At 41.2% G+C, this 138855-nt stretch overlaps 1 protein-coding gene, 1 long non-coding RNA gene and 1 other non-coding gene across 3 annotated transcripts; all 3 read right to left on the reverse strand.

Moving 5' to 3' along the window:
* Positions 1–6471: 6471 nt before the first annotated feature.
* LOC103178772 lies at positions 6472–28484 on the reverse strand. Its single transcript, XR_487900.1, has 3 exons — positions 28434–28484; positions 27873–28006; positions 6472–6516 (listed from the first exon to the last, which is right to left on the reverse strand). It is a non-coding gene; the product is annotated as an uncharacterized LOC103178772 (long non-coding RNA).
* A 6638-nt stretch (positions 28485–35122) lies between these two features.
* shisa9a (shisa family member 9a) lies at positions 35123–114554 on the reverse strand. Its single transcript, XM_007893696.2, has 4 exons — positions 113926–114554; positions 107105–107229; positions 41974–42108; positions 35123–35496 (listed from the first exon to the last, which is right to left on the reverse strand). The coding sequence occupies exons 1-4, from the start codon at positions 114456–114458 to the stop codon at positions 35123–35125; spliced, it is 1167 nt and encodes a 388-aa protein (XP_007891887.1). The 5' UTR covers positions 114459–114554.
* Positions 45859–45930, reverse strand: trnae-cuc. Its single transcript has one exon. It is a non-coding gene; the product is annotated as a tRNA-Glu (tRNA).
* Positions 114555–138855: the final 24301 nt, after the last annotated feature.

Consider the following 138855-nt stretch of genomic DNA (forward strand, 5'->3'; position numbering starts at 1 on the left):
TCTCTTTCTGCATCGGGTGTTTGTCACCACGGCTGCTGATTATCAATTGTGAGGCTCGTGGGATTAAGTGACACGGTTTTGTTAAGCAACAATGAGCAAGTGAAAGGGAGGGGTGGGGGGGGGAGGGAGGGAGGAGAGAAAGAGAGAAACAACATCACATTACCCCTTGACAGCTCATGAGCTGCACTGAAAGAAATTACTATTCAATTTCACCATTTATGCAAATTTTGACAGGAAGAAATTGAACGGTTGGCAGACACTAATGAAAAGCAAACCCATCCTTCAAGGAAAATGGTGAGGAACGCAGCCTTTAATTGTATTTTTTCGACTATGTAGATACGCTCACCTTCAGAAAGTAACTCTTGCTGAAACAGTAAACTCTAAACTCTGTAAACTCTGATGTGACGGCACCTTTCTTTTTGTCTCTTAATGGAAAAACCACAACACGTCTTACTCGAAACATGCTGGTTGCATTGTAAAGTCCTGTAGCTCAGTGGTTAGAGCATTCGTTTTACAAGCAAGAGACCTGAGTTCAATTCCAGGCAGAGGGCGAAACCTTGGGCAAGTTTCCTTACTCCACACAGAGCCTAATAATAATCCCTCCAAAAACCAAAAACAATAATAAATTGGTCATTTTCAATCTACGACTGTTTGTGGGACATTGCTGTGCGCAATTGGCTGCCGCGTTCGCCCACACATATACAGTCAATTCACTTTACAGTGTGTTCTGTGAAGCGCTTTGGGACATCCTCCCGACGTGAAAAGCGCTATATCAAATGCAAGGATTATTATTATTATTATTATTAAAGAATCTGCACAAGAACTCTTTCAACAGAGAATTCTGATTTGCAAAAAAGGATTAGAAAATTGGAAATCTCATATGTGTAAGACCAGTGCCTCTGTAACTCCCTCAGACTCTGATCTCAGTTCTAAGGCTGTGTAGTCAATATCCCATTCTATCTCCCAAGATACAGCTAGGAGGACCACATCTAGCACGGCTGAATTGGGAGCATTCACGCCTCTAAATCATCTTGTGCCGATGTTGATGTTTATTGCAACAAAGCAGAGTTCTTCAAAAAAACAGTGGTGAAACAGCTCATTTGGATGCCTCCAACGTACAACTAATTGAAATGTAACTAATTGCCACTCTTCTCGATAAAAATCTTAATTGATTGACAGGCAATTTCTATATCGAAGCAGGTTTTCTCCTTCAAAACAAATTGCTTGAGTTTCGGGACAATGGCAGCTCATGCAAATTTATCCTTTTTGCTGGACCAAGTTTTGTTGAAGAATATGTTCAAACCGAGTACACGGTGCACGACTTTATGAAGAAAAGTGACCTTGGTCAGGTTCTCAGCACCTTACCATGTGGAAAACAAAGCTTGCAATGCCTTGTTAATGAACAAGGCACAGTCCAATTGTAATAATAACAACAGTAATACTTGCCCTTGATGTGGCACCTTATCATGGCATCCCGATATCTCAAAGTGCTTCACAGGACATACTGTAGAGTGGAGTGACTGTGTGTTTTTGTAGTGAATGGCTGGATTATGAGCATTGTGGCCAAACCTTAGTACAGTCCTCGAAGGGTTAAAAATGGTTGTACATTTTGTGCGAAGCAAGCCCACGACTTGCAACATGACAGCTGGATAATTATGGTTTGCGCACACATGGATCACATAGGGCTCAGTACATCTAATTACAAGACGACCAAACCTATGCCCTATTTTTAACCACACAGTTAGCAGCTATTTGACACTATTTGCTCACCTCGGGGGATGCTTTCAGGAAAAATCTAATCGATGCATCGGCCACAATGTGAAATTGGGTTTTACTGAAGACGGCTTTAGAAGAACTTTCACAAACTTTAAAAGAAATTCTTAGGCAATTGCTATTGACGGACTGAGCCTTTTAACGTCATTAAGAAACTGCTTGCATTTGACACCGCTCACACAAAACCTTACAACGTGCTTTGGAGTGGTGCACAGACCTGGGGCTTGAACCCGTAACCTTCTGATTCAGAGTCCTACCAACCGAGCAGACTGGCCCACCATCAACAGCTTGCACTTACATAACTGACTTCCACATCGTATGAAAGTCTTGAAGTGCGTCGTGAACAGGAAGGAAAGGGGGAAGTTTGAATGAGTTGATTAAAGGCACAGCAAAGACATTTTTTTTTAGAAAGGAGGGGATTAATGGCAGGGAGTGACGGTCATTGATCAGTTTTATTGGGGAGACAAAAGACTTTGACACTCAGAAAATTTGTCAGGTTCCGTCATTTCACATGAGGTGAATGCTCAGTTGGCATAAAGACTATTTCTTTGTGCCCCTCTCGCCTGAATGTGATCTCACCATTAGCAGCAGGTGTACAGGATCTAAGGCGAGTTCCATCCATCCACGACATGAGACATTTTAGTCCACTTAAGTACATCACACACACACAGTTTCAATACTGAAACCTCTCCTGAATATGTTCTGCTGAGTTTCTTTTGATGCCAGGAGTGTAAAGAGTGGAAAGACAAACGAACAAACTTCAAAGAGGCCGTGATTAGGGAAGGTGAGGTTTCGCTGGTTTCAAAAAAAATGCTGACGCAAAAATTGTCTTTCGTCGATGCATGAAGCGATACATTCCTAAAATGACTACAAAGTCTTGGCTTTTGACAAACCGTGAATGACGTTTCCTACCAGTGAACCATTAAACAGTAGCCAGAGAGCTTCTTTGACAATAATGGGTTTTGGAGATGTTCGAGTGAAACTAGTTTCAGAACACAAACATGTTTGATGATTAAGGGCTGCGTTCCTGTATGTGAATAAGTACATTGTTTGCCCAAGGTTCTCCCTACCTGAACTCTGGTAATGTTTCCCATTGAAAACACAGGCTCTGGAGTTAGCAAAAAAAATTTTTCTTTCTGCCAATCTTGAATCCACGTATCCTACACTAGTAAAGTTTACACCCTGTGCAGTAACGTGTTGACAATATGGAGCAATTACTGAAGTAATTCTAAGAGTCAAATATCTGATACTGCGATGTTTAAAGATTCAAAAACAAATGGATCATCAAATCTTAAAGCACTTTTGCTATGGGTGGGAAGTTATGGTTTTGCACAGTGGGTTTTACAACAACAACTTGCACTTATATAGCGCCCTCCACACAGGGCAGTGCCTCAGAGCGCTTAACAGTGGCAGAGCCTGACTCCGAGCATGTCAAGCGGGTGGGGTAGGAGAACATGTCAAGGGGGTGGGGTAGGAGAACATGATCACAACTATAAGGAAAGCTAAGAAATAGAATAACTTAAAGGAAGCTTTGATCAGCAGTTTGGGAAGGAATCAATTCAGCAACCCACTCCATGGGAAACTAACCTGGTTATATAACCTGGTTTATCTTCCCAGCCGACTGAGCAACCTTGCCAGCTGTGATGTGAATTGTGTCGAATCATGAAAGCCTTGTTGTACAACTGTTGGTTCAGCAAATCCATAGAACAGAAATGCCAATCGGGAAGTGATTGTAATCCGACACTTTCATTAAAACTTTCATTAAAGTCAAATTTAGACCATTGTGTTACATTCATTGAATGATGATTCTGGGACTCCATCCCCCAGTGCCTTCGCCGCCTCCTCCCTTTCCTCCTTCAAGGCCGGTCTCAAGACCTTCCTCTTCGACCGTGCCTTCAGCTCCCCTCTCGACTCTCTACCCCCTCCTCGCTCCCTCCCTTCCCTCCCCTCACCCTGACCATTTCCCCCACTGCTCGGGTCCTGGCCCAACTGTCCAGCGCCTTGGGACGTCCTCCCGACGTGAAAGGCGCTCTATAAATGGAATCTTGTTGTTGTTGATGTGTGAAGCACTTTCAGACACCCTCCCAACGTGAAAGGCGGGATATAAATATGAATTGTATTGTATTTTGTAATGCAAATGATCATTCAAAACAGTTTGAAGACGAGAGGAACATTTAACACTGCTCCATTAATATTTTGCAATGCCCAGTCAACAAACTACTAGCTTAATCTCTCAAGAAAAGGCTCCCATGAAGAAATCCAACCCAACTCAACCTAAACCAACCCAATCCAATCAAGTGCTGGATTTCTTATGACCGTTTCTTAAGAAGAAATAATCCCCATGGATCCCATCCACTTTACTCTTCTAGATGTAGAAATTCCATCTGGGTCTAGGCTAACTCTATTTTCTTAGCATTTCAGAGTGTCCACAGTTTGGCAAATTCTTAAATACAGTCTTAATATTGAATTCCGCTAAGAATTTTAAGAGCTACAGAAATCAGATTTTATAGTTAAAACAGGTCACCGTGCGCACGCACTGAAATCTTAAGATAAAGTAAAGCTGGACCAGGCAGAATTTCTTCCCCCTGGTATCCAAGAGGATATTTCTTTATTCCCAACTGCAAACACTTTGAGAGGAAAGAAAATATAATAAAAATATCAAATAATTGCAATACTAAACCCATTTCTCATGGGTGAACTGGCAGTTATTAGTCTTCAGCATCATCAAATGTGTATTACTATGCCATCCTGATTGATTACAAACACAAAGAACAGTGGCCCTTGGGATAATATTTAATTAAAACATTGGACTATGTTTAATAATAATGGACTACAGTAATAAAACATTTAACCCACACAATTCACTGTCCCGTAAAAAGCAAAGATTCTTAATCTCTAGTATTACAACATCAACTAAGCTATAAACTATAATATTTTTGTTTTAATTGATAAATAGCTTGCATTTTTACATTTCCTGTATGCGCCGAATGCCTTCCAGTTTATGTGAGATTCCCATTAACACTGTTCCAATGTGACAAGCAGAACTAACAGCATCTTTGAAACAATATGGGGGTAAAGAGGAATCAGTATCACAGACAGGTAACAAGCTAACAAAATGTTGAAGCTTACTAAGCCAATCCATAACCTTGGGATGTTGGTTGACCCTCAACTATCCTTTCTGCCCCACATCTGTGCCATGACCCGCTCTGCCTTCCCCCCACCTCCGCAACATCACCCTGCTCCGACACTATCTCACACCGCGGGCCTCCGAAACCCTCATTCACGCATTCAACAACAACAACTTGGATTTATATAGCGCCTTCCACACCGGACGGCATCTCAGAGCGTCTCGATTCATAACATCGAGGCTCAACTATGCAAACTCATTGCTTGTCGGCCTCCCCAACTCCTCCCTCCACAGACAGCAAATCATTCAGAACTCTATACCTCGTCTCCTCTCCTGAACTAGGCTCCGTGACCCTATCACCCCCATCCTCGCCCGACTCCACTGGCTTCCCATCACACAGAGGATACAGTTCAAGATCCTGGTTCTCACCTTCAAAGCCCTCCATGGTCTTGTTCCCCCCTACCTCTGGACCTCCTAACCCCCTACCATCCTGCTCGCTCCCTCTACTCAGCGAGCTCTGGCCTGATTCACATCCCCCGCCTCGCTTGCCCCACTATCGGCGGGCAGGCTTTCTGACGCTCTGGCCCCATGCTCTGAAACTCCATCCCACAGTCCCTCCGCTTCGCCCCCTCCCTCGCCACCTTCAAGATCCATCTCAAGACCTTCCTCTTCGACCGTGCTTTCCATCTCCCTGATTCCCCGCCCTGCCCTCCACCCTCTCCCACCCCGACCTCCAGCTCGCGTCCATAACTCTGTCTGTCCAGCGCTTTGGGACGTCCTCCCGACATGAAAGGCGCTATATAAATGTAATTTGGTTGTTGTTGTTGTTGCATGGTTATTCAGTTCACACAAATCTGGAACGAACAACAAGCCAATATGAAAAGCCAACCAGGCATTTTACATTTAATAATAATAATGAAAAATAATCCTTGCATTTGATATCGCACTTCATCATGTTGAAAGGTCTCAAAGAGCTTAACAGTAACAGCAACAACAGCTTTCATTTATAGAGCACCCTCTCAGGCACGGTTGCGCCCCAGAGTGCTTAATTACTGTGAATTCAACCATGCCTTTTCTCTTCAACCGTGCCTTCACCTCCCCTCTCGACTCTCTATCCCCTCCTCGCTCCCTCCCTTCCCTCCCCTCACCCTGACCAGTTCCCCCCAATGCTCGGGTCCCGACCCAACCGTCCAGCGCCTTGGGACGTCCTCCCGATGTGAAAAGCGCTCTATAAATGCAATCTTGTTGTTGTTGTTGTTGTTGAAGTGTATTGTCTAACCGCAGATGTTCAAAAGTTAAGTCAAATTCTATTTAGATTCTACGCTTTGAAATGAAAGGTGTTTGATGTGCAGAGGGCTGGAATATCCTTGTGCTGCCAGAACTCTGCTCATTCTCAGAATTCAGAAATGTCCTGTGTCCTTGGTTTGCTATATTCACTGCCTTGCCTCCCGTGACTGAATCATCTGTGACTGATGGCACAGCGTGGAACGACTGCAACATTTTTAAATACACGAGTTTGATTCAATACTCGGTAGTCCAGAGAGGTGGATCAGTTCAGTGAGTATTCGGTCCCTTGTGGCTGGTTGGATCTTCAAGCAAATTCCGATTGAGTAGAACTGTGAAAGAAAAGTGAATGTGTTAGTGCTCAATGGAGTGAATATGTGGCCAATTCTAGATGGTTTATTGTGGTGATTTGTCTGTATTTCCCCGTCCACTAGAGATGAGTGTACAATCCAATCCTTATTATTCCTGTGGCTGTTTAGTGTCAAGACTGATCTGGGGTCATTTGAAGTAATTGCAGTCTTCGTTTTGGACTTGGTGAAGACAAAGAGACGATCTGTTCCAAAGGTAAAATGTAGCTGTCGTATTCACTCCAGTTAGACGAATCACCAAATACAATGAATCTGATCGCTTTGGTGTTTTTAGAGGGAAAAAAAAACCACACGATTCCCCTGCTCGGTTCCTACATTCCTGATCTGGGTTCCTGTACATTTGAATTCATTTCAAAACTGATATTGATCTTACCTTCAATTGGGAGGCATCGTCATGGAAACGGTTTCGGAGCATTGCAACCTTCCATCGTGCAAAGCAGCAATAGGACCGTATAGTCGTTTGAATGCTACTCGACCAACGATCTGATAGGGGTTAAGGAGCCTTTTGTCTCTTTAAAATAAAATGCTTGTCGACACCGTGCGCTGTGAGTGCGCTGAGACTTCACGCAGGGACTTTGTTTGTGGAACGTGCAGCTCATGTATTTGCTCCACTGACCTTGGCTCCCCACTCAGGACTCCTGTGCATATATATATCTATATATCATATCATCCTATCATGTATCATATCATGTCACAGGGTGAAGACCTGAGGAGTGCACACAAAGTGGAGGTTTCTGAAATCGATCTCCGCGAGCAGAATCTTCATTCGACACTGAGGAACCAGAGGCATCTTATTTCTTATGCAAACTGCAGTGAGCAACACTACACTGACATATATATATAATATATATAACACGATATATAGTGAGTTTGTCATAAAAAGTCATTAAAACGACTGTTTAGCACAATTGGCTGCCGCGTTTCACGCACGAAATGCACAGCCACTTCACTTTACGGTATATTCTGTGAAACTCTTTGAGACATGATAAGGCGCCGTGTCTAATACAAGGATTTTTTTAAAAAAAACGCCTTTCACTAAGGGAGAACATCTCGAAGCACTTTACATAGATGTAGTGAGCGTACCAGCTAGGAGGGAGAATGGCGGGGCAGGGGGAAGGGGATTGGAGAGTGAAGAGTCGATAGCAGTAGAGAGGATGTTTTATTCCTACGGGATGGGGGCGCGAGAGGAAGGTGGGAGCCTCGGGGGCTGTTCTGGGACAGCAGTCGCAGATGTCACAGTGAAGGCAGTAGAGGATGTCCAGAGAGGCCACAGTGCTGAGCCCAAATGCCTGGTGAATTTAGAGCTAAGTGCAGGCAACACTGTTGTACTTTGATGATAATGTAAACAACCAACAGCTCAGGCAGTTTATAAGCATTGGCAGATTTCCCCAGGTCATAGCCTATAACTTCATAGCATCTGTTACATAATATAATGAACCATAATAACGAAATTATGAATTGTAACACGTCGCTGGGTGCTGACATGACTGGATCAAAAATGCACAGAAATCCCGTGAGTGACTGTGGATAGTTACAAGAGCCCACTTTTGTATTGCAATCTTGAATTTATGATATTATTTATATAAAAATACACAGTCAATCCACTTGACAGTATATTCCGTGAAGCGCTTTGAAGACATGATAAGGCACCATATTAAATGCAAAGATTATTATTATTATTATATTTGTAATTCAACCTGCAGTCTAGAAGTGAAAGCATTTGAGACTTTCACTAACATTTACCTTTCCCTATAATCACTCCACTTTAACTTAAGTTAATAACTTTTGTGATTGTCCACCACCAGAAATATCAGCCCTTAGATATAGACTATAGACATTTTTTCTGTTGTTGCCGATTTGATTCCAAAGCATAGACAAGGAGGCACCATCCACACGGAGCAATGGTCTTTTGTCAGACAGGAGCTTTCTGATTTGTACTTCTTGGCAGGATGATGGGCAGAAGCAGCATCCAGTTGGACCGGAGCCCACAACATCGATCTTGCCAGCAAGTCCTAAGAGGAGCTTTCTGTGTTTTTCAGGCACAGGGTTGACTTTCCACCTCCTTTGAAGCCTTAAAGCTTCAAGCCTTGACCTTGAATTCTAACTCCTAGGATTTACACAAGTAATAAATAAATTAATACAATGAACTATTTTCAGCCGTCAGTCAGCGATCATGGCAGAAGGGCTTCTGAAGGAGTTGGGAATGACTTTGTTTTTGTTACATGAGAACTGGGTGATGTCAGTGTTGGGTTGGAAATTGGCAATCAGACCTCTTTACTGCTCCATTTGGAAACCTCACGCTGTTGCAATGGCTCATCATCCTAATGATAAAGCAGATGATAAAGGCATGAAAACTGATTCTGTATCATAATATTGCCTGAGGTTTAAAGCGAGCTAAACATTCTGGAAGAAAACATCATCCGCATTACATTACTCCTAAATAGAGTTAGAGGAGAGTTAATGTAGTGTAGGAACTGTAACTGCCTGGCTTTACTCTTGTTGCTCAAACGCATTCACCTGTTAATCAACAAAGACAATATATTCCCTCGAGCTACTTAATTTGGGGTGGGCAAATGCGTTTAGACAGGAATGTCTGATTTACTTCGGATTTGTATCAAGCTATTAGAGCATGACAAATAGTTATTCTTTTGATCATGGCATACTGACAGAGGCAAAGAATTGCTTCACACGTAACATTGTGGGTTTTGATTCTTCTCTAATACAATTCGTCAACCCTCGCTGGCGAAGACAGTCACTTTTAAAGGGCGATACTGTCAGTCACAGTCTTATTATCTTCCTCATGGTTCACCTGATGTCCAAATTAATGCCAAGGTGCTCACTATACAAACAACACAAATCAAATATCATTGCCATTGAAATCGTTGCTTCCGCACAATATATTCTGAGGTATTTCTTTTTCTGAGGAGGGAGAAGGGAGGGAGGAACGGGAAGGAAAGAGGGGAGGGGAGGTGATGGGAGAGAGGGAATGGGCAGAGTAGTTAAGGCAGGAGTGGGGGAAGAGGGGAGGAGAGAGAGGAGAAGATATTTTCAAAAGAAAATGGAATTTCTAATTGACTGCTTCAGGGGAAAAAAACATCTGTCCCTGCGTAAAACTGGCAGTCTTACTTTGTGACTAAATAATAATAATAATAATCCTTGCATTTGATATAGCGCCTTATCATGTTTTCGAGTCAAGTTTGCTCCCTGGATTAGGTCTGTACATACCCCCACCCCACCACCCCCCCCCCTCCCCACTTCATCTGACTCTGGCCGGTCAACGAAGCTGTCGCCAACATTTTCACAAAAGTGTCTCTTTCGTGTCACTCCGTCATCACACCCTCACAGATCTTCTGAAATCTTTGCCCTAATCGTTCCCTCCGTGTCTGGCAGCGCTCGGCTGAATACGAAATGAATTACAACAACAATGAATTACATTTGTATAGCACCTTTCGCGTCAGCAGGACACTCCACAGATGTGACATTGAATTCTACCGTCCCTAACCGCAGCAGGTTGCTACGGCAAGTCTCCCTACCTATACCACTGCACGCCCAGGTTCAAACCCGCACCGCGTTTACCAAGTAGCAAATTTAATTACAAAACACACGAAACAAATGTATGTTTTATTTTAACGTAATCTCCTCCAATTACCCCTTTCATTCCCGTGTCTTACATCGAAATGGATTGGTTTACAACATGAAAATCGTATAAAAGGAGCTCAAAACAAATCAAACACACGGTGCTCATTATTCTAAAAGCTCCGGTTGTTTTTTTTATGTAACGAGCAAACAGTGGTTCACTGTATAAAATATAAGAAGCAGCTATTCAAATGCAGCGCAAACAGAATGAAAGTCTTTGTCTGTTAATTAGATATGTATACAACAGCGGTGCTGTACTCTGTAGAGGGTTAAACACAATGCAGGCAATTGCCATTGGAGGCAGTCAATAAAATAGGTAAACCTTTAACTTCAAACTCAATCTTACCCATGTTCATAAAATTACTGGTTTGATCCAATGTGCGTTGCCATGGCAGCCACACTTCGACAGCCATTAGGAAAGAGACACAGAAATGGTTCTCGCACTGTACATATACACAGCTTCTGCAAATCTGCAGCTCGTGCCTTTCATCCCGCAATTGGTGGCTCCTTTTTATCCCCTTGGGTTGTGCCATTTTGGATGAGTGCTTCCAAATCCCCAGCGTGGCAGCCCGGTAAACTTCAGGCAAACAGCGCTCTTTATCTTACCTCGGTCTGAGATTATATCTGTTGCCACCGCTTGTTACAATCAGTCCTCTGAATGCCATTGAAACAAGCTGTCGGGAAGCCACATAAAACAGAGTAACTTTTCCAAGCACAACACCTTGATTTCAAAACTGAGGCTAGAACTTCATGACTATTCAGTGCTTGTACTGAAAATGCACGTTGTATCTCACAATATCTCTCTGCTGGACGCTAGCAATATGAAAGATATTTGATTAAAACATTAAGCTTACGATAGCAAAAATATTAAAGTCATCCAATGATGTCTTTAATATTAAAGACATCCAATGATGTTATACCAAGTTCCTATCTCTGCCTGTTCAGGTGGATATTAAAGATCCCTTGGCACTGTTCGAAAAGAGAAAGGAATTTCACCCGGTGTCCTGGCCACCAATCTCCCAAATAAAATTGGTCACTCACTTTATGGATGTTTGTGGGACATTGCTGTGCGCAAAACTGGCTACAAATAGACCGTCACTACATCCTGTGAAGAGCTTTTGAGAGGTTTCAACAACGTGATAAAGCGCTGTATCAAATGCAATTCTTATTAATTACCATTATAGGAAATATTGGAGGGAAATTAGGAGAATTTCAAGTGTTTAGTCATCACATGGAACAGATTATCAAACATTACTAATTCCATTCCATTCATTCAGTCTGACGATTACAATGTTATCTGTGTGCGATATTTCTGATTCGGTTTGTTAAACCCTGACAGCTGCAGGAAGCACTTGTTTCCCTTTAGGTCGAAACGATTTGAAAGGACGTACAAAACGCTCCAAGAATTTTCCGAAGAATAATTTGCATGCAGGTGGCCACTATTTATTTTAAACCCTTTTTTTAGCTTTGAAGATGGAATAATATCATCTATTCACTGTAACATCCACTGCCCTTAAACTTTAAGCCGTGCACTACATTAATCGAATCCTGTTCTCTTGAACATTACACAGCAATTAACACAGTCACTCCAACGCTACACGGTCATTAACACAATCAGTTCAACCACAAACTGTCATTAATAAACAAAGGTGCTCGCTGGACCTTAAATGAAGGGCACTTTATCTAAAGTAGCCTTATTATGGGTGTGAGTTTGTTGAATTAACCTGAATAATTGCTGCGAAAGACGCTTCAACTAACATTTTACTCCAAGTTTTCGTTCAACGGGAAAATTAAGTAACAACATAGCCAACAAAGCATTAAGTTTCCGGAAGAATACACTTCTAGATCAATGTGAGAAAAAATACTCACTCTTTCTGAAAAGATGCATTTTCGGTCATTTTACCCGCGAGCCCCATCTATAACCTTACGAAGGCACATGTAAAAGCCTAAAACGAGAATTGATCTGAAACACAAATCTAATCTAAAATAATTATAAAGTGCTGGCTCTCTGATCTATATATTGGCTGGTGCCGGTGAAAGGGGCTAATGCCATGGCCAAACATAGTTGACTGATTGCAATTTAGTATGGCAAGAGAAATTGATGGTCAATTATGTTTGGCTAATGCTAGTGATACATCTCTCTTGTCAGCAACTAACTCTTGAATACAGCCGACAATAAATTCTTTTCAAGTGGAGCAGCGTGAGCAGCTCGCTGTGCCCTCTGTCCTGCTCCTTTTCAATGTGTTCTTCAGGATCTGGCCTATGTCCTGTGGAGACAGCGTGGCTGTGGTGACCAGCAGACATCTCAGGAGCAAAAACGAATCAGGGACACAGTCGTCCATTCATCCCCCTCATACCCCTGGACAGCCTCAGATTGTGATATTCGAGGACTCTGCAGACAGACACCGTATTGCAGTTTAGTTATCCAGGGGATCAATTCCTCTCTCATCCTCTGTTTATTTTTGGCATTTGTAACGTGTTTTTTTTTACTTCCCTCGGCTTTTCAATGAATATCGACTTTCAGCGCCTTGCCTTCACCTATAAACCTCTTCGTGCTGTAGCACCTCCCTATCTCTGTGACCATCTCCCACTGCACTCCTACTCTCCCACCCCCTCCAACCCGTCCACTCAGCAAATGCGGGCTGGTCCACACCCCCTGCTCAGTCTGTGCCACCATCAGTGGCCAATCCTTCAGCAACCTGCCCTTGATCTCTGACCTCCCTCCCTCCCTCTACTCCTCTCTCTCAACACCTCTCTATAATAATTATAATAGTTGCGTATGATATAGCACCCAGGTCCTCTTGCTTGCGAGGCGAGCATGCTAACCACTATGCTACTGGACTCTACCCGTCCTTAAAATCCCACCTCTTCGACCATGTCTATTGTCATGATGCCCCTCGCTCACCCCATCATAGTGAAGTGCTCCGCGACATTCAAGGTGGAGGGGGCTATATATATAAATTTATAAATGCAAGTTATTGTTGCCTCTATGACTCCTGTTTAGCTACGACATTGTCTAGGATTTTCACTGATGCTTTCTCCAGCGATCTTGGATGATTGCCAAGAGAACCATTATAGCTGAGTCCTGATAATAAATGCATTGCTAATTTGCCCAGAATCTTGATGTTTGGAATCAGGTTTGTGTTTATCCAGTTTCCACCCTGGAGCAAACACTTTGTAATGTTCGGTGCGGTGCTAAAACAATCGTTCTTTCTTTGTCACGAAACAACTGTCAAGTCACAAAACATTCCTATAAATACGTGCGCCTGATTTGGGATAGAATAATAAGAATAAGCCTTACATTTGATATGGTGCCTTATCACATCGAGAGGATGTCTTAAACCGCTATATAAAGCGCTATATCAAAAAAAAAAAATGCAAGGATTAAACCACTTCAGACTTTGTTTCGGTCACAAAATATACTGTCAATTCATTTTACAGTATATTCTGTGAAGCACTTTGAGACGTCGCAAAGACGTGATAAGGCGCTACATTAAATGCAAGGATTATTATTTTACAATGCAATGCAGTCACTGTATATTTGGCAGCCAATTTTGCGTACTGCAATGCCCCCCGAACAGGGAATAAATAATCTTATCTGGTGGATTGTTGGCCAGGATACAAAGCAAACAAAAGTTAAACATGAATATTCATAACAGTGAATTTGGAGAGTTTACTTCTTTGCATATTTCTTACAACGCTGGCAGCGTTTAGCTCATTTATCATTCCACTCTTTATTACTCAGGGCCTTAACTAGCATACAATGTCCAAGAACGTTACACTAGAGCTGCAGGATCACACCTGAGGCAATTGTTCAAACACTGTTGTATTTGACATGAAAGGGGTTTAGCCATTAAGTATAGGCAGAAACTCCATAGGCTGATACTTCAATGCTACACTCAGTCTCATAAATGATAGTAATAATAATCCTTGCAAATAAACTGTGTAAATTATATACTTTGATAAAGGGCCTAATCATGACGTCAGGACGTCTCCGAGTACTTCACGGCTGCATTTATCTGCTAAACAAATGTACTAGTAAAAGTACAGTGTTTACTAAACAATATTCTGCCCCCAATTCCAACCAACTTTATTATAGGCTATTTTGCATTCCAAGCTCCAGCTTTAGAATCTTATTTAAATTGAAAACATCTCTCGTTTACCTCAGAAACACATGCAAATGTACTTGTGGTATTGATGTGCTGATGTTACAACATTTCAATGTCGTTTTCCTCGCTGACAAGAGGCCTTTGTGAAGAGGGGATATTCCCCCTTGTAAACAAGTATTAGAGAGGTGGCTAGTTTTGCTGATTGATGCATGGCAAGACCCCCGGAAGAAAACAGCAAGAAGAGTAGGTCATTCGGTAATAATAATAATTATAATAATCCTTAAAACAGTCGTGGATTGAGAACCAATTTTTTTTTCTTTTTTTTGGTGGAGGGATTATTACTCCCAGAAAGCAATCTGCCAGTCGACTACTTACTGCTCGGTAAATAGAGGAGTAAGGAAACTTGCCTACGGTTTCGCCCTACCCGGGAATAGAACCTGGGTCCTCTTGCTTCAGAGGCGAGCTCGCTAACTACTACGCTACAGCACTCCACGGTACATCACGCTTTTTACTCCACTTTATTAAACAAATCCATATCTTTTAATTCCATATTCTCATCTTTTCTCTGTAAGCTTTAATATCCTTACTTCCCAAATGTATCCCTTTTAAACACTGAATCGAATGAATGCTGCGTAACCACACGTGCAAAAAAAGGTCTTTACGACAATCAATCAATAGCTGGTTTTGATGTCTGTTTTACCAGCTGGAATTGGTAAGCACAAGATAAATGACAACAAATCAAGAGCAATGGTTTCCTGTTATCGACATAGAATGGTGACCTGCTTTATTTATCTTTCTGTTTGAAAAGTCTCGGAGGGGACCTTGTAAAGGCAAGTAATAAGATTTTAAATGGGATTGAGAAAAGTAAACTCAGAAAGTAAACTTTAGGATGCAGCGTGACAGCAGAACAAAGACACACAGGTATAGGATTAAAAAAGGATAATTTCAGGACTGCCACTCGGAAGAATTTAGTTACCTCTGAGGGTAAATAACAACTGGAACAGGTCACCAGGACACGACTGAAGTCAGGACACTGGACTCATTTGATGCCAAAGGGAATTCTTCATCCAATTCCAAACCACTTTTGTGATCTCTAAGCTCATAAAATCCTATCATGAGCTAAAGTGCACTTGCGCTGGAAATTCCTGTAGCCTGCCAATTAAACATCTGTAGGCTAAGGAAATACTGTATGAAAAGTGTACCCGAACAGGTTGTTAAAATATTGGGTGTTTTTTTTTAAAAAATTGTGATAATGGGAGCTATATTTATCATTCAATCTCGTGGAAGTGAACAAGTAGAATATCATCAATAGTCTCTGGTCAAAGACAGCTCTGTTTGTCTCAATGACTAAATAGGACCAGATTTGGATATTCTGTGAATAACCTGAACTGGCCTAGATTTTAGGAACATTGAGAAAAATAATTAGGACAAATAACTAATTTCTCAGTCAGTGTTCTGCAAGGCTGGACATAAGGAACATCATCCAGAAGTGTTTACTCTAGACAGGTCAGGGGGGAGGGAAATCACTGTTAAGTAAACAGAAACAACTGGTTCAATGGAAGTTTCTATATAAAGTCTCTGCATTATATGAAAACAGGGATATTATACTACTCATTAGTTCCATAAGAAGAACTATATCACTGATCTGTGACCGACTGGCAAAAGTAAGTTGTCTGCAGCATTTACCTACAAAGACAGCCAATAAACTTAACAGCAATTACTCCCAGACGTTTCAGTGCTACAGGTACACTACATCAGATGCAAAGATTATTATGATGATGATTATTTTGATAATGTCTTTACTGTGATTATTAACACGTGCCACTGAATTTTAAGCGGCAATTCAGAAGTTTGAGCCACAGGAATTACAGTTGGCTAAAGTTTGTGACATTCATACTGTTAGTTAACGAAACTCAGTTACACTTAAACCCATGATTAATGAGAATCAGCGGCATTTGTATTCTTTGTTAATACAAGTCAGTGACACGTGGTCATTTGGTTAATGAGGATCAATGGCAGCCACCCATTTGATTAATGAGATTCAGTGGAAAGAATAATCTTGGGTAATGAAATCTTGTGGCACTCACGAAACCTGGTTAATGAGGATGAAGGGCACTTATGCTACTTTTACCCTGCATCTATCGATGCGATGCAGTACTCTTGACAGCATTGAGTAACGATGAGGGTGGGGAGCTCCAACTAGACCAGCATTGCTATGTAAGCAAAGGAAGAGGGAGCTCTGTTCGTGTCCACTCAAATGACTTCTTAATGGCCTTCAGCTCCAGTAACAATTGGGAAGAGCCAAACGGAACCATCGGCTCAAATTGAAAGACTCACTGTACCGGCCGATATTTTTTTTAAAAAAAAGAAAAGTTTCAAAACTCATAAATTTAGCATGGGCCAATGATCTCAATTTGACAGCAGAGAGTAAGGAAAACAGGACACTCGTTGAACGTGTCTCACTACCAATTAAACCCTTGGTCTTGCTTGGCAATAGTCAGCGGCACTTATCCTTGTTGTCACACAAGGTACAGATGGTGCTCGCCGGACAAGGAGTGAGAGAAACTGTGTGATTTTAGTCGGTTAAACTCCAGCAACGCTCTCGGAGCCCAAAGCCTCGCCTATCGTCAACCAGGCCCTAATACTTTCCGGAATTAGGTAAGCAGGGTGCGTCCCTACAGGGAGAGAGTTCATATTCTTTCCAGACACAGGGAAACTTCCATGCGTAGGTGGCCTAGTTGCTTTGGATACTTTTAAGCATGGCGATGGATCTCTGCATGTGTCAGACACCTGCCAAAGCCAATTCGTTCATTTTTCTTGACAGCATGTGTCACAGACAACTTGGGATTAAAGGTAACTAAAAATCAATGAAGAATTCAGAGGAGAAATTCTGTTGCAGTACATGTAAACGTTAGCCGTATTGCTTTTGCTGACACTGTTTGTTTGGTGAATGGATCATTATAATCCACCAACTGATTGTTTCTGATCTTAGCAGTTTAAAGAACTATACGGTTGATCCTCATGTATTTTATAATAGCAGTTTATCGTCAACATAAATTATTTAAGATATCATAAAATGAAGTGTGGGATGCAGGAGCAGAGTTGGAGGCACTGTTTAGGTGCCAGGATTAATTCACTAGTCAACATACATGTAATGTGCCAATTTTTATAACAATCGAACCTTGTAGTAAATGATAATTGTAAGAGTATCATTAATAATAACTTTTTTTATTAATAATACATTTCAGGACCTTGGGACATCGTCTCGACGTGAAAGACGCTGTACAAATGTAATGTGTTATTGTCGTTAATTAAACAATAATAATTATGATAATTATAAAAGTAGAGTCGTTACACATAACGAAAACTATTGGCTGAAACTGGAACGATGTGCCCGTTACTTAGAGCATGGGACTTCAAGTCAATGCATTCGGGACTGATTGTTTGTGCGTGGACATCCTCTGGAGAATGAGTTTCAATAATGTTAGCTCGTCACCTGGCAAATCAGCTATCAGAAAACCAGCAAGACACAGCCTGTTGTTTCTGGCACTTGTTCAGGTGCACTTGGCACCATGTTAGTGGAACAGCACCATTCACTGCATCCACGGAGATGTCTTTGTCAAACAATGCATCCAGCCTAACCGAGGAGGATAGGATAGGATGGGTATGTGGGAGGAGTGGCCGGGGAGAGGGGAGATAATGAAAATAATGAGAAAATAATGGTTCTTTTGTAGAACTATTATTTAACTATTTAACAGCTGCATGTCTATGCGTTGCCGATTAAAAATATGTGGAGAACTATTGGTTACTCAGTTTCACCTACAAATAAATACACAGTCACTACAGTTCACAATAATTCCTCATAGATACGTGCAAGATCATAACTGTCATGCATTGATTCAGGCATACAGTAACAGAGCTGGCAATGTGTTCACATATAACATCACACCGAAAATGGGTACACGGCATAACATTATGCCTTCTCGACAATTAAAATACCAACAAGATGCATTGCCTGGATTAAGCAACCTAACAACAGTATCATTATGGTGCTACCATAATGCTGTCTGTTCTAGTTTTAGATTTAATGCCCTTTTCTTGACTCTAATGGAAAATTAATGTACAATATTAACAAAACCTGGCTAGACAGCATGGCTATACAATTCTACATTAATGTGTTTACTTGAGCAGGGGTTTTGTCCAATTCATTCCACATGGCAGACACTATCAATTTAACTTAAACAGCACATTTGGCTTTACTTCATCAGTCAGCTCATGACTTGTGCAGATCAGCTTTTAAACAGATGCTAACTACAACTAATGGCAAGACTTGAGTCTTACGTTCTCTCATAAGCTTCAAGGGAAAATTGAACTAAAGAAACTGGTTCAGTTTCAGTGGGTAGAATTTAAGGAACCAGCCATGTACGCTATTAAAATCAGAGAATCATACACCACAGAAGGAGGCTATTCGGCCCATCATATCTGTGTCTGCTCTTTGAAAAGAGCTTTTCCAAATCAATCCCACTCCCCCGCTCTCTCCCCATAGCCCTGCAAACTTAGAGAATCATAGAATTGTATTATCTGTTCAAAAAGGATTCAGGTTGTGAATGTCAGGGAGCTTTAGTTGATGAAGATATGAACAATCTATCTACTTATCCTGGGTCAATAGAGCTAGATGTTCAATTTACAAGCCTCAAGTGAGACTATGGAATAGAAGCTGTATTTTCTCCCCACTCAGTGGCGCATATGTGAACCAGACTACCATTAAAGGAGTTGAAGTTATATAGATTAACGCAAGAAAGACTGTAAAATATCTGGTTGGAAATGGCATTTGGGAGACAAAGGATAATTGAGATGATTGAATGGTATGCAGGGCACAATGATCTGTGCCACTCAGGTCTGAATAATGTTAAATTAAATATGAAGACGGATGAATGTATTGAGAGTCACTGCAATAACGTTTTTGAATGATGGAGCACTTAGGCAGAATGTTGCCTCAGAAGATGAAATGTTTGGGAGTTAAGTCCATGAGAGTATGTGTCGTACATTGTTGTGCATTGTCTGCAGAAAACAGAGGTTTGATGGAAAGAATAAAGAGCCTTTTCTGATTTTGTGCTTTTCTATGTTCTTATTTATGTTTTGAGCTGAAGATATTCAACAAGGCTGGATGAATTTCTCTCACTTCAATTGGAAATGTTTTTCTGAGCTCCGTTCCCTTAGAAATACTTTTCGAATAGTCGTTTAAGTGTAATCAACTGTGCTTTAGATTTACTAAAAAAAAACCTACATTGTAATTATTCAATGTCAGTCTTAATTTTACGTTTGGGTTGCTTCAGAGTAAAAGATCCTTCCCAGACTGGTAGAAAAGCAATAATAAAAGGGTATGCTTAAAACATTTCTACTTAAGGTTCGATAGGGTATTATTAAGCCTGAGGCTTATTTATCCATTATTTTATACATTGCTACTTTATTTGGGTCTTACTTTTTTTCAAACCAAGCAACAATTCAAGGCTAAAAAATTATTTAAATCGACTGAGTCACGGATTTTCTTGTTTCTGGGTAAAATATTACCTCTCATTATTAAATACCTGCAATAGTCCTATTACCCACAGCGATGAATGAATGCACTTTGAAATTCAAAGCAAAGTATTTCTTCATTTTAGGCCAAGCAACTTGATGCAAGTTCCATTTTGTGAGTGAATTGTTTTGTTGAAATTGTATTAACACATTGAACTGTCATTTGGAAAAGATAAGGATTTTGGAAGTGGAAGTTAAAGCAAATGGTCAGATCCCAATTGATGGCAAATACATGCCTTCCTGGTAAGCTGTCTTGGAAATGATTAAGCAAGTTAATAAACAGTGAAGAGTCAATTGGGTGGCTGGCAATGCATTGCCATCCTCACGTATTGTATCTGCACTTTAAAAAACAAGTAATTAATTCAAATTAAAATCAAATCTAATGCAAGGAAGTCAAGCTCATGTTGTAAGACGTTACTTCAGTATCAACCGTCTCTAGTGACCAGCATGGAGCCTCTGGAGCAGACTGTTCTGGCCGTTGAAAGAACCAGAGAAGAGTACGTCAAAGAAAAGTAATTATAACCTTTTATGATTTGCAGTGTTCATTATACCTTTCAGACAGCAGGACAAGAGGATGCAGGTTCAGTGCTGTGAAGTGCAACCTCAGTACAGACGTTTCATTACACAATGGGTAAATAACAACAGCAATGTGTTACCAGGAAGGGTGGTTAAGGCCAGGACACTGCATTCATTTAAGCAACAGGTTGATACTGTACTGAAGGTGTGGGAGAGTACAGTAGACTGGCTATTTTGAAAGGATGAAATCAAATGGACCAAAGGATCTCTTTATCAGGATCTCTGATAAATAAATTATAATCCTTGCATTTGATATAGCGCCTTATCACGTCTTCGAGATGTCTCAAAGCGCTTCACGGCATATACGGTAAAGTGTAGTGTAGTGTAGTGACTTTTATTGTGGGCGAAGTAACTTATCTCTTGCGATTTTAGCCTTAAAATGGACACCGTGCCCAGTTAAAGGAAGAGGGAATGGAGATTTACCTAGATTTTAGCTTTACCTGGTCAGGGTCTGGCTTGTGAGGTCAGGGTCACACTGTGAGTCTGCGGCTGCAATTTATCAAAAGACATAAAAGTGAAACGAGAAGCAGTGGTGTGTGCAAGTGCAGCTGAATGTCATTTGAAGGCAGGAATAGAGAGAAAGACAAACAGCAGATGGCACCTGCAGTCTGCCCGCAGCTATTTTGTACGGTGTCTGTTAATGGGCAGACCACACTGCAGCTCCCATTCAGCTGTGAAGCGAAAAAAAAGTGTGTTTTAATTACAGTATATTCTCATACATTTTAAGGCATCTGCTGATGAAGGGAAAGGAATGTAAAGACTCCGATGATGTGGCAAGGCTCTAGATTAAATATAGTGACGGTGACAGATTGCAGTTTGGTTACACCTCCTGTTACTCGGAAAAGACAGAACGGGCTTGCATTTCGTTAGTCGTGTCGAAATGTTTCAAAGTGCTTGACTGGCATTTACTGTTGAGCGTAGTGACTGTTTTTGTAGGCGAACATAGAATTGCACAGAACGTTACAGCACGGAAACAGTGCAACCAGTCTGTGTCGTATTTATAATGATTATAATAATCCCGGCGTTCGACATAATAATGCCCTGCATCATGTCATTGAGACGCCTCAAAGCACTTCACAGAATATACTCGCTCCTCCTAATCTCATCTCCCATTCCCTCTCTCCCCCTCTCCCTCATGGGTGCGGCAATTTGAACCAAGGTGCCTTGAGGTATAAACGACAAATTAATTTGAACGAGACGAAAATGTACCGAGAATAAACTTAATCTTTTAAAACTGCTACTCTCTGCTCAGTTGCACTTTCTGTGGGTGAGAGATATCTGGATCAGCCAGGAGGCAGTCAGTTCCAGAAGCTGTAATTTCCCAAAGCTCAAAGCAATGGGTTTATGTTTTCCTTTGTATTCACTTATTTTTCAAACGAATATAAGCAGTAAGTGTGAAGTGAGTTGCAATGACCGTCATTAAACAACTTAAATAAACAGGTAGCAAAGCCATGGATGTGATGGGCCGATTAGCCGTCCTCTGCGCGGAAAATGTCTAAATTGTTACGTTTCATGTCACTGATCGAAGTGTCGGAGGGCTTTTTTCTTACCTGGCTGGTAATGTGACATACAAAGCACTTCACCAGCCTTGAGATGCTTGTGAAAATGAACCTAAAACCCGAAGGAAGACTCGAAAGCAACTTAACAAACCTAAGCAATGAGTTGAAAGATTGCCCTGGTATATAGAGGTAAATTAAATAAGCTCTTAAGAATTCAAGGATGTTGTCCAAAGATGAGACAACCCATTAAAGAGTCTGAGAGAAGCATTACCACACTTTTGCACTGACCCACTTTAACAATGGGAAAGCAAATCCAAGTTTCCAATTTTCCTAAGTCTGGGCAGGAAGATTGGAAACTTGGATTTGCTTTCCCACAGATTCCTTACGCACTGTATCTGTTTATCTCTGATGCCACCTCTTACATCCCCTTTAATCCCATTGGCCTTCGTTGCTCCTAGATCTGATTTAGTTTGGTTGCAATGAATTGCAATTATACTAATCTTTGCATTTTGTCACGGTTATCCTGTTTTTGCAATCAACACCAACGACAAAATTACACTTGTACAGCGCCTTTCACATCAGGAGGACGTCCCAAGGCGCTGAACACTCAGTGTTTCGGACTTGAGCTGAGGGTCGGGATTGGGGAGGGTGGAGGACAAGGGGGGAAGGAGGGTGATTGAAAGCACAGTCGAAGAGGAGGGTCTTGAGATGGGTCTTGAAGGAGGCAAAGGAGGGGGCGAGGCAGAGGGTGGAGTTCCAGAGGGCGGGGGCAGAGTGACAGAAGGCCCACTCGCCAATGGTGGGGCAGGCAAGGTGTGGGATGTGAAGCAAACCGGAGCCTGCTGAGCGGAGGGAGGGGGCAGGATGGTAGGGCTTAGTAGGTCACAGAGGTAGAGGGGAGTGAGACAATGGAGTCGGGTGAGGATGGGGGTGATAGGGTCACGGAGCCTGGTGCTGGAGAGGACACGGGATGCAGAGTTCTGGATGATCTGCAGCCTACGGAGGGAGGAGTTGGGGAGGCCGAGAAGCAAGGAGTTTGCATAGTCAAGCCTCGATGTAATGAAAGCATGTATGAGGGTTTCGGTGGCCTGCGGTGTGAGATAGTGTCGGAGCAGGGCGATGTAGCGGAGGTGGGGGAAGGCAAAGGGGGTCATGGCACAGATGTGGGGTAGAAAGGATAGTTGAGGGTCAAACAAGACGCCAAGATTCCGGACTGGCTTAGCAAGGTGGAGTGTGCATCCATGATCCATGGTTGCCACTGTCTCACACCGCAGGTACGTACTGACGTGTACAGGATCACTGTGCAACTCAGGTCGGTTGAAATTACTTCATACTAATGTAGTATTGCGCTGCTAGTTGTTATAGTTCTGAGTGGTAGTTACATTTGATCCCATCATTGTATATCTTAAATTGTTGTGGTTCCTTACATCAAAGGTAGCCTAGGGTTACTAGGGTCTTAATAAAGACCTGTCGTTTTTACCGATTGTATCCTCGAGTCTCTGTAAAATTCTAAGACAAGACAGCGCTATTAAACTTCGCAAGTCCAACAAGGAGTGAGAACAGTCACAATTTGATGTAGCACTTCATCACGTCGTTGAGATATCTCAAAGCGCTTCATTGGATTTTATTATAAAGTGCAATCACTTTGTATTTATGTGGCCAATTTGCCACAGCAACGTCCCACAAAGCAGCCTTGAACTAAATGACCATTTTACAGCCTTGCTCGTGGGTCCTTAAATATTTCCCAATTTCTTAAATCAAATTTCTTACACATAATTGTATTGTGTTGCAATTAACTTTTTCTACAATCACTTTCCTTTCAATTAAAGTTTCGCTCATGAAAGCCCAATATTTTTTCACCCTTCCTTCTCGTTACCCTCAGTAAAATTTCTATTCTAATGAGAATGTGATCACTGCATTCTCGATGATCCTTACTTCTATTGCATCCTTGTGTCGTTAATAAGATTAGATCCAGAATAGCCTCAGACCATATTAGCTCTTCAAAAAACTAAGGTTGGAATCCGGTACCTCAAGAAATATGTATGCCTCATTAATTTTTTCTTTGCTCTTTCCCCAGTCGGAGCTGGATAATTGAAATCCCCCGTGATTAATGTTCTGACCTATTTTCAGGCTTCTCTTATCTGTCTAAACACTTCTCTTCTTCTAGTCCAGGAGGCCCAAAAGAGCAAACAACACATTTACATTCTTGCATGTACACTTCTTGCCCTCGATTCCCATTGTTTTCTTGCTCTGACAGACCAGACAATTCTATCATGTCTTTTTTTTAATGGATGTAGTGTTCTCTCTTGCCTATATTACCATCCTCTCTTCGCTTTGTTTTGCTTGCCCCTTCTGGAGACTCAATGCCCTGGGTTAAAATATCAGCTGTAAATAATGATTACCATTGAGCTTACCCCCTCCAGCATTAGAAAGTTTAAGGTGTCGTTGCTGAGGATATGTATATTTGTAATTATATGTGGTGCTATTAGGTTTACTGCTCACATCATGGGGTATTTATGCAGTTGCAGCTTGCTTATGCATCTGCATCAGTTTCAAGTGCTTTAACGAAAACTCATTACAGTCAAAGAACCGCAGTTATTTTCCACCACGGTATGTTAACCCCTACTCAGAGGGTCCTGATCACAAGTCACTTTTGAAAGCAGATCAGCAGTAGAATGGATAACCTGGGCATTGCCACGTTCATTTCAATAGATATTGGAGGCTCTCCGTTGTCTTTCAAAAGAATCCCAAATCAATAGCAGGTAAGTGAGAAACCTGGGTAAATTCTGAGCGCCCTCTAGAAGTCTGTAAAGGATTTCCAAGCCTGGGTTTCCTCTGTACCACAGGAAAGGAAGATGTCTCAAAGTCTCTCACAATCTGCCACACTGCAAACGGTGCAGAGCTGACTAAATGTAAATGCAGCGGCTAAATCACAATAGGCTTCTATTGGGAATGATTAATAGACTTTCATCTCTGCACAGTGCTAACCGCACAAGCTCTGGAGTAGAAAACTCACAGTGTTGCTGCTTATTCAAGTCACGGTATTGCCCTGATAATTCCACTGACAGGTTAACTCGGAAAAATTGATTCCACCGTAAGCGTATTAAAAACAAGTAACCTCTTTATAATCTTAACCGTTTCTTATTATTCCTTTGAAACGGCTCTGAGACTGAAAATGCTGGCAAAATTCAAACATCCCACAAGGATATTTGTGGCACACAAATCTTTCCTGACTTCTTTTTGCTGGAAAACAAAACCATTTTCTTCCGTGCCCTGTGTTTTTAAAATTGTGATTTATAGTCTAGTCTTTTCACTGGTTTCAAGCCAAAAGGAATTTATTTTTGTTTGACAGCAACAAATCTATGTTTTACAGCTGTCCTTACATCCATTTTAGAAGAGTAAGGTTTCCTCCCTCCCCCTCTAATGTAGCTTTTTGTTTGGTGCTTATCAAATTGAAAGGATATCGGTATCCCAGATATGGTAACATATGTCTATGTTCGTGGATTTGAAAAGGTTATTAATTAAGATAAAGTTCTAACCCAGTTCCCCTTGCTACACATCCATTAGTGTTATATTAGCAAAGGAGTTGGTAAGAGGCATTCGAGCAAATCAAAAGTGATTTTGATTCTCTGAAAACTGCTGAATCCACAATTTGTGACATCCCTTTTCTGTTTTTTGGCCCGGCAACCGATGTGATAATTGCACAAATGACTAGCGCCAGGCTCCTGTTATTTTTTAACTGGATTCTTCCTTTCAGTTTGTTAGTTTGTCAAACAACTAACTGAGGTTATTCTGGACTCGCTCCTCTCTTGGGTCTCCTAATCGTTCCCGATCGAGAGTGCAGGTAGCACTCAGCTCACAGACTTCTGGCGATATAATTCACAGGCCTGAAATCATCATGGGCTTAGCCTAAGCCACCTATTCGCATTATAATAATAATAATAATAATCCTTGCATTTGGTATAGTGATCCCCATTCCCCTCCCTTCTCCCCCCCCCCCAATCCCAGATCAGGTCTGAAATGCTGTATACTGCCCACGCCTTGGGACGTCCTCCTGACGTGAAAGGCGCTATACAAATGTAATCTTATTATTGTTGTTGTTAGCACATCATCAAGGCATCTCAAAGCTCTTCAAAGGATCTTACTGTGAAGCATATTGTTTTTGTATTGTAGGCGAAAGTGGCAGCCAGTTTTCACACAGCAATGTCCACAAACAGCCAAGAAGTGAAATGGCCAATTTTATCTGGGGAATTGTTGACCAGAACACTAACAATTCCCCAGATGTGTCCCTGACTTTTCATATTATTTCGATGCGTACAGTATTTAAATGTTACGCGAAGCTGAAGGGAGTCCATGCTACTCGGAGTCAACTGGTTGTGTTGTTGTGGCATTTCACGACTGTGGAAGCAAAATTATACCAATTGTAACGTGATGGGTTCCTGCATTGATACTCGGAATAGATAATCAGTGTATGTCCACACACCTCCACATTTACAGGGATGTCACAAGGACTCTGTTATTTCATTTTCTGGGTTTAGTCATACATCCAGCAGCTTAATGTTGGATCAGAAAACATATGACTCCGAAACCTTAAAGCTATCCTCAATTCATCAATTTCAACTGCATGAGCTGTGAGGGGCATTGCAATACAGAGAACAAACTGACGTGGAGCTTTCATAGAAGTATACAGCACAGAAGGAGGCCATTCGGCCCATTTTGTCTGTGTTGGCTCTTTGAAAAGAGCTTCCAAATCAATCCTACTCTCTTGCTCTCTCCCCATAGCCCTGCAAACTTGTCCTCCCCAAATAATTTTCTACTTCTCTCTTAAAAGTTGTTATCAAGTCGGCTTCCACCACCCTTTTAGGCAACGCATTCCAGATCTGAACAACTTGCTGTGTGAAAATAAATTCCTCACCTCCCCTCTGTTCCTTTTAACAACTCAAACAACTAACAACTTTGCCTGAGCTGAATCTTCATCATTGCATTGTTGACATTGCAATTATTGGCAGAGACCTCGCTCAGTCATTGAAACCGTTTTGAAACTTAAAATTATTAATTCTGCATCCAAAGTCTAAATCTGTAAAGCACTGATGTTCTTTCATCGTCAGGAAGACATGGATTATCTACGGGTGACTCTCAAAAAATGTAGACTGTATTAAGCAACAACAACAACAAATTATATTTGCATAACGCTTTTCATGTCAAGAGGACGTCCCGAGGTGCTGAGCGAGATCCCGGAATAAAATGCTGCTGAAACATTCAAACGCAGTTGCCTCCTTCATTTTTATTTAAACTGCCAAAACACCAATCGGAACCTTTAGGAATTACAAACCCAGCACTTGCAACCTTTGCCTTTGCTTCTGCGTGTAAATCGCAGCATTTCAAAACATCGCCTGTTAGCATGGAACAGAGAGATGGCAAACCTGTTGCCCTAATGAGGCAATTGGCCTTTGTGTTCAGCCATGTTCGCACGACACCCCATCATCTTACACCTTTCAAGATTTGTAAAAGGTGCGAGGTTACACCAAGTCCAAATGTCAAGCGGCAGAAAGATATTGGACTAACAAGAGAAAATAACAAGCAGCATATTGAATTAACCACCAATGGAGAGGAGGGCAAGCGGTAATAACTCGTAGTGGTCCTGTATCCTGTGGAGCAGGAGGTGAGCATCACCTGTGCCAGTCATGGTGCACTGACTCCTGGGGCAAGCCAGCAAACAGCTTTTCCTCCGAACAATCCCATGGCAACTGGCGTGACGCTTGCAACGCAAGAGATTTTAAATCACTGTGAGATCCAGCTTCACTTGCACCAATGGGCAGCATCTCAGTGAAACGGACTACCTGGTTTCCATGAACTTTCTGCCATCCTCCCACCACCGCGATTCAGTATTTATTAGTATGGCTGACATCAGCTTTATCCTCACCGTATCTGTCAGATCCTCCGCTGGCTGCATTCTCTGGTCCCGAGCCAAGATCTTCCTTTCATTATCTTCAAGAGGTGTGCCTGTGAACCTGCTGTTTCTTCAGTCTCTCCAGGTGATGCTGAGGCAATTAACTTCTTCAAAACAAAAAGAACTGGATAAGTGTCTGCTTCAGGCCAGCTGTGAGGAGTACAGGGAAAGGAGTTGCCCGAGACTTTGCATAAGTAGCAGAGGAACAAGTTTTGATGGGTCAAATAATTATTTACACGATGACAGGAAATACTGAAAATTACATGAACCCCTGTATCGTTTCTATTTCCTGAACTTTCAAAATTCCATCTAGCCTTAGCCTGTAAATCCATTCCTCTTAGAATTTAATATCGCAAAGAATTGTGGAAAATTCAGACCATTATTCTTTATTTCTGCTGTGCGCAATTGGCTGCCACTTTTCGCCCCCGAAATACACATTCAATTCACTTTAAAGTATATTCTGTATTTTAAAGTTTGAGACATCTCAAAGACATGATAAATCTCTACATCAGATTCAAGGATTATTGGTAGTACATTATTATTTTATCTGTTCACAAATAAAACCTCTCTCCTCTACACTCCACTCTTGCTGTTAATTGCGATTGCACCATTGCTAAGAGACATTTTGAGGTCTGTGTATTGCCTGGCGTCTGTTGGAATTGTGAAAGACAAAAGAACATTACCTGCAGGTCATTGACATGTGACGACATCCACAGTGGAGCAGAATTGATTACCACGCAATCCTACAAGTATATCAATAAATAAATAATTGCTGGGAAAATTGCTCTATTTCGTTTGAGTACGGGAAAGTCAGCAATCACAGGTTTCACAGTACTGGCCAGTGTATTGTACAGTAACTGGAGAGCATAACCTTTGACTAGTGACACATCATGGCTTGCATCGAAGTGAACCCACCAAACTATACCCATGTCAAGCAAACACTATGGCACTATGAATAAAGGCGCACGCACTTACCTGATGTGCTGTTTTATGGCACTTTGGTGCTAATGCGAGGTCTCTTGAGTGTTGGCTGCAGTATTGATGTTTGAAGGCAGCTCGTCAATGCATCCAGACATAAATATCACGGTGCAAGCTGCTGCTGGTTATGGAGAATGCCCTTAAAACACCGAGTGTGTGTAAGGGGAAGTGACTTCTCTTTGCAGAAGGCTTGATGCAATTTTCGATATAAATGAGAGATGAAGGAATTTGATTTCATCAAAGCAATGCTTTTTTTCCCCCCCTGCCAGTAGAAAAGAGGTACCCACTGAGTTTATTCAAGGCAATGACTGCACTTAAAACACAAGCAGAATAAACATTAATTTCAGAATTTCTTGAATTATGGTAAGTGCACATTTTTAATTCACTCTTTAAAATAGAATATAAATTACAGCGACCATTTCCTTTATATAAAAGTTCTACAATCCGATGAAAATTCACTTATACAGTTCAAACCACAGCTATCTATGTATATAAATTAGAAAGAGCAACTTTACAACCTGAGGCAGCCCTATAAGTATTCATAGCAATCTCCCGGAATCTAATTTCCCTGTGTAATTATGGAAGAAAACCATAAAGTAGCGCATAATTGTCTCATTTCTAATATTAAATACCAAATTTTTCCGGGCTGTTAAGTGAGCCATAGCATTCCAACAATCACATAAATAATACTTTTTTATTCATTGAGCTACAGGTTATTCAATACCTCTGGGTGAGTCTGGGGGGGGAAAGAGCTGGTCCATTCGTCAAAGTGAAGATGGATTGACACAAAGAATCCTCTTCCCCAATTACAATAAACAACAATGATCCGTGCGTTTGATATCACGCCGTTTCACACTGTCGAAGCATGTCAAAGCGCTTCACGGGATTCTACTGCTAAGTGGATTGACTGTGCATTTGTAGGCAAACACGGCAGCCAATTTGCCCACAGCAAAGTCCTACAAACAGCCGTGGAGCGAATGACTGATTTTACCTACGTCCCAGAAGAGGCCGTTCGTTTTCTGGAAAGAGAGAGCTAATGCGGGAAAAGATTCTGTCAGGAGAAAGCGAAATGAAATACTTTACAAACCTCTTTCTTACCACTTCATTTTGAACAAGATAGAGCATGGCTTTTTGCAGTTCAAATTTTGCCTTTTGTATGCGGACCTGGCGAGACAGAAAATGGATGAGAAGTGCAGGAATAATTTGACAAGTCTTCCCCAAGCACTTTACTGCAACTGCTGCTCCCTTGAAACATGTGGGAACAGCTCTTCAGGTGCAAATGGTGGTAATAAAGTGTCAGTTTAATAAGCTAACATTTTCCCTATTGTATCCTGTGCCAGCATTTCCAATAAATTCATGTTCCTTTGTGAACCCATTACAACATTAATCAGAGTTCTGCACAGACAATGTAATATTAATCAAAGTTCTGTACGGACAATGTGATTTTGCTCACAGTGTCACTTCACTGGCACTCGACAGAGATTAAAAGAAAGATCTCCTTAGGAGTAAGGATAAAGACCAAATAATACACTTTAGATAGTTGCTAATAAGTTTTATTGCCAAGTAAGACAGTTTTAATATAATTCAAGAAATACGTTGCAAGATTTCCTCTACAAACAAACATTATTTTAACACTTATTAGAAACATAACCAGTAATATTCGTACCAAGATTATTGATGACATAAATTATGTATTTTTCTTTTACAAGTTCACCACCAGTTCACTGCAAGACAGTACAGATACTAAAATAATTATGTATATACACTTAATTTATCCCAAACTGTATAGGACGCAAGGTATTCGATCCTCTTCCAAGTAAAATCCTTTGGCATTCTATCACTTGACGAAGGATAAAATAGGTCAAAACATTAGACAATACTGTTGAAAAGAGACCTCTAAAAACTCAGCATAGACACAGCATATAGTCACCATTTACACTGGTGGAAAATTGAATTATTGTAAATTCTTGGACCTAGGGACATATTTTATAGGAGAAATTTCACCTGGGTTTAGATTTACTCTATATGGCAGTTTCAGAGCATGCAGCATTTGGCACACTTCTTGCATACAAGCTTGATTTTCTGTACGTTTCTGTTAAGACTTCAACGTTAAGACTGAATTCAAGAACGTACCAATTTTTTGGCTCTCTGAAATGCTGGGTAAATAGAGTAAAGGTAGACCTAGTTGGCATTTCTCCCCAATAAGTCCTAATATAAAAGTGAATCAGAAAATAATGGTAAGAACTGCACTGTGCTTGCATTTGTTTCTCTAATCTTGTATTCCTATGTCCAGAATAGCAAGTTTTCTTGAACCTGAACGGCAGAAATTCATGTTGAGTCGTTTAGGTGATAGCAGACTTGCACAACAGAGAGGTGGGGAGAAGGATAATCTTGGGCTGAAACAGAAAACATCTTGCAAGAGTGTTTATACCTTGAGTTGTTCAAAATAATAATTTGGAAATAGTCCTAGTCTTTCTGGGGGTGGGGAGAGGGTTCTTTGCCTAGCTCATCTCTGATCCAAGTAAAGCACACAACATGAACATCAGAATAGTAGCTACTGAAGTTCTTTCTCTTAACAGAACGTAGAGAAAGCAAGTGAAGAGTCGTCCATTTGGCCTCCTTTCACGCTGTTTGCTTGGTGTCAACGCATTTGCATTCTGCAATTTATCGTAAACGTTTTTCTTTAAAAATGCTCAGTGCACTAAGAAACTTAAATGACTTGGTTTGATGTTTTTCTTCCCTCTTGAAAATCCATGCATCACCTGTGACCTGCAGCCCGTAAGTACAAATTAAAAATAAAAAAATTCAGATAAATGTTAATGACAATTCAGCGCTGTGCTGATAGCATTAATTTGCAATCCAGCACGCACGTTTGGTTCCAGGGGCAGTGTGCTACAATATGTAGTGCCATTTACAAATGTAGATATTAATCTATCGCAGTTTCCACATTACATGTTATTGTCATCCACGAGTGTGATGTTCCAGATCTAATTCCTTTTCTCCATCTTTGTGTATTTACAGAAGAAAACTTTAAAACAATTCCAGCCCTCTGACCTGGCAGATGGGGAAAGCAGTCAATGTATTACAATCAATGCTACCTGCATATTAATTTCGGGGCCAGTTTACTAAATGGTCAGTTATGACTCAAGAGTTTCTTAACTATTAAGAACTTAATAGTTGCTATCCTTACGCACAGGGGAACATCACAGAAAAAAAAACAAGCACATTTTCCACAAGCGTACACAAAATGTCCATTATACTTCACACGCCTACCCGGATTACTCCAGAGTCCATTACATTGACTGTTATATAAAGTAGGTTGCATGACTAGGTAGTTGGCATCCACATTCGTCTCATAATTTAGCTTAAGGCAGACGTGTGGCGATGTCAGTGACAGTTTAATAACTAACTATTGGGCAACAAAGTGCTAAAATATGTTACGCTGTGAAAACAAGTGGCTCTAATCTGATGCTCGAATGCTTGATGTGCTCCAATTCAACATAAAGTGTTTACTTTTTTTCCACTGAACAAAATTTACTTCTATGTGATTGATTTTGCCATTGTAATCTTTACATTTTAGGGATGATTTGGCCACTTCAATGACACTAATGCATATCTCTGTTGCAAAAGTTTTACTTTTGTGTTGGACTAGGGGCAGTAAGCAGCATTGTCACCAGACTGCGCTGGTCAGCTCGTCTGGTGACTCTGACTGCAGTATGTGACTACATCGAAGTAGAGCACGGCAAACATGTTGGAGTCAATAACAGAGGAAAACTAGGTGCAGAGCAAAATGGTAATTGACCAAACATCTGTATTAGTTCCACAACTTATATAAAAACATAACTCTTTTCTACCTGAACAGGAATGCATTCTTCTTCACGTTACCCATTTTGCCTTCCCCCACCTCTGTAAAATTGCCTGCCACTATCTCTCCCCCCAGGCTGCTGAAAACCTCATCCAAACTTTCATTACATCCAGGATTGACAATGCTAACTCCCTGCTCTCTGGACATCCGAACTCAACAACAACAACAACAAAATTACATTTATAGAGCGCCTTTCACGTCGAGAGGACATCCCAAAGCTCTTCCCTCCACAAACTGCAGATTATTCAGAACTCTGTAGCTTGTGTCCTCTCCAGCACTAAGGTTTGTGAGCTGGTCCCTTCCATCGCTGCCTGGCTTCACTGTCTCCCCATTCCCAAGAGGATTGAGTTCAAGATCCTTGTTCTCGCCTTTAAAGCCCTCCACGGTCTTGCTCCTCCCTACCTCCGAAAACTTCAATCTGTTTGCTCCCTCCAGTGACCTGCTCCACGTTCTCTGTCCTGCCTGCTCCAGTATCAGTGCTGGGGCCTTCAGCCTTTCTGCCCCCACTCTCTGAACTCCATCCCGGAGCCCCTCAGCCTTGGCTTCCATCCTTCTCTGATCCCAACCCACAGCTTGGGTGCAAACCCCTCATTGTCCAGCATTTTGGGACGCCCTCCTGACGTGAAAGGCGCTTTATAAATGGAATCTTGTTGTTGTTGTTGTTGTCCTCCCGACATGAAATGCAATTTGTTGTTCTTGTTACTGACACCAGCTCCTCATTGGCATTGTCTATAGCAGGTTCTGCATCAACTTTAGAGGCAAATCTTAAGGTTACACAGCTCATAGCAGAGCACAAATACCAACCTCTGAATGAGGGAGCATCGCTGCGTGCAAAGACATGTCAGCGGTTTATACTGCGAGCTGAGTCGAGCTGAAAAAGGTATTCAGTATAGATTTAATATAAATATATGTAAGATATCAAATATGAGCTTCTTTCATGGAACAACCCACGACCATCACTTTCCTCTCAGGGAGTTTCATGAGGACATAAACACTAGGGTCATCCGAGGATCCGAATAGCCTAACAGTAGTAAACGGAATATCACATTCAGTCGCAACTTAGTGAGGTGGTTCAACTTAGAAAACATATCCCACATGTCAGAAAGGTTTAAAACAAATCAAAACTGATCCTAAAATCCTAAACTCCCACCCACCCCCCCCAAACCAAAAAAAACCAAAATGTTCTGTAGGGTTTAAGAATATAATTGTGTTGTACGATGTAAAAAGGGATTTATTCTATGCTTAATACAAAATGGGATTCAGAATTTTCTAATGAAGCAAATTATGCAATGTATGATAACAAGTGGGTTTATCTCCACACCCAATTAGTCTATAGATATGAGGGCTTTGCAGAAAGTTGCTTTCATGTCCCTTTTTTTTGTTTTTAAACGAAACAGAAGGAAACCATGAACATTCAGTAAACAAATAGCTGCTGGGAATCCATTGCACTGCAATATAGGAGGTGTAAAAGGTAAATTGTTTTTAATATTGAGTTTAGTCCAATAGCTGGAATTTCAATATATGGTCTCTGTTAATTGAGAGTCAATTTGTGCTATTCGATGCACAAAGCAAAGCAGAAAAGAAATTCCACTTAGGTCAAAGATGCCACAAGAACAAATTCATGATTTTTTTCTTTCCTTTCTAGGGAATAAAATGTATTGAAAAATAGTTTCTCTTCTCTCCTCCTTTCTCGCAGGATCTATGATTCAAGGTTCTACCAGCATTAAAGAGAAGAGATTCATCGAGTCCATTGAAATGATGCCGATGCAGGGGTGAGTCTGTAAGAGTCTGCTTGGTTTTGTTGGCCTAATATGACCACTTGCCCTTCAGTGGAACAATAGAGTGCAACAGTAAAATCGGTGGAGGTTAGTAGAAAGATTGAAAGAAACTCAGCCTATGAAACATGTCCTGGTTATCCAGAGATAGTGGACAACCCACATGACCTACCGCAGTTCTAGTAAGATTAAAGGTAGTTGAGAGATACCATCTTGTTCAAATGTACAAGGTGCAAAGGAAATAACAACACTACAGAAAATATGCTCCACATTGTCTCAACGTTATACCTTTGTGTGCACCTTATCTCAACAGCCTTCAATTTATGAAAACGCAGTCGATTGTGCTACTCCAAAGTGAAATACTGGTTTTCATTTAAAAAAAAGCACACAATTCGTTTCATGTTTTTTTTAAAAACATGAACATAAGTCCATAGTTATTAAACCTTCGGTGTATTGCTCAGTTTTTTTTAAGACTTTACTCCCGAAAAGCCCGTTAGCAGACAATGCGAGTCCATCCCAGGATCGTTCCTCTGTTTCCCATGTTAATGCTTGGAAAAACAGCTTGCTTTTTTTAAAAAAAAACACAACACACACGTTACGGATAATCACACAGTCACTTCCGTTTTGCTGTTGGTGACAAAGTACGGCTGCTGTGGCATGTAATGCTGTGGTTGCGAGCTGTGTGGTTCGGCCAGTGTGCCCACTGTGCAGGGTCTCTTGTTAGCATAGGCCTGCCGGCGAATCGTTGTGTCATTCGTGTCCCAGGATTTGTAGTCCGTTTCGAAGGCCAGCGGATGTGTGTGCATTTTGGTCATTTTGTTTTTCTGCCCGGGCAGTTTGGGGTTGTAGCTGTCTAAGCTGTGAGCTGTGACTTCGTGGGTTACCGGGATCTGCACTGGGTGCAGAGGCAGGGTGCCTTTCGCTGCTAACTCCGCAAAGTGTTGACGCTTGGCGAGGAAGTCGTCGTTTGCCTTTTCAGCTGATAAAGATAAAAACAAGGACACGTCAGCGCTCCGGCACGTGTTTAGCCCTCGGAAACCCCACCGGCTTCGTGGGAGGTGGCTCGAGCTTTTACGGCAATGGAGCGGGAAGCGATTCTGATAAGTGCCGTTAAATACCAGCTACAATCCTGCCACAGTGACGATGCGGGGAGCTGGGAGAGATCATGGCAAGCCTAAAGGAAAAAATGCTTAATGGCCCAGGTCATTCATTGTTGGTCATGGAACATTTGGAACGGAAGTGTTAATGAGTTTTAGCATTTTATTCATCCCCTAATATACACCTCACAAATATAAGGCAATTAGCATAAGTCGCTGGAAGCTCATAAAATTTAGCACGCATTGCTTGGTAAGGTTTCTCTTAATCAAAGGTTCTTTGCTCTGAAGCCCAGAGGATTGGAAGGGTCCATTTAGATATTCGTCTCAGTGTCTTCATTTTCTTTGGCAGCATTATTTTACTGTGAAATCTATCCATTACAAGCATGATTTGGGAAGATTGGCCAGAAAAAGTCGAAGGCCATTATACTGTTAAACCAGTTTTAAGCCTGAGGACATATTATTTATTGATTCTGTCTTCATCAAAGTGATGAATGGTGGTGCTCAGTATCAGAACAGTTTTTCAATGTTATACTTAATGACAGCCTCACACAGCATGGCAAACAGGACCAAAGGCAAAGTAAAGCTCCCAAGAACATTGTGCAACGTCATTCTCAGAACAACTTGCCTATAGCTCTTGCTCGGAGTTTAAGCACTCTGAAATGTTATTCTAGGTAATGCATATTAATGCAAGTTGTTGTCTGTCCCTCCCACCCCCCTCATACCATCAGCCTGAAATTCCACTTACACTTGGCCTGTGAGATCACTTTGTCTTAATTTATTTTTAGATATAAACATCGAGTATCAATCTCCAGTAGTTTTATAGGAACAGCCAGGAGACACTTCTGTCCCATTTTGACTTTTTTTTAAAAAAATTCGCCTTTGTATTTTTTATTAAAAACTGGATCTAAAAATCGAGACAAGGTCAATGTTTCACTTTCGCCGCTCCTCACACTGAGCAAACAGTCACCTTCAGGAAACCAACAGACTTGCCAGTGACCATATCTGGTCCTGATCTCTTCCTCCACTGCGCAGTGCCCATCATGTACTGTACAGGGGAATGAGCGACAGATCATCTAACTGCACTTTGTACTCATAACTATAAGGAACATTTGCAACACATGTTGATCAACAAAAGTAGACCATTCTAGCCTGGGTGGCTGAGATGGATGCCAATTGCCAGGCACTTGTTGTTGGGGGAAGGTGATTGCCTCCTAAGGGCTTGCTGTGAGACAAGCGAGTCAGCAAGATTGCTCTGGACAGCTTCTCATCCCTTTTAATTTGATTCCCCGCTCCACCGAATTTCATCCACATAGACAAGATGTACTGAGGCTGTCATCAGCCTCAATTACACACACAGCCGAGGGCATGTTAGTAGTGTCTCTATAGACTTCATTACAAATGGGAGAACGGGTCCTCTGGCTCAGTGCTGCAGTGGTCTTAAAGGGGAACTGCCTTAATGAAATTGAGTTTGACAAGCTTTTTTTTAAATGTTTGTTTAGGAAGGGAGAAAAGCCAGAAATGTGCATCAATCTCCTCAGCATTAATGTGCGGCAAAATCTTCTTTCAAAATGAATCAGGTCAGTGCTCCCATGGAGACTTGTCCCCCTGGTTCAGTGATGCGGTCATCTTAACAGGGAACAATTTAGGTCACTGGACTCCGTGCACCTTCGCAAAGTGCTAATGTTTTGCTGCGAGCGCCATAGAACCAGAAAATTACAGCACAAAAGGAGAACATTTGACCCTTTAAGCCAATGCTGGCGCTAGTTCCTTCAATGGAGCTGTATACTTTAATCCCAATTCCCTGCTCTTTATTATAGTAAGAATACTTGCATTTGATAGTGTCGTATCACATCTTCGAGATGTCTCAAAGTGTTTCAGTAGTCACAGTATTTTGAAGGTGAAAGCGGCAGCCAATTTGCAAACAGCATCCCATAAAAAGTCATGAAGCGTATGACCAATTTTATGTGGGGGCTCAGGAGTAACTCCCTTCTGTTTTCAAATAGAGTCGTAAGATCTGTAGCGTATCTAACCAAGGTGCTACCAAACTCCACTAATGGGCTAAAGGGAGAGGTTTTAAGTCAAGTTTTGCAACCGGAGAGTGAGGGAGCAAGGCTTGGGGAGTTAAGAATGTGGAGTTCTAGAGAGTAGGCGTAGAATGATTGAAACACTGGGGAGGGAGGGTGGGTGTGAAGCAGGCTGATGTTTGCTGAGCAGAGGGATCAATAGGGACACAGAGATTTGGAATCATCTGTAACTGTGACTGTACAAAACATAAGTGAATAATCAAATGCACCATGTTTATTAATTGGTCGCATATTGAAAGCTGCCCTCTGAGCAACATTTGCTAGAACCAACTTGTTAACCTATTTTTCTTTGAGATCTCTTTCTTCATGGGTCAAACTTTCTATATTTCAACAAATAGATTAAATTGCATGCGTGGGAGTACACAGGGCTGTGCGCTTTTCTCTCTTTCCATCAGTTAATTAGTCTTTAATTGTACACCCCGAGGTTCACTTGTAATATAGGCTGGTTCTATTTCATCTCCTTTGTTGTTTGCAACTCTTTGAACTCCTAAGGAGTGTTGGACGTTATTCAGACGATCTCAGCAGTCCACTAAATTACTATTTTAGCCTCTTCTAAATGAACCGGAACAGAGGAGATGTTCTATAAAAGATCACAATCCTACCTCTTGAGAAAATACTTCCATCCCAATTACTCCATTTTGTATGGTAATTAAGCAGTGTTCGAGCCAGATCATTTTCTATGATCAAAAGCTTGATATGTATCCAGAAACTCTGGCTTGTGGTGCAGGTGATGTTCCCATTTCTCCCATTCCCTGTTCATTCCCGGTACCTCATTCCATTCAGATGAGAGAAATTACAAGATAGGTATGGATAAAGAAGACCCTTTGGCCCAGCTGATCACACTCATCCAGAACACCCACCCTATTGATCTCCCATCACAGCATCAAAGTGGATGGATGTTTAAACATATCTACTTGTGTGGTGTTTTATAGATAAGCTGATAGAGGACGTTGAATACTTCACGATACTCAAAGAACAAAAGTGAAGCAGGAGAGGCACATTGACTCAGTCACTACACTCAAAGGTGCTGTGACTCAGACATCATGTGAATCCAACAATGAGATTCAGACCGACAGCTAATGGGTTATTAAGCATTTCAATCCAAGCTTTACTTGGCTGCTGTACTCAAAGTATTAAATGAGTGGAATAAGCTTACAGTTTTCCTCAAGGTCTAAATTCACCCCCTTTGCCATAATCTCTGGTGATTAATGGGCCATTGCTGGTTTGAAAAAACGTAGATGTTTAATAAATGTCAGAGCATTTCAAGTTCACTGTATCTCGTCCACTCAGTTGGTGAACTGCTTTGCTGTTCATCCTTTGTTTTAATTGCTACTTTTTTGGAAAAAAAACGGATCTCGCACCTCTTTTCCATCTCATTTTCCACACATCATTCAAAAACCGAAAGCGTAGGCATGTTATTTCGGCCCGAGTTTCTACCAGCTCTCATCTGTAAATGGCTCTGCAAGTTGAGTCTGCAAAATGGTCCCACATTTCTTCTACCCCTCTCACTCTACACACTGCCACCTTACAGCTTCCTGACGGGTTCATTTTCTCTTCTCCTGTTTCTATATCTACTCGTGTTACACAAACATCCAATTTGTCACCAGCGCAAACACTCATCCAGATGAAACCAACAACAACCAGATTATGTGCTGTAAATCCTCGTAGAAAAAAATTAAAACTCGTAGCAAAAAAGGACTCTTAACTGTTCAGAGCCTTTCTGTTTGTCAACAACACAAACACAAACATTGAGAAGATCAACTCCTCTGTGCTTGGTACTCTAATCTTTATTTTTTGTCCTTTTCGTTTTGTCCATTGATGATTTGCACTATTTTTTTCCCCCGTTTGTATGGTTACCCTTTATTGATTCCTACTTTTAAGATGTTACATTTGTCTCACAAGCAAGGCTTGTGTTTGTTACAGAAAAGTCAACAAGAGATCCTTCAGGGACTGAGTGTGGAAGCTCTTTAATGAGCAATGTAGCACTGCAAACACTGGGCCTGAAGCAACTTATCCTCATCAGTCAAAGAAATTGGACACTTGGCTGCTAAACGCAGGAATTACGCATTGTTAAAGCTAAAAGTTCAACTATTTTTCAAGTTGATAGGTTCCCTTCAGTGAATGAATCTGGTGCCTTGCAGGAGAACATGTTCTCATTGATACTTAACACATTCAAGGCTAAGTTAGCTGCTCGTGGCATTAAGCAATGCTGCCTTACTTGCATCAGATGGTTTCTTGGCCAGTCCCGGCACTTAGTTGTACTGCCTCACTTGCATTCAGTCATACTGACTGTTAGGCAAGTTTTGCTGAACAAGAAGTGCTACTCCATATGCATATACCATTCACATATGAGGTATATGAGGTGCACAGATAAAGCCTTATCAGTGCGCAATTCTCTCTCACACAAACACACACAAAACACACAGTTTGCAGGGCTATGGGGAGAACGGGGGAATGGGATCGATTTGGGAAGCTCTTTTCAAAGAGCCAGGACAGACACGATGGACCGAATGGCCTTCTTCTGTGCTGTATAATTCTATAATTCTATGACCTTTAAATCTACTTCGCGGTAATTGTAGAGGCCACAAAGAGAGTCTGATTCCTGCAGGGAAGTGGATTTGCTGTATATTTTATGACCTTGTGGTGGCATAATACGTATTGGACATTGGGTTGGCTCCAAATATTAGACTTGAGAGGGTTTCCCGAAGGCCAATTCATGGAAGTTGGTACACTGACTTTCTCCTTTATTAGGCAGCTGGTTTCTGTCGGGAAGAAGATTTCTCCTCAGATCTTCAACCCTCAGACCAGTCATTATTTCCTTTGATGTACTCGGAAACAAATACAGTACTTCTCTTTTTCAGATGAAGAAGGCCCTTCAAACCATTTGATCTCATCCTTCCAGAATATCTGCCCTCCCGTCACAGTATCAAGTTATTTCCTAAACGTGTCAGTCCATCAGCCTGGCCTCAACCATCCTTCCTGTTAACATCACTTTTCAAAGCTGAAGTGCCCAAATGAAGTGTCTTGTTCTAAACCAGGAAATCATCCTCACTGCTCTCCTTTGCAATGCCTCCAGGTTGTTGTCAGCATTTAGCAGCTATCTCTCTCTTATATATAGGTCCATGACTGTGGGAGTCAAATGGAGTCAGTTTTGACGAGTTCTGTTTGCTTTCTATTTTGAGTATTAAGGCTCGGGACTGAAGAATCAGCACCTTGGGAAGTTCTCTCGAAGTGAAACCCTCTATACAAATGTAATATTGTATTGTAAATCCCAGATTAGGTGCCTCATGAATAAAGACAAAACAAATCTCACTCTTCTCTGCCCCCAACCATTCACCTAACCATCAACTAGAAGTGAGAATTTATCACACCAGTGTGGCATTCTTGCCTATTCTCCTGATCTGGGAGTGAGACTGAAATTCATTGGTAGTTTGTGTCTAATTATGGGCAGTTTAGTGCCATAATCTCATACCTACAGGGAACTGAGTTCAGACTACCCAGATTCATTCCACGCAGAGAACAGAGAACTAAGTCTTTTCAGCAGTCTGTGCTGGATTCAAACATCGATTTGAGAAGTGAAAGGATCAAGTGTTAACCCACTGTGCTCACCTTCCGTCCCGGCCTCTGGGAAATAATGCCTGTTATTGCACTACTGTAATTTTGACAAAAAATTAAAAATAATACAAAAGATGTATTTTTGTCATGAACCCAAACCTCTGTGGGAAACTGATCTCCTGAAATGTTGTAAAAACTGCAGGCAATGTACAGTCATCCATCATGAAGAGACCATGGCCAGAATGCCCTGCAGTAATGGGAGGGATTGAGACTGTCCTGCGCTATGATTTGATTAAATACAATGTTAGCACATTAAAAAGGCAACACAAAGATACGTTTCCATGTTTAATAAATCACCAAACTTCTCGTTTGCCTCGATAAAGTCTGAACCATTCAGGGAAAGCTATGATCAGGCTCCATTCTCTTCACTCCACGGTCAAGGGGATCAGGACAGTTTTATTTTGATCAGCGTTGTGTCTAATGCATGTGTAAAACCACCGCCATGTTTAAGTGTATTCAAATCAGACTTGAGAGTTCCAGGCGTGCACTTTGCACACAAAAACTCCCATTTATCCCGCTCGTGCTAAATGCAGTTTAGCACGAGCCAAGGCTTGTGGACCCCCAGGGCATCCATTGAGGTGGGAGTTTGACCATCGAAAAGCACATAGAAAGTAAGGTACACAATGTACAAACCACTCCACATGACTATTGTTCACTTACCCACTGCCTTTAGTGAAGCGTACTTGTTTAGTTCCTTGCCTGGAACTTGCTGTTCCAGGGTAGGGTAAGAATGAGGATGAACCATCTGTGGAATCAAAGGAGAAGTTGGGCCTGCATTGTTCATCTGTGTTTGATCTGTAAATAGTAACAAAACACATATTCATCAGTCTGCACAAGAAGAACACTAATTACACTCCACCCACCAGTGCACAAAAGACAAATAGCCTACTTCATTTTATTGACCAACGGGCAACATAATTATAGTTGAAAATCTGACAACAATACAGCGAAAGCTCATCGGCAATAAATCTCCTTGCATAAAAACCCAACCATGTGATGACTGAGTACTAACAAAGGCAATGGAGAAATGTCTGTCTTAATGCGAACACTGACACCAGAACACATCGCTTAGTGACAACCTGACCCTTACCCCACAGCAATATTTTCACTGTAATTTAAATCCCATTAGCAAGAATTTTATGATACAGTTGAGTCGTAGAGCAGTAGTTTATAAATGTGGCACAGCAATAAAATGCAACACAAACATATTTTCGGTGCAGTATGTTAGCAAGTAACATTTCAGTCACCATTCACGTACAGCACATAGTCACTGTACTTTACAGTAAACCTTATGAAGTTCTTTGCAACATCCTCCCAACATCAAGAGCATGATATCAAATGCAAAGATTAGTTATTATATAATTATTACTATTATTATAAGTGGCATTTGATGGACTTCTTGTGCTCGTTGGGCTGGGAAGAAAACACATTTGCAGTCGACAAGAGAAACATTTGCAAGAGGCATTCCCTACAGATTTACTAATATAATCCTTGCATTTCTCACACCGTTGAGACATCTCAAAGCAGATACATGGACTCCCACTTTAGTGACACAGTGACTGTATTTTGTGGGAAAAACGCGGCAGCCAGTTGCGCACAGCAATGTCATTTATCAGGCAAATCGTAAAAAATGCAAGACCTCAGTACACATTATTGGATTAGCAGCAAAGTAATGCACTGGCCTCAAAATCAATATTCCACCTGTGATCACAGATTACTGACTACAATTTCTTGCATACTGAATAGACTAGGCTGGACCGTCTCTCCCACAGCACCATTTTGTTTTCTGTAACTTGGTATGGAGATGCAGCGACTTCAAACAGCTCCGTGCAATGCATCGAAAATCATGATGATTGGGGTAATTTCAGTTCTACGGTTCAAGTGCAGAATCACTTTGCTACAGAAAATATTCAGCTCTTACGCTTGTCTAAATTCTACCTTTTAACACGAATATGTAATTTTGTGTGTGAGTTTTGAAAACTTGAGGAGGCAGTTGCTATTTGGAAAGGTTAACTGACAGAAAGCATTGTTTTTTTTGGAAATGCTCGTGTCTGCTTGGATCAGTAAACAGAACATAAAACTTATCATCAAAAAAAAATTGATTCCATGACTGCTTGTGGGGAAACTGCCGTGCGCAATTGGCTGCCGCGTTTCGCCCACAAAATCCACCATCGATCCACTTTAGAGTACGTTCAGTGAAGCTCTTTGAGACGTCTCAACAATGTGATAAGTCGTTATATTAAATGCAAGGGCTATTAGCTTTATTATTATTATTATTATTATCCACTTGCTCTAAAATGGGCTGGGCGAAAAGTCGAGTCGTCCAGTTTCTGACAAGCAGTTCTTGAGAAGCGCTTCATTCAGATACAGTGTACCTGTCAATCATTTCCAAGTGTACACTGTCAGTCATTCCATCTGTTGCAAAAAAAAAGCCTAGCAGCGTTGGGAGACCTTGTCCGTTCCAGCACATTCTGCTAACTCAGGTTTATACAACATGAAACTGTGGAAAAGGTGGACGATTTGAACGTGCACTTCTCAGTCTTGTGGCTCAAGGTGTGAGGTGCAAGACACACCTGGAGTTTGTGGGTGTATCCCAGCATTTAAACAAATACAATGAGCAAGTTCATCAAAGAACAAGACAACGGGCTTTGTCGTGAGCTGGTGGCACTTGGTCGAATCCGTGTTCCCGAACACAGTGAAGCTGCTATTCTTTTTGAAAAAAATCAGAAAAAAGAATATTGTGGAAAGGGTGATGATTCACATCCTGAAAACGTTGAGCGATCTAGCGAAGGTTAGTACGCCACCTGCTTGACTTTGTCTGTGAGCTTAGAACGAGAGGGCGTAGGTTTAATTTCATGGGCCTCAAAAGCGAACCTAAAGAACGTTTTGGTCATAGATCAGTACACCAGCAAATTAGTGCAGAACAGACTTGCAAAAGTTGATGGTGTATTGATAAATTCCTTCAAAACGAAACTGGATACGTCAGCATCTTTTTTAGGATGCTGTTGATGACTTGATCATTTTGTAGTTACTGCCCTGCAGTTCTACAGGCAAAGACTGCTCCCACACGCACAAACATTATAGTAAAGCTATAAAACTTTGAGAAAAAATGTCCCCGCTTGCCTTTTTTTCATCCAAGTTCCAGAAAATGTTGAATAATTGGTCAGCAACACCTCCGACCCTATGGCAGCTTAGTCTATTGAGTGGGAGTCAGCATGAGAATGGCAAAGCCATTATGAAGTCGTCGAGCACACTGCAAATTCAACCTATTTTTAACCACATTTACCCCCCTCCACACCCGCGATTTTACCTGCGAGGACGGCTAGACCGTTCAGCCCTCATTTCATTGCAGCACTATAACTCTACTACATAGTACACACAGTATAGCGGTTGTGACCTGTCATTCCTCCCTTCCATATTATAACGCTGGGTTCCTATATTGTCCAACTTGTGGTGCAATGAGGATTTCAGAAAGGCCTGCAGGGCAGGAGAAAGTCAGATACGCATCACGTAGCATGCATAAACAAAAGATTTGGGGGGGCTCAGCTGTGCGGAAACCCATCACCGTTGCTTAAGAGTATTCAAACCAACCTGCGAATTCCATGCACCCCACCTACACGTAGAAATCCCGGAGATTGATGGTAGCAATGGAATGGAATGCACTCTTCTCTCTCTCTCTCTCTGGAGGGACTCATTACCTGCTTACCTAATTCCGGAGAGTATTAGGCGCAGGTTGGCAAGAGCCAAGGTTTGGCGACCCCCAGAATGTGAGTTTGGGGTACTGCTGGAGTTTGACCAGCTAAACCCACATAGCGGTGCCATTGATACAGACATGTTAAAGATCCTTGGAAGAAAACTGGCAGATCGCCCCCAGGAATGTCTTGCGTTAGGAGAAAAAAACTTGGTACCAGCTCCCACTGATGCGATCCATGGAGTTAAAGGACTAACAAAAGGATAGACCGAGATTGCTTCCCATCTCACCACACAGGAAGCTACCACCCGAGATTTATTACATTGAGCAGCTGGTTCCTCTTGACCAGCCTCCTCCCTAAACACAGCTCCCAGCGTTTCCTGAGCTCTGAGCTCTACTACTTCAGTAAAGTGTGCATCAACGTGAAATGATGCAGTTTGCTGGCGTCATGGAAACAACTAGGTGGAACTAGGAAATATTCTCATTAATATTTTATCAGCATGATGCACCTACAATTTTGTGCACTGGTTAGCGTCAAAGGATACCAGGAAGATTGTTCAGGACTGTACTTAATATCCACGGATAAAAGAATAAAGGAGATCCCATTAGCAGCTCTCTGTTTCCGGGCCATGCACTTTATAATATGTTTAAAAAATCAGCCAATTGCGCACAGCTGTGTCCCACAAACAGCCGTGGATTAACATAACGTGTAGGAGCAGGAGTAGGCCATTCGGCCCTTCGCGCCTGCCCCGCCATTCAATCATGGCTATGAAGTGACCAATTTATTATTGCTTTTTTTTCTTGAGGGATTATTATTAGGCATGTGTGTGGAGGAAGGAAACTTGCCCAAGGTTTCGCCCTGTCGGGAATCGAACCCAGGTCTCTCGCTTGAGAGGCGAGTGCTCTAACCACTGAGCTACAGGACTCCACAAAATAATAAAATATTATTTTATATTACCATTTTATTATTATTTTATATTTTATAATATTATTTTATTATTTATTATACTTCTTTCGCCCACAAAATATACAGGCCCACCGATGGTAGAACGGTGGGCACACATAGATAATTCACCAAACATTGATCATTACGAGGAAGCTGCAGTCGGTGGTCTTATTTAATATCAAGGCGTCTTATGGCCCTCGCTCAGAGTATGGCCATAAATTTCCTGTTTCCGTGGAGTAACCATTACAAACATGTCAGCACGCAGACGTTGTTTGAATGTTGGTTAAAAAATCTTCCGCTATCAAACTCTAGGCTCATCACTAAATGCTAAATTTATTCAACCCGTCAACTCAGCGCTGAAGAAACATGCCCAACAACTGTTGTGTGCACAAATCTCTGTCTAATGTATTTGACCTGTTTGAGGGAGAACCTCTAAAGCTTCAATCAACAGCATGTATTTAGATTCCAAGCTCATCGGTTAACACCACAGAACATCCCTACCTGTCTTCCAGCTGGTAGCATTGCTTCCCTCGCTACTCAAATCTAATGCGCTTGCTGTCGAATCATCTTGCAGTTTTTAAGAATCCAGAAGGTGTCATTGCACCACAGTAAGTCACAAAGCATTCTCCAGAGTCCACAGTAAGACAGGTAACAGGTAACTGGAGAAAGAGCCAGCCTCGGATAACAAAACAATAGACTTTCTTGCCTCCTAGGATCAATTGCCTCCAAATACACAGTCACTCCACTTAACAGTATCGTCCTGCAAGGTGTTTCAGAGGTCTCGGCGAGGTGGTGAAGCACTCTAACAAATGCAAACATTACTATGATTACGATTATTTAAACAATTGCCTTTTAAAGCAATTAAAATGATGGGGGAGGGGGAGTTACTTTTTTGGGATGGGCTAACCATATTTGTAAAATGGGATAACAGGTGCCCTTAGTTATGTAATTAGCAACCAATGGCAAGGATTAAAGAATTAACTGTAATCCTTTAATTAATTAGTTGTATAATTAAGAGCATGTGAGATTCCTTCTTTGCACACTTACAGATTGGTTAGCGTATCACATCCCACAAATTGGGCACCATATCTGCTGGAGTGTGGTGCTCCAAGGCAACCGAACCATTCGAAGCTACAATGTGTGCATTTGCTTCAGTTAGTGGGTTATTTAGTTTCAATAATCAATTAACAGACCAGAGAGAGACACGGAGAAAAAGAAAGAATGGGAGGGAGGACTGGAGGGAGACCGCACAGCTTGCAAAATAAAAGACATAATACCTCAGATGCTGGAAATCTGAAATTAAACAGTTCTGATGAAAGGTTATCGACCTGAAACGTTGACTCACTTTCCTCTCTCCATAGATGCGGCCTGACCTGCTGAGTGTTCCCAGCGACTTCTGTTTTTCTTTCATCTTGCAAATTATGCCGGTTGGCTCAAGTTGTAAAACTGCACCAATTTATAGGGGAACCATCTCCAGTTTTTCCATGCCATGTCATATCCTGTGATCAATTAAACGGTGCAATTTTTTTAAAAAGCCATTTGCTAGGGACATGACTCTGTTGTATCCATAATGTGTGCACTCCCTGCACTGTTGGCAGCTGTTCCTCCTCAGGACATGTGCCTTGGTGTGTCAGAAGCTATATAAAACAATGAAAGATTTGAATGACAATGTACCACACAACAATGGGTAATCCTATCTAAATGCCAGACTTTCTACGCAGATCAATGACGCGCTCGTCGTGTCAGCGCTGTTAACCCCCAAATAAATAATAAGATGCAGATGTTACAATTGAATTCGTATTTAAATTGGTGACTGATCGCTCCTGTTAAAAATAGTTTTGTTTCCTGTGCGAACGGCTTGCTGTACCCTTTCTTGTAACGTAACCCCCCCTTTCTCCTGCGGGTCAGACCAGGTTTAACGTGTAGAAAGAAATCAGTGGCTGTCAGAGGCTGAATTTCTGAAATCGGCAGAAACAGACACTGAAGCACAATTAAATTATTGAGAAGTCTTATCTTGAGAGGTTTTGTTTTCACTGATGTATTCAAACATCTTTCTAAGCTTACGAGTGCTCTACGTCATTTAATCACCATGTTCTGAGTATCTGATTCATTGTTGACTCACTGTTCTTGTTACATAAATATCTACCCGAATGTTACTGATGTTTTTAAAGTCAGACTTTGTGTTTTTTTTAAATCCATAGTAATTCTAATAATAATCCTTCCATTTGATACAGCACCGTAGCACGTTGTCAAGACGTCTCAAAAGCCTTTTTTTATAGGATTTTAGTGTAAAATTTACATGACTGCCTATTTCTAAGCAAACACAACAGCCAATTTGCACACAGCTATTTCCTACAAACTGCATGAAGTGACCAATTTTATCTGGGAGATTTGTTCGCCGGAACACTGGGCGAAACTCCCTTCTCTTTTCAAGCAGTGCTACAAAATTGAGCTCGAGTTAAACTCAAGTCATCTTAAACAGTTGTAACATGGGGATGTGAGATCATTGATGTAATAGCTAATAGCTGGTAAGGCATGAGCCTATTATAGACCAGTAGTAAATTGCTAGTTGGCACCAACATACATACACTCTGTACAAAATCAATGTATCACCCGAATGGCTGACATGTTAAGATTAATAAGAAACACACAAAAAAGGCAGAATCAATTTCACTTTTACCTCCAATTATCCAGCAACGGAAGAGTAAAACTGGGGCACACATGACAAGTAGAATTCATTGCCCTCCTAATGTTCCCCCCTGATTATAGCAGATGTGCCGTATCAGTTAGCTGGATTTCAGACAATCCTACTACCTGTTTCCTTTTCCTTTTCATTTCTTTCTACTAATGACTACACTCTGCAAAATTCCCTCTGGACTCCCAAAGACAGTCGAGTGAGATTCTGGGCAGTGCCAAGCCCCAAACTAACATAAGAGCCGACCTAATCGGCTGTATTCCCTGCTCCACCAACAATAGTAATGACTCTAGCTGCTGATCAGCTCTTCCCCAAGGAGCCTATCTCAACCTCTCTGGAAGGAAGGAATAGCATTTAAACAGTACGAAGAGGGGTCAGTATTGAGCAAGTTGGCTTATTCTTCAGTTAGCGTTAACCATTTTCATCGGTCAGTGGTTCTATTCTGAATTTCACCATCTCCCCGCTGTTAGCGAACCTGAAAAACATTTTAGGGTTCTCCCGGGAACACTCAGCGGGTCAGGCAGAATCAATGGAGAAAGGAAAGTGAGTCAACGTTTCAGGTCCACGACCCTTCGTCAGAACTGGGGCATGTTTTCCCTCCCAACACGCCCCAGTTCTGACGAAGGGTCATGGACCCGAAACATTGACTCACTTTCTTTTCTCCATAGATGCTGCCTGACCCGCTGAGTGTTCTGTTTTTTTTTCAGATTTCTAGCATCTGCAGTATTTTGCATTTTGTTAAGGTTCTCCTTGTTGCTTTCCACCACTCTTTTTTTGTACTCCACCTTGACTTTTATATTAGTTATTTTTACTTGTACTTGTCCTTTGTCCTTGGTTTTGTTTTTGTCCCAACTCTTAACACTCACAAGGTCTGGTTTGAGCCTGATGTGCCAGAGAATTTTCCGTAAAGCTTTGAATTGAAGCAAAGTAACGTGGTGAACAGGAAGCTTGCAGACTCTGCTGACGTTAAATAGCATGTCCAATGGTTCAAATTGAGCCCTGCAAGGTTAACCTTTGTCAAGCAAATTGGAGTCCTGACTAAAATAAAGCTCCCATTTACTAACTGCTCTCCAGAGAGACCAAGAATAAAGGACAAAGTACAGGTGGACTGGAAAAGCAGGTCGGTGGATTGTGCTGTGTGAGCATCTCCCTATTTAATATCAGCAGAGCATGAATTCAATGAAATATCAGGGATTGAAGACTGTCTAGATAGGCACAGCCACAAATTATTAAATATTGTGTGGAACGCTATGGTTTGTTTCCTGGTGGGACCGTGGAAATGACAATTGTGGAATGGATGAAACTGGTCAGTTCGACAGCATAGATTACAATGTTAGATTGATACCGTGCGGTTTGCTTACAAAACCCTTTGGGATCAGAGAACAATTTCACAAAGCTTTATCTTCTCAGGAGCTTCACTTGTAGTTAATCACCCCCATCAGAAGATTGAACAAGTTGGGTAGAGTCCATGACAGGAAATTGTACATCGTCTGCTGAAAGGTAAGGGCATGATGAATGGGCCTTCCTCATTGCACATTATGCTTCGATCTCTGCAGAGTTGCACTTCAACTGAATGTTAGCCGAATATTTTTCAGAAAGCACCTTTGCGTAAGGGGTAAGTGTGCTGCAATAACCTGTGCCGCAGATTGCTAAAACACGTTCATCCCGGCCATATCCACTCGGCAGAGAGTGGAGGCAAGAGGAAAAACTGAAGTCAAGCACATCAAATCTTGTACATCTCCTAACAGGCAGGTTAAAGATGTAGCTTGTTGGCCGGTGAAAGCTGTGTGGCACAATGCATTTAACGAGTGGAGCAATGTAATTAAAGAACACAGGAGACGTGCATGAGAGTAAAAGATTTGCACCAACAAGACTGTTCCCCTTTAACTACAGTACTCAGAAAACCTCAAGCACAGTAACACTTGCTCCAGAATCTGAAATCAACAGTTGACTCACTTAAGCATTTCACTTTTTATGCTCACTTAAAGCTCTCGTGGACACTAATGATTCACATTAAAGGTAAAGCAGTTCGGAAATACTAGCCATTTAGAGCTTAATAACATTTTAATATCTGTTGGAGTTTGCCAAATACACAATTCATTTGCCAACAAATGTTGATTGCGCATAACGTGTCATTTTGCAGCTAGACATTGTAAGTTGTAGTTATGCTCATGGTTAAGGCTAAGGTGGATTTCGATCATCTGGCAATTTATTGGAACGCAGAAGCCAGTTGTCTTAACGTCTTAATAGGTTTAATGTCTCATCTGAAGGACAGCACTTCTGACAATGCAGCATCACCCCACCATTGTACTATAGTGTCAGCCTTGACTCATAGGTCTAATCGGAGGTTTTAACTCACAACCTTCTGACTCTGACATGAGTCTCCCTACCAAATAAACCAGGCTAACAGCTAAAATAAGGATTTAAAGTAAAAATCGCAAACCAAGATGGCTTTGGGCTTTAGAAATTAAGCTAAGAATATATGTTAAAAAGGAAGATCATTTGAATAAAAGATTAAGGGAAGGAAATTAACTTTTTTTTAATAATGAAACAGAAGAATGTGGGTGTTGAGAGGTGTTTTGTAAAAAAAACAAGGTTAGCAGCAACACAGCATGTGATTATGAGCAGAAGATGCCAAAGCAGAATTTATAATAATAATTATCCTTGGATTTGATATGCACCTCATTCCTGTAGCTCAGTAGTTACAGCACTCGCCTCACAAGCAAGAAACCTGGGTTCGATTCCCGGCAGGGCGAAACCTTGGGCAAGTTTCTTTACTCCACACGCCTGATAATAATCCCTCAAGAAAAAAACAATAATAAATCGGTCACTTCAATCCACGACTGTTTGTGGGACGCTGCTGTGTGCAATTGGCTGCCGTGTTTCGCCCACAAATATACAGTCAATTCACTTTACAGTCTATTTTGTGAAGCGCTTTGAGATGTCTAGAAGATGTGTAAAGCGCTATATCAAACGCAAGGATTATTATTATTATTATTGAGCTGTCTCAAAGCGCTTTTCACTAGGATTTCACTATGACTTTTAGTGACTGTGGATTTGTAGGCAATCGAAGCAGCCAATTGTCCCACAAATAGCCATGAATTGAATAACCAATTTTATCTGGTGGATTGTTGGTCAGGAGAAATTTCCTTCTCTTTTTGAAGGGAAATGGGATCTTCAGCGTCCAGCTGAATAAGCAAACTGGAGGAGGCTTGAACCCACAACCTCCTGACTCGGAGTTGAGAGTGCTATCAACTGAGCCAATTTAGAACAAATTCCTCATATTCAGTCATTGAATCTCGTGGATTAAAAACTGACCATTGAATCATTCAAACAGGAAATGAAGCAATTCCCAATTCAGCCAAAGAAAAGGCAAATTGGTTTGAATTAGAAATAAGATGAAACACGGTCCTGATGATAGAGTGATGCGAATGTCTCTCTTTTTCTCTCTCTCTCTCACACACAAGTTTCAGCTCATTCTTTTGTCTCAAACTGAAGCCTTTCCTGATGGGTGATAATAATAATAATAATAATAATCCTTGCATTTGATATAGCGCTTTTCACGTCGGGAGGACGTCCCAAAGCGCTTCACAGAACACACTGTAAAGTGAATTGACTGTATATTTTTGGGCGAACGCGGCAGCCAATTGCGCACAGCAATGTCCCACAAACAGTCGTGGATTGAAAACGACCAATTTATTATTGTTTTTGGTTTTGGAGGGATTATTATTAGGCTCTGTGTGGAGTAAGGAAACTTGCCCAAGGTTTCGCCCTCTGCCTGGAATTGAACTCAGGTCTCTCACTTGCAAAGCGAGTGCTCTAACCACTGAGCTACAGGACTCCCAGAGAGTGGCCCATTTGCTGTCCAATAGAGATGTACCAAGATTTTCATTCCCAATGCCCTATCCTTGCCCCATACCCTTAAGCATAGCAATCGGCTATATCCCTTCACTTAGAACGCACAAGAAAGTTATCTGCAACCAAGCTGATGGTACCAGCGCTGAGCATGCCAGGAAACTCTCATTTATCATTACGTGGTGAAACACTGTGCGGTCTGACTCAATGTGGAACAGAAGCTGGTTAGGCAGTTGCTTCACTGAAGTGCAACAGACATCCCAGTAAATGCATACAGAATAATTCACTCATGTCATGTTTAAACTTCAGCTTTATCACGGTCTGTTTCTTCTAACAGCTTGGCACAATCCGTACAGGTCACCAGAACAAATCCTCTCTGATCCCTTGGGATTTTACGTGAATCAAATTGATCAGTTTTGAAATTCTATAGGTACTTTCTTTCATTGAATTACCCATTTTTCACACATCCCCAAACCCAACCTGAAGACCATCTTGCAGTGACAGTGAAACATGAAGGTTCCCATCATGTTTTTACTTTTTTCAACCCCCTCTCTCCACCTCCCACCCACATCCTTCTCATAGAATATGTACATTTCCTAATGTGTCTTTTAGTGTCTAACCTGAATAAAACAATTTTTGGGTTTAAAATGTATATTTGGGATCTTGGTCTCAACGCACAATGACAAAAAGCTTACTTAAAGCATTCCATACTGGTCAATGAAATACAGTGTTATTACAGCCCTGGGAGATATTGAGCGACCGCCTCTGAAGACAGTAATCCACTCTCTTGAGTTCAGACAACATCATAAACCGTGTGAGTGAAGTTCAAAGGGTTGATGTGCTTCAGCTGAGCCCTTTGATTAGATTTGATTAGGTTACTGCCTGTACTCCACTGACACCCAAACATTATCGAAGTAATAACTTAAGAACTCAAAGGATTTTATGACACTGACTACGTTATTTCTGATGGAGTATTTTTTATGACAATTCTTAGACACAAGCCTAATACAAGTCAGAGTGATTATCACGCCCTACTTGTTTCCTGGCATGCTCAGCGCTGGTACCATCAGCTTGGTTGCAGATAACTTTCTTGTGTGTTCTAAGTGAAGGGATATAGCCGATTGCTATGCTTAAGGGTATGGGGCAAGGATAGGGCATTGGGAATGAAAATCTTGGAACATCTCTATTGCGTATACTGCAATTGATACTATCACAATTTGAATGAATGAGTTACAGGCCAGAATGACCAGGGAACATTTGTTCTGTACGTCTGACATAGTTTGAAGACATTGTCTGCATTACAAGGAATCACAATGTGCAACTATGCTTCTCAGACATAAAAGCCAACGTTATTCCCCTACATTTGGCTAAAAGGTACTCATCTTAAACAAACACAACCACCGATCTAAAATCTAATACAGCTCATTAGTGCTATGATACAAGCTATTTTGTGAAGTGCCAACCCTATGAATAGGAGAATAGGAACAGGAGAAGGCCATTCAGCCATCAAAGCTATTCTATCAGTTTCCGATCTTGGCACGTCTCACAAGATCTAAAACTGGGAGATGTGCCAAGATTTTAATCCCCAATGCCTCATCTTTGCCCCATACCCCTAAGTATCTTAAGTATCACATCCTCCCGACGTGAAAGGCGCTATACAAATGTAATCTTGCTGTTGTTGTTGTATCTCTGTTATTCTTCAATGGTAGATTTTCAAGATGTTGGATCCAGAATAGTCTAAGTGAAGGAGGGAGGCTGAAAGTACCTCAATAATCATGAAATGTTGAAACTTGTGCTGAACAACAAACATTTATCACAGTCTGGTGGCACTAATGTAGCATACTAATGCAGCACTGTAACCTCATCCAAATATGATGGGCGCTTGGAATTAAATGCCAAGCCTAATGACTAAGTAGATTTGAATTGCTTACAGCTCTACCAATAGTGTCTTAGTCACTTGTTAATTCATATTAAATAAATTATCTTACCTACGCTAAATATTCAATGGGAATTCTAGATATTTTTCTGAAGGCACAATGTGATTTGATTTATTACAACAGCCAATGGGAACTGTTTCACTGGATTCATTTGTAAAGAAGAGGGTCCACATTGTATGTTCAATTAGCATTTATAACTTCATGTCATTGAATGTCGCAAAGTAATTAATGCTCAAATGGCAGAGTGGCTGTCGTACCATTAAGGATGATGTTAGAGTTCCTGTTCACACGATAGAATGATGCAGTGATTAAAAATAATCACTTCCCGTTAACTAGGAAAGTTGCCTGTCCATCTCATGCTCAGGTCTTACGAGTTGAATATGATTTTTCCACAAACTTTTAGTCTACTCTTAACATTTTGGAGATCAAGGCAATATCTAAGGTGTCGACACAGCCTATTATTTAGGAATCATGCACATCAGAGAGTTTGATGATAGCAGATAAAGCTTGTTCTGGTCGGCATAATATATTAGTCATCAAACTGAAAGGACCGGCATGTTTGAGCTTGCAAGTTAGAAAGTCCGTTTACAAAATTTAAAATTCTATCATGCTCTTGTGTATTCATGCTGCAGACGGCTGCATAATATTAAGTATGACTGATTTATTTGCAAATTCGTAATTGGGATCTTATAATCGCACAGTGCATCAATTTTACTACTACAAATATTTTTTAAAAATATGAACTTAGTCTCTATCCCACAATGTCCACAACGTGGGATAGAGGTTATATTGTTTGGGTTTATAGTTAGGTTACATCTTGGCTACTATCAAAGAAGAGGCAAGGTATACCATACAATGGCTTCGGATAGCTGCACGGCAATCCATTTTTTTCACTAACACTCCCATTTCTTAATAACCTAAAAGACTAGGAACATTTCAACCAAATTGATCTACCTGTAATGCTATAATAATAAAGGGTAATGCCATTAAATCATAGAATTAAACAGCACAGAAGGAGGCCATTCGGCCCATTGTGTCTGTACTGGCTCTTTGAAAAGAGCTATCCAAATCAATCCCACTCCCTCGCTCTCCCCATAGCCCTGCAAACTTGTCCTCCCCAAATAATTATCTACTTCGCTCTTAAAAGTTCTTATCAAATCGGCTTCCACCACCCTCTCAGGCAATGCATTCCAGATCCGAAAAATTCGCTGTGTGAAAAAAATTCTCCTTACCTCCCTTCCGTTTCTTTTAACAACTATTTTAAATCGGTGTCCTTGGGTTACGACCCACCCACCGGTGGAAATAGTTTCTCCTTGTTCACCCTATCGAATCCCCTCATAATTTCGAAAACTTCTATTAAATCTCCTGTTAACCCTCCCTGCTCCAAGGAGAATAATCCCAGCTTCTCGATCCTCTCCTGATAACTGAAGTCCCTCATTCCTGGTACCATCCTGATAAACCTCCTTTTCACCCTCCTAAATGTCTTGACATCCTTCCTAAAGTGTAATGCCCAGAACTGAACACAGTATTGTAGCTGTGGTCTAACCAGTGTTTTATAAAGGTTTATCATAACTTCCTGACTTTTGTATTCTATGCCCCTATTTATAAAGCGTAGTATCCCGTATGCTTTTTTTTAAACTGCTTTATCTACCTGTCCTGCCACCTTCAAAGATTTACTGGCATGAACCCCCAGGTTTCTCAGTCCTTCACCCCCTTTAAGATTGTACCATCAGCTTATATTGCCTCTCCTCATTCTTTCTCCAAAAATGCATCACTTCGCATTTCTCCGCATTAAACTTCATCTGCCACGTGTCTGCCCATTTTACCAGTCTATGTCTATTTGCAGTCTGCTACTACCTTCCTCACTGCTTACTACTTTTCCTAGCTGAGTATCATATTACTTGCTATTTGAAAGTGCATTGCAATGCTAAAGCTTATTGGAAATAAAGAGGCACGTGTTGCTATTTTTAATTGCATCACTTAAATGATCTATTATTTATTATTACAGTTTTATGCCATCCTGTAGGATGAATAACCAACAGGGACCAAATCCCAGCATTGCTGCTTCTGTCAATTATTCACAATTCACTTGAACCTGTAATTATTTCAAAAGAAAAATCTCTGTTCAACAAACTGGTTCCAATTCATTCCTATCATAGTTAAAATCCACGACCTAAGGTTTCCATACGTGATTTGAATTTGCATATCTTGGTCAGGGCTTGATTTCCAAATATATTTGCAATTAAAAGAGATACATAGGAAGGGTTCATACAGACCTTACTATTAAGTTGTTATTCCCTTGTAATGGCTGTTTTCTTCTTGTCCATTACACAGTCCATCACAAAAACGCATTAGCTTGGCTAGTGCACCAAATGCTCAGCTACATTTCAAGATAATAATGATAATAATAATCCTTGTATTTGTTACAGCACCTTATCACATCACCGAGATATATCTCAAACACTTCACAGGATTTACTGTAAAGTAGGTGATCACAGCAGCCAATGTGCGTAAGATATTGTCCCATCAACACCATGAAAAGAATGACCAATTTTATCTGGGGGTTGCTGGTCAAGACACCGGAAGAAACTCCCTTCTCTTGTCAAATGGTGCCATGGGATCTTTAACACTATCTGAACAGGCAGATGAGACCTTGGTTTAACATCTTATCTGAATGACAAAATCCAGATTCTCTCAAACCCAAAAGACAGCAAACCCCAACAAACAAGGGAGTGGAGCCTTCACTGTGCTTCCAGGCTGCAAAGAATAATCCTTTTATATCGGAAGAACATCTTAAAGCGCTTGATAGGATATACTGCAAACAACAACAACAAAATTACATTTGTAAAGCGCCTTTCATGTCGGGAGGACGTCCCAAGGCTCTGGATAGTCAGTGTTTCGGACCCAAGCTGGGGGTTGGGATTGGGGAGGGTGGAGGTCAGAAGGGGAAGCAAGATGGTAGAAAGCATGGTTGAAGAGGAGGGTCTTGAGATGGGTCTTCAAGGAGGCAAGGGACAGGGCGAGGCGGAGGGACTGCAGGATGGAGTTCCAGAAGATGGGGGCAGAGCGGCGGAAGGCCCACCCGCCAATGGTGGGGCGAGCGAGGCGGGGGACGTGAAGCAGGCTGGAGCAAAGTGTTGTGACTGTGTATTTTGTTACTCCTGATCCAAGCTGTCTTGGACATTGACCCACAATTGGTGTGGGGTAGATCAGTCTCATCCACATGTGCAAGGTCTAAATAATGAATGAAATGCTAAGTATTTGACCTTCATTGTTGATATGTTCCAGCAACGGAATCCGTGGTGTTAATCGTGCATGTTGCACAGGTAAATGCTGCAACTTGTACATATGCACAATAGTTTTTTTCAAATCAAAAGGATACATTTGGAGGACTCAAGATTAATTCAGAGGTTAAACTCAGAGAAACTAGGATTCCCATCGCAGTTTCAGATTTCATCTAAAAGAAAATGCTCATTGTATTTCACTTTCAAATCGGATGCAGCTTTGTGTCTGGAAAGATTTCTGTCCCCTGCTAGTTTAAACTATCTCACAAATTGGCAATCTTTACATCAAATCAAATCGATTGCGTTCATAGTGATGCCTTAAATATACAAATTACCTCAAAAGGCATGTGCTCTTAAATTCCCTTATGTGTGCCTGTTTACCTGGCTGGTGTGTTCCTGCAGCATCAAATGAAAAAAAAGTTACATTTCATTTTTTTCCCCCTCCTTCCAACCCACTCAGCCACCCACACGCAGCTACAATGTTCACTAGAAACCATCATTATTCCTCTTCGTATTAGATTTCTAAGTCACTTAAGCACATCATTTTGCTGACCCACATAATGAGGGCTAGACCACTGCAGTGGAAGATTTGAAATACTTCTGCAGGAGGAAGACAGCAGAATCCAAAACAAACACAGTGAAGCATTTCAGAGGATTTCTTTTGTAAATCTGGTGGATCAAAGAGCCTAAAACAGCAGGACACCCGAAATCCTTCCCCCGTGGAAGCAAATGGAACAAATATTGCGATACTCTTGAAACAGTGTGGGTTGGAACGGAATTCCCATGGGATGCACCTCCCATCATTGTCTGGATTCAAAGGGGTTGTACAATTCTATCAGGGTTTACATTTACTTTAGATTGCAGCATTTCAGAGTGTCCAGACTTTGGCAAATTCGTCATTACAGTCTTAAATTGGAAACCTTTTCGGTTGAGACCTGCAGAAAATGGGTTTCAGAGTTAAGGCTGGTCTTTGCCCTGACCAATATCACAAACTACCGTCCCATCCTCTCTGTGGCTTATTTGGCCAACTAGATCCAGGTTAGTAGGTCTCCCTGTTATGTGCAAGAGCAAAAAATAACTTACTTGAATGCGAATGGCCTAGAAATATAACACCATGGGAATGAATAATAGTTTAATTCCATTAAATTCAGAGAGAGCTTAACACGCTTCCGAAAATTCATCTAAAATTAAAAAGACTTGTTTCTCGTACATTAGACTTGGAGTTGGGTTACAATTGATGCTTTCACTAAGACGTCTGTGGAAAAACAGCTACCAAAATCTATAATGTTCGATCATTTCGGGTTAAGGGAAAATCACTGGAAGGAGGGAACAATCTGGCTTACACTTAATGTCGTTTAGAACTCTAACATAACTCCTTACACGAGACCCTGGATTGAATAGTTGTGAACAAGTAGGGTTGGCTGGCAGCATTGGACTTGGGCCTCAAGAACATCAAGCAAGGTCCTTCCAGCTGTAAAGACAGACATCTGATGAATTAGCTTCTAAATTTTGTGGGATCAGGTGATAATAATAATTATCTTGCATTTGATATAATGCCTCATCATCAAAATTTGCATTGGCCAGGACACCTGGAGAAACTCCCTTTCCTTTTTGAATAGTCCCAAGGGATCGTTAACCCAAGACATATTTGGGTTGATGAACATATTGTATATCAATCACCTTGAACATTGCTCTGTGCTGCAATTGCTCTCTGGAAACTTACAGTGAGATTTGTAATGCTGAAACACATCTGCTTCTGCCACAAATATGGTTTTGCCAGTCAAAATACAAACTTGCCAAAATGACCGTAATGTTCAAACTCCACAATGGCATTGGATCAGGTTCACTATCAAAGCTTTATTTTTGCAATTGGGTTAGCAGCCCATCGGAAAATTATGGTTTTCACTTACACTGCACAGCAAAATAAAACCTGAACCAAATCTCAAGCATTACATATGCATTGGCTGTCAAGCTACAAAATGCATCAAGAACTCATATTTTTAAACAAGGTTTCTATGCCAACAGCATCTCTGAAATACATATTGCATTTTCCTATGCTCCTCGTAACTCAAGTCTGCCAGGCCTTTGCTATTTGGGTTAGGGAGGGGAAGCGAAGAGACTTTGAGATTCGATTTCCTGCAGAAATGCAAGACGAACAGGGATTTTTTTTTAAAAAGAAAAAGAAAAATCTCCTAGGTGAAGTTAAATGAAAAAAAAATGTTAAAATTACAATAGTGGCAGAGCAGAACAAATATTTTCAGTGCAATCTTCCTTTAATGAAACCCAAAGGAAGAGCTGAGTCCTTTCAAGACCTGTACAAACACGTTAGAAACGGTAAAGAAGCAGCAACTGAGATGCTAAGCTATGAGTCTCTCAGTGACAGCTCTTCCAGAGTTACTTTAATTCTATTGAAACAACAAAAAAAGGATAGGCTTCAGCCTTCGTTCCCATAATACATGCTAATAGTACACTCGCATCATACAATCTGATTTGAGGTACTGTTATTCAACAAAACTGGTCGGAAACCTCCAGTATTGACTCTGAAAAAAATCTTTCAATATGTTTTTTTTTTGTTCGGTCAGATGGGTGTCTGCCTCATGCAGAAGCCCATCACTATACTTAAAAGTGTTTAAACCAGATTGAGCGTTCCACGTATGCGTGGAAATTGCAGTTGTTTTTGAAGATAATAAGGCTAATTTGGTTGCAATAATAATAATCCTTACATTTGATATAGTGCTTTTCACGTCTTCTAGACGTCCCAAAGCGCTTCACAGAATATACTGTAAAGTGAATTGACTGTATATTTGTGGGCGAACGCGGCAGCCAATTGCGCACAGCAATGTCCCACAAACAGTCGTGGAGTGAAAGTGACCAATTTATTATTGTTTTTTGTTTTGGAGGGATTATGCAAAGTTACAAGAATTTTCAGATATTTCAGCATCGTTATCAGAATGTGTACATTGATACAGATCATATCAAGAAACAAATAAAACTATATTACAGCACTTAAATTGATCCCTCACAACAAAACAACAAAAAGTGTTACTTCAAGCCTAACCCGGTGTCAAAGGGGATTTGTATCTTCATCATAATATATGATGACATAGGAAAAAATGGACCACAGATATTGTGGACACCTTGGAACTGAACTGATTCTGGAACGGTGATAATAAAACTCTGGAATGAAATAATAAAAAAAATCTTTCATTTCTGCAAAAATAAAAATGTTTTTTAACAAAGTAAATGGTTAAACATATCCGAGAAACAACATTGCCTTGTGGCAAGTTCTGGCATTGTTGAATAAGCTTTGAAAAAAATGAGATTCAACAGCACAGAAAATGGCCAACAACAAAAACAACTTGTATTTATGTAGCCACCTTCACGCAGTGTAGCACCCAGACCATTTGGTCAACTAGCCCATGCCAGTGTTTATACTCCACATGAGCCTCCATCACCCCTAATTCCTCCTCCCTAACCTCTTGCCATAACCCTCTATTCCCTTCTCCCTCATGTACATGAGGACAATAACATGCAAACAGCAGATCCGCATTTCTTCTCAACAACACTAAACACTAGCGGCTAAACGAGACCGGGTGCTGGCACTGGTGGGGATTACCAAATGCTGCACGTCACGGGACAAAATATTTGGAAGTGTCTTGCGTGCTTTAGCAGCAAGTTTAATCACTCAATTCAGGTTGATTTGAAGGGCATTTCACATGAATGCAGCAGTGAGGAAAGTGAGACCTCAATAAGACCTTAAAGGGATTTCCTGTTGAATAATACATATATATTAGTCAAACCCAGTTTAAAACAATTCTCATTGAACTTTAATGATGAATAAGTTGGATCTTCTTAAAAGATGGAGAAGTTTGCCAGGCTTTGCCTCTAAAATTACAGATTAAATGGCCCACTGAGAAAATGTCTGGACCTGCAATGCTAGTGCTGCAGGTTACTTGCTCAGCGACAGCAAGTTTTCCCATGAATTGCTAATACAGGCAGGTTATTTAAAATTCATGCTTTTCAGTGGGGAATGACAGCGAAAACTGCAGAAACAATTACGGAGGACATCAAAACTCTGCCATGAATCGTAGACCGGCTTGACTGGTGAGGAGAGCACAGCGGGAGGTTTCAGCTGAGCGCAACGTGAGGTTGGAAACCTCAGTGCACCTACATGCTGTGCACTGTGACCGCTGCTGGACAAACTGGGTGGACAACCTTGACAAGCAAAGTTGGAGGAATAACCTCCAATTTCAAAGCGTCCCTGAGAAGCCTGAGCAAGGACAGCCTGTAACGTTTATTAAAGCTCACTGGGGAAAAGAAAACACCAAATAATCTCAAAGGGCAGTTAACACTACCCAGCTGCAGGCACTCAATACCACGCTTCTACACCAACTCCTGGGGCAACAGACAAAAATGGTTTGCTTGTGTTTAAAGGTCTCTATGAGCTATTTATCCTGAGCTGTTCATCAAGCTGCTGCGGCAGGAAAAGTGCCATCCACAGTTAGGACTGGGAATGTGTCCTTAAAATATCAAACAATGTGTCACTTCACGACTTTGGGTCCTGTTATTATAATAATAATCCTTTCATTTGATATGACGCCTTGTCACGTCTTTGAGCCATCTCAAAGCGCTTCACAGGATACACCGTAAAGTGTATTGACTGTATATTTTGTGGGTGAAACGCAGCATCCAGCAATAAGAGGTTACCCTTTTTTCAAATTACACTAATGTAGGATTCACCCTCCCATTGCAGGCTAATCATGGAACCCAATATCATTTCTCTTCACCTTGAACAGGATCCTGTAGCTCAGTGGTTAGAGCACTCGCTTTGCAAGCGAGAGACCTGAGTTCAATTCCAGGCAGAGGGCGAAACCTTGGGCAAGTTTCCTTACTCCACACAGAGCCTAATAATAATCCCTCCAAAACCAAAAACTATAATAAATTGGTCATTTTCAATCTACGACTGTTTGTGGGACATTGCTGTGCGCAATTGGCTGCCGCGTTTGCCCACAAAAAAATATACAGTCAATTCACTTTACAGTGTGTTCTGTGAAGCACTTTCGTCTGTGGGATGTCCTCCCGACGTGAAAAGCGCTATATCAAATGCAAGGATTATTTTTATTATTATTAATATTACCCTCTCCTCCAGTCTCTTGCTGGTGCGTCCTCCTTCAGTCCTCACACATGAACACTGAATGGTAATTCACTGTTCCTGCTCGACTTCAAGATCCTCACACTTGTGTTCAAATCCCTTCACTCTGAGTCCCCTCCCTACCTCTCTGACCTCCTCACTCCCCAATCCGCCACCTGGCGCCTCCACTTGCCTGGCACCGGCCTCCTGCCCGTCCCTCGTACCCTCTGCCCCACCATCGGAGGTCATGCTTTCAGCCACTACACCCCAAAACTCTGGAACATTCTACCTCAATCCCTCCGCCTTGCCCCCTCTCTCCCCTCTTTCAAGTCCCGCCTGAAAACTTTCCTCTTCAACCGTGCTTACACCCACCTCCCCCCTCACTCTGGCTTGGAGTCAGGCTCCGCCACTGTTAAGAGCTCTGAGACGCTAACCTGCGTGGAGGGCACTATATAAGTGTTGTTGTAATTTCCCAGGCACTCCGTAATATTACCAGATAGTTACCTCCATGGGATATTGCAAAGCACCATTTGACATGCAAACAAATTCATTGCATTGCACAGAATGTTTTTTTATTCTCAAGGTTACCCCAGGAACACATGCAAAATGATGATATAGAGCACAAAATATTAATTTGGAATGTGTAAAATGAATCACTTGCCCGTGTTATATAAAAAAAATTCTTTTCAGAGACCAGAACATTATTAGATTGTCAATGTGAGTTGTTTACAGGAAAATTACTCAAGCAATCACTCAATGCTATCATGTAGTATCATTACTAAAGGCAAATCTCCACTCAACAACAACAACAAAGTTGCATTTGTATAGCACCTTTCACGTCGGGAGGACGTCCCAAGTCGCTGGACAGACAGAGTTATGGACCCGAGCTGGGGTTCAGGGGTCGGGGAGGGTGGAGGGCAGGGGGGGAAGCAGGGAGATCGAAAGCACAGTCGAAGAAGAGGGTCTTGAGATGGGTCGTGAAGGTGGTGAGGTGGCGGGACTGCGGGATGGAGTTCCAGAGGGTGGGGGCAGTGGTAGAAGGCCGCCCACCAATAGTGGCGAGCGAGGCGGGGGTCATGAAGCACGCCGGAGCCCGCTGAGAGGAGGGAACGAGCAGGATGGTCGGGGGTCAGGAGGTCACAGAGGTAGTTGGGAGCAAGGCTTTGAAAGTGAGGACCAGGATCTTGAACTGTATCCTCTGTGTGAAGGGAAGCCAGTGGAATCGGGCGAGGATGGGGGTGATGGGGTCGTGGAGCCTGATGTGGGAGAGGTCACGGGCTGCAGAGTTCTGGATGATCTGCAGCCTGTGGAGGGAGCAGTTGGGGAGGCCGACAAGCAGAGAGTTTGCATAATTGAGCCTCGATGTAATGAAAGCGTGTATGAGGGTTTCGGCGTCCTGCGGTGTGAGACAGTGTTAGTGCCCGGTGATGTTGCGGAGGTGGGGGAAGGTCATGGCGCAAATGTGGGGTAGAAAGGATAGTTGAGGGTCAAACAAGACCCCGAGGTTCCGGACTGGCATAGTAAGGTGGAGTGTGCAACCATGGATGGTGATGCTGTCAGTGCCTGAGGTGAGGAGGCACTGACGGAAGCCAACCAGGAGAACTGCGGTCTTGTTGACGTTCAACTGAAGAAAGTTCGCTCTCATCCAGGACTTGATGTCTGATAGACATTCTGTCAGGACAGCAGTGGGTCCTGGAGTCAAAGGCAGAGGCAGAGAGGTAGAGTTGGGTGTCATCCGCATACGTGTGGAAGTCGACCCCATGTCTGCGGATGATGTCACCAAGAGGGAGCATATAGATGTTGAAGAGGAGGGGACCAAGGACAGAGCCCTGAGGAACGCCGCACAAGACGGTGCGGGGGCTAAAGGAGAAGCCGTTTGTGGAGAAGCAGAGACAGTGTGAGAGGTACGATCTCAACCATTCCAGGACAGGACCATGAAGGTTGAGGTGAGAGGAGTGGCGGTGGATGAGGATAGAGTGGTTAACGGTGTCGAAAGCAGCAGAGAGGACGAGGAGGCAGTGGGAGCCCTGGTTCAGATGGACAGAATGTCATTTGGCACTTTGACCAGGGCTGTTTCTGTGCTGTGGGCGGCACGGAAACCCGATTGGAGGGGTCTGTGAAGGGAGTGGCGGGAGAGGAAAGAGCGTAGCACATTATACACTCGTACACATTACACACGTTACCACTGTTACATTTAAACAATCAGATTAAAAAAGTCAGATTTTTGTTTCTGTTGCCGTTTGGTTGATTTTTTTTGTTACATGCAAATACAACGTGCAATGCAAAAAATCAGCTGAACAGCCACAGAAACCAAAATAGTGCCATCTCTTTGATCTTACACAAGAACAGGAATATTTTTTTTGGCTTGACATTGCCTCAGGAGTGGTGCTATGGTTGTGGCTCCAATGAATACAGCTTAAAGAAAACAACAATGTCAAATTATGGTCCCTGACAGTCCCATATTGCAGCCTAAACTATAATAGGGGATTGTTGGGGTGCACAACCCATCTTGTTTTAAGCGAGCCCGGGTTATAATGAAGCGTGCTATAACAGCTATATTCCATACAGCATTTGATCATTCACGTCTATACTTATTCTTATAACCCCGTCTCATTTGCATTATTTATCCAGATCTTATTTCATCAACAATCCTCATTAATTCCACGGACCTTGTCTCTTTTAAGAGCATCACTCATTGACTAGAAGGCGGGTCTTCTGTCTCTCTGCCCCCCGCCCCCCACCACCTTCTGGAACTCCATCCCGCAGTCCCTCCGCCTCGCTCCCTCCCTCGCCTTCTTCAAGAGCCATCTCAAGACCCTCCTCTTCGACCGTGCTTTCAATCTCCCTGCTTCCCCCCCGCCCTCCAACCTGCCCAGTCCCGACCCCCAGCTTGGGTCCATTACTCTGTCTGTCCAGCGCCTTGGGACGTCCTCCCAACGTGAAAGGTGCTATGCAAATATGATTTTGTTGTTGTTGTTGACTACTACACATGTCGAGAACATGACCAGCTAGTGCATGTGGGGAACATGTGGGGTGCAGGAGGGATAAAGTTACTGTTGTATAAAGTTATTGTACCACAGCAGCTTTCGGCTCTAGTCTGTTGAAATTGACTTCAAAGCAGCTCCAGTACAAGGTTGCGGTCCATATTACTAATTCTAAATGATGTATTTCTCTTGATACGCTGTGCGCATTAGAGTCTGAATGTACCTGTACATGGTAGTCATCTCAGAGGATGATTCATGCAATACCATATCAACATTAACAACTTTTATTTGCACTGCACATGACAACTTACAGCAACACACGGAGAGGTTTTGTGCACTAGAACACCATTGTTCCATTATAACGTCAGCTAAGCACTCAGGTTAATGTTTTTTGGCGAGATTTACTGCATCTACACCCCAGAAACATTTTCAATGACGTCTGTAAACATTAGACATGCTAAGATCGCATTATCATCAGGAGATGTACTTGTACTTTTACCATCACCGCAGCCTGCCTCTGCAAAAGACATCACCATATAAATAGAGGCTTTAAAGCACAGTGGTTGTTTATGCTGCTTGTAACCCTGGTTACATATTCCTTACAGCCGCAAGACAGTAGGCAGCATCTGAGAAAAAGCTTCGTACAATTTTGTTCCCACCAAATTAGGCTCCTTCCAATGTTTTATTAATTATAATCCATGCACATAACATAGCGCCTATGATATCTCAAAAGTGCTTCGCATTGCTCTAAAGTGTAGGGACCGTATTTTGGGGGGTAAACATGGAAGTCAATTTGCACACGGCACTGACCTGCAACCTGCCATGAAGTAATTGATTGGTTTATCTGGGGCATTGTTGGACAGGATACCCAGAGAAATGCTCTTCTGAAACAGTGTCATGGAATTTTTAATGTCCACCCGAGCGGGCAGACAAGACCACAGTTTACCATCTGACCTGAAGAACGGCACCTCCAACTATGCAGTACTCCCCCCAGCACTGCATTGGAGTGTCAGCCAGGATTGTGAGCTCAAATTCCCAACCTCGGGCTTGAAGTCAGAACTTTCTGACCTATAGGCAAGAGCACTACCAGCTACTACTTTTCTATGCTGAAGTGACTCAGTCAGAACTATCCCCTTAAACAACCTCCACCATAGTATGTGAACAAATGCATCAGTCCCAACGGATGGAAGCTCGCTTGTGATCAGGAGGTACTTCAGGCCTGAAATTCCACCTAGTTTTAGTCTGCAACCCCATAGAACCATAGAAATTCATGACACAGGAGAAGACCATTCCGGACAATGTGTCTGTGCTGTCTTAAATCTGTCTTAAAATTTGAAGATGGCAAAAGCAACAACAAATTACACGTGTTGAAGACGTCCCAAGGCGCTGAACAGTCAGGGATTTGGACTCGAGTTGGGGGTTGGAATCAGAAGGGGTGGAGGACAGGGAGAGTAGGGGTAGGAGGTACTTCCGGAGGTGCGATAAGTGCAATGGCACAGATTTGTGGAAAATGATTAAATTCATCCCTAATTTAGAAGCTGGATTTCTGCAGTTATTAAAAAGAACTTTCCAAATCAAGACGGAAATTACGTTCTTTCTACATTCTAGGGCAAAACCGTCTTACTAGCCATGGATAGGTGATCAGGGACACCTTTTGGGCAGTTGGCTACAACGCTCTCGATTGCCTGTATCGAGCCAGCCATATGAAAATGAGACAAGAAGCAAAAGCAAAGTAGGTCACTCACAGGATATCCCGAAAATGTTTTATACAAACCTTCCTGCAGAATCACTGCCTATGGTTTTCTCTGAGGCAACATCTATGAATACTAAAGTTAATATCAGTGTCATAATTATGCAGGAAGTGTAAGGCATTTGTTCACTACACGTGTACTGTCCCGCACCAGGCTTCGGGACCACATCACTCCCACCCTCGCTCGCCTCCACTGGCTCCCCATCCCCCAGAGGATTGATTTCAAGATCCTCATCCTCACCTACAAGGCCATTCACGGCCTCGCTCCCTCCTACCTCTCCGACCTACTATCCCCCTACCTACCTACCTGCCCGTACCCTCCGTTCCTCCGGCTCCGGTCTGCTCCATGTCCCCGCCCCAACCGCCCTACCATTGGTGGTCGGGCCTTCAGCCTCTCAGCCCCCAGGCTCTGGAACTCCATCCCCCAGTGCCTTCGCCGCTTCCTCCCTCTCCTCCTTCAAGGCCGGTCTCAAAACCTTTCTCTTTGACCTTCAGCCTTCAGCTCCCCTCTCGACTCTCTTCCCCCTTCTCGCTCCCTCCCATCCCTCCCCTCACCCTGACCATTTCCCCCCTCCTCGCTCCCTCCCCTCACCCTGACCATTTCCCCCTGCTCGGGTCATGACCCAACTGTGCAGCGCCTTGGGACGTCCTCCTGACGTGAAAGGCGCTTTATAAATGGAATCTTGTTGTTGTTGTTGTTGTTGTCCTTCACAGGTGTGGGAAAGGCACAGATTTTATACGAGCAGCACACCCATCTAAGATGTTATGAACCCTTCTTTTAGAGCTAATACTACTCTATTCGTAAATAGTAGTTCCTCTGCTAAAGGACGTGCACGACTCATTATACAGCTGGCAGGTACAAGAGTTGACAGTCCGACATACATAAAGCATATATACAGCAGCAGACACAAGTGAATTGTTGCCCTTTGTTGAGCATGTGCTTGTAGGTGCAAGTTGGCAGCATCCTGTTTTAAATAATAAATGCAGGTGCGCTCAAATCTTATTCATGCATTTTGTGCTCATAAACACGAGGGAACAGTTTCTACGTTTCAACCAATACCAATTTTCGGCTCTCACATGCCAGTGGTCATTTGCAATGCTGAGCGTGTGCGCAGCTTCAATGGTAAGTTCCCCAGCCCTGCCTCAGAAGAACGCCACTGTTTATCTCCACCACCAAACATTCTCCAGGGAAATTGGACACATTGAAGGGAGGTTTGTACTTTGGAAGTCAAAACCACGGACAACACTTAATTTTGAACTCACAGTGAAAGGGTCACCACCGCACGAGTTTGCACTCCACCATCTGCCCATTTGTAACAATCACATTCTGCCACTGAGGACTGAAGAGACATTTTGGTGGGAGCGGGAGAGGGGCAGGAAAGCACTCAAAAGGATTGTGCAATTTTAAAAAAAAATCATCTTGAAATAAGTTACACTCAGTCAAAAAAATATTGATTCCCTCTAAGTTACCAGGTTTGAATGAGCGATCGCATTATCTCCCGTTCCTAAGCTTGAGTTGGAGATTCATTCAGACCAGAGAAATTGGTGCCTTTGTGTTCAAAGCGGATGTGGTATCGGTTATAAATAGTGTATCAGAAGAGACTATTTAATACTGACCTTCTCAGCATCTGACACATTTACATGAAGTAACCATTACCAAGAACACAGTATCTGCGATTTGATTAAACCTGAACATACACGACTACATTTCCTCTTAACCTTTCCACATTATGCCCGATGAAATAGTGAATGAAATACAGCAGCGCTATTAAAAAAAATGTGGCAAATGGACATCTAGCTTTGGTTATGAAGCACTTTCAGAGAAATAAAACTCAGGCCTTTGTTTCCGTTGCGCTCAGCTACCAGAATTTCAACCCCCAAAAGTCTAAAAGGATTTGGCAGACACTTGTAATAATGTGAGATTTTCCCCTGCTATCGCAGAATTTTCATATCTTTTATGAAATCGTTAGTCTGTGACATGACCGAACTCACTTCTGCATTTTTGACATTTTTAAATTAGCAATTTGCTGTTCAAATCCAAGTATGCTTGTGTAGCTGTAAATGACATAAATCAGATTAATAAAACCAAGCAGATTCTTCACATGGCTTCTCCAGTCTCACACAGGGGAAAGGTTTTGAAACCTATTCCCAAACTAATAAATAATAACCATACTTCTATTTGTTATAGCACCTTTTCACATCAAAACATCTTAAAGAATGCCACAGAATGCACTAGTCTGGCTTATTTTGCATTAGCAAAACATGGCAAATAACCTGTGACAGCAGAGTTCCACAAACAGTAATAAATAATAATAAGATGAAAGACCAAACCAGCTGGTGTCTGATTGAACCACCAGTTCAGGCCGATGAGATGTCAGTTTAACATTTCATGCGAAGAACCATGTGCAATTGAGGAAGAAACACTCGGGAAAGACTAAGTTATGGGATCTGTACCCAGTAAAATGGTCAGATTTCAATTTATAAGAGTGTGAGTCAAACATAGACATGCAAGGATTATTATTATTGAGAAGAAAAGTCCATTTGGTCCAAAGCTTATTCCTTCCACGTCTTTCATTAAAGTGGTGATGATCTGAACATTGATGTTAGTCATCTATATGCTCTCTCTCAGTGATGTCATCTGCAAACCCGGGGTTAACTTCCACACATATGCGGATGTCACTCAACTCTACTTTTCCACCTCCAGCTGTGACCCTCAGTGCTCTGATGTTCTGTCAGCGTGTCTGACAGACATCAAGGCCCGGATGAGCACAAATTTCCTGCCAAAACCCTTGTCTATGTCTTTGTCACCTCTCGGCTGGACTACTCCAACACCCTCCTCACTGGTCTCCCTTCCTCCACTATTCACAAAATTCAGCTCATTCAAAATTCCGCCGCCCACATTCTCACTCACAACAAACTTCGTACCTCAAACTCCACTGGCTCCTGTCACAGAGCAGATCGACTTCAACATCCTCACTCTAGTGTTTAAATCCCTCCATTCCTTGGCACCCCCCTATCTCTCCAACCTCCCCTCTCTCCACAGCAGTACCTGCTGCCTCCGCTCTACTGGGTCCGTCCCCGAATCCTCTGCTCCACCATCGGCAGCCGTGCCTTCAGCCACTATGCCCCCAAAATTTGGAACTCCCTCCCTCGAACCCCTTCGCCTCGCCCCCTCCTTCCCCATTTTCAGGTCGCGCCTGAAGACCTTCTCTTCAACCGCGCCTACGGTCACCTTCCCCCTCCCCCTGGCTCGGCCTTGGGCTCCGCCTTGTTAAGCGCTCAGAGACGCCAACCACCGTGTAGGGCGTTATATAAATACAAGTTGTTGTGGTTGTTAAATTGTACTTTATTTGTGAAGTGGTAAACTGGGTTTGCTTCATTCACTGTAGTCAAAAATTTGTTTTGCAAGTCCACGACCAAAACAATTTTGACCCCGAACTGTTTACAGTGGAATACTGGCAGTTAAGAATACAGGGTTAAAGAAATAGTTCTGCAAGCTCAGTGTGGCACAGCTCACTATTTATAGTAGGAACTGCAAAGGAATTACATACCTTTCAGTTATATATAGATTGGAAATATTCTCAATGAAACATGAAACGTTTTAGTCAAATGCATCGTTTAAATGGTGTCTTTATTATTTGCAACAGATTCCGTACTCTGAATGGTTGGCTTACTATTACTGGATATCACTGAACACTTGCCCGCCATGTGATATGGTGTGAGCAGGGCCAGTTGGAAGCCATCAGTACATTGACCAGGCAAACACCAATCGAAGCAACATTATCAGACACTCGAATTCCTTGCTCGTCTCAGTGGCATTGAAACTGGAGAAGCTGATGACATATTAATTCACTTTTGTAACTTGTAGAAATCAATACTGGCCAGAAATTTTGCAGCATGTGGTGGTGACACAGCGCAGAATTTTCGATGCAGATCTGAAGACAAATAAGCCAACCTGAGACCAGTTAGAAACTGCAAGGTCATACTTGCAAGGTCCTAACAATATACTGTATTTCCCACTCTTTTCACTTGCCTTGTTCATCTGCAGTGCACCCTCGTCTCCAACATAAGAACTCTCAGCTCGTACATCCTTCCAATTTTTACACTGCGTGAAGAAAAGCAAGCTTTGTAACGCGGAGGGCTTTGTTCTGCATTAGCAAAGCCAAGGGGAATCCTGAGATCTCTCTCCATTCCACCTTACCCATTCCCCGCAACCCACAAAGCACAATGTTCTAAGAAATCAGTGTCTGGGTGATTCAGCAATGTGTCTGCAAATTACAATGATTGGGGAGCCATGTTAGTTTGAACAATTCAACAAGTAAATATTGATAAGCAGTACAATTCCGTCTTCAAAGCTTGATGTAATCGATCCATTAGAAAGTGATGCAATTTATATTGTCTTCTCCTTTTAATCTGACTGCAGAATTGCTTCTATATTTTCTCCCATGGCTGTTCCAGAGCTTTTACTTGCAATAGCTAGTTAATTTATGTTACCATGGCTACACAAAGGCGATAGTAAATTACTGTAAATACAGTACCAGCATATTTACAACTGTCACATCGTGGAATGACACCTCGGATATCAGTTTGCATAATGGAAAGGGGGAAGGAAGTGGGGTAAAAGGCACATTACAGTGTGAGTGCTGAAAACATTACAGCAAGTTGCCCCCAAGGAGCCGGGAGATATTTTTTTTGGTGTGGAATTGCCCATGTTAAGTATCTTTTCACAAATGTAATTTTTTCCAGTCTCAATTGAGCTTTACCCACAGGAATCCATTTAACAAGAAGCCACTGGAGTTTTAGTGAGAATAGTAAGGATGAATTTTCTTGCAATTTGTTAAAGAAACTAATAATTGTAATTATGAAGCTAAAATATGAAAAACATATGACAAATATGAATACAGTTTTGAATATGAAATACAAGAATACAATCTTCTTAGTATGCCAATGAATCGTGATTGCTTTTAATATTCAGTGTTCGTACAACTATGATTCCATTTGCAAGGTGATATCAACAATGTGATGTTTAGCTGCGAAAGATGATGGAAGTCCAACATTGAATGTTGATTCAGCAGACCGGAGCCCGCTGAGCGGAAGGAGTGAACAGGGTGGTACGGGGTTAGGTGGTCGGAGAGGTACTTAAAGTTTCGCCTCGCCTATGAATCGAACCCCAGACCTCTCACTTGCGAGGCGAATGCTCTAACCGATACGCCACAGGACTCCGCAACCCACCCGTGCCTTTCAGGCACCAATTAACCCTCCGCTTCTAGTTCAGATTTCCAGCCTAGCATTTGTCTTTAATTAATACTAATTAAAACTTGGATCCTTTCCCCCCAGACACAAATACAAGATGAATAAGTTACATTCAGCACTCGTATCCGCCTTTCTGAACCAGTATCAATAGAGGTTGCACATCCAACTGAATAGAACACCTACACTATGCTCAGCAGTGGTGTCTTTAATCTAAAAGAAGCTTAATGACGCACAGATTCTTTTTCAATCAAAGAAAAGGGATGTGAAAATAAAAAAAATGAAAAGCTATCTCAGCCCAACGTTAATCTCTACTTATGTTGCACCCTGGCTATAGTCCTCGACACAGTGATATCCTGCAAGATAAATAATATCCTTTGCATTTGATATAGCGCCTTATCATGTCTTCGAGACATCTCAAAGCGCTTCACAGAATACATTGTAAAGTGAATTGACTGTATATTTTGTGGACGAAACACGGCAGCCAATTGCGCACAGCAGCGTCCCACAAACAGTTGTGGATTAAGTGGCCAAATTATTATGATTTACTTATTTAATTTTTTGGAAGGAATTATTACCCCTGGAAAAGCAATCCGCCAGTCGACTAACAACTAGGTTCCTACTTACTGCTAGGTAAACCGAGGCATGTGGAGTAAGGAAACTTGCCCAACGTTTCGCCCTGCTCGGGAATCGAACCCTGGTCTGCTCGCTCGGGAGTGCTCTAACCGCTGAGCTACAGGATTCCACAAATGAGATTATCCGCCCATTCCATGGGAAGTAAGAGACTTTATTGCTCATTTTAAATGCGTTTATATCTGCCATCTTTCCAGCAATATACATTAGTGTATGGATTTTGCAAAATTATAATAATAATAATAAATTCTACATTGTGCTTGAACATCTTATTTGAAGAGTGGCAACTCTGACAACGCTCCTCTCCCTCAGCATTGCTTGGGAGTGTCGGCCTAGACAATGAGCTCAAAGTCCCAAACTGGGGCTTTAACCCACAGGCTTTTTAATTCAGGGGTGAGATCGCGACCAACTGAGCCATGGGGTTTACACCAATTCCATCATTGCAATTCACAAAGAGCGGTTGGGGGTAAACAAACTGGTCTGACATTACTCTATTATTGCACGAACTGTTCAAATTATTACCACTTTGATTGATGGAGAGGCTACAGAATGAGCTTAGCCCTTCATATTTCACATCAATAACATGTTTTGAAGTGAGTGGAAGGTGGCAGAAAGTACAATTAATCAGGAAATCTAACATCAGTTCGATAACAGGAACATTCTCAGTTGAGCAGGCAGGCTCAGGAGGGACCCATGCCAACACACACAGCACCAAGAGTGCCTGTGTTCAATCATTGTTAAAGCACACAGGAGGACTGATCTTTCTACAACGGCAATGTCATCATTCGATGTCAAGGATGAAACTGACAGACTCATTCACATCTCCGTTGAATAATTGTCATTTCTAATACATTCTGACATTAATGACCTGTAATAAAGAGGGAAGGCAAGTAGCTCGAGATTCCTTTCAGACAAATCGAGACACACTTGGCTTTGGGATTTTTATCATTTGCAAATAGCTCAGCCACACAGTGACAGCAGTGATTTTTTTTCTTGAGCAAGCTTAAAGTGTTGCATTTCCTAGCCTCAAATAGAACATTTATCCATTCGTTTTCGCATTGCCAAAAATCTATTTTAACTTAAAGGTCCACTAGAATTAACACTTAGGTGTCAGCCTGTTAGCCCTCTGGCCTCTGAGTCAGGACTTTGAACTCACATTGTCCAGGTTGACACGGCAGTGAAATGGAGTCCTACAAGGTGGGAGGTGCCGTCCTTCAGGTGAGATGTTAATCTAAGGTCCCGGCTTCCTGTTCAGGTGGATATTAAAGACACTATTCAAAAAAGAGGGGAGTTTCTCCTGGTATCCTGGTCATTCACTTCATGGCCCTTCATGAGACATTGCGTGTGCAAGTTGGCTACCAATACGTTTGCTGACAAAAGTACACAGTTACTACACTTCACAATAAATCCTGTGAAGCACTTTGAGACATTCTTGTGACATGAAAGATGCTGTACCAAATGTAAGGTTTAAGGGTTATTTTATTTCATTTAAATCCAGTTCAAATGAGATTAGGTTTGTTAGATACTGTCTAGAATAGCATTTTGGGCCATCTACAATAATGATCATGACCAAAAAGAGACACTTTCACCACCTCTTCATATCCCATCAAACATCCTAAGAATCATAATACCTAAACTGAGAAATCCTGACAGCATTAGAATACCTTTTATATTTTAATGAGACAAGCTAGCATGTAGTTCTTATCGTAAAAAAGACATTTGGTTTTGTGCAAATATCAAACAATAATGGCACTGAGGTTTATAGAGCCTTTACAATGTAGCCATTGAGGATTAAACTCCCTCTGAAGATATAAGAGATATAGCTTAGAGTTTACTTTACGCTCCATGAACAATATGCTTCAACCCCAGTCTCAGAACAGCGCTGGTTCCTGCATAGTCTGTCTTTGCATTTACTAAAGTAATGACAATTAATGTGAGTTTACTCTGTGGACTTTAATCTCCTGGAACTCGACTGCAGGTCTAATTTGTACAGTATAGTGAGCAAAGACTCCAGAAATTAAATTATACATTTTTTATTAGACCGCTGTATCCCGTTTCTTTCTCTCCCTTTACAAGATACGTCCTCTGGACCCACCTGTGATTTTCACTCGTTGCAAAAAATTCCCCTTTGTATGTCTTCCTTTAGCTCGGAATGGGGGTGTGGAGAAGGACAATTTAGTCACAAATGTAATGCTCTTCTTCCAACATTGGAACAGTTTGCTATTAAATATCACACCATCCAGCAGACCCCCCTGAGCACTTGACAAAACTTCTCCCAGAGGAAGTGAAAGTCACTGAAAGACTCTCTAGAACTCACAATTTTAGTTGGAAATCACACAATTAGTCTCTTGTGCTACAAGCCTTTTCTCATGGCTTTATTTTTAGGTCTTGCCAATTCAGTGTGAATGCTTTCTTTGTACACAGAAGGAATGGATACGTAAATCAATCTAGGTCTTTGTTTGTATTTCAAAAATAAAAGGAATTATTGTAACCCACGAACAAACTCATCGTTCATTATGTAACTTACAGACCGTTACTCAGTCTTTCAATAACCTTCCTTGACCTGAGTACCACAGCCCACAGAATAGCCGTGTTCTGGGAAAGAATGTCATTTTAAGGGAAAGGAGTCCTGGGTGGAGTCCTGTAGCTCAGTGGTTAGAGCACTCGCTTTGCAAGCGAGAGACCTGAGTTCAATTCCAGGCAGAGGGCGAAACCTTGGGCAAGTTTCCTTACTCCACACAGAGCCTAATAATAATCCCTCCAAAACCAAAAACAATAATAAATTGGTCATTTTCAATCTACGACTGTTTGTGGGACATTGCTGTGCGCAATTGGCTGCCGCGTTCGCCCACAAATATACAGTCAATTCACTTTACAGTGTGTTCTGTGAAGCGCTTTGGGATGTCCTCCCGGCGTGAAAAGCGCTCTATCAAATGCAAGGATTATTATTATTATTATTATTATTTTATAAAAAAGTAATGAGATCGAATTACCAATTACCTTCTCTTAATAGGAAGTCACTTATACTCCTGGATCTATATTCGCTGAGATCAGTCAATTATATGGCTGATGGCCCCAACATTTCAGTAAAATAGTTGTTACAGTGGTGCCATAGTCAGGCGAGCTTGGAAATATTATGCGAATGGACGTTTGCAAATCCCTGATGGATTTGCCAGAAAGCACATCATTTAGTCTTGAAAGGAAACATCTCTGAGGGGACCTTAGCGACATATAAGTGGGATTGAGAAAGTAAACCCAGAACAATACTTTCGGATTGACCAACACAGCAAAACGAGAGGACACCGATTTAGAGTTGCAAACGGCAATTTTAGGACAAGCACCAGGAAATGTCTCTTTACCCGCAAAGTGGGTTTCAAAGGTCCACAAAACTGGAATTAATAAAAAAAAAGGTGTCATTACAGGTAGGAGTAGCACAGACTTGATGGGTTCAGTGGCCTCATTCTGTACTGAAATTTTCACACTCTCTCTCTCTCTCTCACCAGGAGTTCTGTGAACCGCAAACAGATTCAGCTGCATTAGGTTCCCACTGGGTTATACAGCAAATTTTATGCTAAAGGTCACTTAATAAGATGTAGAAAAGCATATGGCCTTAATGCCACTTTCACCAACAGGTGCTTGCACTATATTACTTTCCATGTGGACGTTCAGTGCATGCAATGAAGTAATTTGCCGGTTTGTGTGTCAATCTGATCAACATTAATGGATTTGTGATTTGACGCAATTTAATTTCCTTCTGTGGTTCGATCTATATTTTATATAAAAAAATACACGTGCCAAACATCTATTCCATTTCCTTGTAGATCTGAATCCATTCGTGGTTTAGAGAACGCTTGTAAATGACCATTTCTACAATAAATAAAAGTAGATCTCCCTGGTATGGCAGCATTTCCAATGATCTATGCTAAATGTTTTGGGCTGCCAACATCACATTACCCTCTATAACATGTATAGATAATTAGACTCTTTGATGGGTCACTTTTCAAACGAATAGCAATGGTTTTTCTTATAATATTTACAAGCAACTTCCAAATTCTACTCCACCTGGGATTTTAAAGCCAATGGGCAAGTAATAAATAGTGTTTAAAATGGACATTTGATAGAGAATGAAACTTTAAAACCCGATCAATCAATGGTCTGAACTTCCACCAGTGTATGCTTTTATTACATTTCAAGAACGTCTTGTACAATTCAATAGGTTTCAATCAATGCAGAATTAGTCGTAGATTTAACTAGCCTTTGCATTATTCATCCTCACATGATTAGAGCCTGCTGAAATACATCACTGCTGTCTCCACAGGAGCAAAATAATTTTTTAGATAAATAAATATACGGAATAATTTCTCAAGCTGTTCTGAAGAAACCAATTCAGTTCTTTACTAGATCTGCCAGTTCTGACGAAGGGTCGAGGACCCGAAATGTTGACTCACTTTCCTTTCTCCATAGATGCTGCCTGACCCGCTGAGTGTTCCCAGCGACTTCTGTTTTTGTTTCAGTTCTTTACTACTGATTTAGTAATTAATCACCTCGGGACGTCCTCCAGACGCGAAAGGCGCTTTACAAATGTAATTTTTATTGTTGTTGTTGTTGTTAATGCATTATTCTCTTCCTTTTCTTCAGAAATATCACTTTGCTGTACAGTTTAGTGCAGCTGGAAATACAGTTTTATGATTCATAATGCTTTTGTAAACCATAATGTACAGGTATATGAAAATAACAAGAAAGCTGACAACATTGGGGAGATTTATATTAAGAAAAAAATATCATTATACAATCAATCGCTACAGTAGTTCTCGCTTATTGCTATTAAATGCACCAATTTTTCTTGGAAATTAAAATCCACCTAATATCAGGAATTCATAATTGTTATATAATTGATAGTTACATTCCCATTAATGCATGTAGGCTCCAATTTAAATTCAATCAATTTTTATTTCTGTGGTTTAACCAGTAGTAAATTGAAGAAATCTACTTTGGATACTGTGGGCAAGCCCGCTAAGCATAATTTATCAGCTGCGTATACTATAATTAAGCAAATTTAAACGATTACTGTTGAGTTGCAAACCAAGTCAAAATCAAGATTAATCGTGTACGATATATGTCAGTTTTTACTCCCCAGCATGAATCATCAAAGAATAATAATAATAGATTCATTTGGATTTACTGAGCCTTGTTGTTCTACATCTGTAGCAGTTTACCACTCAAAATGCCGTTTCCTCATCAATGTTACTAATAACATCAGTCCAACTACCTAGAATTACACTGAACGGAAACAGACCATTTATCCCAGCTGGCCCATAGCCACCAACACCCCCTTCTCTCCTCCCTCATGTATGCATCAAGTCTTCTCGTAAATACGTTGATGCTTTTTCCCTCAAACCACAGTAAGTTTCATATTCTCTGCGTGAAGAAATTCCTCCTAAACTCCCCATTAGATCTTCCGCTTAGCTATCTTGTATTTATATATTTATGTAAACATATGCAATATGTTTCGCTGTCCTATTCGTTATTTAAAACAATCCACCAAAATAACTAAATTAAAAATAGACAGCTACAACATTTGTTCATTCTGTTCGACACTGGAATGTAAAATGAAGTAATGGGTTGTTATGATTATCATTGTTGCTTTCACTATTATTTACATCGAGACCTACTTCAATGAATCACTGTGTTATGACTTGCACCCAGCCGGCAAGCAACTCTGAATCCACCTCCGAATACTTTGATGAAGTCAAATGCGCTATCGATTGCCCTCCTTTTAAACAGAAGGGAATGTGTTGTTGTTTTGTTTATTCCAGAAATATTCTCACGCCAACAAAAATAAATAGCGCTGCAATCTGTTGAAGGTTCGGGTTACTTTGGGGAATACATTTCACATTAAATAATAATTTCGCGGAGATACAGCTGGAAAGAAAAATTGTTACAATTAAGTTGAGATTTAAATCAGAATAATACTGACTCCATTCCTGGAACTTTGTTTAGACTGCCACGTAAGTTTGGGGGAATTTTTTTTTCAGAAGTAGCTTTGTGAACTGAAAATAGACTCCGACACTCACAAAATTTCAGAGAGTGGAACAAAAGCCATGAGAATGAGGATTATAAGATCTGCCATGATTTAATTTCACTGGGCGAACAGGCTCGATGGGCTGAATAGACATGCTACTCATTTTTATTCAACAACTTTGAAAGGATTATGAACTTGGGAGTGGGCTCACTGGGAATTACACACAGATTTCAATTGACTGACCTACCGAGGATCGCATTCACCCGGGCGGAAAGCAAACTAGAGCAAGGAAACGGTCCGCGGAACCATTGTCTACTTTGGAAAACGCTGAAACAGAAAGTGGCCATTCGGCTGGACCAAGTGAAGTGAGTTAGCATCGCATCCAGAAGAAAGAACAGCGATGGAAATGCAACCATTCATTTTCCTCTGTTAACTGCCAAAGTAATTGACCTGATTAAAAGGCATCCACCTGGAAAATCTTTGGACACGACATAACAACAAATTAACTTGTCAAGGCTGACAATGTCAAATTTGTCAATGTTAAAATTGACCTGTTAAATACACTTCACTATGAGGGTCTCACAAATCTGATCCTATCAATTCTCCCGTTACACATTGCTAGAGGGATGACTGGAAGATTGTAATGAAGTTAACACACAAATTTGAAGCAACAATCCAACCCCAAGCAATTCCTAAGTGCAAGCCATAAAATTAGTGCTACTTTAATTAGCAAAGAACATGATATGGAGTGCAGACCCAAGGTAAATCGCATAACTTGCCCTGTTCAATGTCAGTAAGTGTTCAATTCCATGGACTGTGACATTCTTCAAGTGAAGTGTAAATGATATAGCTTCAATAATGCAACTCTTAAGTGGTTTTACAGCAAGCTTTCTAGTGGAAACCACGCAGTCAAATTTGGCTTACCTTTATCAGAGCGCCACAAGAATCAATAGTGGGTATTTTTTTGGTTCCCAATTATGATCAGCAAACTCTCCAGCAACATGCAGTCTCCCTATTCACTAATGCCATTTAATTGCATGCTTGACGCATTGCTTCAAACCTCCCAATTCACTCAAAGAAAAAAAACATCCTTTGAATCATATAAAAAAGGGACGATGACAAATCGAGTAACCTTCAATTCTAAGAAACGTTACACTTATGGTCAGCTGCCAGATATTCAGATCCCGAGCACCACAGGAAATGTTCTTTTTCAGTGGAAAGCATTTTATCCTTGTGGGTTATCTCAGGGATATTGGGATTATTATCTCTCATTTGAGTCCCACATCAAAGTGGTCATCAAATTATTGTGAGGGCAAAGTAACCCAGTTAAACGTGCTAACAAATATAACACCCACCAGCTAGTTTAAGTCTAACTTGTTCTACTCTTCGACCGTGCTTTCAATCCCATTCTTCAGATGAAGCCCTTTGAGATGTTTTAATGCAACAAGGCAGTGCAGGAGAATGCTTGTCTTGCCAATTTTTAAAAATGTAAATAGGTTTCTGAATTAGTTTGTTCTGCATGTTCGGTGTTTCGCACACAAAATATACAGTCAATTCACTTTACAGTACACTTTGTGAAGCGCTTTGAGACGTCTCAACGATGAGATAAGGCCCGATATCAAATGCAAAGAGTATTATTATTATTATTAGATATTATTAATACCTGTCTACTTCCCTCTTGAAACCCATAATGGCCTCTGGGACCAGCAAGTTGGATTTCCTGTTGTTTCCCTTCCTGCACATTTACTATTTAACAACCTTATTACTCATCCCCTATTGTGAATAGTTAATTCTTTCTTGTAAGGTTGCTGGAATCCACACTCACCAACTGTGATGATGAGGGAAAATGGTGAATAGTAAATTCCTCGTAATCCTGACACTAAATTAAGGCTTAAGTTATTTTATGAGAATTCATTCTACTTGTCATTAACCTATTTCTTTTTAAACAAAATCTGTTTGTTCTGAATTGAACAACTGTGATTTGGTAAATGTGTGACATAAATGAGGTTGGGTCACTATGGAGACCGTGTCTCATAAAACGTGGCAGAGATGGATTCAGGAGCAGTGCAATTTGCACCCATTGCAGTATAAACATGGTGGTCATGAATTGCCAGGGTCTGAAAGCTCGGAGGCTGTGGGATAGACAAGCTGGAGTACTTTCAATGTCCCTCAGAGGTCTATAATCCTTGCATTTGATATAGCGCCTACCCTCTCTGCCCTCCACCGCTCCTGATCCCAACCATCAGCTCGGAGACAGATTCCTGATTATCCAGCGGTTTAAGATGTCCTCCTGACGTGAAAGGCGCTATACAAATGTAATTTGTTGTTATTGTTGTTGAGACATCTCAAAGCGCTTCACAGGATATACTGTAAAGTGCATTGACTGTTTATTTTGGGTGTGAAACGCAGCAGGCAGTTGCGCAGTGAATGTCCCACAAACAACAACAACAACAAAAATTACATGGCGCCTTTCACATCGGAAGGACATCCCAAGGCGCAAGAAACAAACAAACAGCCATGGAGTGAAATGACCAATTTTACTTGGGGGATTTGTTGGCCAGGACACCAGGAGAGAGAAACCTCCTTCTCTTTTCGAATAGCGCCATGCGATCTTTAACATCCACCTGAACAGGCAGATGGGACCTTGGTTGAGAATCTAATCGGGAGGATGGATATACAAAGAGACTGTAAATTTACTTCACATTTTACAGAGTATCAGGCTTTCCTCTCCATATAACTATACTCCTAGAAGCACTGGCGTTTTATTCCCAACAGCATAAATACAATTTATCACCTGGACCAGGGCTGTTTCCGTGCTGTGGGCAGCATGGAAACCCGATGGGAGGCGGGTCCAGGGAAGGCTTTTGTTAGGATAAGGGTAATGACAGCTGGTTTTAGGGGGTGGGAAGGGTGCCAGTTGACAGAGAGAGGTTGTCGAGGAGGTGAGAGTAGAAGGGCGAGAGGTAAGGAGAGGGATAGGGATGGGGTTGAGGGAGCAGGTGATGGGCTTTGTGCAGCTTGTAGTGTAAACAATATATAAACATTATATAACCAGATGATGTTACTATACCCTGCTCTCTTATCTCTGTGGTTTCCATATGCCTCGTCTGTGAGTTAAAAAGATTTTTTTGCACCAAACTTTCAAATAATTTTTCCAGAACTGATTGGTATGTAATTGATCTCTTTGTTTCCTGGCTCAGTATTTTGCAATTAGATATTTTCTTCCTACCTCATTGATTGTGTCATTATTGCCCCTTACTTCATTGATTATATAATTTGTTGCCTTGTTACTGGAGATGTAAACTATACGGTCATTTCCTAAATAGATTGGATTAAACTGAGTTGAATTCAATGGTTTGGATGATGCAAAGCGCCTGATTTAGGAATCACACTGAAAGCAAGAACTATAATAATGATCCTTACATTTGATATACAACAACTTGGATTTATATAGCGCCCTCCATGCCGGACGGCATCTCAGAGCGCTTTTATATAGCGCCTTATTAGTTTGTCAATGCCTCAAAGCACTTTTTGTTCTGTAAAATGTAGTGACTGTACTGTGTGCAAATGTGGCAGCTAATTTGTGCAAGCAATGTCCGACAAACAGCGATGAAGTTAATAAATTTTAGCTGGGGGGAGGGCGGGTGGAGAATTGGTGAAACCCTCTTCTCATTTTGAATAGTCCATCTGATCGGGCAAACGGGACCTCGGTTTAACATCTCATCAGAAGGACAACACTTTCAACGATGCAACACCCACCAGCACTGCTATGGTATGTCAGTCTGGCTCTCGAGTCTCAAAGCCTCGACGTGGCGCTCAGAGGCAAGTTTGCTACTGAGTGGATCTGACACCTAACTCGCTTAAGATTAAAACTAACCTGATATATTGTTTGATTCAGTTTTGCAACAAGATGAATTTCTTGTTGTCCCAGAATATTTTATTCTGTGTTTTGTTACACTGCAGCACTGATCTCAGTAATGGGCATATGCTTCTGACGTATAAAGCTATCTGTTCCCTTTGTTGCTGGTTTGTAATGCAAACTTCTTTTTGATCGAAAAAATCACAGGTGGCTTCAGAGAGACAGAGCAGGAGCCCTTTATGACGATTATAATTGAATTTGTTTTTTAAAAAAATGATGCTTTGATGCGGTGGAGCAGGCTTGCTGGGATATGGAAGAGGCCCCACAGAGAGGCTCATGCTGTAGTAATCAACCAAGCTGTCAGCCTCAGGGTAGCACCGAACAGACCACTCCCTGACTGGTGGAAATCGATCTGATGGGGGGAGTGTGGTGGGGGGGGGGGGGGGGGGGGGAGTGGGGGGGAATCTTTATTACTGTTGCACATTGCAGAACAGTGGGAACAGACAAGAGATCAACCTGCCACTTGGGGAATGATGCCTTATCCAGAGAGAATGTGGCAATCCCAAAGCGGGGGGTAAAAACGATTTTAAACCTAGGAGAGAGTAGATGAACGCAACTTAAAAACAAGTCTGCAGCTTCCAAAAAGCGCAGCTTGATCTTAAGGAGGTCAGTGAAAAACCCTGTAACTGAATTCCAAACTAGTGAATGCTAAGTCGGAACCCGCTTTGCCTGATGTTGCCACAAACCGCATTGCAGCAGGATTTGCTTTCACGGCTACAGGAGCAGCGATGGTGTATTTTTCTCCAAGATGATTTGTAAATCAATGATGAAGCCATAAGCAATTTGCGATATCAGAGATTAGGGTTTGCCAAGGTTGTTAAAATGCAAGATGATTGTCGAATGATGATTACAATGGCAGCAGCTTGGGCCAATTTGATTTCATTGACTTTTTCTTCAGTGAAGCTTGATTTATTGTATTCCTATTGATTCAGATAGGACAAACATAATGCTTAGACATGTACATGTCTGGAGTAGCTAGAAACTCAGATATACATCTCACTGATAGAAACAGAACTAGTGATAACTTTTTACAAATACCCAGGCCGGGTTACACAGTCAGTAAAGTGCTCTATGGGCTGTAAGAGTTTTACTTTGAACAAAACAGTTTCACATCAGGGGAATGTCTCAAAGCGCTTCACAGGATTTACTGTAAAGTGTAGTGACTGCATATATTGCAGACTATCACAGAAGCCAAGTTGTGCCAGGCAAAGTCCCACAAGCAATAATAATTGTAATGCAGAGGTTAGGATGTGGGCAGCCATTTAACTACTCTAAATTTCTTTTGGCAGGGCAGAGGAAAACCCTGAACATGTGCAATGAAGCTCGGCTTACCTGTTTACTTCTAAAATATATCAACAAGTCAGGAATTGCATTTCAACGTTTATCAGGACCAGTTTGCACTTCAGCTAATGAGATTGATCTTTTTCAAAGCCAGTTAGTGGAGGTGGTTTAAGACTCCACTTGGTGCCCTTAAAACCTTAATTATGCTTCATGTTCAGCTTCAATGAACACACCTCCCATCAGGTCCTGTTGGGATTGCACTGAAGTTACTGCCTGACTGTGGCTATTGTAGCTGGGACAAAATCCAAGGGTGATTTCTATGTTAGAATGTTTCACATTCTATCCTAATTCTATCCCAAGACATTCACTGCCCACATCTGTATTCGCCCTGGGGTCTAGTATTCTCCATATTGGTGGAAAACCTGTCTTTAACAGAATAATTTAAATCCAAATTTTAATCAGAATCAATCAAATGATCACTGAATCTACATTGTTCAAATACACAACTTGTCAAATATACATCAAAAAGCAGAAGCAGATTTGGAAGATGAGACAGATAAGGCCAAGATTGATGTACAATAAAGTGCACTTGCCTTCAAAGCCACAAAATAAGTGTCTCCTCTTCAGGTGATTAAGTGCTCATTGGGGACATTTTCAGATAAAGCCAATGAAAATCAACTTAAATGTACTCAGGAAGATCCAGCTTGCCAAATTAGACCAAAATTTGGTGGAGGGCCAGCCATAAAACTCAATATTAACACAAGTGTAGAAAAAGACATTTCTTTTATCCTCCCTCCCTTTTCATTCATATTCTAAAAATTGATATAGCGCCTTTCACGTTGGGAGGACATCTCAAAGCATTACACAGAATTTACTGTGAAGTTTTAGTAGCTGTTTATTTTGTGGGCAAACCAGCAGCCAATTTGTGCACAAGATTGTCCCATAAACAACCATGAGGTGAATGACCAAACAGCCACTACACTTTCGAGTATAACCAGTGAAGCACTTTGAGACGTCCTCCTTGAGTGAAAGGCACTGAATCAAATGTAAGGATTGTGATCATTATTGGTACTACTTTTCTGACTATAACCCAAGCGTGGTGTTTGTCTCTTTTTATCTTTGTTTCTTTCAGCGCCTGAGTAGATCTGCCCACTGATCGTGGCAGGAAGTTTTGCTGAGCGGCTGACCCGAGATGGCCTCAGGAATCCACTCAGAAAGCACAAATGCTCAGTCACGTACTTTATCGGACAATCAGAACAGCTATTTTAGAACTTCAAAAGCTGCAAAAAAAATAATACTGTATTTCTAGAAAATCCTTCCGTGTTTGCGTTTAGGTCAGCGTCCCCATCAGACCAGAGAATCCCTTTGAATGAGAGCTGCATTATTCTCTTGTTTTGCTATCCGATTTCTTTCTCCGAGATTTGAACTGACCTTAGTAGGTTCGGTCTCCAGTTTCTGTTACTATTGATTTCTCTCTCTCTCTCTCTCTCTCTCTCTCTTGTTGTCTCCACCTCCTTGATCTCTGCCCTTCAATGCCTTCAGAGAATCATAGAATATTACAGCACAGAAGGAGGCCATTTGGCCCATTGTGCCTGCTTTTTGGAAGAGCTACCCAATCAATCCCACTCCCCTGTTCTTTCCCCATGCCCCTGCAAATTTTTCCCTTTTAAGTACCTATCTAAGTCCCTTTTGAAAGTTGTTATTGAATCTGTTTCCACCTTAACTTTGTTTATTTCCTCCATTCTACATTTTTTTTCACCCTCTGTCTGTCACCCAAGTATTCTTAATAATAATAATCCTTGCATTTTGGAATAAGCCTTTCACGTTGGGAGGATGCCTCAAAGCACTTCACAGGATTCATTGTAAAGTGTAGTGACTGTGTATCTTGTAGGCGAAACCTGCATTGTCCCCCATCCGTACACAGACCTACAGGCACTTGAATAGGCAGAAAGATACATTTAACTTAATAATAATCCTTGCATTTTGATATAACACCTCATCACGTCTTGGAGACATTCCAAAGCGCTTCACAGAATATACTGTAAAGTGAATTGACTGCATATTCTGTGGGCGAAACCCAGCGGCCAATTGCACACAGCAGTGTCCCACAAACAGTCGGGGATTGAGTGTGAGTTGGAAATGTCAGCTACAGTACAAAGTTCATTCCCACAGCTAAAGCTATGATCTTATGCCCATCTTTGTGAGTGTGGACAGTGAAATAAGGATAAGGTTCACCATATCCACCTTACAGGTAACTACTGTACTGTAATAACTAGTTAACTAGGAGTTTCAAAATGCTCATTAAATGCTTGTAAGCTGCTCGCAGAGCAAGCAACATCTTTAATTGTAATTACTGAATGGGATGGAAGAAAGGCATGAAAAAGCTTTAAATGTAACTGATACAAATTAAGTAGTTTAAAACTGATGATCCCAATTTTATCGATGATTCCTGGCGTGCAGACGGTTTGTGTTATTTTGCTAATCCACCTACTTATTGCTTCATGTAATTCTCATTATAGTACTCTTGTTAACTCAAACTTGAAATATCTTAACGGCAATCTGAGCAGAAGCAGGCGAATTGGCCAGGGTCAGTGGGAAGAAAGGGGTAGGTTTCAAGTGAGGGGTAGGTTTCAAGTGAGGGGTAGGTTTCAAATCGAAAGAACACCAAGAGGCTTATTGTTCAGTGAAGTTAACACTGCTTTTTATTTTTAAAACTACTGTCCCCTTAAACTAACCACCGCCTATGGTGCCAACTCTACGAATGCAAACAGCAGTCTGATTAAGGACCGGACTCCAGAGGCTGCCTGCAAAGTCTCAGCCTGCAAGACGATTTTGCCTTACAATTTAACACTGTGCAGCTTTGTGGAAAAATTCTTTAAATTCAGTCTTAATTTGGAAGCCGATCGTTTTTAAGAACCGGAGCTAAGAGCTCCCAAATCGAAGAAGGAATTTAAGAAATTTCACAAATCCACACGAGAAAGACTTTAAGGCAAAGCAGTCTTTAACAGGTTAAGACTAGGAGGAATTTCAGGCTTCACTGCTGTGCCAGACTAAAGATATCTGTGGCAGTGGTGAATAGTTTAACGTTCAGTGACAATACTCATTCCAAATTCAAGTGGTGCACTCCTCACTAAGAGGAAAATCCAGGCCATCCATCTTTCAAGTGAAAACGGTAATAATCCAAGGCAACTCATTTAGTTCAGATTTCAATAAGTAGCTTCCCTGTCTTTTCACTCAGTTGATTGTGGGCCCCACCAGGACGTTTGACGATCTAATATCAACCATTTACAACCATGGACTGCAGATGCAGGCCCTGGAGAAAAGGTGTGATTAGCATGGCAATTTCTGCAGACACAGATATCTGACACAGGGAAGCAAGTCCACAAATTTTGCAGCTTTACCATAAGACCGGGTTTTCATTAATGACAAAGAATTTACATGTCTTGTAATTGAGTCAGCTTTAAAAATACGTGTTTTACCCTCGGTTAATAGAAGAAAATGTCGTCAGATGCTTTGAAATTGCCCTGACTTGACTGAGAGGTTTATGGAAGCTTCCTCTGTAGTCCTGAAGCTCATTAAAGTACTGCGTGACAAAGCTTCAGAATGAAGGTATGTAAGGACTGGCATCTGATGACAGATCAGGCACAGCACTGCTCGGTCACAGCACGGCTTCCCCTTCCCTAAACTACTATAACATCTTGTTTTTTTTCCTGTTCTCTCTTGTTGATAAGATCACAAGCTCAGTTTGGATGAAGAAGGCCCTTCAGACCATCATCTGATCTCATCCTTCCATCATCCTTCCCACATCCCATTTCCGAAGCTAGTCCTTTTCCACCTCCCGCTTACTTACACTGGAACAAACAGTCGTGTACGGGTGTGTCGGGGAGGGATTGCAGCAATGTTAAATGACTGCAAACATCTTGCATTTGATATAACACCTTATGTCGTTGAAATGTCTCAAAGGACTTCAAGGATATAATGTGTAGTGATGTGGCTGTGTATATTTTTTTTGCACAGGGGTCGAAACTGCCATCAATAAGTGGTATCTCCCATTTTCTTTGCTGGAAGTGTCTGACTATTCTTTGCATTACCTTAGAAGATTAAAAAGAGTGAAGGTTTGAAGAGGAGTACAGTGCAATGGTTTATATGTAATATCATTGTTAGATGGTGAACCACTGGAAACTAAGTGACCAGAGGAACTCAATTAAGTTGGAACCTTTAATCGCTATCAGAAGAAGCAGACCTAATTGTCCTGTCAAATAGGCTGGATCCATAACCAGCTATATTCAGCAAGACAAACTTCCTCCTTGACTATCCATGGAGTGATGGGTGTGAAATTCCTCACGCTGGTAAGTGGCAACCTTAACTTGATGAGTGATAAGGCCCTTAGCAGCATGACAAATTTCACGCCTGAGAAAGCAAAGGGGAATTAAGTTTCACTTCACAATTTTTACTTTCAATTTTCAAAGGAATGCGATTTCCCAGTGAAGCCCGGATTTCAGGGTGAAGATTTGCCACTTCAGAATCAGACATGTTGACATTCTCTGGCAGCTCTCTCTCTCCCCCCCACTCACTCACACACACACACACACCATAGATCAGTGACTTATTTCTTCAACTCCCACTAGCACCTATTTTCTTAACATCCCTTTTTATTTACCTCTCCACATTTACCATTTACACTTTTCCTATTTGGATGCCCCCATATCATAACCAATTTACAGCACTGAAGAAAGATCCTTGGTCAATCATGTCTGTGCAGAGACGATAGCTCCCCCATCAGAGCTATCTACTTCTCTCATCCCACATCTCGGCTCTTTCCCAGAACGCTTTAATATTTTTTTAAATCCATTTTTAAATGCTGTTTTGGGTTCAGCTTCAGCAGCTATTTCAGGTAAGGCTTTCCACGTTCCAACAATCCTCTGTGTAAAATTAGTTATTTTTCCTTCGGTGACAAGTCTTCAATTTCTATAGCATTGTTAATGATTTACCCCAACAGTTGGAAATATTGGAAATTCCTCACACTGCTGAACAGCAACTTTAACTCGAGGAGTGATAAGGCACTTTAGCAGCATGACAAATTTCTCGCCTGAAAAAGCAAAGGGGAATTAATTCCATTTGATAAATTTTACTTTCAGTTTTCAAAGGAATAACATTTCCTAGTGAAGCAAATGAAGCATCAGAAACAGTCCCCATTTATACCATCAAAGGTGACTATCAAAGCTATTCATAGTTTAGAATACCTCAGTTGGATCTCTTCTAACTTTCTCCGCTCCACCAAAAGCACCTTAAATTTTCAAACCTCCCCACATAACTAAGCATCTTATGTTTTATTCTCCAAGGGGGAGAGAGGGCAAGCGAAGTCTCCTTTGGGGCTGAATTTGCTCCAAGGTGCTATTTCTATATGAAAAAAAAATCCTTGGATTTCATATAGCGCTTTTCACGTCTTCTAGACGTCTCAAAGTACTTCACAGAATATACTGTAAACTGAATTGATTGTATATTTGTGGGCGAAATCCGGCAGCCGTTTGCACACAGCAGTGTCCCACAAAACAGTCGTGGATTGAAGTGACCAATTCATTATTGCTTTTTTCTTGAGGGATTATTATCAGGCGTGTGGAATAAGGAAATTTGCCCAAGGATTCGCCCTGACGGGAATCAAACCCAGGTCTCTCAAGCATTTCTGGAAGTGGATGACAGGTATCAAGCTGATTCTCCAGTATTCCAGGGCACTGTTCATGATGGACTAGCCAGTCTGCCTCATTGGCAGGAATTTGAGAACTGGAACAAGCATTAAAGCCAGGATTCTTCCAGTTCAACTCCTAACAACTGCAAATAAAAGCCATAACAGGAAGGATGGTCTGAGCTAGATAAACACAAGCTTACCAATGCTCTAGAATTTAAACTGTTAAACTCCCGCAATATTCCAATGGACATTTCGGACTCCCAAGACAATCTACACCTAATTCTTTGGGATTTAGGTATGCAGCTGCACTCCATGCCAGACAAACATAAAATATACCATTTGTAGGAACTTTCAATGGTTTGGTTCAAGGGCTGTCAAGCATTGTGATGGGTTTCTGTGTGCGTCAGACCAAAAAGAATTCCTGGCACAATTTTACACTGACAATATTTTAAATTCTTCTCGACAATAAATGATTATTCTTTCTACACTGGAAATCGTGGCCCACAATCTGTGCCAAAATGCCTGTTTCTGGTAAACTACTTCACTTCATCAGTAATATGCTCACAGCAAATTCTTATTCAAGGTCAGATTCACCTCAGCTGCATTAGTCGTACAAGAAACTTGAACCAAGGCCACAAAACCACTCTGTCTCGGAGGGCTTCTTCCAAAAATTGGCCAAATTATAATTTGCTGAAAGTTTCCTGCACTAAAACTGGATGAAAAACTTTGGCTCGATCTCTCACTTTTTCTCTTTATTTTTCCTAGTGGGATTTAAAATATTCAGCAGGAACTAATGATTTGAACCGAGGTGATCATTCAGAACTTTAAGAATGTTGAACCATACCGCAAATGGTTTGTACAGCGCATTCCATTTTTTAAAAATTATTAATAATTTTCTAATTATTACAAAAAGAATCGGAGGTTACCCATTATTAACCATTGGTTTGTGTTCCTAACTAGCAATCAAAGCACAAGTGGAGTCCTGTAGCTCAGTGGTTGGAGCACTCGCCTCGCAAGCTGGGTTCGATTCCCGGCAGGGCGAAACATTGGGCAAGTTTCCTTACTCCACACACCTCTGTTTACCTAGAGGTTAGTAGGAACCCGGCTGGTAGTTGATTGGCGGATGGCTTTTCTAGAGGTAATAATGCTTTCAAAAAAAAAGTTTGGTCACTCAATCCATGACTGTTTATGGGACCGCAATTGGTGACCGCATTTTGCCCGCAAAATATACAGTCAATTCACTTTACAATATATTCTGTGAAGCGCTTTGAGACGTCTCGAAGGCGTGATAAGGCGCTATATTAAATGCAAGGATTATTATTAATATTATTATTATTTCTCTAACAAAATATTTGCCCAAACATATTCCTAACATGTTGACTTGCTTGCCTGTTACTACCTTCATGTAAGAGCTTGTATTATTAAAACTGTCCGTTTAATATAATCAATCAACCAAAGTGCCATCATCCTAATTATCACACTAGATATAAAGGCAGCGATTTTCAGCAGTTCCAAGTGACCAGCAAAGGATTTAAGATTAAAAGTCAAGTTGATTGAGTGTCTGTTGTTAAGAAACATTTACTAGCTCTATCATCCACACAAAGTACATTTCCCTGGGGTACAATACCAGTGAAATAACTGACAGGTTCAAGCTGCATTGGCTATTGAGGGCAGTGTCCTGTGCGCTTGCTTGCCTCCTGCTTATGCATTGCAGGTTTATTTTAATTAAAATTTTAATTCCACAAGCAAAGGTGAGGATGAGCGGGGAGACAGCTACAAATACAATGGAGTAGAGAGAAACCATACCTTCAGGGGGTAAGGAAAGGTTTATTTTATGGGGGCAAACAAAAGTGACAAACACGAGATAAGGCCAAACACTGGTGAGACAATGATACAATTAATGTACCTGATTCAAGCGGTGCAAACTGGTAACAGCAAGACAGGAAAAGTACAAAGCAGGAGTTTAAGAGTTGAGACTGCAAAACAATAATTTAATAAATAAAATTCCTTGGATTTGATATAACGCCTTATCACAGGATTTCACTGTGAAGTGAAATTTAAGTGTGCATTTGCAGGCAGACCTACAAAGCAATATAATAATTTAGTAGATAACAAGACAGATGTGATTAAATTAAGATGGTTGGGGGGGAAGAAGCAAAGAATGTAATGGGTTAAAGCACAAAACATTTCTGAGATAAGGGTTTACGTTGTGTTTACAAGCGCTCTGGGACGCTACCCTGTGTGAGGGGTGCTATATTTTTGGCAGTTGTTGGGTTTGTGGGTTGGAGGGGGGTTTAACAGTCAGAGCTCAGTTCCTAATGAACAAGAGCCCACAGCATTAATTATAATAATAATACTTGCATTTGATATAGCGCTTTTCACATCGGGAGGACGTCCCAAAGCGCTTCACAGAACACACTGTAAATTTGTGGGAGAACGCGGCAGCCAATTGCGCACAGCAATATCCCACAAACAGTCGTAGATTGAAAATGACCAATTTATTATTTTTTGGTTTTGGAGGGATTATTAATTGACCATAATATGCCACCAAGTGGGTACTTGTACTTGGATGATACAATGACAAATGGAAATGCCACGTCGATACAGTAGAACGTGCTCTGCTAAGGTTTGGAGTTCCAAATACAAGTTTCACAGTGAATTTTATTACTTTTTTTTGAAAAAAATGAGTTTTACTTAGAATTACGTAGAATATACAGCACAGAAACGGGCCATTCGGCCCAACTGGTCTATACCGCCATTTATGCTCCACTTTGACGCTTAATCTCCCCAAATAAATAAATGAAAGGCTCATTTGGTCAAGAAAATAGTCAGCAGTGTTGAACTAAATATCTTCCATTTCCCAGGTCTCAACTAAAATGGGACAAAAAGCAGCAACCTTGGCAGTTTCTGGGTTGGTGGCAACATAATTTACAGTGTGGAACAATGGACAATACTTTCTTAACGGATGTGCAAAAAGGAGTCATTGTTCATGTTTGGTGTGACATCTATGTTGTTGGAGGCAGTATTGTTTGGTGAAGGACTTTTATTGCAATATTGCTGGGAATTGACAGGAAGAAGCTTTATCCTACCCAACAGAACACTCGATTAAAAAGTTGCCTAAAAGACGGGAGGCTAATGGAACTGTGAAGCTATCTGAAAGAAAATTTCTATCCATAGCCGATACTGTTAATGGTTAGTCCCAAATTGGTAGCCAAGATAACAGGGGAAGCAATGGCAAGTCAAACAGTGAACAATGAAAAGGTGATTGGAATATTTGAACACTGATGTTAAAAAATGTCTAGCAAGCCAAAATAAAACGTATCCAGGACTTCAAGTAATGTAAAAGAAGATATCAAGGATCATTGCTTCGGTAGAGCCCTTACAGTTCTCCTTGGAGATATGAGTGGGATCATAAGACTGGAAATATCTCTGTGATTCTGATCTCAAAGAAAGGTCGGAATTATGATCCTGGGAATTATAAGGTAGTTAGCTTCACAGCTTCAGTGCTCAACACACTGAAAGTAACCAAAGCGAAATAAATCAAAGGCAACATCAGTTTTTATAAAATGCAGGTCAAGCCTAACATACTTAGAGGAATGCTTCGAAGATATACTGAATGAGATCATACATCTTGAGTAAGAATATATTCCACAGAATCTGAGAGATTTCCAAGAGATTTAGGGCTAAACTGAAAGCGATTGAGAAGAAGCTGATACGTAAACTAATATGAATAATAGAGAGCAATCATGAATGGTAAAAAAAATCCAAGCTATTATGAGTTAAAAATCTACATTTACTGACTGTTCAATATTTTGCTCTGGTAAAAGTAAATGCAGACATTTTAATAACTGCACAATCTGCTGTAATGATGCAAAATCCACTGTTGTTCACACCACTCTAATGAACCAATAATTTTCCTTTGCGGAGATGATTCAATCGTTCTCTAAGTGGATTCATTCAATTTAGTCACATTTAATACTGAGTGCTTTAGGGTTGTAATTCTGGTAGCTGAGTGTGGTAAGCATACGGGGCCTGTTTGGTCACAGGGGAAGTAGGGGGGAAAGTGACGGGTTGTGTTCATAATACAGTGCAGATACCCTATTAACATCACTCAGTAGTTGCACACAGGATTCATCCAGTGGTTGACAAGTGCAGTGGCTCATGTGAAGAGATTCCAATACCTTAGTTAGGAAAACCAACAAGCCACTTAGCCAATAGTCACCACATAAAGGGGAGCAGACACAGCAGGCTGGTGAGGCCATAATGAGGGAACGCCAGCCGTCTGATGCCGTGAGTATGTGTACTTTGGGAGCGCTCTTACATTCTCACTGCCACAATGCAAATAGTCGCAATTGCCAGCTCTGGAGCACGTGCAGGAATGCCGTTCTGCACAAACCATCACAGTTCTGCGCTGGGCAATGAGATTTGATTACAAGAAACATGGCCCACAAAACCCACGGTCACTACACTTTATGCAGTAACTCTTGCCAGGTGCATTGTCGCTGTCGTTCTCCCAGATATGCGAGATTTCTAAAGGGAATAGTAAGGGTTATCTTATCATTTGACAGTGTGCCACATTAGATGTCTAAGATTCACTGGTTGCTATGGTATCGAAAACCATTAATTGATGCTCTACATCACAATCTTGTTTTTATTATAATTCAGATTGCCCATTTCCCATTTGCATTTCATTAAACTTCAAAAGCCATAAAAGACAAGAGAGGATGGCTTTCTCTGGGTGGTATTTAGTGACACATAATTTGAGAAAGAGGTAAGAGCATCTTTCAATCCGAGACTCACTCCACAGCAATTGGTTTTTAGATTGCTTCTGGCTCTCGGATCTGAGCCGTGCAGCTCACATACAAAATCAACAGAAAAAACAAGACTTTATCAGTAACTGTCTATTTCAAATTCATTTTCACATAAATAGATCAACAAATTCTCATATTATTAATAATAATGCTTGCATTTGATATAACACCTTATGTTGAAAAGTGTCAAAGTGCTTCGCAGAGTGTTTCTGCAAAGTGTTTATAAGCAAACAACAGTTGTAAAAGGAAATCCCCTTAGTAATGGAAAAAGAAAATAACGACAGCTTCAAGTCTAAACTCATGTATCAAAGTTGATTAGACATGTAAGTCTGACATAGAAACTAAGCAGAATTCTGTTGTCTCGTACCAAACGCGATCTGGCCTCTATAATGAACTTAGTCGGCACTGAGTGTTTGAATGATTGTCCATCCGCCTTATTTAGTACTATGCAGGGTGAAGCAGAAGTTGTAATTATTCGTTAGATATTTTGTTAAGACATTTGTAGACGGCGTGCAGTTATTACAGGAGATATCTTTCAGTTTTTGTCACCGAGTTGATTTGCGCGAACATCTAGATGGCTGTGCAGTTTGAACATCTCATATAGACCTCTGAGTAAAGACCTTTGATTCATCCTGTATAAGAAGGAGACCTGAAGCTGTGTGTGAGACACAGAATCAGGTGGGTTTTCTGGATGGGATGATTGGAAATGGTCATTACACTGTTCAACAAACATACCAGTTACACCAAATATACATTATGTCAGGACGATGTCCCAAAGTGCTTCACAGGATACATCGTGACCGTGGGTTTTGTGGATGAACGCAGCAGCCAGTTTGCGCACAACAATGTTTCATGAAGACCCATTGCAATGAGTAACGACAGTGCAAAAAACAAAATTTGTTACATTTCAGTGCGATCACCCTTAGTTTTAATGAGAAAAATAAAATAAGGCGTTGAATTTATCAGATGCGCACCATGTTTCGGCAATAAAAAAAGTTGTTGGTCTATTCATATTTAATACTCCTGGAACAATTGTAGGAAAAAGCTATTAGCTGAACAAGCTTGTCATTTCGATCAATTATATCCCTTGACATATATCTGCTTGCTCTTGAACTCACTTATGCTATCAGCTTCATTGTACAGTAGATAACATATGGGACCTACATCACAGATTATAATCCTGCTCATACCAAATAATACTTTTTAACTAATATTTTCACACATTTAAATGCTGCCTTGTAAAGCAAGACAGTTACAGCCAAACACTTACGATGTGGAGTCCTGTAGCTCAGTGGTTAGAGCACTCGCTTTGCAAGCGACAGACCTGAGTTCAATTCCAGGCAGAGGGCGAGACCTTGGGCAAGTTTCCTTACTCCACACAGAGCCTAATAATAATCCCTCCAAAACCAAAACCAATAATAAATTGGTCATTTTCAATCTACGACTGTTTGTGGGACATTGCTGTGCGCAATCGGCTGCTGCGTTCGCCCACAAATATACAGTCAATTCACTTTGCAGTCTATTCTGTGAAGCGCTTTGGGACGTCCTCCCGACATGAAAACCACTATATCAAATGCAAGAATTATTATTATTATTATTATGAATAACGTACTGCAATGCGACGAATATATTACTCAACGCCGCACGTTCAAAATTGCAATCTAACCGTGCAGTTGGTGTTAATGTGAAAGGATTTAGGACTTGCGTGCTCATGTGCACTCCAGATAATGTTTGGCTAAGTAAATTTACTTTGTTCTCACTGGGGTTATTTTCGGAATCCGTGCCAGAATGGAAACGCACACCAATGTCGGTACCACTCTCTAAATTAATAATCACGTGGGAGCAGTTGCAACTCTTGGGTGAGTCTAGCTCCGTTTCATTTCGTGTTCCTACCAGCTTCCCTGATAATGATTGCAGTTTCTCCCTGTTTGAGCGGCTCCGAGTCTCAGCACAAATACCAGGAGTCACATTTTGCTTTCGCTTTCAAAGGTCCGCAGTGTGAAATTGACCGATTACCTTTGGAAATGGCTTAAAGCTACAGTTGATACGTTCTACAAAGTGATACAGATACAGCTTGACATTTCCAACCATATTCTCCAGCAGATGGTTTCTTGTGACATAGCCTACTTTAATCAAATTTCAAGTTACATTGGAAAACCGAATTAAAACAAAATACTCCACATGCTTTTCTGGAAAAGTTCAGAACTCTCCACCAGGTTTTCTTCCCTTTCTTGTCTCCTTAGGCCACATACATCCCGTGGAGCTGCTAACAATCAAGTGTCTGTACCACAAATGACATTTGGCCAATTTTTATTTGGGAAATTTTGGCCTGGAAGAAATTCCCTTCTCTTTTCGAATAATATCATAGGATTTTTAACATCCACCTGAACAGGCAGACTTGGTTTCATCCAAATATTGCAGAATTCCAACACAATACTTTATGTATAAATTATAAATGCTGGATGATGCATCCCATTGTGAATCCTCTATATCCACAGTATGACAAGTCAATCATAAAAAAGCTTACAATCAGACTTGCATCTCATATGAGAAAGTCAATATCAAGTTAAGAACAAAGCAATACAAGTAATGGGTTGCTGTTTCAAGAGCCTAAATACAAGTGGAGTTGATTGCAGTTATTTCAAACTCCTTTATTTTTAATGATATTTGCAGGGCAATGTTTTTATCTGACGTAAACATTATGCTGTCCCAAATTACTCCTTTCTGAGCAGTTTAATTTGTATTAATAAAATGTGGCTCTGAGGACAGATAGAAAACTCTCATCCCAGACATGAACTGTGGAGAATCAAATAAAGTTACTAACAGAAGCATCGAGAAAATCAGTTGCAAGTGAATAGGACCAAGACCAAGAGAGAGAAAGGAGGATAAATTGGCATGTTTGCTTACAGTTTTCAAGCACCACTGGCATGACCAATTTACTTCATATACCACACTGGAACCTCTATATAAAAACATTTTGTTTTCGTATGCACAATGATCAGAATCAATGGTCCCTGTGACCAGCATGCACAAAAACAAGAAGCCACTTGTTATACCACTGTTTCACATCAAAATGACTCAAAACACTTCAGAGGTAATTACTGTCAAGTGCATCAGCGCCTGGTTCTGCAGGCAAATGGGGCAATCATTTGTACCAGCCAGCGGGAGAGTTTTTCCTCAGTCTCTAAAATCTGTCTTTGCATGTCCAATTTTTTTTCCATGAGATCGTTCACCAAGTTCTAAATTAGCGAGGCATGAAAAGACGCGATAAAAGTCTTCTTGACAGAATAAAACCATGGAACGTAAGCTGAAGGTGCATTACAACTCAAACCTGCTCCACTGTAAATGCCATCATGTCATCAAAAATTGCATTGGATCACCCATCTAACCGAGTGATGTTAAACCTTGCTGAAGTGACCATAATAGCTGTTTTTATTCAGTAGATCACAAAATATACAGTCAATCCACTTTGCAGTATATTCTGTGAAGCACTTTGAGATGTCCCAAAGACGTGATAAGGTGCTATATCAAATGCAAGGATTATTATTATTTATCATGAATTTGTAAATTTGGGCTTTCTTTTAAAAACAGGCGTGTGTGCAAAAGTCCATCAGGAGCTCAGTCCAATGCACTAAAGAAGAGCAATGTTATCTTTGTTTTACCTTTAGAAGTTTCGAACGCGTTGCGTAATTCCACTTCTCTTTTGCAGATTCAGACGTCACTTCTACATGCTTCGAATTTGTAATTTCATTGTGTTTATTACGCCATGCCACTGAACGTTCTGTTTGTTTGAAAAAAAAACAGGTACACTTCCTCTTTGGTCATTGTGTTATCCCAACCTGAGATATAAAACATGGGATAAACGTAGTGCATAGGAGCAAGGATCCAAACTAAGGAGCACAGCTGAATGCAGCCGTCATACTTTGTACCGATCAGAAAATAAACCTTGAGGTAATTGTGGTAAAATAATTGAAACCATCTTGCAGTTAATTCACTTTATAGTATATTCTGTGAAGCACTTTGATATGTCTTGAAGAAGTAATAAGGCACTATATCAAATGCAAGGATTATTATTATTATTATCTTCCCAGCGATTGGCTGCATTAAACAAACCAAACAAACACTGGGATGTTTTTGTAGAGGAATTGAATAAAATTACCAGATTTGGTCATGAAGGCTAGAATCGCCCTTGAGATGGTTCAAAACAAGGCAACGGGGAAAGCTCGGGAATTTAAGTTGTAAGGAAAAGGCTAAAACTGGTCTTTGTTCTAGTTGGACAGGAGAAGACTTTGTGATGACCGAAAACAAGTTTTTAAAGTTATAAAAGCAATTAATAATAGCTACGACAGGCAAAACTTTGCATCATTATTGGTTCAATGTGATGAACCAATTAATGAAATGTGAGATTGTGGCTTAATGTAGTAAACTCCCACACCACAAGGGATTCACCATCAAACATTTACTATTTATAGGTAAGTATCCTGTTTGAATTTCTCAACATTCGGCCGAGACATTAAATTGAGATCCCATCTCTCTATTCAGGTAGACCTCAAAGATCCCAAGGCACTATTCGAAAAGAGAAGTGAGTTTCTCCCGGGTCCCCCCAAATATAATTGATCGCTCACTTCATGCCTGCTTGTAGGACACTGCTGTGTGCAAATTGGCTGCCACAATCACATAAACAATACAGTCACTGCACTGTACAGTAAATCTTGTGAAGCGCTTTAAGACGTTTCCTGATGTGGCAGTTACTATATCAAATATAAGGATTATCATTCGATTATTCACCCTCCCTCAACTGGCTGCAGTTATAGCGTAGCAGATTTACGCAATCAAAATCAGATGTTGATGAAATGAAAACCTAGAGGCTGAGAACGAGCGATAAAATTGATAAAAGAACTGAAATGGTAAGGATAGATTTAGGCTTTTTCCATGTTTTTTTTGTTCATTGGGCAGGACACCTCATTTGGATTATCTCATGGCTCTTGCAATCTTTTGCTGCAATACACATCAAGAACTGAAAGCATCTTCTTCAGAGATTTTGTCAATCCCTTCCCATCTTTATCTGTACGCCAAAAGGAAATCCAATCTGGAGCGCACTGAAATATTCTACAGTGTCGTTGTTTCCAGGTAAATTGTTGCCAGAGTTGATTCTCTTTTGCGTTGTAAGCATTTCTTTTCCAACGCGTCTCAGCCAATTCACACAATGCTTAGACTTTTTGAACTTTGCCAAGAAATATTGCGAGGGTGACAGATCTGCTGCCTTCAAAATTAATAAACTCCAGTCCAATATTGTTGCAACAAACGCTGTTAGTTCTTCCATTTCAATGTGCTACTGAGAGAATTTCATCACCAATGCTCCAGAAAAGCAGGGCTGTGACAGATAATTAATTCAATCCCAGGTCCTGGAGGAGAAGGAAGAATGGTTTAACTTAGACACCAGATCCCTCACTGTGCACCTTTTTAACCTGGTGTTGTTTGACAATTTACATAGCCACAATAATCCATGCACACCAGATTGTGTTTGCAGATTATTCTGACTATGTAAGAGAGGATTTAGAATTCTTTTCATCATAATCAGGCAGGTGGTTTAACTTCTTGACTAACATAAAGAGGGTTTGCGTGGCTCACATATTTGCATACTGCTTTTAACAGTATTTTGATCTGTTCTGCCAATATCTAGCTGAGCTATCGCTGACGGCTACTTTTAATGCCCAGGTGAAATAGTTTTGAAGATTAATCCACGCTTGCGTTTTTCATTGGTCTCTTGCTAATCTCTGTGCTTTATTATTCTGACCTTCTCCTACAGAATAATGGAACTAATGCCTTATGGAATTTAGAAATGCGAACCAATTGAAGATAATTATGAACAAGTAAATTAGTTTACATTAAAAGTGTGCAATTCTTTCTCTCAGTAACAACTCTTTTAAATCTCTTCTCTTACCAGAATTATAAATATCACATTAAGGAATGTTTTCACATTTGCACAAGAATTACCCATTTAATGGTTAAGACAGACAATTTCCATTTATGGATATGACTGTTTGTAATGTTCTTTTTGCACTGATTTGACCTACTTGCCTTCTCAAGTTAATTTTTCTAAAGATTTTGTGTATTCAGTGTGCCATTATACAACTAATTGTTAGATACAATAAGCACCGGGGTTCAAGGTTAATCTGTCTTCACATTCTTCCAGTGTGTAAGTCGGTTTGCTGTTTACCCATTTTAGTTGTTAAAAATAAGTATTCCTTAGTTTTTCCAAAATGAGTTCCCATCGTTAAATATCTTCAAAACAGAAAGCTCGCTACTCACACGCTAACATCATTTCCTGCGCAAGCTGCAAGAAGTGATATCAATGGCAACCCATAAATTGGCCTTTCTTATGGTTGAAAAGATTGTTAATAATCAAAAACAGGAAAAACAAGCATTTATATTATCTGTCAAAATGAATATTGAAAAGACGTACCATGATTATTTCTCAAAGTGAATTATTATATCTCGTTCCCTGACTTTCACAGAAATTTTTTTTATTATATTAAAATGTTGAATGACTGAAACGCAATACGTCAGCATGGCTCTGTTGAGAATAATAATCCTGAAATTTGGTATAGTGTCTTATCGCGTCATCGAGACATCTCAAAGCACTTCCCAGAATATACTGTAAAGCGAATCGACTATATTTTGTGGCCAAACGCGGAAGCCAATTGCGCAAAGCAGCGTCCCACAAACAGTCGTGGATTGAGTGACCAAATTATTAGTTTTTTTTTAAAAAAAGGGATTATTACCCCCAAAATCCGCCAATCGACTAACAACCAGGTTCCTACTTACTGCTAGGTAAACAGAGGCGTGTGTGTGGAGTAATGAAGCTTGCCTAAGGTTTCGCCCGGCCCAGGAATCGAACCAAGGTCTCTCGCTTGCGAGGCAAGTGCTTTAACCACTGAGCTACAGGACTCCTTGGAGGATAGCACACTGGATTTGAAGATTGTGGTATTAAGTCCCAGATCAGCATTAGGGCCCATAGATGAAGCTGACATTCCCCTGCAGTACTGTGGGAATGCTATATTTTTGGAGATGCCACCTTTTTGATGAGACATTAAGCCAAGCTGTTCAGGAGGATGTTAAAGATCCCATGAAATCGCTTCCGATACATTTCAATGAGATAAGTCATTATAAAATGCAAGTTCTGTTTTTCTATATATATATTATACACACACACACACCGTAGCTTGCAAATTGGCAGCCTTTTACAATTCTGTTGAAAAACAAACTTGCAATTCAAAATGCCTTATCGTGGCTAAACACGTCAAAGTTATTTGTGCGTCACTCCGGCTCAATGGCAGCACTCTCGCCTCCAGAAGGTTGTGGGTTCCAGCCTCACTTTGGGACTTGGAATCACATAGTCATAGGAACAGGAGTAAGCCATTCAGCCCTTCGAGCCTGTTCCGCCATTTAATTAGACCATGGCTGATCTATCTGGACCTCAACTAATCCTCTCAATTCCAATTTCCCACTTTCTTCCCACATCCCTTAATACCCTGACTTACCAAAAAGCAATCAACCTCCCTCTTGAAGGGGAGGATGGATCCAACATCCACTGCCTTTTGGGGGAAAGAATTCTAGATTTCTACCACCCTTTGAGTGAAAAAATGCTTCCTGATTTCACTCTTAAATGGCCTGGTTCTAATTTTAAGACTCTGTCCCCTTGTTTTGGATTCTCCCACTGGAGGAAATAGCTTCTCTGTTTCTATCCTATCAAATGCCTTTATCATCTTAAATACCTCAATCAAATCACCCCACAACCTCCTAATCTCAAGGGAATACAATCCAAGTTTACGCAGTCTTTCCTCGTAACTTAACCCTTTTAAGGTCTGTTAACATTCTGGTGAACCTGCGCTGCACCTCCTCCAGGACCAATCTATCTTTCCTGAGGTTGGTGCCCAAAACTGAACGCAGTCTCCAGATGGGATCTGACTAACGCTCTATACAGTTGAAGAAATATTTCTTCCTCTTTGTATTCCAGGCCCCTTGAGATAACGGACAACATTCCATTCACCTTTTTGATCACTTTTTGCACCTGGAAACTAGTTTTTAGTGATTTGTGGATATGGACACAAAAATCTCTTTGCTCCTCCACAGTTCTTAATTTCTCCCCATTAAGAAAATATTTTGCTTTATCTTTTTTCAGTCCATAGTAGATGACCTCACACTTCCCTACATTGAACTCCATCTGCCACAACTTTGCCCACTCACTTAATCTGTCTAAGTCCCTTTGTAACTTCCTACTCCCATCCTCACAATTTACTGAGCCTCTGAGCTTAGTGTCGTCTGCAAACCTGGATATAAAACTTTCTATTCCTTCATCCAAGTCATTTATATAGATGGCGAATAGCTGGGGTCCTAGTACAGACCCCTGGTGGACACCACTTGTCATGTCCCGCCAATCAGAGAACATTCCCTTTATCCCTACTCTGTTTCCTGCCTCCCAACCAATTACCAAGCCAATTCACAAGGTTACCTCTGACTCCATGCGCTTCCATTTTTACTAATAATCTTTTGTGCAGAACCTTATCAAATGCCTTCTGAAAGTCCATATAAACGACATCCAAAGACAATCTCTTATCCACCATTTTAGTGACCGCCTCAAAAAATTCAACTAGATTAGTCAGACACGACCTTCCCTTCACAAACCCTAAGCTGACTCTCTTTAACTAGCTCATACCGGTTCAAGTGTTCAGTCACTCTGTCCCTGATGATAGTCTAAGCTGACACTCCAATGCAATGCTAGGGGTGTTTTGCAATGTCAGAGGTGTTCCTCTTCAGATAAGATATTAAACCGAGGCCCCATCTGCCTGTTCAGGTGGACATTAAAGTTACCATTGTACTATTTAAACAATAAGGAAGTTTTTTCCAGTCTCCTGGCCAACAATGTCTCTGTAAAATTGGTCATTAACTTTATGGCTATTTGCAAGACATTGCTGTGTCAAAATTGACCACCACATTGGCCTACAGATACAGAATTTAACAGAAAACACTAACGTTTAACCAAAAACTCTGTAAAGCGCTTTGAGACATTTCAACGTGATAAGGCCTTGTATCAAATGCAAGGATTATTTATCAGATTGTAAATTGAAGAGTTAAAGAGAGAAGGAATAGAAGAAATGTTTTTGTGCAGAAGGTTATTAGAACATGGAAAGCTTCACCACAAGTGGATTCTGAGGCTGCAACATTTGAAGGAGAATTGGATAAACATTTGAAGGAACCTATACAAGGAATAAGGAATTGGGCTTGAAGTATTTAGTTCCAATGGAATGAACTGATGTGGGCTGAAGGGTTTCCGCCTAAACTGTAATTTTGATGGTTCAACTATACGTCGACAGTCAGTTTCCACAAACGGTTTTCGAAACAACGCAGCTAAAACCATCCTTTGTCATTGAGATGAGAAAATCATTAACAGTGGCATTACCAGATGTTCTTCCTAACCCTGCCATTGCTTGTTAACCCTGAACAAATGCTGAATATCTGGACTTGAAGCACCAAGACAAAGCTGACAGTCATCTCAAGAATGCTTATGTGCTCCAGGCATGTTGCATTCTGTCTGATGGTTTTCTTATCTTCGAGGATGAGGATGAGAATATCTGATTGATCTGTTTCAACATCAACCAAGCTGCCAGCACTGTTAAAAGCCAACGAGTTCACACAGCACACGTTGCTCCTAAACCCACTGAGGCACCTAACTAATGTTCACCTGTAGCAGTGAAACAAACCGCAAAAGAAATGTCCTGCAACAATTGGAACACTCCACTGCAGCAAAAATAGATTTGGTATTCAGTTTCCGATGGATGTAAATTGGTTGGCCATGATCTTGTACCAGATAAAGGGAAGACACTGGCATCCACATAGCACTGATTTCCCTTAAAACAAAATGCCCAAATATTATCAGTTATGACTTCTTATCAATAAGTAACAGATAAATAAACTACTTAAAAGATGACAAGGAGCTACTTCATTCATTGCTGCTTTATTTAATTAAATAATGTTGTAACACCAGTCTAAAATAATAATATGGGTGCACTTAATACTAAATCACCCACAATTTCTGCACAAAGTTAATCCCCAACGCTGTTTGAATCAGGAGTAAAATATTCAAAGTATAACTGGTAATAACCTGTCTTTACTGAATCAATTCATTATTCATTTCTTCACCATTATATTAATATGTTTAAGATGATTTGAAAGGAATTTTCAACCAAAGCTTCCCTTTACACTGTACAGTACTAAAGGAACCTAATCGATACCACAAGTGTATGAACGTGAACGAACTCATTAATTGATGGTAGCAGTGGACGTGTTTCACCTGCCATTATTTTAAGTGCTGAGGTGTCTAAACAAGAGTCTCTACACCAGCTAAAAGTCTGAACAACATCAAAGAAGTTTCAATGGTGCAATTCGTTGGTGTGTTGCAAGTCTTGCAAACTTTGTCCCTGTCGTTTTCAGATTCAATAAGTACAGATGTCATTCAGTCAAGTGTACATCATAAATCATACTTCAGGCAATGCAGCAGCAATAACCCAAACACAAGACACGTTATCAGACATTTCTAGATGTGCAGCTTTGAATTACTTTGTCTCCATTGTTATTTCATTACCCACACTAAGGGTGAAATATATATCAGTAAAAGTAATACATTCTAACAAAATAATACATCGACCTCAATCAGCAATTCAGAGATTGAATATGGCAACCTGTTAGTTTTATTGTGAGATGCTGATCACAGTTTTCTCATATTTTATATCAATGCTATCCGCTTGGTGCAGCGGGTAATAATCTGTGCTTACGACATCAAAAGAAAATTGCCATTGCAGTCACCGTATCAGTGGAACTCACCCATGTTCAATATTAGTGTTATATTAATAGAAACACGCTGTGATTTCCTATCTCTAAATTGAGTTATTCAGAGTAACTATGGTGGGGACAAAAGATGGATATAAACTGTGTGCATATACTGCATATTTAATTTTGTGACCAGCCAGAAAGACAGCTGAGGTGTTTTCTGATACATTTTCCCGCAAGTTTTGATGTTACTCTGTGACAAATCCTTGTCTAGGTTCAGAGGGATTGTTCCTGAAACATACATGCTGTTTGCTTTTGGTTTAATAACTAGAATCATGGAATTATACAGCACAGAAGGAGGCCATTCGGCTCATTGTGTCTGTGCCAGCTCTTTGAAAAGAGCTATCCAAATTCATCCCACTCCCCCGCTCTCTCTCCGCACAGCTCTGCAAACTTGTCCTAAATCAACTTGAACTAGATCATTCATTAATTGACCGTAATTGGATATTGCCGTGTTCCAGTGCGAAGAGGCAGAGGCACCAACTTTGTAGCTGTCAGATTGCTTTTCTAGCAATTGTGATTGATGACATGAATTGCCCATGCTCTTTCTATCAATCGCTAACTCTTTAATTCTTTCCCATTCCAACCGAGGGTGTCCAATGAGTAAAGAAACATATGCTCTTGAGGAAGCAAGCTAAGCTAGACTGAAAACAGTAATGTGGTTCTGAAGTTGCGGAGATTATTACAGACCACCATTGGCCAATTTGAGTTTCTAACTAAATTAATATAAGATTCTATTGGCAGACTTCTTCAAATCAGACTCAGAAAATATCAGTGCAAAACCTCCGTAGAACAAACCTCCCTTGCTGTGGTGGAATGAAGGAACTGAATCTCCAATTAAATCACAATCTCCATGCTCGTGAGATTACGAGATTAACACCAGTGTCATTTACTGTTTTACACTTTTTTAAAAAAAACACACACACAGAGGAATTTTAAAAGCACCAATGTATCTTTTGGCCGTTCCATCGAGCTCACTGAAATCAATTACTGTTCCACAAAAGTCTTTCCAATAACAGAACTTACCAAAGTTGTTCCGAGACCCTTTGAGCTGCATGTTTTCAGGTGGCACGTGGATTGCAACCTTCCCATCTCTTTCCACATGATTAGCAGTACACTGACCTTGTTGCTTCAGAACATCAGTCAGAGCCCTGAAAGAACAGAGATTTGTAAAATCTTAGGACCCGCTCACTTCCAAAGCCGCGCCATCAATAATGCATGTTGCAAGCAAACATTGATACTGCAGTTAGTTACACAGAATATGTGGCAATGCAGAAAATATTGAATGCATTAAAAAAAGTCACATTTAAATGTCAACCGATTAGATTGTGCCAATGAAAAAAAAAGCAAAATGGCAAACATGTTAGAGAATCTGAACTACAACAAAGCCTTGCTGTAAGTATCTCATTATTCCTCAAGTAAAATATTCCTATTGAGGGATGATAATAATCGTAATAATAGTAATAATAATCCTTCCATTTGTTATAATGCCATTTCACCTTGGGAAGACGTCTCAAAGTGCTCCACAGGATTTTACTGTAAAGGACAGTGAGTTTGTAGGCAAACATGTCAGCCAATTTGCACACAGCAATGTCCCACAAACAGCTAAGAAGTGAATGACCAACTTGATAACAATAATAATCCTTGCATTCGATATAGAGCCTTATCATGTCTTCGAGACGTCTCAAAGTGCTTCACTGAATACACTGTAAAGTGCAATGACTGTGTGTTGTGTGGGCGAAAGGGGCAGCCGATTGCACAAAGCAGTGTCCCACAAACAGTCGTGGATTGACTGACCAAATTATTATCATTTTATTTATTTGAAGGAATTATTATCCCCGGAAAAGCGATCTGCCAATCGGCTAACAATCGGGTTCCTACTTGCTGCAAGGTAAACAGGCGTGTGGAGTAAAGAAACTTGCCCAACGTTTCACCCTGCCTGGAATCACACCCTGGAATCACGCTTACGAGGCGAGTGCTCTAACCACTAAGCTACAGGACTCCATGTACTTGATCTGGGGGATTGTTGGTCAGGATACTGAGAGAAATTGCCTTCTCTTTTTGAGTAATGCCATGTGATCTTGAACGTACTCCTGAACAGGCGGACTGGAGCTCGGTTTAATGCCTCAACCGAAGGACGGCACTTCCAACAATGCTTTACTTCACCATCACTGTATTAGCCTGGACTGTGAATTCACAGTCCTGACGTGGTGGGTGGGAGATGTCACACAATTAAGTCAATTAATGCAAAATTTAACAAATTAGAACCTTCAAAATATTCTTGCAAATCGGTACTCTCACAGATTAAAAACAATCAAAAGGCATTGCGCGAAAGCACTAAACAGAGCAAAACATTTATCTAGGTGGAACACACGCTAGCTCACAGCTTGTGAGTGCTCACTGACACAATTCGTCAGGAATCTGCACTTCGCTGTCGGGGAAGATGATGTCAAAACTGATAATTGTATTTGATCTGAGTTATTAGACAATGTTGTTGGAAACGGATATGAGATCAGTAGTGGCAGATGTCAGCTGGGTGTAAATACTATTCATGGCAGAACCACTGGGACGTTACAACACTAAACAACACTGACTATGGCATCATTGCTAATGATGAATTATCACAGCAAAAGAAAATGATAGTAGTCAACTTTCGAAGAATGAACAATGCAGTCTGCAAATTGAATAGAAGGTTCTTTTTGTTGAAACTCTCAGCTATTCATTTGCAGCCCATGCTAGTTATTTAGCCGTTAAGGCTGCAAATCTATTGGTCTTTTCACAATCTTGTCATGCTCCTTAAAATAGGATCAGATACTTTCTCTAGTTTGACTGCATATTAATTACTCTACAATGCAGTTTATAATTAAAGATATATATTGAACCTAAAGGATCTACAGCTAAGAGACATTTAAAACGGATAACGGATAATTGGTTAGTCCATTTGATTAATCCATTTGATTAATACCCTGTCCTTTCAATGGTAGAGCTAACATTCAATCCAACCCAGAGGAATGGGATGAACACCTTCTCCCTCTGTGAGAGACTTGAGTGAAATAATTTTGGTCAAACTCAACTTAACTTTCAATGACCAGTTAACAAATCTGTTATTCAACTCTATATTGCCAATCTCACTCAACGCCACAGTATAGCTTTCATACAGAAGGCCATTTGATGTATTTGGAATTCTTTTCTGAAATTAAATGGAAGTGGTATTGGAGTTTATTTTCTGTTGTAACTCTCACTAATTCGGGGAATAATTTGGCGATAGCTGTGCAAATGTTACCGGAAAATTAGACCAGCTCACTCGAAGACTGACATGTCACAATGCCAGCACTCAAACCCTTAATTGGACCCCAATAGTTCTGTGTATTGATCTCAAATTCCAAGGGATTTCTCATGCCATGTACATGACATTAATCCTCGATAGGCAGTACTATATTCATCAACAGGTTGAGGGCAGCACTGGAGCCATAGGTGGACAGTTGCCACAACCAAGCCAATTTGGATTCTGGCAGACTGCACAATCAGGCACACTTGACACCATAGAGATCTATCTACTCACCAGTACCTTCAATTGCATCAACAAAAAGAGTACCCACCCTGCATGAATTCCAACAGATCCACTCTTTGGGCTCACATAGAGCTGTTTGATAATCCTTCTGAGGATGGGGAAGTACAAGGCGACCTTGATGCAATACTTTAGCATTGCTGGCCGAGGTCATTGGCTGCCTTTATTCCTTCCTCCCCTGTAGCTAGTGTTGATTCCATAGGGAATATCTCGCTCAGTGGCCATTCTTCGTGAACCTGGGTAGTGTGTTATTGGGCAGTGGGAGCCATCGCAAGCAAACCCAATCCACGTGTATGCGCAATTTCATGGTGGGAAGAAGCAGAAAACGATCTGGACCGAAACACTTTCACTAGCTCAAGAACACTGAAGCACTCCGAGCAGAGCCGAGTTAACTAGAACAAGCCGTCTATTTGGAATATGACCTTCGGAGAGTGTATGACTCGGTTGCCAAGCTAAACATTTCATGACAACTTTCATATAGTGTCCTTCATTTAGACAATATATCAGAGCACTTCTGTCAGATACTGAGGGGGTGGGGGGGAGCCAGAAAGCTAAAACTTAAGCAATGAATAGTTTCATTACTAATAGGGTCACTTTTATATCCCCCAAGTTAGTACATACACTCAGTCCTGTTGTATGCCCGGTGCTTTCATTTGCTAGTGCTTTGAAATCACACTGGAGGATGAGGTTTTAGCTTCAAGAAGGCTTTTGGGAGCCCTACTCCATTGATTCTTTCAGCTTGCGGTTTTGGGGAAATTTGATTATAATAATAATAATCCTTGCATTTGATGTCGCGCCCTGTGGAGTCCTGTATCTCAGTGGTTAGAGTGCTCACCTTGCAAGCGAGACACCTGGGTTCAATTCCAGGCAGAGGGCGAAACCTTGGGCAAGTTTCCTTACTCCACACACCTAATAATAATCCCTCCAAAACAAAACAGTAATAAATTTGTCATTTTCAATCCACGACTGTTTGTGGGACGCTGCTGTGCGCAATTGGCTGCCGCGTTTCGCCCACAAATATACAGTCAATTCACTTTACAGTCTATACTGTGAAGCGCTTTGAGATGTCGAGAAGACGTGAAAAGCACTATATCAAATGCAAGGATTATTATTATTATCATGTTGTTGAGACGTCTCAAAGCGTTTCACAGAATAGACTGGAAAGTGAATTGACTATATATTGTGGGCAAGATGCGGCAGCCAATTGCACACAACAATTTATATATATATATATTTATTATATATTGATATATATATATATACACACACATTGCGCTAAGTCCCAGGATCTCCTGGCTTGTTATTTATTTCTACACATGACATTTGTTCTTTGCTGTCAGATGTCTCGGACATTTGTAGAATGGCAAATTAAATGAAACAGGATTCGGACTGAAATCTGCTTGAAGATTTTACAAGGAAACGTCGTGGGGCCCCTGGTAAGAGGATGAAACTCGATACTCTGCTCTCTTGTTCCTTTGCATCTTACAGAAGGTAACAATAAACGTGTGAGAAACTGTAGCGCCTTCTAGCGACCCCACACTATAGTGTAACTCCTCTGAAGCCTTCATTAAACTGCAGCTATAACACCAGCAAGCAGTCTGGAGTGAAATTTACTAAAGCAAGCAGAGTTTTTAATATATATATATATATAAAATATATATATATAATTATGAAATGCAGTAGATGAGTCTTGCAACAGATAGTATGAACAGTCACATATTTTTTCTGAAACTAACATCATTTGTTTTGCAATACTGTTCAGAAGTTAGTCTATCATTGAGAGAGAGAGAGAGAGAGAAAGAGCTCAATCCAGCAAATGTGGACAGGAGGTTTTTAAAGGGCAGGTGTAGACTGGAATGAGAACCTGTGGAGGTTTTTTTCCTGCTTAAGGATAGCAGTCCTTTTGGAAAGGAAAATTAAAAAAAAACATAATGACTGGACCTGGCTGCCTTGCTGAGGATATTTTGATTTATAAATCACACAACACAAAACACACGCTTTGTGAACTGCTCCACAGTATTGCAGACATCATTGCAAATACAGTAAGAAATTCGACCTCCTCTCTGGTGCTCTGGTGTGTGCGGCGATGTACTGCACATTCTGCGCTATCCGCAGATTGCGAATGAATCGCTCGAGTGCATTTCCAATCAATCAATCAATCAATTTGAATCTCTTTTAATTTTGTGCATTACTGATCAAAAGAGGGGAGAAGGAAAAGGTCCCACCTGAGCAGATTTTCCCCCTGCAGTCAGGAGGGTTTTGAGAGAAGGTTTGCTGGAGCCCAGACACTGATGAATGTTAATGACAGACAGGGTCAGTTGGTGTTGCTTGTCCAAGTGGTCAGTGATGATGACCTTCCACTCCAGGACTAATTCAAGCCACATGGTTTTGGGGCAGATATCTGCTCGGACTCAGAGCAGTATACAGCATTGCAATTACCCCTTTGAAACCACATCTACATCTCTTCCTAATGCGAAGTCCACTTAGTCTATAATTTCGCTGCCTAAACATCTACAAATCCTTGATTTTATTTTGCAAAAAATGTTATTTTGGTTTTTTTTGGGGGGTGGGGTGGGCTTCGGGATTAATCTTTGCGACACAGAAACTAAAACCCAAGCAAAACACCTGTTTTTGTTGGGGAGGGGGGGAAGTTCAGGTTTAATATTGGGATTTATTGTGAATGTTGCAGAGGCTTCGAGGCTTTGCGCAAAACATAGAGGAGCCCTTTGAGTTGAGGAAATCCAGTAAATAAATAAAAAAATAACCTCTGGTTGCACAAGACTCTGATTTTTGAGCTCTCTTTCAAAAAAAAATTCCACGGGGTACAATGTAGGTGGAGATCAGTAGGATTAAAGTGAAGCAAGTCTGCGAACCATCACACACAGCAACAGGTGAGTTGGATGGTCTGTGAGCATTTATTTCCTAACACACTTTGGCCATTGATCGAAGTTTAAAAGGGTCTTTTTTTTTTCTTCTTTTCTGGACCGACACAAGTCAAGAGAAGCATTAGTTTCTAAAAACAAAATGCGAGTTTATTTTTTTTTAAATTGTGGCTCTTTTATTTAATTTTTTTTGTGTGGGTGGGGGGGGGGATGTGTGGAGCTTTAAATACAAAAACTCAGGGATACAAGTGCTGTATGTACGTCTATTGATTTCCAACCAGACACAGAAAATGGTGTAATATTGAAAGTTAACTGTTTAAAACTATGGTCAGATGGAGACGAAGCACGACTTTTAACTCTTTATGTGAAGGCTGGTTGCCTGATGTATACTGAGCAGCTGTCAGTAGTTTATAAGCAGAGAGGGAGGGAGGGAGGGGTTAAAGAAATATCACCATCACGAGTTAATTGCTCAGTGTCTTTGCTGTGGTGATTTTGCCCTCTCTGTTTACACCCCACACCCCCCCACACCCCCCATTCTGGGGTCTTCACCTGAATGCAACGCCTTCCTTATTTCTTGCTATTCCAGCCTTGGGGGAGTTAATTAACCGTTCACCTGCCAGTGATTAAAATCAGATGGAGAGAGAGAGAGAGGGAGGGGGGGAGAGAGGGAGGGGGGAGGGGGCAAACCAGATAATCACATCAATAACTAATAACAATCCCATCTCGAAGCGGCTTCACACGGTGTAAAGTGAAGCGACTGTGCAATGATATGGACCAAAAACGTCCCATTATTTCTTCCAAAGACCAGAGGGGAGGGATGGAGTGAGTGAGTGAGTGAGTGAGTGGGGGAGGGAGGGATGGAGTGAGTGAGTGGAGAGGGAGGGATGGAGTGAGTGAGTGAGTGGGGAGGGAGGGATGGAGTGAGTGAGTGAGTGGGGAGGGAGGGATGGAGTGAGTGAGTGAGTGGGGAGGGAGGGATGGAGTGAGTGAGTGGGGATGGAGTGAGTGAGTGGGGAGGGAGGGATGGAGTGAGTGAGTGAGTGGGGAGGGAGGGATGGAGTGAGTGAGTGAGTGGGGAGGGAGGGATGGAGTGAGTGAGTGAGTGAGTGGGGAGGGAGGGATGGAGTGAGTGGGGAGGGAGGGATGGAGTGAGTGAGTGGGGATGGAGTGAGTGAGTGGGGAGGGATGGAGTGAGTGAGTGAGTGTGAGAGGGAGGGATGGAGTGAGTGAGTGAGTGAGTGGGGAGGGAGGGATGGAGCGAATGAGTGAGTGGGGAGGGATGGAGTGAGTGAGTGAGTGAGTGAGTGGGGGAGAGTGAGTGAGGAGAGAGATCCAACAACAACAACAACAAAAAAAAAAGAGAGAGAGAGAGAGAGAGCGAGGTGGTGGGTCCATACCTGGAAACATTCAGCTCCCGTTGGGGTCTGTGCGACTTCTCCAGCCCCAGTTTGGTGAAGATACCCACCAGGACCATGATGGCCACCACCCCGCAGATGAAGTACACGATCAGGTTGGTTTTGTCGCGGGTGTGATCGAAAGTGGTGCCGTTGGGTCGGGGCGGGGGGTTGCCCACGTTGGCCCAGTTGGGGGTCCCGTAGTTGGAGCAGCCGCTTTGGTCCAGTTTGGCCTCTTTGAACTGACAGCAGTAGCGGTACCCGCAGGTCCCGCAGCAGTAGTTGTAGATACCGGTGTTGCAACTGAAAGGCGGATCGAACTGTCCCATCACGTCGTAGTAACCCCGACACTGATCGGCCACCGCCGGCGGGTCCGGGGTGCCCTGGTCCTTGGAGGAGTTGAGGCCGGAGACCACCAGGATGCTCCCCAGCTGCTGTCCCGGCTTCAGCTTCCCCTGAGCCATGCAGTCCAGGATCGGGCACCAACCCAACAGGTGCACCAGAAGGTAACACACCACTGGATGCGGACTCGGCATCGTCCAGACGCCCCAACTTTCGATCCGGTTTTGCTTTGGAATAACGATAGATCACAGCAGTCGAGTCTCTATCTCTCTCTATCTCTCTCTCTCTCTATCTCTCTCTATCTCTCTCTCTATCTCTCTCTATCTCTATCTCTATCTCTATCTCTCTCTATCTCTCTCTCTCTCTATCTCTATCTCTCTCTCTCTCTCTATCTCTATCTCTATCTCTCTCTATCTCTATCTCTATCTCTCTCTCAGAGTCCAGACATTCAACAAAGCAAAAAAATCCAAACCTCTCAACACTTTACTTCATCGTCAGCTGTAGACAGACACACACAGTGGCGATGGAAGGTGTCCCCCGCACTCGGACTACGGTGTGTGTTTATGTCCCGATCCGCACGTGGGGGACAGCGCTGGACCACAAAGCTCAGGGTCGGGGCTCTGGTGAAAGAGTCTTTCCTTTCTCAGAGAGGACTCTCCTCTGAGAACCGAAGCTCATCCCTCTCTCTCTCCCTCTCTCTCTCTCCCTCTCCCCCTCTCTCTCTCTCCCTCTCCCCCTCTCCCTCTCTCCCTCTCTCCCTCTCTCTCTCTCCCTCTCTCTCTGCTCACGCCAACACTATGCAACAACCGGGAAAGAAATACTGGAAAGAGAAAACTCATGTGTCTGTGTGTCTGTGTCTGTGTGTGTCTGTGTGTCTGTGTCTCTGTCTGTGTGTGTGTCTGTGTGTGTCTGTCTGTGTCTGTCTGTCTGTGTGTCTGTCTGTCTGTGTCTTCCTCCCGTCCTCACAGCCGCGGCTGCTGCTGATGGATGATGACCATGGAAGCAGCTCACAAAGCTGAAGCCAATCGCACACCCAACCAACAGGGCAGTCGGGCTCCAAGTGCGCTCCGAGATCTGCTGCAACACATTCCAACGTACAGACACCGGATCAGTGGGATTCAATGGATCGTGTCGTCTTAAAGTCACACACACACACACACACAGACACACACACACACACACGACCCTCCCCCCCCCCTCCCAGTTCCTAACGGTGGTGGTGGTGGTGTTTTTTTTGCAGACCGACGTGGATGGAGAAGCTCACAAAGCAACAGTAGAAACGCGAGAGGGTGTCACTGCTTTAACGCTCATCCACAACCCATGTACACCTGTCGCACGAATTGCATTGGACCCGAGTCTCAGTGCACTGAATGGACAGAGAGGCTTTTGCGCACACACTGTAACGCAAGGCGGGGGGTGGAGAGAGAGAGAGAGAGAGAGAGGGGGGGGGGGAGAGAGAGAGAGGGGGGGGGGGGAGAGAGAGAACACTGCGGCTTCAAGGCAACGCTGGATACAGCCACTGAGCTACTGGTACTGTGGTCCCCACTCTCCATCATCAGAGATGAGCGAATGAGAGCTCTTGGGGCAGCGAATTGGAAAGGTAACCAACGTGTTACGCGAGGACCAGTGCGGCGCCTGGATTTGGAGTTGCATCCAACGGGTCCTGTGGGTCAGGGGGATTGCCTGGGGAAATAATATACAGATATAGATATATATAGTTTTTGGAAAATATGCACCTGGTTTAAGATATTGCTCGTCGTTCAACAACAACAAAAATAAAGGAAACAAACCCCTTGTCTTTGATTGCCTTTGGTTTTGGTGGAAGTCACACAATCCTCGATCGACTCAAATTGAACTGCTTTCATCTGAAAGATTGAACCTAATACACTCAACACACACACACACACACATATATATAGATATATATATATATATATAAACACAAACCACCACCGATGGAGTTCAGGGGAGACAGTGCAGAGCCTCCCAGACAGCCTGAAAAATAAAGTTTGATATTCACGAGGTGCACTAAACAAAAAAGCATAATTTGAATGATTCCAAAAAGTCGCCACGTCTGTATTTGGCTGTTTTTTTTCCTTAAAAAAAAAAGACCCCCCACACACACATTTAATTGCTGCTCGTTTTAAGTTTTCATCGTGTGAATTGGATGGTCTGATCTGCTGCCATCGGTCAGTGATGGTGTGACCTTTTAGTGCTGATGCAAAGCCGATCTACACCTCCCCATTAATCCCATGACATTGATTCTATTGACTAGAGAGAGAGAGAGAGAGAGTGGGGGGGAGGGGGTGATGTTTGTGTTATCAAATGCATCTTTTAATTTCAAAGCTGTTGAAAGGACCACCGAATGGAATTGGTCATTGGCAGCGAAATTGTCAATCGGAAAGGAATCGGTGGCCACAGATTATTTGCAGACGACACACTTCGGAATTGCTGCTTCACACCCCCTCGTTGGCAGAATTAGCAGCTGGAGACTGATCAGACTGATGGGTCTCTCCCCCCTTCCCACCCCCTCCCCTTCCAGAGTGAGCAGACATTTCACAAGGCACTGTCCACCCCTGAACGCATCCAAATGGTTTACAAGGCTAATCGGTTGAGGGAGGGGGGGGGGGGGGTGGATGGATGCTGTGAGGTTTACCAGAACACGTTTACATATTTGCAGATAACTCATTCCACGAACCAAATAAAAATAGAGCAATCAAACACAACTCGGAAATAAAAGTCTCCACCTCATGCTGTAGTTTACCCATCGCACTCCCAACATCACAAGATCAGCAACAGGTTACTGGGAGAGTGTGTAGTCTCAGTTGAAAAGCTACGTGGACTTTTGAGTGCAACAAAGACCCCACGACATAATAAACTCCAAAGGATCCCTTTGGGAATGATGAACCCAGAGGTGACATTACCAACAATATCCTGAAACCCTTCAAAAACATTCAACTGAGGGACCGGTATAAAGGGATTGCAATGAGAACTTAAATGATCAGAATTGGTAAAGGGACTATTGCAGCTTTGAATCACATTGCACAACACACACACACACACACATACATATACACACATGCTGTGTCTCTCCTTTTATGATCCGAGGTGTTCTTCTTTCCTGAAACGTGTTACAAACGTGACTCCTCAGAATGTAACAGGGATTTAAGATATTTGGCTTCGGGTCACAACACAGTTGGGTGCCCAGGGAGTCTTGATAGGTTTCTGCACCGATTCTAGGTCATTGCTTCGGAAACCAGACTGCCTTGCGGCACGGAAAAGGTTAAGGTTAGCAATATTTTCATCAAGTCTGGACTTGATGAGATTTTGACAGCCATTTCAATCCTCTCTGCTCGGGCAATTGGGCCATGACAATTCACGAAAACAAGAAATTGCAGTCCATTAAACCCAATAAGGTCAGCCTCTACTCCTGGCCTCCCTGCCCTCCATCCCTCCTGCTCTTAACCCTCAGCTCTGGTCCAAATCCTTGACTGCCCAGTTCCTTGGGAAGTCCTCCCGACGTGAAAGGCACTATACAAATGTAATTTGTTGTGCTTGTTGTTGTTGAAAGGACTGTAGAAGCTTTCCAGCTTTATTCCAGTTCAGATGGAGATGCAAGAGGCATCAGTTTACAAAACAAAGTACTGTACTGATCTCAGAGGCTCAACTATATTTAACAGAGCTGAAACAAAACCTTTCACTAATGCGGCACTCCAATGTAGACAGATAATCATTGTACCTACAAATAACTGGTGGTGAATGTGGAAGCCGGATATTTGGTGGAAATGCAACTTTTGCAAAGGGACCATGACTCCCAGTTGTTAATATTAATAACCTTTGCATTTGAAATAGCACCTTATCACGTTGTTGAAAACGCCTCAAAGCTCTTCACAGGATATACAGTATTGTCAACTGGATTGACTGTATTTTCTGGGTGAAGCACGACAGCCAATTGTGCACAGCAATGTCCCACAAACATTGAGTGGATTGAGTGATCAAATTAGCATTTTTTTTGAAGGGATTATTAGCCCTGAAAAAGAGATCCGCCAATTGACTAACAACTGGGTTCCTACTTGATGCTAGGTAAACAGAGGTGTGTGGAGTAAGGAAACCTGCCTAAGGTTTTGCCCCGCCTGGGAATCAAACCTGGGCGCCTCTTGCATGCGAGGCGAGTGCTCTAAACAATATGCTGCAGGACTCCACATGTTGAATAGGATCCATGCCTGCCATTGCTCTGCTTTCATGGTTGATTCTCATCAGATTCTTGACCGTTATGAAGCTGGAGCTATTGCGATATTAATCATATTCATGTTCGGGTTAGATTTCTTGAAACACCACCTCAACAAGGGATGTAAAAGGTCATCAGCCAGAACCGCCCTTGAAAAAGTTATTTTAGGTGTTATTAAATAATAATGATCCTTACATTTGATATAGCGCCTTATCATGTCTTGGAAACATTTCAAAGGGCGTCACAGCATCTGACCAAAAGCTTAGTGTCTGTATATTTTGTAGAGGAAAATATCCAATTGTTTCATTGGCTTTAAAGTTAGAGAACAAAGTGTTTTTTTATCATGAATGACCATAATTTCTATATTTTAGAGATTTTCACATATTTAGAGACTGCTCCATGTTTTGTTTCCATGCATGTTGTCCTTAGCCAGGATTAATAATAATAATAATAATACTTGCAGTTGATATTACGCCTTATCACGTCTTCGAGACGTCTCGAAGCACTTCACGGAACACACTGTAAACTGAATTGAGTGCAAGTTAACCAGGATCTAGGTGTAAGAGGAGATCATGGGACAACTGCTTTGCTGAACAATGTTTGAGCCCCAGTCGTGTACCCACAACTCCTCCAGCAGATTCTCGGAGGCAGACAGTCGGTTTCACTTCTTCAGCCTCAAATAGTCACAGAAGTGATTTTCCAGCCAGCCCACATTATTCTCGTGTTGACCCAGCGATCACCATCAACAGCAGCACTCAATGAGAATGCTTTCCGACGGTGGTCATGAGATCAGAAAACTCACTTGAAAAAAGCAAGTTTTCATTGTCCCCATGATCACATTACAGAATAAGTCTCGACTATAAATCGTGCAATTCCGACAGGCAACCCAGCTGGTTGGAACTTTTGTTCACGACACAGTTATATTGATCTCACTTCTCTATTACAGTTCTATCCTGAGCAAAGAGCACCAGCACTGAGGTTGTGATCACAAAGGCACAGCTGCACTGGGCTGGCCGTGTTGTCAGGCCAGGAGAACAAAGCGCATTTCCCCTATCGCCAGTTCAAACAAGACTGTTCACAGCGGCATTGAGAGAAGCTTCAAGGAAACTTTTTAAGACACAACCTCCATCTGAGCAGAAGTTAACATTGACAGCTGAGAGACAGCTGCGCTAACAGATGTGAATGGCAAAGAACCATTATCAAAAGTGTTTATCACTTTGAGTCCCTGTGAGCCTAAGCAAGATGAGCAAAGAGAGAACAATCACCAATGTCAATAGCAAGGTCAAGGCCAAAATACCATTACTTTTACGTAGTCGGGTCTATCTCACGTCTGGTCATCAGCTACTAGAGCAGTCACCAGTGACTCTCCCTGTGGCTGTATGAGTCACCTTAATTCCAACAGACGTTCAATAATATGGCAGGTTTTTGATATACTGCTTTTTTAAAGTTTCTTGTCAGATTTATATAGCAAATTGAGAACTGATAGCCAGGCAATACACAATTGCATTAAAGTATCAAAGCTGTTTGTGACATCTTATTGGTGACAGCATATTGTTTTGCCCACAGAATATACAGTCAATCCATTTTATAACATATTCTGTGAAGTGCTTTGAGATATCTCAACAGCGTGATAAGGCACTAAATCAAATGCAAGGATTATTATTATTATTATTGTTAGCTCTCGTAGCTGTTCTTACTGTTTCCTCAGTCAGTGAATATCGCAAAGCCTTTTGGCTGCGAACTTCAAAAACATTGCATTTTTCTTAGTACAAAGGGTCTGTTAAGAAGATTAAGGACAATAGAAAGCACGTAATAAGGATATTGGAAAGAGGAACAAGGAGGCCATCTATCTTCCTTCTTCCATAAACATATAAAGCTCACCCTTTCACTGGCTTTCCCCAAGTACATCACTTCTGTGGGAACGTAGGTTGTTGCATAGACACTACCAGAACTTCAAAGACAATAAGGAAAACCTATCAAATATTCATTTATTTCTATATCTACATTACTTAAGAACGACCTCCTTCGCCCAGACAATATTCATTCTTTCTCTTACCCACTAGACTTCGAAGCACAGAAATCATGGTGTCCAATGAAGCATTGTAATGTTCATTTCAGTTCTGCCCATATCCTCCAATTCCATACTCAAGCAGATGCATGTCCAGTTTTATTTTTGAGGGAGATAATTGATACAGTATCGCTACTCCGATTTGGAGTCTGTTCCAAGTATTAACTATTCAGAGTTTTTTTAAAAAAAATTAAACCACTGCCCTCTAATTCTGTCCTCATGTTGCAAATCAAAACATCTGCTTATATCTACATCCATCTCCATATGGCTGTCATCATTTCATAGGCCTGAATCATGTTTCCCCGTCAACCGTTTTGTTTCCTAATGCTAATAAGTTCAGTTTTGTGAGTCTCATAACGTGGAGCAGTGAGCATTTGCTCTCCAGTTACTGTACATTAAGATTCTAAGACATAAAAAAGATTACCCTTGAAACTTATACATTTCAAAGTTGGTTTTGCAATCCTATGCATATTGATTCAAAGCTAAAACCGTCTCCTAATTTAATGAATGAAATCCAGTCTGTCTAGTTCAGTCAGGACTTTTAGCAATGATTTGTGGTGGAAGCTACATTGACTCAAAACTGAAATATTAAGGTCATCCAATAAGAATAATACTTGCATTTGATACAGTGCCAACTAGTGACTATCCTCCATGCATGGTGATGAGTTTCTGCATGTGTCCAATGAAGCACTGTAATGCTTCAGGCCTCATCACATTCTCGAGACGTCTCAAAGCGCTTCACAGGATATATTGTAAAGTGGGCTGACTGTGTATTTTGTGGGCGAAAATGACTGACCTGCAGATTGGAATCAGAGCTTTAGTCTTGTGAATTTGATTTGCAAGCTCAAATCACCCAACAATCATATTACTTAGAAGGTTTTGTTTCAAAAATTCTCCTTGTGCCAAGCTAATCATTTTTTTGTTTTGAAGTGTGTATGTTTGCTTATCCTCTTTCCCTTGCCTCCTTCAAGGTCCGTCTCAAGAACCTCCTACCCTACCCTCCCTGCCCTCCACCAATCCTGATACCAACCCCCAGTTCGGGTCCAAATCCCTGACTGCCCCATGCCTCGGGACACCCTCCCGATATGAAAGGAACTTCACAAATGTAATTTTTGTTGTTGTATCCCATAACAAATCAGTTCCAGAATCATGCATACCAGTCATGGGCTGTGGACTGTGCTATCAACCTCTTTTTTTCCCCCATCACAGCTATTTGCCCCAACCTCTGGAATTCCATCCTCCAATCACTCCACCTCACCCCCTCTTTAGCCTCCTTCAAGTCCCGCCTCAAGACCATCCTCTTCGACCATGCCATTGGTCATTCCCCTTCCCCTCCGCTCCCTTCTCCCTCCCTGACCCCAGCTCGGGTCTGAAATGCTGTACACTGTCCAGCGCCTTGGGACGTCCTCCCGATGTGAAAGGTGCTATACAAATCTTGTTGTTGTTGTTGTATCCAAACTGGGGCTGGCTAACCTTATCTTAAATTATGTTTTCATGAATTAATATTAAGATATTAATTTCATCAACAATTTGTTATCTAGTCTTCCGCAAGATATTTCTGTGACAGTTGAATTAGCACTTCATTGCCTCCAGCATGTCAGTTACACCAACAGGCTCCAACAATAAGTCATGAACATCTTTAATTGCGCTATCAAGACTCTGCATCAGTACACTACAAACAGAGGCACCTGACACCTCACGCTGATTCATGTGCAGAATAATTTATGAAACAAAAGCTCATGCAGTGAATTTTGCGCTAGAATCACACTGGCTGGATTACATGAAAAGCATAAAATAAACACAGCAGCTCGTGTCTACCGCACAGATGAAGCCGATTATTTAAGTATGTTAATTTTTCCATCAAAAGGGGAATGAGCGATCTCTGAGTCAGCAACAAAGTAAGTACAGTTTGCCATGCAAACACATACATGACTGACTCCCCCCGTGAATGTGTGGCTCCAGCTACGCTTTAAGTGTAAAAAGCAGCAAAATCAAGAGTGGGTGTTAATGGGCGATTCAAGCTGCAAACGATGACCACGAGTGTGGGCAGCAAGTCGAAAATGGTTAAATTTAGTAAATATCACTTATTAGACTCATTGCAGAGCCGCTGGTAAGTGTACAACCCACAAGAAAATCTTCTACCCAACACCTTCACCAGAGTTCGAACAAACTTCTAAACGACATGTAAAGAAAGCAATTTTTTTTATCTAACTACTGTATTCAACAATGTTGAAATAGATTTGTGTCTTTGTTTTTAAAAAGCTTGTTTTTATTGCACCATCCGCATCGAGAAAATTGGACCAGTTGCTGTGGGAAATAGAACCTTATGAAATAGAGTTACAATAATGTTATTTTCTTTAGTTAAAATGACACATTAAATAAAGATGCATCACGGTTGAAGGAATATTCAGTATTTTCTTATTTTCAAGGGCCACCAAATTGTAAGCTGTCTGTTTGTAGTGTACTGATGCAAGAGAACTTTATATCTAACCTGTATACACTACTGAGAAACTGAGTGATCACAGGGAAATATGGACCCAACTCATTATCTTCCAAGTACAGTCCATTTCAATTTACTCTGCCTGGCGGGCGATAAAATTGTATTGTGTGTGTAACCCCAGGCCTGGCTGTCTCTACTAACCTGATGCTCCATAACCATATCATGTAAAACAATCAAAATTAATAGATTCACGATACTGTACTGCTTTGATGGAATGTGCAATTGAGCAACTGATTCGAATGAGAGTCCTGCAGTCGCCACTTGGTTTGGCAGTTACTGTATTCTCTATGCTGCCTGTTATATTCATCCCTCTTCCCACCACAGCTGCTGCTAGTCAATCATTTTTGTCCAGGCTACTTGCCTGTTCATTATTTTTTCTTCTTCTGATCTGTTGCTTTATCTTTCTCGCTGCTTTGTTTTGCATTCTGTCTTCCTTTCCTCTCTGTTTCACTGGATTCCCTATTCCCTTTTTCAAAGCTTCCAATAAGGAACCAGGGGACTTGGAACACACACACTTAAGCTCCAATGATGTGCCTCTGGCGGATTTTAGCAAACTTGCTATAAAACTGCCAGCCGTACTCCTCTGTGAAATATGGGACAATGCTAAGCGCATACAGCAATTTCTTTTAAAAAATCAGGACGCAAGAATGATCAAACAACAACGCAACATTGCATGATGGCTAACTTGTTTATAATGCGATGCTCCCGAGGAACATCACTCAACTCTTTATCTTCTGACAGTTTCCATTTCCCGATTAGCCTGAGATTAATCGTCAGGAGTACCAAAATATTTACTTGGGATTTTTTTCTAAAAAAAATCTCTGTTCAATATATGAGTTTTAGATATCCTCCATTAGGATAAAAAGGATCTCCCTTTGAACGTCGAAACATGCTGTGTTGGGTGTTACAGAGCATAATTGTCAGAGTAGGTTCCTGCCTGTGATTCTCACACGAGTATCTGTATCTCTGGTCTTATCCAAACCAGCAGGGAAGCTGCAAATCACTCAGAGGCCAAACGGTTCCCTACAGGAATTCAAAGCCTGGAAGCATGTTGTCAGCTGTCCTCTTAGCCATGGAATGGTATGTGGCCTGAGAAATCCTGAAGAGATGGCAAGATAAGAAAACAAAGACTGTTTACACTGGTCCATCCTTAGCTTAAGCGAAACACGTTCCCCTTAAACACCGGCCGGGCTTGTACAGTCATTACATTTCCTTCAGAATTAAGATTCAGTTTCATGTTAGAAGGTTTAGTTAGGGAACCAAATTCAAATAAAACAAATCATTTCAAACCACATTCTACTGATATGGCAGATGCACAACTATATTGAGGCTGTCCTTTCTGTTCACTAGTTATATGAGAGTCTGAGTATCATTTATGACCCATTTGCACCATTAGAACAGCTAACATCTGTTATTAGTTTGAAAGTGGAACAGCAAGTTCATTTATTTGCAATTTGAGTCTGACTCCAATTACTGCAAACACAATAACACTCAAAGCCCTCTATGGATTTTTTAAAAATACATCCATACGATGTAATTTATCTTGAATATTATTATTATTATTGATATTGTTATTATAAAAATGTGGTACATAGATTTATATAGACTATACAGCATGGAAACAGGCCATCCGGTACAGTACAGCATTTGCACTACTTCTTATTTTAAACAGGCCATCCGGTACAGTACAGCATTTGCACTACTTCTTATTTTAGATCTACTTATATCTTAGGTTAGTCCCCACACCATGTTGTGTGGAGTTCCTCAGGGCTCTGTCCTTGGTCCTCTCCAACATGTACATGCTCCCTCTTGGTGACATCATCCGCATACATAGGGGCAACTTCCACATGCTATTTATGACACCCAACTCTATCTTTCTGCCTCCACCCTTGACTCAAGGACCACTGCTGTCCTGACACATTGTCCGTCAGACATCCACTCCTGGGTGAGAGCTAACTTTCTCCAGTTGAACATCACCTGCATCCTCACCAGGCTTCAGTGGTTCCCTATTCCCCAGTGGACTTACTTTAAGATATTAGTTATAAATTTCAAATGGTTCCAAATGCTTGGCCAATCCTATCTCTGTGGTCTCCTCCTCACTCCCTCTACTCGGACAAATGGAGCCTGCGTCACCCCACCATCAGTGGGCAAGCCTTTAGTCACGTTGCCCCCATTCTCTGGAACTCTCCCATTTTTCACCCTCCCACTCCGCTACCAAAACCCTTATAAAAAACTACCATTTTTATCTTTATCTTTGCCTTGGGTTATTTCCCCACTATTCTCCCTATCTCTGCACCCCCTGCTCGAGCTCCCACTCTGTCTCTGTGAAGCTATATGTAGAAGGAGCTATGCGAGTCCAAACCCATTGTTATCGTCAACAGCGTTGTGTGGATTTTCTTGTCAGTTTGTAAAAAAAATAGCAAATCAACTGAATCTTGTAAACTTGGTTGTAGTGTTTGCCTTTGATACACCACAGCCACAGCTTACTAATCACGTGTGTTTCAGAACACATTGTTGATGCATTGTAATGACAAAAATAATTTTAGACTTGTTTATACAAAGCTTAAAAGAACAAACCAAATATAAATTAATTGTGTTGATTTTTTTATGCCAGAGCAACCTCTAAAAATGAGATCCATTTATCTTAGTGCTTTGCTGTAGGTTCTTTGCAAACAGTGCTGCTCACTCCAGGCCCCTTATGCATTTTAATCTCGCTCTACCAAGACTGATCGATGGATGGATGGCATCCCATAAGCAAATTATTATCATTTTTGCCTTTGTTGTGGGGGAGAACTTGCAGATCCCACTTTCAATCTGACAACTAGGCTGTAAACCCTAAGGTGATGATATTTCACTGTCAACACTTTCAAACTGTGATGGTGCCACAGCCTCTTCTGAGAAGCGCCTTACACTGCATTTATATTGCCCAGGGTCCCGTGGCCATCTCCTCTGTTTATATTGTAGCTCAGGTTCCACAACAGCTACCACATAAAAACAGTGAATTATGCATGAATTGTTGTTTTGCATTTATGATTTGCAAACTTGCTTCTGGTCATCAAACCTCGCCAGTGAGTCCAAAGTTACTTCACTATTTGATTATAGCCAATTTTACTTCTCGCCATCTCTGCTGAAGATGATGACTCTTGCCAGGCTGCAGTACCACAGGCGCCAGAAGTACCTGTTCTCGAATGTCAGAATCCTACCAAGGGCTGACCCTGTCCTCAATTCAAATGTATACAAATGCACTTTCCAGCAGGGACTAGGAATCTGTTTGATTTTTCTAATCCAGGGAACACCAAGAGCTATTATTCCCTGGCTGATACCAGCTAACAACAACAACTTGCATTTAAATAGCATCCCTCACGAAGGGTAGCGTCCCAGAGCGCTAAACTCACCACGGACAGGAAATCAGACTATCAATCTGTTCAGTATGAACTCAATGCAGTAGTGCACTAGGCCTTTAAAGATTGGGCTACCATGGAAACCAAAACCAGCTCACTGATGCAGAGAGGTCCACTGTGCGTCCACGGGCAACGTGAAATGATGGCTGCCTGCACCATCAGCAACAAGCTTTATAGACACAGGGAATCATGCTGCTCTTCCAGAGACATAACTTCCTTAGGTGAATCTCTCCCATAGTCAGCAATAATAATAATAATAATAATAATAATATCAATAATAATAATAATAATCCTTGCATTTGATATAGCGCTTTTCACGTCGGGAGGACGTCCCAAAGCGCTTCACAGAATACGCTGTAAAGTGAATTGACCGCAACACTGCAAGGTACAGCAATATCAATGGCAAGCTATGCGGTTTTAGCTGGTTAGGCCCCAGCAGTATCCCAATGTACACTCTGGTATCTCCAAGCCTTGGCTCTTGCCAACCTGCATCTAATACTTCCTGGAATTAGGTGAGCAGGATGCGTCTCTCCAGGGAGAGAGTGTGCATCCTATTCCAACAATCTATCTTTGGGATTTCCACGTGTTGGTGGGCTGCACGGAAATCTCAGCTTGGTTTGGATACTCTTCAGCACGATGATGGGTTTCCGCATGTGTCAGACACCCGGCTGCACAAAAATAAATGCAAGGTACATACAGCATCAATACAGCACTAGAAATGCAGACTATATGTCAAACCATATCCATAAGTAGCATAAATTGTCATTTATGATTTATTTTGGACACCATCACAACAACAACTTGAATTTATAAGCGCTCTGAGACGCTGTCTGGCGTGGAGGGCGCTATATAAATCCAAGTTGTTGTGTTGTTATATAGTGCCCTTCACATGGAGATACATTTCCAAGTGCTTAGAAGTAGAATCATAGAGTTTTTCAATGCCAGAAGGGAGTCATTACATCTGTGCTGAATATCTGAAAAAGCTATCTGTTTAGTCTCTTGGCCTTTTCCTCCTGTCCTTTTTTTTACATATTTCCATTCGGAATATTTGTCCTGTTCCCTTTTGAAACTGTTGGCGCCTTGGGACATCCTCCCGACTTGAAAGGTGCTCTATAAACTATTTGTTGTCGTTGATGTTGTTGTTATGGACCATCGATTCGTTTGGTACATTGTGTCTAAATAACTCTCGGTGAATAAAAGAAATCGACTAAGTTCATTGTTGGGAGCCTGTGGGATTCAGCTGCTAGTTCTGTTCTCATTGTTGAACTCAAACCCGCCTGCTTGTACTTTGCAACGTCGTAAGGACCTGGATCACGTCCCCATCAACCTGCCTTTTTCTAATGGGAACAAGTCAAGCTTGACCAAGGCCCATTATTCTCATAATTTAGTCATTAACCTCTTCTTTGAACCCTCTCTGACACCACAATATCCTTTTGAAGATGTCCTCGATTGAACTCTGCAAAATACTCACTCACTCACCCACCCACCCTCAGCGCTGACAATCTTCCATACTTCTGTTTGTATCCAGGGGCTATGAAGAAAATGAGACTGAATTAATTACTCTTTGAAAAAGCCAGTACAGCCTTCCTTTGAGTTGAATTTTTAACATAGGTCACAGCCCAGACAAAAACAAGGAAATACCAGGACAAACAATCTAAACGGAGTGATACCTGTGACTCCATATCAATCCATGTTCTATTTTACTCACGTAACACTATACAGTATCCTTACGATTCATCATATAGGATGATTAACCTTCGTTGTCAACATAAAAATGCTATTCACTATTTCCATTTTTAATGATGCATGGAGGTTAATATCAGCTGCAAAATGCCACAGGTAAATTTATTGCAAGAAACATTAATACAATAAATTAGTCATAATTGTCCATTTACAGATGCAATAAATAACAGTTGCAGATGTAAGCACCAGTGACCACAAATGCTTTTGTTTGAAGTATTAATAATGATTGCTCCTTATCACATCGTTGAGACGTCTCAAAACACTTCCAGAATATATTGCAAAGTGGATCGACTGTATATTTGTGGGCGAAACATGGACGAAAGTGTCTATAACTTGAGCACAAGCCCTTGCTTGCATATTCCTAGGTGACTGACGTTTAATTCATGGCTGGTTTAAATCTTTGTCACAGATATTTTAGTGCAAGCCTCAATTTATTTAATATAACACAAAATGTTTGAATTCACAGAATAAAGGGTCCAAGCTAGAATTACAATTATAAAGAGAAACTTTCAACAGAATCGAATTTTACGAATAAAATTAGGATAAACTAACATCCATTTCCTTGCTTTTATATTAACCGCTGACGACATTCGTAGAACTCGCTTGGAGGAGTTTCTGAGCCTGACAGGAACTGAAGTAACACACAGCTGAAATTATATGAGCATTGCAACACCCCCGGTTATGAACTGTGTCTTTACTGATATTAATTCAGCTTTATCGCTGTGCCTCCTTCAAGTCCCGTCTGAAGACCTTCCTGTTCGACTGTGCCTTCGGCCACCCTCCCATCCCCATTCCCCCTGCCCTCCATCTCTCTTGCCCCAACTCTCAGCTTAGGTACAAAAACCTGTGACTGTCCAGCGCCCTGGGACGTCTTCCCAACGTGAAGGGCGCTATACAAGTGTAATTTGTTGTTGTTGATTCCATATATGGACCGAACAAGTTTTTCCAGTTCATTTGGTGCGCAACCAAAACTTAAAAAAGAAAAAAAATATCGATTGTAATAGTTTTCAGAAAATAATATTATTGGCAAGATTCATTTGAATTTGGGAGTAAATTTAGATAAGGAGGGAACTATAAAACAGGTTAACCGGGAGAAAGACTTTCTTTGAGAAAGCAATGGCATACACCTGAATATACACACACCTGAATACATACACCTGAATCAACGGCCAAAATAAAATAGAAACCAGGAAGGAGACAGTGCAAAAAAAATTAAAGAAACAAATTGAAGGCGTACAAAATAATGTAATAATAACCCTATAGTTTCAACTTTGAAATAGGAGGACATCTCAAAGCGCTTTACAAAGCACTCACTTTAAAGTGTAGTGCCTATGCAGTTTTGCAGGCACAAATAGATGAATAGTGATCCCTGGGGAACCCATAACTATGCATATTTTGAAAAAAACAATTGTCACTTTAAATCTTAGCAAAGATGTGATTAAATCTACGGAAAGAAACCTGCCAAAACACCAAACTGCATTTACAGGAAGGCATGTCACTCACCTGCTTTATCAATGCAAAACTAGCAACTATAAAGGGATATTAAAGTCTAAAGGATGGATAGTAATCACACAACAGAAGATAACACGAGCACTTAGGCACAGTGCATGCCTACCCATTCATTAAAAATGGAAATAAAAATTCTAACACGAATCTGAAGCACAGTCCATCATTAGATTTGTATTGTGTAAAGGGCACCGTGACCAATTTTATCAGCCTGCTAAAGGTCAGAGTTTGTGTTAAACACAGAAGCAAAATAATGTTTTAATAGTGGAACCCAATAAACATTCCTTGTACAACCATAATCTAGGTAATAAGGACAACTTCTCTAAAAGTCAATTTCTACAGTGGTCCAAAAAGAAGAGGTTCTTGATTATAGCTCCTTACTGAAGAATGCAGCTTTAAAGTTTAATGGCAAATTACAGTAATAAAACAAGTAGCTTCAACTTTGAACTTTAAATTTTCAGGAATTAAACAGAAGAGTATTTTTTTAAAAAAAGAAATCCGGTAACAATTACAATGTGTAATCCTTGCATTTAGATATAGGGCCTTTCATGTGGTGCAGAGGTCTCAAAGTGCTTCACAGCTGCAAAGTGTAGTGAGCATGCATTTTGTATGCTGTATTAGAGAGGTGCATTACAGATATCTCCACCAACATGAAGAACTCTCCAAAGATTTGGCTTTATAAAACTAATATGAAAGGCGGTTAAAAAATCATATATATGTTATTGATTTTTTTTCTTAAAAAACAGATTTGATTTTAAAAAGCAAATGTCATTCCTGCCATATTTGCATAAGAGAACACTGCTCACAGCACTGTGAGGAAGTGTAGTAGAATGAGAGGCAGTACAAACATAAACAGACATTCATGCTCAAGGCTTACCAGCCCAGGAACTGACCAAGGAATTATCAAAGAAATAAACAGAAATCTGAGATAGATGGTGAAGGAGACTGTGAGGGCTTGCTTAGAGATAATGCTTACCAATCCATACTGGCAGACCAAGAACAAAAGCGATAAGTGGAAATAAGCACTAGGTCAAGAAACAATAAGTAGTTTGGTGACTCCATAACTACACCTTAGTTGAACAATCCCAAACATCCAGGCATTTTTTAGAAGTTTTTTTTTGCAAAGTGCCCACATCAATGGCAAATTTGAGATAGCCAAATTCCCAGCTTTGAACACAACAGAAGAGATGACTTTTATAACTTTGCAGGACACGTGCAGCCAAGAGAGCATGATTTGCAAAAATAAAGATTGCTTTTTTCTAAATGGAGGCACTGTTTTAATTTTCAGTAATAAAGATGTCAACAAAAAAGTGTGTCAACTAACTAGATTTACAAATGTTATTTCACCTTTCACGATGCTTAAAGCAATCTTGTGTTGCCATTTCTCCCCTCTACTCTTCTGCTGAAGGCTTCAATCTTTTCTGATTGCACAGTCATCAGTTGTCCTGCAGCACCTCCCCAGGTAACTGCAATCTTGTGTGATTGTAGAAGCAGGTGTTATCTGGTTGTCCAACTTCAGCCGAGCCTCAGCCTATGCCCTCCCACAGATACACGTTTCATGTACAGGAACCCACTTGTTGGTCGATTGTCGGATTGTTCTTCGGGAGTAATAATTGTAATAATCCCTCACCAAAAAAGAAATTTGTTCATTCAATCCACGACTGTTTGTGGGACACTTTTGTGCTCAATTGGCTGCTGCGTTTTGCCCACAAAATATAGTCAATTCACTTTACTGTATATTCTGTGAAGTGCTTTGAAACATCTCAAAGACAGGATAAGGCGCTGTATCAAATGCAAGAATTATTATTATTATTATTATTTACCAGTGGTCACTGGATACTGAGCAGGAGAATGGACCGTGAACCATTTCTCCTCTCCTTGGCTCATTGGTGTTATTAAAGTCATTTCAAGCATCTTGATTGCTGTTCTGGGTCAGATCGGCTGATAGAGCACAGACAGGGATCGACAACAACAACACCAAATTACATTTGTATAGCGCCTTTCACCTCGGGAGGACGTCCCAAGGCGCTGGATCAAACGTGAAACTGTTCGGTTTGTGCACTGCATTGTCTTTACCAAAGACCCATTAGGGGGAGCACCTTTGTATTTTTTAAACGTTGGGTTTAATATATATGCTGTAAGAAACAATCCAAGTTGTCACGAGTTGTGTGTAGATTTACTACAGTATATCTATAAGATTAAATAACAGAACCTGGAACCTCACTTACACCTTATAGAATCAGCTTCAAGACTGAAGGCTAAACATATTCAGCTGCTTAATGTTTTCTGTATACCTATGACTTTTGTTTAATAAATTAATTCATTGAATTGAGAAATTGCAACCGGTTTTTAAACCAGAAAGCAATATCTTATCATTTAAAATGAAACCTCAGCAGCTTTCAAACCTCACAAAGAATGGTGCCAATAATAATCCTCGCATTTGATATAGCGTCTTATCACGTCTTCGAGACGTCTCAAAGCTCTTCAAAGAATATACTGTAAAGTGAATTGACTGTATATTTTGTGGGCGAAATGGAATCATTGCTGACAGTTCAAGGGTGATCTGATTACGCGCTGATTGAAATGAGTTTCATTTTAAATAGATGTCCAAAACTCTGCCTCATCGTCAACAATATCACAATTATTGTGCACTAAAACAGAATTAATAGGACATCAAACTATACTGTGCTCTTGTTAACCATCACCTTAATGTTCTACACTCCACCCACCACCCCCATCATGAATTGATCTTATTAAGTACTGAAGTTCTCACCCAATTCTTCAACCAGGACAATATGCAGGTGTTGCTCCTAAATCTCTGGTAACCGTTCTTGAGGCAACTGCCGGGAGGTGTGAGATTGGCCCATGGGAATCTTATTAATTCAACATAAAGCACCCGTTATCCATTCTGTATACAAACCTAAGCCCAATATTGGAAATCGCTCCATCACCCACATATTGTTACACCTTAAAACTTTGCTACACAGTGACTCTGCTGGTTTATGATTACAGGAATGAATGAAGATTACAGAGGCCAGATGGTAGAAGTTTCAGAAGGATTCAGTATCAAAGCATTGAGAACACCTCTACAGTATGTTCCTCCTATCCCTCTTTCTGAGGAAAATAAGTTTGCAGCAATGTTTAATTGTACAAAAAGAACTCTGGCATTATGTACAAGGTATCTTGCGAGACTGACCATTTTTGAATATACACATGATGCATTTTTATTCAAATTGAGAGCAAAGAAAAAATGAAATAGCATTTCAAGATTTCCTTCTGCGAGAGAAACTCACCCCCTTCAGCAGAGGTTGTTTCAGAAGCAAGGCCAAACACAGGAACATCAAAAGAGTCTAATTAACATGCTTTATTCATTTATTATCCCCTCATACTCTGAGTTTCATAAAGATAGGACTTCCAATTTCTGCATTAAAGTCTCCTTTCTAATTAATGTAATTTGCTAATGTAAATTAGATACAATTAGCATAATTCAACACAATATTCAATTCTAACAGCATCCTGAATACAAAAAGTGACCCAGATTTGATTCAAACAATGAAGTTTATTTCCAAGTAATGTTAGAGAAGCAACACTTTCCAGGTAGTTTATCGAGCCTCACTCTACAGGAAACTGCTATCCATTGCTAACAGCAGTCATTATCTTTAAATTTGGTATAGTACCTTTTATGTCAGGAATATGTCTCAAAGTGCATCACAGGAGAAACTGTAAAGTGGAATGATGGAACAACTGTGTTTTGTGGGCGAATACCCTAACGCAGGAAGTCCTTTGGTTATTGCTTGATCGTTTAACCCTCCAGAGCGAAGCCTGGCTGACTCGGTTAATTCTTGTGAAGGGCCACAATGTCATTCTCACATTACGATTCCAGCAACATCTTCTGGGAGAGAAGGGTAGTGCTGTGGGGGAAGGTTTCAACCAAGATGACAGGGGGGAGAGAAAAAGATAAAGTCGCAAAAAGGAAAGGAAGCATTGGGGGAAAGGGACAAGGAGTGTAGGAAATATGGGGCTTGAAGCCACAACCTTTTGACTCAAAGGCAAGAGCACGACCAACTAAGCCAGGCTGACATACAATTATCAAATCATGATCACAAACGGTTATCAACAAAGTCTAGGTAGTTGTGTTCCAGAGTTACACTTGAACCTTTCCCAAAGCATTTGACTTGTAAATGTAAGGGAACAAGCATGACTGTAGCAAATTCCTAGTCATATTGAAGTTATGTGGCTGTGTTTCCTTTAGTGTATGAGACAGAGTCATACCCTTGTAAGATATATGGATCAAACATATGATCTACAATAGGCATATTTGTACCATGCCTCTCAATGTTTAACTTATGCAGGTTTTAAATAACTTCTGCATTTTGCAATCTAATTCAATTCCCATAGAACGTGATGTAAAACTGGCACAAAAGCGGAGGAAAGTGGAGGAACTACTGTACTCCTTCATGTGTGATATTGAACAGTATTAACATCCCTCACAAAAATAATCACGTTGAATTGGGCTGAGACATTATTAACATAACAAATATGCTGAAACAGCTTATGACCAGGCTGAGTAAGCTGAATTATGTACACACTTGTAAATATATAAGAGCTGAGGTATCGAGGATTAATGACTATATATGCAGTTCACTGGCTCAGGCGTTAAGTGGCTCCTTCAAGTCTATTAGATCACCAATCAAGGGTTTACTTTGTTCAAATAGGAAATCAATAAAAACAACAGAGGAACTCAAAGGGCATCAATCATAACGCTTTATAATGGTGTGATTGTTTTTTTAACAAATAGGTCCCAGTGGTACCACTCACCTTAAAAGGTGTGAGCACATTCCATTTTATAAATAAATCTGCTGGGAAGAGTTAAATGTCTTATAAATATAAATTTATAAATCTATTAATCTATAAGTGAAATCTTGTTGTTGTTAAATGTCGTCAGTTTTGTCCTTGGGACTGCTTAACTTCTGTTAGAATACTAATAATTTATTGATCCGATTACTTTCACACCATTACCCTGAATAAGCCTATTGAGACACTCACTGATAGGATTCTATAGAGGTATTTTACAACTACTATATCTTGTCGTTCACTTTTTCTGAATTGCACGGACCTTCTTTGCTGGCCAGTGTTTTTTTTAAATCCATATGTTATTGAGGAGAGACGTAATGATGATGAGACCTGCAGAGGAAAACAAAATGTATTAAACTAGCTGTATCCATTGCAGCTTGGCTTGCGACCAAATTATCCAATATGGAATGTAGGTTGACACACAGACAGACACACAGACATTTTGTTTAGACAATATACGGAGCTGGGAGGACTCCTGTGGGAGGACTCCTTTAATATATTTTCTCTCAGTCTCTTTCTCAATCTCTCTCTGTCTCTCTCACTATCACAGTCTCTCTCTCTCTCTCTCTCTCTCTGTGTCTGTCTCTCAGTCTCGCTCTCTCTGTCTGTCTCACATGGGAGGACTCTAGCTCCCATGAAAAAGTGCCATACATTTGTTATAGAATATAGATGTATATCTCGGAACGGTGTGTGCTTTCTCTGTCGCTACGTAGTTGCAGAATAAAATGCTACCTCATATTTTGGGGCTTAGTTAAAACATTTTTTAATGTAGTTCATCAATGATAGGAGATGCCCCTACCCCAAAACAAATATGCCCATGACGCTGCCAGATGCAAGATCTTTCCGATGAGGAATAAATCATGTCTCTATGTCAATTGGTTATTGTGTGATTGTCGGATACACTGACACGCAGACAGACAGACACTTTGTCTTTATTAGTATAGTTGAAACCTCCTACCTGAACTGACTGCAAAATCTTAGTAAGCAGCTTGTCTGCTTCCATTGGAATTTTGAAAATTGCCGTCCTGACCAGTCTGAAAATCAATGGGAATAAAAAGTGAGCAAATTCCAGTGCAGTTATAGTGCAGCAGTGAGTTTTGCAGGCTCATATTGTTGATCTGGTTGATCATTATTTTCTATTTGTTCTCAGTTTGTTCGTATTGCACCGCTGAATAGACAATGGGAATCTTCTCCTGGATTTCAGTTCAAATGAAGGTGTGACCTATGAAATGAGCGTCATTTCATTTGGCATCTTTGTACATCCAATAATGGTAGACTCAATTGCTCTGAAGGATAATTGCCTACCTAAAGAAATAGGTCAGCATTTTATGCTACCTGCAGTGACAAGGTCCTGATTGAATGATATATATTGGTACTATTCATGCCCTTTTTATAAAAGTTTTGTCTTTTAAAAGATATGTTTGGCAGCTCTTATATAGATATTGTATAAATTTGGATTGGTTACAAATCCAGAAAAGTATTTCACAGTCTGGAAATTATAGCAACAAAGTAAGCAGCACATTTTGCTTTTAGCATCTTCCTGCTAAAAAGTTTAGAATAGGAAATTATTTTGAAGTGACAGTCATAAAATAATCAATGAGTCTCCTCCAGCTCCATTATGTGACTGGTTTACAGGCAGGAATTGTACAAATTCAATGCCATCCACCTAATTTTCTCTTCCCACAAAGGGCACATGCAAATAATACCACCACTGTACTTATCAGCACAGGAATGGATGCGAGTCTCAATGAGCTATTCAATGCTGGATTATGGATCAGAATGTGGTACCTGAAATTTTTTCACTCCCTTCAGTTTTGCCAACCTACAGAACACGAAAGTCTTGAGACAAGTGTAACTGCCCAAGCAGTTCAGAAAAGTTAAGAGCCGAAGATGTTTGAGGTTGCACAATGCTATGAGAAGCAAATGTTCAGTTAACCTTTGGAATCAGATTTCTATTAACCTCGGGAAATAAGTTTCATTACCAATTCACCTCTGGGAGAATAGCAGGGAATAAGGTAGCAATGCAGCCTTTAAGCAGATCAAAAAGTCCTGCAGCTCACAACGGGGAAATTACACGGCCATTACTGATGGTTTTGAAGCTTTGGATCCTGGAGGGCAATAGCTGATGTAAAGGAAGCCATCTTGTTGACTCTGCTCTACATTTTGATTGATGGTCTACAGGACTGCCTGAGCTTTAAATGCAAATACCTCTGTGCCCTGCGCCACACTTGCCTCAACTCAGATTTATCAGATCCTGGATTTCTTTCGCACTCTTTAGACAGAAAAAGAATATTGTATCCATTGAGGTAATAATAATAATAATCCTTGCATTTGATATAGCGCTTTTCACGTCTGGAGGACGTCCCAAAGCGCTTCACAGAACACACTGTAAAGTGAATTGACTGCATATTTGTGGGCGAACGCGGCAGCCAATTGCGCACAGCAATGTCCCACAAACAGTCGTAGATTGAAAATGACCAATTTAATTATTGTTTTTAGTTTTGATGCAGCATTCTTTGATTATAGTTGTAATGATTTTTAAAACATTTGTTGTAAATGTCATTTAGTATGTCAGATTTCAATTGCTTTATTTAAGCAATCCATAATGTTGCAAAGACGGTGTATTGGAAGTTGCTGTATGTTACCCTTTTGCTGTCTCTTGTCCCTCAAGATGATTTTGCCAAGTAATCCCCAGGACAATTCATATCCAGATTATGAATGGTGAAATAGATTTACTACTTATTTTTAAGCGTAGAGGCAAAAGGGCTACCAACTGCACTAGGCTGATTACCAAGGTTTCCACTCCTGTTGCTATCCAGTGAATCCTGTTATCAGACCTTATAACTAACTTTGGATCATGATTCATGACCACATACGGCTAATCAACCACCTGGACTCAAATACTGGGAAAGGCCCCTTGAGCGAGGCCCTCAATGCTGCGGCCACTTGTGAGAGCAGCTTGAGAGAGAGAGCAAACAGTTTCACTGCACTTCTCTAAAGTGAGTGAATGTATAGAGTACTGAACAACAAATTGCATTTGTACAGTGCTTTTCACATCGGTAGCACATCCCCGAGGCTTTGAAGGGACCAATTGTGAAGTTCCACTAAAATGGGAATGTGGGAGGAAATAACCCGTTAAAATACAGGACGTTTACTGTTCTTGAGTGCACGTCCCACAATAAAGGAGCTTAAAAGAGCTTGTGACATTGGTGTGTGTTCAGAGGCAAGGGGGGCGGGCAGAGGGATAGGAATCTATGGTAATAAGTAATAATAGCATACAATAATAATAGCAATAATAGCATCGTTGAGACATCCCAAAGCACTTCATAGAATATATTGTAAAGTGGAAGGAAGGGGTAAAATAATCAAATGCAAGGGTTAGTATTATATTTTTATACTGTACTGTATATAAGGGGAGTGTGTGTGTGGTGGGGGAGGTGAGGGTGGAGGTTAAACACAGGGCGAGGTAAAGCCACAATGGGCGCATTTCAAGCCCAAGGGGAGGGATATGGAGGGGATGAGAGAGGGAGGGGTACAAGACCCCATTTGTAAGTGCACCCTGGAAAGGGCGACAGAACCCCGAGGCGAGGGGTGGGGGCGGGGTTGAGGGGAAGCCTGGGTCCCTACACCAAAGTGAAGCGAGCAGAGGGAACCCCTCCTCCCCCCCACCGCCGCCACAAGGGACCAGGTCTGTTGCATTCTGTAACGGGATAAGAGGATGTTGCGTCTTCCTTACTGAGATGGGTTTGAGACCGTCTCTGAGACAAACGTAAATACATATATCAACAAATACACATATATAAATACATCTATATTTTTAAAAACACAGCAATGGCGGAGATCTGGTGGTAGTTGAAGACAATGATGGTGGTTGATGATGGTGATGATTGACGATAGTGGTTGATGATGATGGTGGTTGATGATGATGGTGGTTGACGATGATGATGGTGGTTGATGATGATGGTGGTTGATGATGGTGATGGCTGACGATGGTGATGGTGGTTGACGATGATGATGGTGGTGATGGTTGACGATGGTAAAGGTGGTTGATGATGGTGATGGTTGACGATGATGATGGTGATCGATGATGATGGTGGTTGACGATGATGATGGTGGTGATGGTTGACGATGGTAAAGGTGGTTGATGATGGTGATGGTTGACGATGATGATGGTGATCGATGATGATGGTGGTTGACGATAATGATGGTGATCGATGATGGTGATGGTTGACGATGATGACGGTGGTTGATGATGATGGTGATGGTTGACGATGATGATGGTGGTTGATGA

The sequence above is a fragment of the Callorhinchus milii genome, unplaced genomic scaffold, assembly GCF_018977255.1.
Source record: "Callorhinchus milii isolate IMCB2004 unplaced genomic scaffold, IMCB_Cmil_1.0 Scaffold16, whole genome shotgun sequence".
Classification (NCBI taxonomy): domain Eukaryota; kingdom Metazoa; phylum Chordata; class Chondrichthyes; order Chimaeriformes; family Callorhinchidae; genus Callorhinchus; species Callorhinchus milii.

What these genes read in the sequence shown, in the direction of transcription:
- shisa9a (XM_007893696.2), bottom strand. Translation starts at nt 114,458, where the DNA reads ATGCCGAGTCCGCATCCAGTGGTGTGTTACCTTCTGGTGCACCTGTTG. An exon ending in AGGGTCTCGGAACAACTTTG is followed by an intron (nt 42,109 to 107,104) that starts GTAAGTTCTGTT and finishes TACTATTTACAG; the next exon opens with ATCAAACACAGATGAACAAT. An exon ending in CGCTTCACTAAAGGCAGTGG is followed by an intron (nt 35,497 to 41,973) that starts GTAAGTGAACAA and finishes TATCTTTATCAG; the next exon opens with CTGAAAAGGCAAACGACGAC.